The sequence below is a fragment of the Salvelinus alpinus genome, chromosome 9 (genome assembly GCF_045679555.1).
Source record: "Salvelinus alpinus chromosome 9, SLU_Salpinus.1, whole genome shotgun sequence".
Classification (NCBI taxonomy): domain Eukaryota; kingdom Metazoa; phylum Chordata; class Actinopteri; order Salmoniformes; family Salmonidae; genus Salvelinus; species Salvelinus alpinus.
Window position 1 is genome coordinate 84,926,986 of NC_092094.1, and position 144,179 is coordinate 85,071,164.

Consider the following 144,179-nt stretch of genomic DNA (forward strand, 5'->3'; position numbering starts at 1 on the left):
ACCCAACTTTTAACCTAAATCCAATGACATGGTGAAATGTTTTGTTGAATTCACGTTAGTTGACAATTCAACCAAATGTAAATTAAAATTGCACATTGAACTGACGTCTGTACCCACTGGGTTTTCTTTTATGATTTCTTATTATTGTTGCATTGTTGAGAAGGAACCTGCAAGTATGCATTTCGTTGGACGGTGTTCACCTTGTGCATCCCGCACATATGAATAATAACACTTGAAACTTGAAACTATCTGTACTGCAGAGTAATCAAATGTTGTCCCTTGACGCCAACTGGAGATATTGTGCCATACCTGATGGCTGCTGGGGGATCAGTCCTGGGTCTTTCTGGGGGAGACAAGCCTGTTAGAAAAGACAACAGACACATTATTTTTTAGAAAGTCTGCAATGTGCTTTGGAATGAAGGGGGATTGGATGTTGTCATGGAAACTGCTAAGCAAGGGCCCAGAGAGGTATTTGTTTTTCGAGGCATACAGACACTCTTCAGTGGAGCTGGCTGGCGGGCAGGGTAGGGTGACTGATGTATGATATAGAGGAGAGGGGGGCTGTAGGGAGGTGGAGGGGGCTAGCAGACTGGGGCTGATCAGGTTAACACTCTAAGATCATCCAGCCTGGAGGCAGCTGAATACTAATGAGTGAGTCTGCCATCTCGCTTCGCCTCAGCTCAACCACTGCAGCATGGCAACCACCATTGCCTTAGCAACAAGAGGAGAAGCACTTATCTTTTTGTGCTCTTTCATGACAGTTTGATGACAGTGTTAAAATGTCATAAACAGGTGAAGATTTTTAGTTGAAATCTTACAGAGTTTACAACTGACTTCCCAGTTAACTTGAGGTGTCTCAATTGGCAAAGAGTGTTTGTTATATTTTCCTCTATGTTGGTACAGACTGTGCCACTAAAAAGTACAGGCAGTGATACAGAACATCATTCAAGTAACGTAGTCCCTCTCTCTTTCTCTCTCTCTTGACTGGCTTGCAGTCTAAACATTAGAAAGTTACATTCTTTATTTCTTTACCCCCTTTTTCTCCCCAATTTTGATCTTGTCTCATTGCTGCAACTCCCCAACGGGCTTGGGAGGCAAAGGTCAAAAATGACCCGCCAAACCATGCATCTTAACACCCGCCCATCAGCCGCACCAGTGTGTCAGAGGATACAGACGATGCTGGGCCCAAACGACGCTGGGCCATTTGTGCACTGCCCTATAGGACTCCCGATCACAGCCGGTTGTGATACAGCCCGGGATTGAACCCGGGTCTGTAGTGACACATCTAGCATTGTGATGCAGTGCCTTAGACTGCTGCACCACTCGGGAGGCCCAGAAAGGTTACATTCTAATAGAAGTATGAAGCCATGGTAACAGAAGAAGCCACCTTCTAATGGCCCTGTTCTCCTGCATTAGATAACAGATCTTGACACCTTTTCTGGGAGATGGAGACAGTGGCATTTCATGCCGACAACGTTCCTCTAATGAGCTCAACCTTTTGTGACACGCTGCCTGCCAAGACCTTTACAGCGCCACGCTGGACCTCACATCGATCTCCTCCAAGATCTGAGGGCAAGACACTGTCCCCCCTGTCTGGCCTTCAAAGCCCTGGCTGACCTGGAACACAATGATCAACTATAGCCACTCAACTATAGCCTGCTTCTACAAGTCTTGTGTAAACTTATGCAATCTGGGGTGGAATAAAAAGTGAGAGTGAAATGACAACTGTAACTTATATTTTCATTACATGACATTTTTGAACTAAAGATATGTAAATATAAAACAACAGCAACTGATTAAGCTGAATTTGCATGTGAAAATAAGGAGGCTGCATAAGCTGTGGGGGAATAATAATAATCTATTCTGAGCATCTGGAGATAAGAGGGAAAAGGTTCTGTGCCACACACCCAAAGGAATTCACCTTTCACTAAGAAGCGTGCTCCAAGCAGTTGCCTGTGGTGACAGGGGAAAATGTCAGGCATATTTCTTTTTCTCTCTCTCGCTCAGGATTATGTCATCATGGTAACTAATTTTCAACATAGACAAAATTTGACTAAAAATCTTGAATTTGTACCTTTGAAACAAATGGAATATACAAGTTAATAATATGTACTGTATGTTGGATTCACATCTCCATCTCAACCAACAGTTAAAGAATAGGATGAAATCAAACTCTATATTAAGTGCATTTAAAGTTTGATTTGATTTGATTTAGTCCTATTCTTTAACTTAGGTTTTTGGTTGAAATGGAGATGTGAATTCAACATATAAAATTATGAATTTGTAGACAAACTGTTAAAGCCAGACTCAGGTGGCACTGATGGATCTATCCAAGCAACATTCAATATCCCTTTTGCAATATGGTAAATAGCCTATTACATTGTCTACAACTTTACAAGTGATATGTTGGATTCACATCTCCCTCTCATCCCCCCCAAAAATGAATGTCCGGGAGGGCAGGAGGGGGACAAGGGGAGCAGGTAGCTGAATGGTGGTGGCTATTCAGCAGTCTGATGGTCTGGGGGTAGAAGCTATTGGCCAGTCTGTCAGTTTTAGCCACGATGCTCTTGTACTGCCCGCGTCTGAGTGATGGAAGCAGGTAGAACAGGCCATGGCTCGGGTGGCTGGGGTCCCTGATGATCTTCTTGGCTTTCCTACAACACCTGGTCTTGTAGGTGTCCTGAAGGGACAGTGTGCTCCCAAATGGGGCTTTCGGCTGAGCGTTACACCCTCTGTAGTGCCTTGCGGTCAGCGGCGGTGGAGTTGCCATACCAGGCTGTATGCTCTCGATGGTGCTCCTGTAGAACACTGTGAGGTCCCTCGGGGACAGGCCACATTTCTTCAGCCTCCTGAGGTTAAAGAGTCACTGTTGTGCCTTCTTCACCAGTGGCTAAGATGGAACTATCCAACCAGTAGATACAACAAAATGTCAACATTTAAAGGAGATGTGTCAAAAAAACACAATTCAATATTACTTTAAGACAGTAAATAGCATAGAAATAGAAATTAAAGTAATTTAATAGGATCTCTATGGTAAATACCCTGTTGTTAAGGCCATCTTACAAAGACATCCATTGCCACATTTTGAGGTTACTGTAACAATAAATGTTCTTTGCAATCGTAGAAAGCATTGCAGGTCACAAGGTCTGTGGAAATTTTTACAATTGCTATAATAATCTGCACAGAATCTCAAACGGCATTGATCACGTGCCATGTAGGCCTACTTTAATGTAATGACAACTGCAACCCAGGTAATTTGGTTGTGCTATTAGATGAAGCACAGTGACACATTAAGTTGTTGTATAAATAAACAAAATATCTGACATTGTATTCCTATTTGAACTTTGTTGTGCTTTTAAATGGCTGAAAGTGCAGTGGTAACACATTTAGGAGACAACTAACCCAAAAATCTGACATTGATTTTACATTGGAATTTAGTTGTGCTTTTAGATGGTTGAAAGCATAGCATTGGGAATTCAGCAAACTTTTGGCTGTCTTTTTTAAATGGGTGAACATAGGTTGGAACATATCTACCTAATATGACCCAATTATCCACGTTGAAAAGACGTGGTGTGCAGCATCTATGAACCACATGATTATGCATAGTATTGACGTCAAACGGAAGAACCGAGGACAAGGATGGCTCCTGCTGTGAGATTCTCTCTGGTGTTTACGAACAACTGATGCTGTGAGGATATCAAGATTCAAGGAAGCTGTGAGATTAGGATATCAGGACCTGCTTAGACAAAGCAATTGTAACAGTAGAGCAAATGATCGCAATGTATGGGAAAATGAATGGCTGCAGTATTACCATTATAATGAGTACATGATGCATGGAATGCCAAGGTATGAATGTATGAAAGTGTATATTTTTATTTTAAATGTATGTAGTTCTGTCCTTGAGCTGTTTTTGTCTATTAATGTTCTGTATTGTCATGTTTTATGTTTTGTGTGGACCCCAGGAAGAGCAGCTGCTGCTTTAGCATTACCTAATGGGGATTCTAATAAAACACTACATTTATCCCACATAAAAGCTGAAATATATAAATCAGAATAATAGGTTTTTATCTTTAAAGTCTCTGTAAATTAATTATAATTGATAGCGTAGATCTTAGGGAGGCTGAGGCAAGTTCTACACAGCACTAAGATCGATGTTTTTCACTGGCATCCTCCTCCTCTACCCTGATCTGGCGACAGGGAGCCTCATGCAACTAATTGCCCCCATTCGAACTACAATCCCCACATGAAGTTTAAGGGACCAGTGAGGTCTCCAGTATACACACATGCTTGTCCCCGGGCTAGTTTGTATGCGGTACTGCTCCAGAAAATGGGCCATCATGGAGGTGAGCACCTGCATGCATTAACCCAGTCTCTGTAGCTCTGTCTGCCATATTAAACTCTCTGGCCAGGCAAATTCATGGCCATTGGGGAGCAAATCTGATCAGCAGAGAGCCATAGTGGAATTCATTCCCCACACGGCCTTGATTCAGCAGCGACAGGCTGACAAATGCATTTTGACAAAACTGGTGATTTAGAAAAGATGCCAAAATGTTAAGTATGGCACATACAGTGGGGAGAACAAGTATTTGATACACTGACGATTTTGCAGGTTTTCCTACTTACAAAGCATGTAGAGGTCTGTAATTTTTATCATAGGTACACTTCAACTATGAGAGACGGAATCTAAAACAAAAATCCAGAAAATCACATTGTATGATTTTTAAGTAATTAATTTGCATTTTATTGCATGACATAAGTATTTGATACATCAGAAAAGCAGAACTTAATATTTGGTACAGAAACCTTTGTTTGCAATTACAGAGATCATACGTTTCCTGTAGTTCTTGACTAGGTTTGCACACACTGCAGCAGGGATTTTGGCCCACTCCTCCCTACAGATCTTCTCCAGATCCTTCAGGTTTCGGGGCTGTCGCTGGGCAATACGGACTTTCAGCTCCCTCCAAAGATTTTCTATTGGGTTCAGGTCTGGAGACTGGCTAGGCCACTCCAGGACCTTGAGATGCTTCTTACGGAGCCACTCCTTAGTTGCCATGGCTGTGTGCTTCGTGTCGTTGTCATGCTGGAAGACCCAGCCACGACCCATCTTCAATGCTCTTACTGAGGGAAGGAGGTTGTTGGCCAAGATCTCGCGATACATGGCCCCATCCATCCTCCCCTCAATACGGTGCAGTCGTCCTGTCCCCTTTGCAGAAAAGCATCCCCAAAGAATGATGTTTCCACCTCCATGCTTCACGGTTGGGATGGTGTTCTTGGGGTTGTACTCATCCTTCTATTCCTCCAAACACGGCGAGTGGAGTTTAGAGCAAAAAGCTCTATTTTTGTCTCATCAGACCACATGACCTTCTCCCATTCCTCCTCTGGATCATCCAGATGGTCATTGGCAAACTTCAGACGGGCCTGGACATGCGCTGGCTTGAGCAGGGGGACCTTGCGTGCGCTGCAGGATTTTAATCCATGATGGCGTAGTGTGTTACTAATGGTTTTCTTTGAGACTGTGGTCCCAGCTCTCTTCAGGTCATTGACCAGGTCCTGCCGTGTAGTTCTGGGCTGATCCCTCACATTCCTCATGATCATTGATGCCCCACGAGGTGAGATCTTGCATGGAGCCCCAGACCGAGGGTGATTGACCGTCATCTTGAACTTCTTCCATTTTCTAATAATTGTGCCAACAGTTGTTGCCTTCTCACCAAGCTGCTTGCCTATTGTCCTGTAGCCCATCCCAGCCTTGTACAGGTCTACAATTTATCCCTGATGTCCTTACACAGCTCTCTGGTCTTGGCCATTGTGGAGAGGTTGGAGTCTGTTTGATTGAGTGTGTGGACAGGTGTCTTTTATACAGGTAACGAGTTCAAACAGGTGCAGTTAATACAGGTAATGAGTGGAGAACAGGAGGGCTTCTTAAAGAAAAACTAACAGGTCTGTGAGAGCCGGAATTCTTACTGGTTGGTAGGTGATCAAATACTTATGTCATGCAATAAAATGCAAATTAATTACTTAAAAATCATACAATGTGATTTTCTGGATTTTTGTTTTAGATTCCGTCTCTCACAGTTGAAGTGTACCTATGATAAAAATGACAGACCTCTACATGCTTTGTAAGTAGGAAAACCTGCAAAATCGGCAGTGTATCAAATACTTGTTCTCCCCACTGTACATCAAAATCTTACAAATCAGAACCTTTGAGGACAACAGATTGAGAACAATACCTGAGCCGACAAGGTGGTTCAAATACCCGAATACTGATTGTCACTTGTTAAAACCACTTCATCGATAAGGGATCCTAACGTTCACCTGATCAGTCTGTCATGGAAAGAACAGGTGTTCTTAATGTTTTGTATGCTCAGTGTGAGATATTTTTTCTTCTCTTGGACCATGTGTGAGAAACTTGCACGCATTGCTGAATATCCAAATGTGCTTGGACAATGAGCCTTGGTCACTTGTAGGCTACATTTTCTCACGGACAACAAGAGAAACCAGACTGTAAAAATCCACTATAAAAGCTTGGTTAGCTCTCTGCAGTCACCCCTTTGATTTTTCTTTGACCAGAACCTCTGTGCCTTCTGCTGAACTTGTGACTCCGTGCCCTTCCCTACAGACCACAGCAGACTGAGAGGGAATAAGGAGCCTGTAGCACAAGATGCGTGGCAGCAACAGATTCAGTTTTAATTGAACTCACAGCACTTCAAAAGACTTTTGACACAGAGAACAGCTCAGGCCTGTCGGTCGGTTGGAGGTCACTACTACACACACACACACACTCTCCCGCTGTTCCTCAACCTCAGGTCTCAATAAAAAAAACAAGCCACACATTTACATCAAGATGACATAATGTTAGTTTTACTTTATTTCCCCCCGAAAGTAAATGCTTCAGAGAAATCTATAAGTAGTATTTCAGAAAGGACACACCAGTTTCCTGTAAAGGATGAAAATAAGAGCTTGAGCAAAGTCTGGAAAACCACTGTATTCCCAAAACAGAGCCGGAGCGACCATGTGAAGAGCATCTGATGTATGAGCACAAATGACAGAGGAACAATAGAGCTCATTTAGCATCAAATCTGTGGGTTTTACAAGTACATTTCCTCCTCGCATGGTTATTGGGACATGAAGAAAGTTTGGTTCTTTAACTTTTTGATGTTTGCACATGATTACCTGAAATGAAATGGAATCAACCGTTGTGACCATCATTAAAAAAAAGATGATTATTTTCCTATAAGTACATGTTAAAGAACTGTATGACCTGTGAAACATGCTGAAGCTGAAATCCAGAGCACACGTTTGGTGAGCTTAGGGGATTTCTGGGTTGGGGTTTCTCTTTTCAAACTGATTTTACTGTGGTGCTCTCCACTATGAACATATCAGATGGTAACCTAGGCCTACACAGTTTGTGTGTGGCCAAAAGGTTGGTTTCTTGTTATGCTGAACATTTGTTCATAAAACACAATTCTATTCCCCCCTCAAATCAAACAAATAACTTTGATTTTATGAGACACAGTACATTTATCCTATAATATTCCCTCCGTTTCTCAAAATCACTTCTGACAAACACTATTTCAAAAAGACAGGGTATATCAAGAATATACTTCAAGGACTATAAAATGACAACCTTCACAGGGCTGCACTAAAGTCATGTAACTTTGGGTGACATTTCTTAGGTTGACAATTATACCGTTTGAATTTTGGAGTACTATTATATACATTCTGTAGCTTCCTTTGGGCTCAGGAAAAACCAAAAACCACAATATATGAATGATGACAAAATGACAAACATACAGTACCAGTCAAAAGGTTGGACACACCTACTCATTCAAGGGTTATTAATTGTAGAATAATAGTGAAGACATCAAGACTGTGAAATAACACAAATGGAATCATGTAGTAACCAAAAAAAGTGTTAAACAAATCCAAATATATTTTATATTTGAGATTCTTCAAAGTAGCCACCCTTTGCCTTGATGTCATGTGGTTCCCACCGTGACGCATGGAGGTGGTGGTGTGATGGTGTGGGGGTGCTTTGCTGGTCACACTGATTTATTTAGAATTTAAGGCACACTTATACCAGCATGGCTACCACAGCATTCTGCAGCGATACGCCATCCCATCTGGTTTGCACTTAGTGGGACTATCATTTGTTTTTTAACAGGACAATGACCTAACACACCTCCAGTTTGTGTAAGGGCTATTTGACCAAGAAGGAGAGTGATGGAGTGCTGCATCAGATGACCTGGCTTCCACAATCACCAGACCTCAACCCAAGTGAGATGGTTTGGGATGAGTTGGACCACAGAGTGAAGGAAAAGCACACAATAAGTGCTCAGCATATATGGGAACTCCTTCAAGACTGTTGGAAAAGCATTCCTCATGAAGCTGGTTGAGAGAATGCCAAGAGTGTGCAAAGCTGTCATCAAGGCAAAGGGTGGCTACTTTGAAGAATTTGTTTAACACTTTTATGGTTACTACATGATTCCATAGTTTTTGTCTTCACTATTAATCTACAATGTAGAAAATAGTAAAAACAAAGAAAAACCCTTGAATGAGTAGGTGTGTCCAAACTTTTGACTGGTACTGTAACTACAGCTTATAATCAAATCATAGGAAGGGAAAAGACACCAGAGAATCAACTTTCAAATCCCATTATATCATCGACAAAGAGCTTGAATATATGACCACAGAATACAGCAGTTAGAAACTGCAAAGACACCGACAACAAGGCACCTTAAGCCACAATCCAAATGCTTCCATTGAAAAACCCCATCAGACTAGCAAATACAGTCTGCACATAATGAGTCAACATCATTAGCTCAGTGGTCTGTGGAGCACACTGCTCGTCAGACCTGGGTTCAAATACTATTTCAACTACTTTCAAAGACATTTTGAAGCAAGTATGTCGATGTGTTTTCCTTGAAAATAAGTAGTTCAATATTGGAATGTATTTGGAAGTATTGGCATGTACTTGAAAATCCTCAAATACACAGACAAGTGCATTTAAATACTCCATGCATTCGAACCTTGTCCTGTAGGTTTAAAAAAATATTAGAAATAAATGTATTTGGAAATAAGCATTTCAAAATAGTAGGCTATTTATAGGAAACTATTAGAATATACTTTCTAATACTTCAAATATAAGTAGTTAAATTCTGCTACATTAGAAAATACTCAAATACACAGAAAATAAAACTTTTACTAAATACTTATATGCATGTACTGTATTGAACCCAGGTCTGCTGCTTGTCTATTGGTTGAAGGAACTGTATGACACACAATACATAGGAAGATGGCTGCTCACACAAAGTAGGGAGTAGGATAATAGCTATCAAGGATAATAGCTATGCATTGGATAGAACTATGGCCAGAATGTGTACATATGCGTGTTTGTTTGAATCGGTCTCCCGCTTTTCCCTGCTCTTCAGTTCAGTCCATGCAACATAGTGAGTTTTTCTTCAAGGCACAGCAAGAGAGCACAATTACAAACCAATATCAGTTTCCATTCAGTTTGGCATGGAAACCTGCTCTCCCTCGAGCAGCAAAACACTCGCAATACAAAACTAGCAAAGGTTACTGTATGATTGAGTCAAACAGTGAGATCAGCCGAGTCTTTAGTTTGATGGGTGGACATGGAGTATAACAAGGTATACGTTCGCAACATGCAGTGGAGCGGACGACTGGTTTGGACTACTGAAACCATGATGCAATAGGGTACTACTAGTATCTTTTCAAGACTATTTCTGCGGCCGGACCCTTACGCACAATGTTTTAAAACCCAAGTAAATTGGAGATAATGTTCTAAAATGGAGGACTTCAGGTGCTACCTGAACTTGTCCAATAAGAGTACTCCTTTTTGTTTTCTGTTTTGAAATCTTTTCTCCCATTTCCTCCTACTGAACACAACTATGATGTTCTCATAATAACAGTCATTGATAAACATTAATAAAAGGGATGGCATTATACATAAATTATTAAACAATACACACAACCCGCCCCTCAGCTCAATAATATCACATACAACTGACAGTACAGAAGAGCAAAAACAAGAACCTTGACAATAAATGCAATAGTATCAGACCCGTTGTCCCTTCTCCTCCATAGGGTTTTAGAGCTTGGAGTTCCACTCTGCCTTCCCTCCGTCTGTCCTGTTCTCCCACTGCAGATGGCTTGATCCCGACCCGCAACCCTGCCTCGCAGAGCTCTACCACACCAGAGCCAGATCCCCCAGAGCCAAGACCACTCTGTCTAGTAGGGTCATTGGGTTAAAACCCACTGAACTGGTGGAATTCATCCCTACTCCTTTCCCAGTGGTACACAAAGATAGTGTCCTTCTTCACTACACAGTCATTCCCAGTCAGGTCACATACAGTATGGTAAAGTTCATTCACTTATAGAGGGGAAAAAAGGGAGACATGAAGTAGTCAGAAAACTACAGATGCACATTTGTTTGAAGTATCCTCCGTATTGTTTATTTATGCTGACAGCTTTAAGATGAAGCCCCCACTGGGCTGGGGAAGAACCTATTTCAGCCTTTGGTTCCAAAGAACCTCCAAAGACAAAATCCAAAAGGGCCCCTCACAAACATTGTACAGTCAGAGGGGCTTGGATGTGGAAGAGGGTAAAACAAGGGTTTAAAAAAAACTACTTATTTCTCTCTTGTAAATAAGAGAAGGTATGGAGGTTAGGGAGGGGGGTGAGTCACTGGCAGCCCACTGGGCTGTCCATGAGGGGGCTGGAGTAATAGGGGTCTGAGTCACTGGTAGCTCACTGGGCTGTTCATGAGGGGGCTGGAGTAATAGGGGTCTGAGTCACTGGTAGCCCACTGGGCTGTCCATGAGGGGGCTGGAGTAATAGGGGTCTGAGTCACTGGTAGCCCACTGGGCTGTCCATGAGGGGGCTGGAGTAATAGGGGTCTGAGTCACTGGTAGCCCACTGGGCTGTCCATGAGGAGGCTGGAGTAATAGGGGTCTGAGTCACTGGTAGCCCACTGGGCTGTCCATGAGGGGGCTGGAGTAATAGGGGTCTGAGTCACTGGTAGCCCACTGGGCTGTCCATGAGGGGGCTGGAGTAATAGGGGTCTGAGTCACTGGTAGCCCACTGGGCTGTCCATGAGGGGGCTGGAGTAATAGGGGTCTGAGTCACTGGTAGCCCACTGGGCTGTCCATGAGGGGGCTGGAGTAATAGGGGTCTGAGTCACTGGTAGCCCACTGGGCTATCCATGAGGGGGCTGGAGTAATAGGGGTTTGGAGGGTCCTGGAGCTTGGTCTCGACAGTCTCAACCTGGTCGTCTTCCTCCTCTTGCTCCTCTCTGTCCTGGGAGCTGGCCATGGTCCCGTAGCTCTGGTGAGCTGGAGAGGGCATGGGGGTCAGGCCTAGCTCTGGCTCCAGCAACACAGATGCCACAAACAGCTGAGGGGCGAGACACAGAGAAAGGAGTTACTAATTACTAAAATGACTCCTACATATCTACTAGTTATGAGCTTATTGTACAGGGATTGAGAGTGGTGTGAATAAAGAAAGGCAGGTACATTGGAGGGGGTGGTGGAGGGGGTGGAGCTTCTCTCTGCATCAGTGAAGGCCCCTTCTGCTGGCTGGTCAGCAGACATCTGGTCAAACATCTGAAACACATTGGGACAGTGATAATTAAGCCATTGAGGGCAGGTGCTCTACACCCACCAGGGGGAGGGGTCAATAATAATCTCGCACTGTGAAATGATAGGGATTTATCTCAAGAGCATAGCTGCACTGCGACAGCAGATGCTTAAATACCACATCTCATAAAGACATAGCCCATGGTCGAGGTACTTAGGCTTAATAAATTACATAGAGTTTGTGTTACGGGATTTTTGTGTTTAATGACTAAAATATGTATACATTTGACTTAGAATTATACTAAACAGAATACTACTATATTACTGTAAGAATGAATCTTATTATAATCATAATGTTGAATGTTATGTGTTCCTTGTTAGAAAGAATGGGTTTATCTTCAGACAGGCTAGAATGATGTCTCTACCCAGGGAGGGGAAAGACCTTGGGTTGGTTGCAGATAGTTTAACAGGTGGCAGACAGTAATGAGGCTGTGAACTGTATTGCCATTGTATTCTAGAGGAGGATGGACATTAAAACCTATGACATCATCTTTATTATATAACCTGATGTAAATTGTACTATGATTCAGTACTCTCGAGAATAAACGCTATTGATTGATTGATTTTAAGACTGGTATCTGTCCATTTTATGCTGATAATTATCTTACAAATTCTTATTTATGGGCAGAGTGTTTTAATTGAATTGGTTGATAAACAGGAATTAAAATTCCTTTAACAGTTTGTCAAAAACTAAGGCTGTGCTAGCCCTAACACAAGTACAGCACTATGTCCCATTGTTCATACTATCGCTGACCTGGTAGCTTGATGACTTGTCAGGCTGTTTCCTAAGGCATAGGCCGAAGAGGGAGAAGACAAGGCAGGAGAGCAGCGACACAAAGGTGAAGAGGGTGATGGGACACATTGGGCCTGGAGCACAAGAGAAGAACCACAATCAAGACCATATCACCATATATGACGACTCTAGCAGCCACTAAGCTATGTCTGACTAACAGTGGGTAACCCACATATATCGGTCTGTTTGATAGGCTATGGTAACAGGAACCAGGAAGTACCCAGCCTGAGCACAGAGAAGAACAGGAGCCAGAACATGCAGAGGATGGGCGCCACGATGACCTGGCTGATGGCTGCAGTGTGGATGCGCTGGTTGAGCTTGGTGGGCACGTAGGCATAGTAGATGTTGTAACGGTCCACCATGTGTTTCAGGATCAGGTAGAGCAGCCCTGAGAGACAGACATACACAGAGCTGACTGATGAGGACATATGCAGCCTATCATCTATTGTAAAGTGCTAACTTCAGTCTAAAGCATAGTTGAGGTCAATTAAACTCCCATTCCTGTCGGCTGACTTCGGAATTTACTAGAATTTAGATGGAATTGACCCCAACTCTGGGCTACAGAGTGAATAACAGGTTAAAGACAGCATGCAGCGGAGCCCAGGCCTGGTACAATGTGGAAGGCAGGTGTCAAGGCCTGGAGAGTAGCAGCAGTAAACAAAGGAGAGTAGCAGCAGTAAACAAAGGAGAGTAGCAGCAGTAAACAAAGGAGAGTAGCAGCAGTAAACAAAGGAGAGTAGCAGCAGTAAACAAAGGAGAGTAGCAGCAGTAAACAAAGGAGAGTAGCAGCAGTAAACAAAGGAGAGTAGTAGCAGTAAACAAAGGAGAGTAGCAGCAGTAAATCAAATCAAATTTATTTATATAGCCCTTCTTACATCAGCTGATATCTCAAAGTTCTGTACAGACACTAAATAAATAAAGGCGAGTAGCGGCTCAGGGCAGAGACAGAAGTGGAGTGGGCGTCTGGCTCACAACTCGCTGTGCCTGAGCATCTCGAACTACAGCACATACACTTCACAGTCTGCACCAGCCTGGCAGCAGAGGTGACCAAGGTTACAGTAGCAGGAGAGAGGCTTCCACTGAGCACACACAGGAAGGACACACACACACACACACACACACACACACACACACACACACATAGGAAGGAAGGAGACACACACATAGGAAGGAGGTGAGAAGCAAAGACAAGCATGCTTCTTTAGCCTCCACACACGCACTCACCAAAGGGCATGATGATGGGACAGGTGATACTGTAAGTCATGCTAACAGCATAGATGCACATGGTCCAGGCGTACTCCAGACCAAACTGGAACTCATAGGCCTGGCTCTGGAGTTATAAAAATATATATATATAAAAAAAAAAATGTTATTTGATAAATCAAAGATGCACACAAATAACACAGTCAAATACTGCTCCTGTCACCCGTTTGACGTGGATGCGCTCGGCCCCGGGCTTGGCCAAACAGAGACGCAGAGCATACACCATCAGAGCTGGGATGCGCAGCAGCTCCATGGCCGTGCCGATCAGGCTGGACGTGATCACGTAGTTTACAAAGAACGCGCCGTTATCAGGCAGGAACACACACCTGTACACAGAGGAGACATATCTTAGAAGTGTGATTGCCATGGCAGTTCTGTCAGAGTTAGCTAAGCAGATGGTACCATAACAGGAGAGGGCTGGACAATAACACTTACTCCAATTTAACATCCTTGTCTTCCAGGAAGTTGACATCAAACAGCCACCTGAAGAACAGATCCAGACTAGAGTAGGGCAAAAAGAGAGGAAAGAAGCACAGGTACTTTAGAGCAGAAGCACAGGATCCTGGATCATACGCAATCTCTGTAATGATCATAGCAGTGAGCGATAAGTGGTCTGTTACACGTCAGCATGCGTGTTCCTATATTCATACCTGGAGAGACCCAGCGAGGGCAGGATGATCACCATGAACACCAACAGTACAAAGCACTTGTGCATCGTGATCTGGTTCTCACTGGATCTAAAGGACACCACAACATGGACCACATCACAACAGAGGACATGCAGTTACAAAGCACATGTTTTGGACATGTAGTACATGTTAGAATATGAAATCATTTCAGGAGACAGAACACTAATGACAGAAGCTCACACAAACACAATCGCACTCACTCACACGCGACATTCAAAAAGCATCATCTCACATATTTAATGATTCCGTTTCAAATGCAAACAACTTAGTGGGCTCATTACAGCAAGCAGCGCCTTTCACAATAACAGTAAACATTTGATTTGCATTAAGTCCTTCACAATATATGGGTGTGTGGTGGTTATGTAAAGAGACGGTGCTCATAGGTGCAGTGTGAGGTTGTCTCCTCCGGATGCAGAGCTATTCTGCTCCTCAGTGCATCGTGACCACTTTGCATGTCATTATCTCCACAGAAAATCATTATGACAACCTGACTAGAGAAGTAATGCAGGCAAACAGAGCACACACAGTGAGACAGAGAGAGCGACAGTGAGAGTGACAGAGACAGAGAGAGAACAGTGAGAGGTGTGTAATTGTGTCGAGAAGACACAGACAAAAACACGTGAAGAGGGTCTGAGGAAGATGAATACAGTGTTTTGTCTTTTCAGGGACAGAAGTGGGCCTTGGGTTGAGCAGTATCTGCTGGGGCCTGCAACAGTGCAATACTCTACCTGGTCCAGTGAGACTCGAAGAAGGCAGAGTAATAGACTATGAAGGGCAGCAGGACAGAGAACGCCCAGAGCAATAGAGTAGGGAAGAACTGAGTGATGATCGGGCTCTATGGGGAGAAACCAAAACCTCATGAGTTCATCATGCTATAGTTCATTCTGGAAATACTGAGTTTATTTGCTTTTGTACAGCACCACCACCCCATTAGGACCATTCAAGCACTGTAATTCAGTAATTAACTCTGACCCTCAGGCTGTCCACAGGCCGGGTGACGTTGAACTTGTCCATGGTGTTGACGATGATGGCGGGAGTGGTGAGGAAGAAGAGGATGAGGAAGAGGAGGATGTTGAGCAGGACGCAGCGGAGCCACCAGCGGGAGCCACACACTGAGAGGTTCTCCCTGGAGACACAAAGGTAAAAACATGGAGGTCACTGATCTATCCTGTTGGACGGCTGACATGACAGACCTCTCCACATCATGTCTCTGCTAATCGGTACTACTGTTTATATCCACAAAGTATGAATACAACAAAAACAACCGTTAACGTGGGAGGGAATAACAAACCTCCGTCCACACTGGAGTGGATAACAAGTTGGATACAGCACACTCGAGTGTTCCGTTTTAATGATGTGTTAGTTAGTCAGTCAATCACTGGTCGACCCCAGAGCCTGTGGCACCACCAGGGAGCACTCCCTCCGCACAAACACACACAGCCAATGCGGCATGGAAAACAGTGAGCACCGCTTGGCGGGGCTGTCTCATTGGCTAATGGGGGATACAGTTGAAGTCGGAAGTTTACATACACCTTAGCAGAAATACATTTAAACTCAGATTTTCACAATTCTTGACATTTAATCTTAGTACAAATTCCCTGTCTTAGATCAGTTAGGAACACCACTTTATTTTAAGAATGTGAAATGTCAGAAAAATAGTAGAGAGAATGATATATTTCAGCTTTAATTTCTTTCATCACATTCCCAGTGGGTCAGAAGTTCACATGCACTCAATTAGTATTTGATAGCATTGCCTTTAAATTGTTTAAATTTGGTCAAACGTCCCACAATAAGTTGGGTGAATTTTAGCCCATTCCTCCTGACAGAGCTGGTGTAACTGAATCAGGTTTGTAAGCCTCCTTGCTCGCACACGCTTTTTCAGTTCTGCCCACAAATGTTCTATAGGACTGAGGTCAGGGCTTTGTGATGGCCACTCCAACACCTCGACTTTGTTGTCCTTAAGCCATTTTGCCACAACTTTGGAAGTATGCTTGGAGTCATCGTCCATTTAGAAGACCCATTTGCGACCAAGCTTTAACTTCCTGACTGATGTCTTGAGATGTTGCTTCAATATAGCCATATAATTTCCCTTCCTCATGATGCCATCTATTTTGTGAAGTGCATCAGTCCCTCCTGCAACAAAGCACCCCCACAACATGATGCTGCCACCCCCATGCTTCACGGTTGGAATGGTGTTCTTCGGCTTGCAAGCCTCCCCCTTTTTCCTCCAAACATAACGATGATCATTATGGCCAAACAGTTGTATTTTTGTTTCATCAGACCAGAGGACATTTCTCCAAAAAGTACAATCTTTGTCCCCATGTGCAGTTGCAAACCGTAGTCTGGCTTTTTTATGGCGGTTTTGGAGCAGTGGCTTTTTCCTTGCCGAGCGGCCTTTCAGGTTTTTTTATGTCACCTTTATTTAACCAGGTAGGCTAGTTGAGAACAGGTTCTCATTTGCAACTGCGACCTGTCCAAGATAAAGCATAGCAGTTCGACATATACAACAACACAGAGTTACACATGGAATAAACAAAACATAGTCAATAATACAGTAGGGAAAAAAAGAAAGTCTATATACAGTGAATGCAAATGAGATAAGATAAGGGAGTTAAGGCAGTAAATAGGCCATGGTGGCGAAGTAATTACCATATAGCAATTAAACACTAGAATGGTAGATGTGCAGAAGAGGAATGTGCAAGTAGAGATACTGGAGTGCAAAAGAGCAAGATAAATAAATAAATACAGTATGGGGATGAGGTAGTTGGATGGGCTTTTTACAGATTGGCAATGTACAGGTGCAGTGATCTGTGAGCTGCTCTGACAGCTGGTGCTTAAAGCTAGTGAGGGAGATATGAGTCTCCAGCTTCAATGATTTTTGCAGTTTGTTCCAGTCATTGGCAGCAGAGAACTGTAAGGAAAGGCGGCCAAAGGATGAATTGGCTTTGGGGGTGACCAGTGAGATATACCTGCTGGAGCGCGTGCTACGAGTGGGTGCTGCTATGGTGACCAGTGAGCTGAGATAAGGTGGGGCTTTACCTAGCAAAGACTTGTAGATGATCCCGCGCCAGTGGGTTTAGCGACAAGAGTGAAGCGAGGGCCAGCCAACAAAAGAGCGTACAGGTTGCAGTGGTGGGTAGTATATGGGGCTTTGGTGACAAAACGGATGACACTGTGATAGACTGCATCCAATTTGTTGAGTAGAGTGTTGGAGGCTATTTTGTAAATAACATTGCCGAAGTCGAGGATCGGTAGGATGGTCAGTTTTACGAGGGTATGTTTGGCAGCATGAGTGAAGGATGCTTTGTTGCGAAATAGGAAGCCGATTCTAGATTTAATTTTGGATTGGAGATGCTTAATATGAGTCTGGAAGCAGAGTTTACAGTCTAACCAGACACCTAGGTATTTGTAGTTATCCACATATTCTAAGTAAGAGCCGTCCAGAGTAGTGATGCTGGACGGGCGGGCAGGTGCGGGCAGGGCAGTGATCGGTTGAAGAGCATGCATTTAGTTTAACTTGCATTTAAGAGCAGTTGGAGGCCACGGAAGAAGAGTTGTATGGCATTGAAGCTCATCTGGAGGTTAGTTAACACAGTGTCCAACGAAGGGACAGAAGTATACAGAATGGTGTCATCTGCGTAGAGGTGGATCAGAGAATCACCAGCAGCAAGAGCGACATCATTGATGTATACAGAGAAGAGAGTCAGCCCAAGAATCAAACCCTATGGCACCCCCATAGAGACTGCCAGAGGTCCGGAGAACAGGCCCTCCGATTTGACACACTGAACTCTATCAGAGAAGTTGTTGGTAAACCAGGCCAGGCAATCATTTGAGAAACCAAGGCTGTTGAGTCTGCCAATAAGAATGTGGTGATTGACAGAGTCGAAAGCCTTGGCCAGGTCGATGAATACGGCTGCACAGTAATGGCTCTTATCGATGGCAGTTATGATATCATTTAGGACCTTGAGCGTGGCTGAGGTGCACCCACCAGCTCTGAAACCAGATTGCATCGCGGAGAAGGTACGGTGGGATTATAAATGGTCGGTAATCAGTTTGTTAACTTGGCTTTCGAAGACCTTAGAAGGTTATGTCGATATAGGACTCGTTTTACTGTGGATATAGATACTTTTGTACCTGTTTCCTCCAGCATCTTCACAAGGTCCTTTGATGTTGTTCTGGGATTGATTTGCACTTTTTGCACCAAAGTATGTTCATCTCTAGGAGACAGAACGCGTCTCCTTCCTGAGCGGTATGACGGCTGCGTGGTCCCATGGTATTTATACTTGCGTACTATTGTTTGTACAGATAAATGTGGTACCTTCAGGCGTTTGGAAATTGCTCCCAAGGATGAACCACGCTTGTGGAGGTCACCAATAATCTGTCTGTAAACAGTTGTTGGGAAAAAATCACTTGTGTCATGCACAAAGTAGATGTCCTAACCGACTTGCCAAAACTATAGTTTGTTAACAAGAAATTTGTGGAGTAGTTGAAAAATGAGTATTAACGACTCCAACCTAAGTGTATGTAAACTTCCAACTTCAACTGTATGTAACCTCATAGGGGCTGATGGTTATCACTTCATTTTATATCTCAAATGGACTTTAAAACACGTTCTAAGACATCCCACACAACTATCATTCTAAAATCCATCTAATTTAATTGGTTAAATTGTTGAATGGCCCTCTTGTAAGAGTAAGTAAAGTAACACAGATTAACGACCTGCACACTGCAATTGATTTTCAAAGGTGATTTACAGTATGCTTGAGCCGTCAAACGGTGAACTCAATCTGTGCAAACGTCTTTGGAAGCCTGTTACTAGCGCTGACCTTACCGATAGCTACTTATTGAGGAAAAAAATTGCTTACTATGACTGGGATACGCCGTTGTCTCTCTTTGCTACTAACTGTAAAACTAATTGCTAATGCACTAACTAAGTCGCTCTGGATAATAGCGTCTTCTAAATGACAAATCTAAATGTAAAAATGCAGGGTACCGCTCGTTAATATGCGTCAGTTTCAAATCCCGTATGGTATATTTTAACTCACCTATCAGGTAAGATAACGCTACTAAATAGTTAGATAACTTAACCAATGGGAGGGAATTTCTAGTCATTATCTGCTTTAGATAACCTCACTCACCAGATGATGTCGCTTGGTGCCGGGGCGTAGTCTACACCCCACCTGTGAGACTGAACTACCGTGGTGATGCTTGACTGCTGGGGTTTCTGACGGCAACGGACCCTGCTATAGTCCTTGACAATACTGTGGAGAGAAACAACACACACACAAAGTCATCACACAAAACAGGCAGACACACACTCATGAACATATTCAATCAAACCCTGTAACAGGAATTTGGGGGAAAGTAAAACATATAATTTGGCACTCCAGGCATGCACTGCGGGAAACTGCAGTACAGTGCATTACCATGGCCAGTCAGAGGTCAGGGGTCATAGTTTACTCACACAGCAGTCATCCTTTCGTCCCGAAAGGTCACAAAGGCGATGCCCAGCCTCATGAGCGAGATGCGATGCTTCTCTGCATTAAACTCATCAGTCAGTTTCTCCTCTAACTCACTATAGTACTGCTCTGCATCCACCTGCAAAGAGTTGAAAATATAGATTAGCTACATACCGGTACTATTAATCAAGTCTTGTTGTATCCCTTATTGTATTTCAATTCAGACAGACGAGGAATCCCGTTGCTGCTCAAATCTAATGTAGTTTTTTAGTGCCATCCAGTGGCAAAATGCAATCAACGCAACATAATTACTATGACCAAGATTCACTGTAACATTTCTGTTACAAATGCACCTGCTCAAAGCCGCACACATCACAGCAGAAGATGGTAGCACAGGGGTGGGTCTTAATCATGATCTTCCCCTCCTTCTGGGCCTTAGTAGCAAAATACAGCCTTCCTTTCATCGCCTTTCGTCTGAAACACAACAACTCAAATCTGCACAAGGCCAAAAAAATACTAAATAATAATGTAACTAATTTCTCCATATTGTCATCGTTACTGTACCTCTCAGAGTCAAGCCTCATCAGTTTGTGTACGTTGAAGCAGAAGCGGAGGTCAGTGACAGTACAGCTGGGGTAGGCCTCACTAGAGTGGAGGGAAGAGGGAACAGAGTTAAACCACCTATCCACATCAGGTGTATTAGTATCAGCTGTATCTTGAAAGAGTAAGGAAAGTGGGAACATTTAAGATTACTGGAAGTGTTTGGTGATGAGGCCTGGGTCTGAGATCTCTCTGGGGATGCTGGTGATCATGAGAGTCCTGGCCACCTGACAAGATGGTAACAATAAATTACAGACACCAAAGGGTGTCTCTTTCAGTTTTCAGAGACAGTAACCTGACCATGCTGTAATCATTATACATTTGGCTAGGTTTGAGGAGCTGTCACACACACACCTTCTCGTCCTCTCTGTACTCCAGGCGTGAGGAGTGGTGGGCCATACACAGCACTGTGATGATGAAGTAGAGCAGAGCAAAGATACTGTGGAGCCACAGGAAGCTGTCCCTAAGAGGAAAGAAAAAGGTTTCCACATGACTGTTGGATAACCACGATGGCCTCAAGATATTCTTGAACATTTCCTGAATTATTATGAATCCTCTGCAAAAAGAGAAGCCATAGCCCTTTGACCTACTTCGCAGAAAGATTAGCCACAGTCGTTCTTCCAAAATTTTCAGGATTATCCCCTATAGAAAAGACGACATACAACAGTTAATGTGTGTGTAACAGTTATTTTTCTAAAGTAAAGGGAGGGACTTTAAACACCCACACCACTAGAAATCCACTTTTTCCCATGATGTTGCACAAAGTATGATATAGCTGGGCTTGAAGTGACAAATCTGAACTGCCCACTTCGTGCATATTCCTATGATATGACATAGAAATAATTTTCATTCTACGTTTTGTTTCAGGGCTGGGTTTTATTTGAATGTTACCATCCAGTAGCATGGCATTGTTTATTAACTCAGAAACAGCTGCAAAGTTCTTCCTCTTGGTGACTGAGATGAGCCAAACAGCCTCGAGCCGCCTGAGCTATGGAGCAAATAAAGATAGGGGGTGCACCTCTACTTTTTACCAGAAAATTATCAAAATCACTTAGTTTTGAGCTAGTCTGTATTACAAATATATCTGACCATTATATAAATGGTATAATTGCATGATATGATAGCATTTTGCTAACCCGCTCCCCCCGACACCACAAGATGAATGGTTTTGACAACAAACGTTTTGTTCACTCCCCGCTAAATAAAATTCAAGAATTTATAGATGGGTTAGCGGACAACGTCACGAAAACGATGTGCACGGTTCCATTGGGCATTATTCAGCGTGTTGTGATTCTGGATGGCCAGATTGCTAGCAAGAATGACAAGAAACTGCTATGTGGGGAATGGTTATTGTCTCGTTTCAACTCGGTTCATAATGTTCTTGATACCATGTCTTGTTTTGAGGTGTTTTAACTGATTTAATGTCAATGCTAATATGGCTCAAATTCGCTAGCTAGCTAACAACTGTAACAATGTATTTGAGAGACAAGTACTTGTGCAAATGTATTTATGTTTTCAATAAACAAACAAACATCGGAGACGAAGTATAGCTTACATGTTATCAACAAGCTAAGCCAACCCAGTCCGTTTTGCCCCATAGTTGTGCACGCTTCGGCTTTGTTGCTAAACAACCAACCTGTCTATAGTTACAAGTCATTTGCGGAGTGCATGATCATGAACAAAGTCATTGTAGCCTATCATTTCACTTCCCCGGTGTCATTTCACTTTGTCTGTGTTTGGATCTGTGGTGTGTGTGTGTGGCCTACATTTAAGATATCCATGGGCAGACTTTTTCCATTTGTATTTATAACTGTTGTGTGTGTGCATGCGTGCTAGCCCACCCCTATATGTGTTTGTATATGCATGTGTGGCCTGGTCTCTCCCGGCGAGGTGCCCCTCTACCTCCCCTGGCATCTAGGATATCCCTGGGCCTCCCAACATAGGCCAAGGCTTCCTTCTAAATTACCTAGGAGGTTTCCGGAAAAGTTGACAGGCAGGATGATGGCCACAGACAGCAGGCAGACCACAGTCATGAGCAGGATGATGTGGCGCTGGAAGGACAGGTAGGTCGTAGCATCGACACCACACTTACTCCTGATCTCCTCATCCCTGGAGACGCAACACAGAGAGAGAGGTTCTGAAGCTGGGGAGGGAAGAGAGGATCTTCCCAGGGTGGCAGGATTCAAACTAAGGAGACTAAGCACAGAGTAACAAAGAAGCAGTGTGCAGTTGAGAAGGGGTCTACAGGGAAACAGCATGTACTAGACACATGGGTGTAATGGGACTGTAGTGGGAAGAGCAGAATCCTTCTCTTCTATGGGGAGACAGAGTCAGGTGCTCCGTGGTAGTGATATTGTGGGGCCTGCTCCTTATACCTCACTGCACTCCTGGAGGGTCAGAAAACCCACTTGTCTCATAAAAGAGAAGAAACAAGAGTTGCCTGCTGGTCCCACGGCAGGCAGGCCAGGCCACACAGGCCAGGCCACACAGAGAGCTTTCAGGGTGGGTTAGCACTTTCCCAGGGATCCCAGGGTGAGGTATTACAGTCAGCCACTAACAAGAGCTAAAAACAGCACCCAGAAGAACCCAAACTCCACCATAATAATATGAAAACCATGGACACAGAGGAAGTTATGGATCTAAATCCATTGAGTGGAGTCAGACTTGAGCAAGTGCAAATACTCTATGGTAAACCACGGCACAAACAATCCCATGAGCACACACTCGTTTGCTTTTCGCTGCTTAATGGGATGACAACATTGAAGAGAAGGGCAATAAAAATGATAGAAGTGAAAACAGGTAGAGGGTTAAACGGTTTTACACTTACTTCATATGGTAAAGTGTTGTAAGCCAAGAGCAGAAGCCCTAAAGGAGGAAAGACATAAAAGATTCAGTGGATCGCTTATCAAATACAAATCGATACCACATATGTTGTAGGCAGTGCCATGCACGCCTGGCCCGCGGTGCATGTCATTTGCATAACATTAAGGCCTACGCGCTGAGGGAGTGATGGGGGTTAAATAGGTCTAGTCTGAGGCGTAAACCACTTCACTGCTGTCAAACTCTGGGAAAAGACTCCTGTCTTACTCCGTCCTACTCCATCATAAACATAGTGTGTTACATCGATGGTGATCTTACCAAGTCACGCAGGCAGGTGTGGTATATGTATGCATGTACACTGCTCAAAAAAATAAAGGGAACACTTAAACACAATGTAACTCCAAGTCAATCACACTTCTGTGAAATCAAACTGTCCACTTAGGAAGCAACACTGATTGACAATAAATTTCACATGCTGTTGTGCAAATGGAATAGACAAAAGGTGGAAATTATAGGCAATTAGCAAGACACCCCCAATAAAGGAGTGGTTCTGCAGGTGGTGACCACAGCCCACTTCTCAGTTCCTATGCTTCCTGGCTGATGTTTTGGTCACTTTTGAATGCTGGCGGTGCTTTCACTCTAGTGGTAGCATGAGACGGAGTCTACAACCCACACAAGTGGCTCAGGTAGTGCAGCTCATCCAGGATGGCACATCAATGCGAGCTGTGGCAAAAAGGTTTGCTGTGTCTGTCAGCGTAGTGTCCAGAGCATGGAGCCGCTACCAGGAGACAGGCACATTTGTGGCCTGCTGGAGGTCATTTTGCAGGGCTCTGGCAGTGCTCCTCCTTGCACAAAGGCGGAGGTAGCGGTCCTGCTGCTGGGTTGTTTCCCTCCTACGGCCTCCTCCACGTCTCCTGATGTACTGGCCTGTCTCCTGGTAGCGCCTCCATGCTCTGGACACTACGCTGACAGACACAGCAAACCTTCTTGCCACAGCTCGCATTGATGTGCCATCCTGGATGAGCTGCACTACCTGAGCCACTTGTGTGGGTTGTAGACTCCGTCTCATGCTACCACTAGAGTGAAAGCACCGCCAGCATTCAAAAGTGACCAAAACATCAGCCAGGAAGCATAGGAACTGAGAAGTGGTCTGTGGTCACCACCTGCAGAACCACTCCTTTATTGGGGGTGTCTTGCTAATTGCCTATAATTTCCACCTTTTGTCTATTCCATTTGCATAACAGCATGTGAAATTTATTGTCAATCAGTGTTGCTTCCTAAGTGGACAGTTTGATTTCACAGAAGTGTGATTGACTTGGAGTTACATTGTGTTGTTTAAGTGTTCCCTTTATTTCTTTGAGCAGTGTATATAAAGTCATTCTCTAAATAATCTGCCTTTTCTTCGTTTTTTGTTTGTGCAGCTGGATGTTTCATCAACTCAATTAAGGAAAAGTGCTTTGATCAGGGTTACAAAAAGAGTGGAATCACACTCAAACAGGGTCACCCTTTATCAGCTATACCTCCAGACCTATCCTACTGTCTGGACTTGGATCCATAATAAAGTTGGACTTACCAAGTCCTTGGTGTCTGAGTCTGACGGGCTGGACTCTGACGGGGACTTCTCCTTCTCACTCTGCTCTCCGTAGAACAGGGACGTGAGACTGAGCAACAGAAGACATACCAGGATTATCATTATGGTGCATGCGTCTCTTCCTACAGAATAGGAAGGAAGGAAGCGCATCACATAGATCACATCACAAGATGGAAGACACTATTTACTGCAAGAGCAACAAGACTGCACAATATGAGACTACAGCCGTTAAACACATTCTCGGAAGGATGATTTTCAGTGGCCTGGACAGCATCCTAAAATTATATAGCAAACGTCAACCCATTTTGCAATGAGTGACTGTGGGAAGTTAATATCCTTTCTTTCCAACAGACGGTCAGGCACAGAGCCTGCAGACAGCATGAGCGCTAATTGTGTTGGCTGGGTCTAATAGCTATTCCATGCAGGACGCTGTCCTCCCCTTAGAACTCCAGTCAATCTGAGATCATATCGATGATAGGAGGGGGGAGGGGTGGACAGTGCTCCTGGAATCCAATGAAGCATTGTGATTGAGTTTGGTGATGTTTCTTTCAAGTTGACGTTGCTGACAGCTCTACAGCGTGCCACTTTAAGCGTAATAATTGAATTAGCGCGACGGCCGCCCGCTCCGCAGAACAAACAGATGTCACTGCCCCAGGGTGGCAGAGAGCCGCTGCTGGTCAGGCAGAACTAAATCAACCCCACACTCACACCGGAGTGGCTCCAGGTCAGGCAGAAGTAAGCTGTTGCAGAGCCTCACTCTGCAGACCCACACAGAGGACTGACGACCTCACGTCACTTTAAAAGCTAACAAGGTCCTAAGATTCAGGAAAATCAGAGCTACAATGAGTGTGCCATTATTGCCTTCTGCATATTATGGTATCAAGGCCTGAAAAAAATAATAATTGTACTCACAGATTGTGATAATGTGTAAAAAGTGATTAAATTGTATGTATGTATACAATACGGAATAAAAATAACATGTAAAGTTTTGGTCCCATGTTTCAATAGCTGAAATAAAAGACCCCAGAAATGTTTCATATGCACAAAAAGCTTATTTCGCTCAAATTTTGTGCACAAATTTGTTTACATGATCATGCCATTTAATTAGCTTCTTGATATGCCACACCTGTCAGGTGGCTGGATTATCTTGGCAAACAGCATGATCCTTACACCTTGTCCTGGGGACAATAAAAGGCCACTCTAAAGTGTGCAGTTGTCACACAACACAATGCCACAGACATCGCACGTTTTGAGGGCGCGTGCAATTGGCAGGCCCACCGGACCTGTTGCCAGATAATATTAATTTCTCTACCATAAGCCGTTTTAGAGAATTTGTCAGTACATCCAACCGGCCTCACAACTGTTGACCATGTGTATGGCGTTGTGTGGTGGGTGGTTTGCTGATGTCAATGTGAAGTGAGTGCCCCATGGTGGCGGTGGGTTATGGTATGGCCATGCATAAGCTATGGACAACGAACACAATTGTATTTTATCAATGGCAATTTGAATGCACAGAGATACCGTGACGAGATCCTGACGCCTGTTGTCGTGCCATTCATCCGTCGCCATCACCTCATAATTCAGCATTATAATGCACGGCCCCATGTCACAAGGATCTGTCCACAATTCCTGGAAGCTGAAAATGTCCCGGTTCTTCCATGGCCTGCATACTCACCCTACATGTGACCCATTGAGCATGTTTGGGATGCTCTGGATTGACATGTACGATAACGTGTTCCAGTTCCCTCCAATATCCAGCAACTTCACACAGAAATTGAAGAGTGGGACAACATTCCACAGGTCACAATCAACAGCCTGATCAACTTTATGCGAAGGAGATGTGTCACGCTGCATGAGGCAAATGATGGTCACACCAGATACTGACTGGTTTTCTGATCAACACCCCTACTTAAAAAAAAGGTATCTGTGACCAACAGGTGCATATCTGTATTCCCTGTCATGTGAAATCCATAGATTAGGGCCTAACTACTTTATTTCAATTGACTGATTTCCTTATATGAACTATAACTCATATTTTAAATAGATGCATGTTGCGTTTCTATTTTGTTAGGCATAGTTATATTAAAGCAATGTAATAGTGTAACACGAGCTCCATCAAAGCAAGAGAGACAGGAAAACAAAGTATTTCATGAGTATGACAATGCCTGGGCAGTACCATTTCTTCTCAGGAGGGGGAGCCAATCTCAAGTAGCAGTGTCAATCAGTCATGAATTATGCTTTCGATACGGATTTCTCCATCTTGAGTGTTGCCTCGACTTCTAAACCAGACTTAAAATCCAGTGAGTTTGAGGAAGCTGAGGTGAAAGGCTTTACTGTACCTGTCATTCTCCATCAATAGAGCCAGACGGCCATAGTCCCACGCAGCCTTCCTCAAAAAGGAAAAGATCAGCAAAAGAAACTGCAATACAAAGAAAGAGTTATAAGACACACAGAGCTCATCAACCACCATCTCCCTGCGCCTCCCTACTGGTCTAAAGCCATGCATGGGCAACCAGGACAATGTTTAACAGGGTATTGGACTAAGATGAATAATACATTCTGCTTTTATAGTCATGGCCAAATGCAATTCCTAAGCTCTCTGCATATATAATATCCCCTTGTTGTATCCCCTTTCTCTCTGCCTGTCTCGTGTGTCTTCTATTTCTTGTCCCTGCGTGGGTGTCCACGTTCCGCTGATGCCCCACAGATGATTATTTTGTGTGATGTTAGGAATGGTGCAGAGGCGGTACGCTGTCACATGGGGGAAATCAAGGTTTGAAACACACTTGAACTCGTCATTAAGACACTGCTATTAACCTTCTGTGTTGTCCTGACTACAAGGGAACGATCACAGTGAATCAATTAAACATGGGCTGGTAGACAGACTGATAACCAGAGATGAAATCTAGTTTGACAAGACCTGACAGCGGAACAGAGGTGTGCATTAACAAATCTGGAGACAGATTGATTTCTATTATTATCCTGGAGTGGGAAGAGTAATCTTTCTGCATATTTGTATACACACCGTATGTTATAGAGAAGAGGAGAATGGAGTAGTGAATGGAGAGAATGGAGTATCATAAAACGATGAATTTGAAGGCTTGTAAGCAGATCCAGCATTATGGGGGGGCCTTAGGGGGCCTAGCCCGCCCCACCGCACCTTCTTGCCCGTCCAAATAAAATATTGAAATATTGATAATTTATTTGACCGAGACGCACGCCGACGGAAAGACGCATCGATCTCAGTTAAAGCATCCGAGCGAGCAAAACAGCGCCCCTCTGTCTCAGTATGTGTACACCATGTATCTGATGCTGCCTGGACCAAAAGAGTATGGCATGTCATACTATTTCTGGCCAGACAGCATCAGATACATGGGCTACATATAGAGAGAGGGACGCTGTTTCGCTCCCCCGGATGCTTTCTCCGGTGATATAATTTCAGCAGAGAGGAAGAGGCGAAACTAGAGGGCTGACTCGCGGCAAAATCTGTCAAGAATAAGCCCAATGCGTTTCTATGGGCATAATATGCAGACCTAAGCTTGTCGCCTGCCTTCGGAACTCTTATTGTTAGGGCGGAGACATGACCATCTCGTCATTATACAGATCTCTGGTTTCAGCCTCTTGCGAATTGGAAAGGAAAATTGGCGGGTGCAGAGTGCACTGTTAGGATGCTGGATTCTCCGAAAGTAAATAGTTTTTTTGCCAAATTTGGCTATAATTACTCTTGTCTAAATTAACATGACTTAGCCACAGAGGATCATTAGCTTATTTAAAAAATGTTTTGCTGTGGATTGTTTCAAATCACAAGTGTGTAGGCCTATGCTTATTTTGGAAGCCCACAATTTGGGTAGTGCGAGTGGCAAAAGGTCTAGCTGACTGAGTTGCGGCTGTCAGTAATAAGCATCTAAAATGCGTGAAGATAATGTGTTGAGTACAATTTAAAATGTTGCAAGAAGAAGGGAGGGGTGTCTGGCAAAGACATGGCTTGTCGCTCTCCAGAATGCATGTGCTCAGCTCTCCAGAATGCGTTCAGCTGTCTCCCGCCAATTCTTGTGCATTCATTGTTTAATTGTGTGAATCGTTTTCCCTTTGTTTATTTTCTATCAATTCCCCATTACAGGTCACCAGTAGGCCTAGTAAATGTACCATTAATTCCCCGTCATTTGGTTACATTAATTTATGTTAATGCCTGTACTGTATTACTTACAGTCATTTACCGCTCTCATTCTCGGACTGGAAATGTGGTTTGAGGAGTTTACAACCTGCTACACTTGTGAGAAACAAGTTTGGTTTATTTCATAACCATGAGTTTGGAAATGTTTTCATTGTCTTTTGTTTGGAGGAATCCATGTCAGCAATGAGCATGTGTCTGGTTTATCTTTCCTGATAAAGTTGAGGGAGAGAGAGCACCCGAGTACACACAGAAGTAGGCCTACCTGGCCTGCTGCATGCAAAAGTAAGAAAGCGCCCATTTGGCAATGTCTGATTGTCATAACTTAACACATCCACCACTAATAAGCTGAGCTTCTCAGTCATTTTTTCTTCACCTCACACAGTAAGTCAACAATGTCTGTTTAGTTCCTCAGTATTTGTCTTTCCAACACTCTCCCAGCTTCGATAATCACTAAGCCTTGGTGTGAAAGAGCTAAATATCATGATCTGATGATTCCAAACATCCAGTGGGATCGTCATTAAAAAACATATGTCTGTTCCGAGATCACTTGCTCAGGAAACTCTGACGGCCCGGAATAAGCTAGTTGATATAATTTTGCAAGTTCACGAGGGACAGCTTTGGGTCGACCCAGTTGATGATTTGATACAATGTTGCACTTCACGTGAAGGGTGTTTCTTTGGGGAAAATGTCTCCCTGGTACCAGAGATAAGACGAGAGGTTGAGATTGCTGTAACACTGTAGTGTGTGTGCGCGTGTGAGTGTGTATACATACATGTATGTGTGTCTGTGTCAGCAACATACCAGCCACAGGACAACATTGATGGCGAGGACCGTGGGCACCCCTCCAAAAGGCAGGCCCTGCAGGACACTGCTGCGGGAGTGGGAGCGGTAGCACCTCTCTGCTGCTGTGGTGTTGTCCTCCCCCAGAGAGTCCAGGAAGCCCAGCACATCCAGCTCCATATCCCTCCCATCCAGAGGGGGCACCCTCATCACAAACTCAGAATCCACCATGAGTGAGCCAAGGCCTAAGTCTCAGGGGCTGAAGTCATGCAACCATAACTGAGGAAATAGAAAAAGGAAAGTGATCCATATTGAACGGTATGACATATCCCACGCCATGCGTTTGATGTTTGCCCTCAATCGCTATCAAAGTATGTCACACATCACTACTTCACAGGAGAGGCATTTGAATTTTTTTTAATCAAAATGCATTTTTGGGGCAGAAATGCCTTCTTAAACATGTGAACTTTCATGTGCCTTAATAACAAATGTATATGCCATCTGTAAATACAAATAAAATTGTTCAATTACAAGCCTAGTTGGTTTAGCCATGAAAAAAGAGAGGAACCTTCTTGCTAGCTATGATTGGCTGAGATAATGGATGGGCTGAACATGCCGAGAGATGAGTTCAGATTGGTCTTCCATGTAGCATGCTTCTGTCTATAACATGAGCTGCTTAGTATGTGTAGATAATTCTTGCTACCGCAGCTTTTTTTGAAAAATATAATGTTAGCAATGGAGAACTCTGCTGAACAACATTGCTGCCCTGAATTTAGCAGGCGCTATCGACAAAGATCAATGGGAAGAAGTTGTGATGGACTACTTTCTGCACACAGTCAATGTGAACCAGAGTGACTTGACGCACGCCGGACCAAACAAGCTGTACAGTAGCTAGCTACAAACTATCAAGTGAGTGGAATTGCAAGCATGTTATTCTTGCATTTCCAATCAGTGAAAACTGCTAAATTATGGTTTACTATTCCTTGTCAAATATTGCATTGTTATGCGACTGGCCTCGGCATGCTACTGTTTAGGACTAAGGTATGGATTCCCTATGGGCCACACTCTGCCTTTTTCTGTACAGGCACAAAGAGGATCTCTCCAACGCCTTCAAGTCCAGGTGATATGGGCTTGACGGTGTATCTACGCACAATACATTTCATCTGGAGGTCACAAAGGACCCAGTGAAATTCAAAGCAAACAGTTGGATTGATGGAGGTTGAGATAATGTTTGGCATGTGCTTCCTTCATGTCGCCATTTTACTTTGTCTTTTCCATTCACCCCAACACTGCAAAGTACAAAGGCATATTTGTAAGTCTGATTTCAGAGCATTTCCCCCCCAGTCCAATTATAATGGCTGCCATTGTCCTTAAAGTTGAGGATTAGGGAATGAATGCCATTTAAACAAGAAGTGACTCCTGTAACCCAACGCCCTCTCTAGAGTGATTTCTCTCCCTGGGGATATTGCAGTAAGTATTCATATCCATTAGACTGGATTTTTTTATTTAACCTTTATTTACTAGGCAAGTCACTTAAGAACAAATTCTTATTTACAACGATGGCCTAACAAAAGGCCTCCTGTGGGGACAGAGGCTGGGATTAAAAATAAAATAAATAAATATAGGACAACACTATATAAAAAGAGAGACCATAGACAACAACATAGCTAGGCAGCAACACATGACAACACAGCATGGCAGCAACACAAGATGGTAGCAGCACAAAACATGGTACAAACATAATTGGGCACAGACAACAGCACAAAAGACAATAAGATAGACAACAATACATCATGCAAAGCAGCCACAACTGTCAGTGAGAGTGTCCATGATTGAGTCTTTGAATGAAGAGATTGAGATAAAACTGTCCAGTTTCAGTGTTAGTTGCAGCTCGTTCCAGTCGCTAGCTGCAGCGAACTGAAAAGACGAGCGACCCAGGGATGTGTGTGCTTTGGGGACCTTTAACAGAATGTGACTGGCAGAACGGGTGGTGTATGTGGAGGATGAGGGCTGCAGTAGATATCTCAGATAGGGGGGAGTGAGGCCTAAGAGGGTTTTATAAATAAGCATCAACCAGTGGGTCTTGCGATGGGTATACAGAGATCACCAGTTAACAGAAGAGTATAGATTGCAGTGATGTGTCCTATCAGGAGCATCGGTGGCAAATTTGATGGCCGAATCGTAAAGAACATCTAGCCGCTCGAGAGCACCCTTACCTGCCGATCTATAAATTAGGTCTCCTTAATCTAGCATGGGAAGGATGGTCATCTGAATCAGGGTTAGTTTGGCAGCTGCGGTGAAAGTGGACCGATTACGATAGAGGAAACCAAGTCTAGATTTAACTTTAACCTGCAGCTTTGATATGCGCTGAGAGAAGGACAGTGTACTGTCAAGCCATACTCCCAAGTACTTGTATGAGGTGACTACCTCAAGCTCTAAACCCTCAGAGGCAGTAATCACACCGGTGAGGAGAGGGGCATTCTTCTTACCAAACCACATGACCTTTGTTTTGGACGTGTTCAGAACAAGGTTAAGGGCAGAGAAAGCTTATTGGAAACTAAGAAAGCTTTGTTGTAGACCATTTAACACAAAATCCGGGGAGGGGCCAGCTGACTATAAGACTATCTTCTGCATATAAATGGATGAGAGAGCTTTCTACTGCCTGAGCTATGTTGTTGATGTAAATTGAGAAGAGCGTAGGGTCTAGAATTGAGCCTTGGTGACAGGCAGTGGCTGAGACAGCAGATGTTCTGACTTTATAAACTGCACTCAGAGGTAGTTAGCAAACCAGGCCAAAGACCCCTCAGAGACACCAATGCTCCTTAGCCGGCCCACAAGAATGGAATGGTCTACCGTATCAAAAGCTCTGGCCAAGTCAATAAAAATAGCAGCACAACATTTCTTAGAATCAAGGGCAATGGTGACATCATTAAGGACCTTTAAGGTTGCAGTGACACAACCATAACCTGAGCGGAAACCAGATTGCATACCAGAGAGAATACTATATAGACATCAAGAAAGCCAGTCAGTTGATTATTGACCAGTTTTTCCAACACTTTTGATGAACAGGACAAAATAGAAATAGGCCTATAACAGTTAGGATCAGCTTGATCTCCCCCTTGAAATAAATGATGAACCGCGGCTGCCTTCCAAGCAATGGGAACTTCCCCAGAAAGGAGAGAGGTTAAAAAGGTTGGAGATAGGCTTGGCGATGATAGGGGCAGCAACCTTAAAGAAGAAAGGATCTAAACCATCTGACCCAGATAGTTTTTTGGGGTCAAGTTGGCTGTCCAACATTTCCTCATCTCCCACCCCTTCTAATGCGACTATCCCGATGCTTCTCCCTCTTTTTCCCCTGCCCCGCTACAAGGTTTCTCCTTGCAGGCAGTCACTGAGTCCGAGGTGCTAAAGGAGCTCCTGAAACTTGACCCCAAAAAACTGTGTTTCAGATGGTTTATACCCTTTCTTCTTTAAGGTTGCTGCCCCTATCATCGCAAAGCCTATCTCCAACCTTTTTAACCTGTCTCTCCTTTCTGGGGCTACCTGCCGCCACTTATTTCTCATTTGCCTGAACGAGAGCCAGTCAGCCTGACTATGCGTGTGCCGAGCCTTTCGCCAAATGCAATTCTTAAGGTGGAGTAACTCTGCAAGATCACGGCCGAACCAGGGGCTGAACCTGTTTTTAATTCTAATTTTCTTTATGGGGGCGTGTTCGTTAACAATACCACTGAAAATAAAAATGAGGTCCAAGCGTCTTCGACAGATGGGATCAAGTTGATTCTATACAAATTTTTACAGAGGCCAGTTAAAGTTTTTTAGCAAGCGTCTATGACAAATTACAGTAAAACAGGTACAGCCATCTGAAGAATCTTCCCAGTGAAAAAACGGACAGCTTACAGCCTATTGACCGGCTCTCATCTCATCATACCTAGGCCTATTATTTAAACATACTGGTTACAGTAGATCTTAAAAACTAGGATAGGTGTTGTGTGCTCCTGCTATTTTTCACCCTATCAACACTCATTTATGTCTGGTGAAGCACCCACAGTGATATTCCCTGGTCTTGTCAGCATGCTATGGTTGAGTGAAGGCAGTCCTAGTAACATAGGCTTCCCTCATTCACCATGAGCCGACAGGAGGAAGACACAGGTCTATTAAAAAGCCATGGCTGGCTTATATAAAGCCATGTGAATAACAGAGTAGCAGTGGACTGGAGCTCCATGTGGAGATAACGAGCGGCCGTCAATCTTCCCTGGCCCACAGAGACAGGAAGTGGACTGGTCACATGGTTTGGCTGCTGTGAACAGTTAAGTGTAAGGTAGCATGCAGATAAAGCTATGTATTAAAGAAACGCAAATCATGATCAGGAGATTAAACGTTTGACTACAGGAGCAGGTTGTTATTGTAAAAGAGAATGTGTTCTCAATGACGTACCTGGTTAAATAAAACATTTATAAAACATTACATAGCATGCACCTCCTCTACCAATACTTGAGGTGATGTACAGTAAATTGGTATTGTAAAAGTTAAGTATATCATGATACTATGCATCTTAGAGGCTTTTCACTGTGTACTCAACTGATCCAAGAGCAGCTTGCTGAGGTTCAAAGTTTGTCGGTATACAGTGCATTCGGAAAGTATTCAGACCCCTTCCCTTATTCCACATTATCTTACGTTACAGCCTTATTCTAAAATGGATTAAATAAAAATCCTCAACCTGCACACAATACCTCATAACGACGGAGTGAAAACCGGTTTTTAGAAATGTTCGAAAATGTCAATTGATTGGACATGATTTGGAAAGGCACACACAAGTCTATATAAGGTCCCACAGTTGACAGTGCATGTCAGAGCAAAACCGTCGCAATGAGGTTGAAGGAATTGTCCGTAGAGCTCTGATACAGGATTGTGTCAAGGCACAAATCTGGGGAAGGGTACCAAACAATTTCTGCAGCACTGAAGATCCAAGAACACAGTGGCCTCCATCATTCTTAAATGGAAGAAGTTTGGAACCACCAAGACACTTCCTAGAGCTGGCCGCCCAGCCAAATTGAGCAATCGGGGGAGAAGGGCCTTGGTCAGGGAGGTGACCAAGAACCAAATGGTAATTCGGGACAGAACTCCAGAGTTCCTCTGTGGAGATTGGAGAACCTTCCAGAAGGACAACCATCTCTGCAGCACTCCATTAATCAGGCCTTTATGGTAGAGTGGCCAGATGGAAGCCACTCCTCAGTAAAAGGCACATGACAGCCCGCTTTGAGTTTGCCAAAAGGCACCTAAAGGACTCTCAGACCATGAGAAACAAGATTCTCTGGCCTGAATGCCAAGCATCACGTCTGGAGGAAACCTGGCACCATCCCTATTGCGAAGCATGGTGGTAGCAGCAACATGATGTGGGTATGTTTTTCAGGGACTGGGAGACTAGTTAGGATCGAGGGAAAGTACAGAGAGATTCTTGATGAAAACCTGCTCCAGAGCGCTAAGCACACAGCCTGACAGAGCTTGAGAGGATCTGCAGAGAAAAATTTGAGAAACTCCCCAAATACAGGTGTGCCAAGCTTGTAGCGTCATATCCAAGAAGACTCAAAGCTGTAATCACTGCAAAAGGTGCTTCAACAAAGTTCTGAGTAAAGGGTCTGAAATCTAAACAGTTTATTTTTAATACATTTGCAAAAATGTCTAAAAACCAGTTTTTGCTTTGTCATTATGGGGTATTGTGTGTAGATTGATGGGATTTTTTTTTGTTGAATGTAATTCATTTTAGAATAAGGCTGTAACATAATTTTGAAAAAGGGGTCTGAATACTTTCCAAATGCACTGTTGTCCCCTGGGCCTGGATGAGAACACAGAGGGTATGAACACATCACTCACACTGCTGTGACCTCAGTCAGGGCCTGAGCAAAGCTAACTGCAGCTACGTACACTCCCAAGCTCTCTGACCAATCAATACAAAACCATTTCTTAGCTCAACAGTATTTGTATACACTTTTCACTGAGCAAATTGCCACAGTAAAGTCAATATCATCTGAGCCCTGTCTGAACATTGCTGTACTGCAAACTAATACTTCGATCTGAATAGGAGACACGTTGAATAAGGTAATGTTTTAATTTTAAGGTTCCTCAAACCTTGAGTCATTTTTGCAGCAGCAGCAACAGTAAAAGGCAGCCAAAACTGCATCACAATGCTGTCCAACAACTGTGCTATCCAACCATTAGCTTTTAGGAGATAAGAAATAGACAGCAACTAGAGTGAGAGCGAGGTTAGAGAGAGCGATAAAAGAAAGAGAAAGATATTAGGCATGCAAAATGTCAAACATTACTGGACTCCACTTTGGTGTGATTTCACTGCATCATTGTCACTTCTTTTGACTCTAGGGCACCTTACGGTATGTGATGTCAGAGGACACCATGAGGCGCTCACTGTGCAGCTGGAGAGCTGGTGCAACAACAGGATATTTCCTGCAGGCATCAATGGGCGAGCTGATGAACTGATAGCAGTGGCAAACAGACTGGGACAATACATTAAAGCTATAAAACCATTAGGCCTATCTTTCACACTGGGCTAATCTTGTGAAGAGATTGGTTTTCAGATCATTGTGTGTCAACTGTCTGCTGCCAGCAGCATCTGGAAATTTCCCTGAGGACAACAGGAAGTCCCCATGGATCCAGGATCAAATCAGACCCAACATAGCTATCTGAGGAGATGTTTCTTTCTATTCTACCAACCTAGCACATGCCGTTCTGAGAACCATATGTTTCTTAGAGCTTGGTGAAAGCATGTTTGTCTTATTGTAATTTTGCATACAACCTTCCCACAACTTTCTGGGAATGGTGCAGAATAGTTGCTTGGCTTTGGAACATTCTCAGTACATTTAAGGAACGTTTCCTACAGGTTTCCTCATGGTTCTACTTAAAGTAATGTTCTTTAATTGTTCAGAGAACCTTAGGAAGAATGTCCATTAAAAAAACACAAGAAAAAGTTTAACGTTCAGAGAATGTTTTTTTAAAACATACAGTCAGTTCTCAGTATCAACAAAAACTGACTATCCTCCATCTTGTTAATTGTGTTCAGGTGTGTCGGCCGAGCCCACTAATTGGCCACACCTGATCTTAATGAGTCCTTGCTTCCTTTGAAATGGGGTCTGTTTCAATAGACTAAAATTAACAGCTTTGTAGGAGTTTAAAAAAACTTAACATGCTAGCTCAATCCTGGTGGCGCAGTGGACTAATTACATGGATAGAGAACAGAAGCTCAGGCTCGAATCTCACTGACAATAAACGTGTTTGCATGATTAATGCCTAAGCAAATTAATTTCCATGTGTCCTGTCTGTGAATGGAGTTCAAAACAGTTAACCCAAGCTGAACTAGCAGTGTTATTAAAAGTATGATTGAAACATGTTGTTATCAGAACGTTATTTAATTACCTTCAAATAAGCTATAATTTCCATTCTCAGAACGTTAATAAAGTCGCCCAGGAAAACTTAGGGAACCATTGTAAAACATTCTTAGAACCTCCCAGCAACCTAAAAATGAAGGTCCCCAGAACAGGCAAAATGTTCACTTCCATTCTTGGAATGTTTAAAAAAAGGAAACGTATGGCTTCCTTCCCAGGAACAATGGCAAACCAAAAACGTACATTCACACAACTTCCAAGGAACCAAATGTGCTAGCTGGGTAGTGATTGAGTTTGCCCTCCTCACTGTCCCAGCATGCCATAGTACCTTCCTTATCTGTTAAATGAGGGTTCACTTTCCATAAGGGTTTTTAACACTTAACTACAGTACAGCCTTGCAAAGTACAAAAATAAGTTTACTGCAGAGTTTAAGCAAAAGCTCTCTACCAACAAGCAATACTGCCAGAGGTACAGTAATGTGATAGAGGGTTATTAAGTTATCCAACCGTGAACACTGCTGTTTGTGCAAACACAATGATGAAATAAAACAAATGCCCCACCTATCAGTAACAAAAAAGCACAAGAGACTTGCATGACAACGCATTAAATTCTATGTCCTATTACTTTACTGTAGAATGGAAATCTCTATATCATAGTAGTTCTAGATAAAATGATAAGGATGGAGAGGGGAGGGTGAATATTTCATAAATGAACCATAACCAAGAAGCATTCACTAACAACAGCAATTACATCACTTAGTGAGCAAGTGTGGACAACAAAACTAAACAGCTGTGCGCAGGGAGAGCTATACAATAGTGCCCTATCACACAGGGAAACAGCCAGACAATCTATTGAGAGAGATAGTTGGAGAGAGATACTCCCTCTCCAACTAATAAGAGCTTAACATAAAGCAGTTCAGACAGACCTGCATCCACTCAGAGTTGTCCGTCCATAGTCTCTCCTCACTAGCTATAGCATCCCTCCTCCATCAGAGGGCTGAGGTGGATCCTGCTCCTGATGTGAAGTGGGAGTTTTCTATTGTACAGACACTCCACACTACAGGGCAGGATGCTGTGGGCTACCCACTCTGCCGGGTCATAAGGCACTACAACTAGTGCCACCGTCCCAAGCAATGTGACTCAACTGAATACTGTACTCTCTCACTCACACACACACACACATATATGATTCCCACCTCTAAAAAAAGCAGCCTGGTTTAAATAAGAGGCAATCAAATTAAATCTATAAACACTAATGTTTCTCATCCTATTAAAAGTCCTTCTGATTCTATTGACTGCTGTGGGAATATTAGAGCCTTGAACTGCCTTTCCATGAGTGGCAGGCAGACATTACCAGGAGCAGAGGGTCCACTGGCCAGAGCATCAAAAAGCTGCTAAAGTGGATGGGCAAAGAGATGATCATGACGACACCTCAGTTTAAGGCAAATAGGCAGAAAAGGGGGGGGGGGGGGTTGAAAAGAGCAAATTGTAGTTCAAGCCAGTTAATCTGCTCAACGCACCAGAAAAACAGCTGAGGTGAAAAATACATCATACAAACAAACTCTGAAAAAGGTAAATCTGTAACACTAAACCTGCAATGTAAACAGTTCAATGGATCTGCCTTGGCCCATTACTTACAAACAATTCAGTTCAGTAGAATAGTTATTTGAAATTACATTTCTGGCTAAGGTGGTTACTACACAATCCATTATCTGCATCTCTGACCAACAGCCGTGCCATCCCAGTTAGAGTACCCCTTCAATTAGAGGGTCAAATGTAGGTCATTGTGAAACACAATCAAGCCAGCATAGGTCAAATGAGGAAGGCCTAGTCCATGTTATTACTAGACTTGGGTGATATACCATTTACCCAGGTAATTATTATTTTTGGGATAAACACACACAAACCAAAACCACAACAAAAAAACACAACAGTCCATGAACACACAACACACAGTGGCCTCCCCTTTCAATACACAGTGTACATATCAAATTCAAAACATGATTATGTCTGTTGCCAAATGTCACACTCCTCAAGATGATCAATGTGAGGTTTCCAGAGTTGATATAAAAACAGAATCTAAATGTAACTACATAGTTCAGCCCTCCAGTTTGTTATTTATGGTGAGTATGATGCTTTACAATTGATATCTATAAAAACTATTTGGAGTAATTAGAGCCAAGTTACAAATGTATTTGATATTAGTCACCAATATTTACATATTTCCAAACATACATAATTGTGGAGATAGATGGATGTAAATTCCTAGACACAATATGATAGCACAGACATTATCCCAAAATGTCAGTTTGTCACAAGACCAATATAACAATTTCAAAGATTGAACTGAGTTACAGTTCATAGAAGGAACAGTCAATTAAAATAAATTAGGCCCTAATTTATGGGTTTCACATGACTGGGAATACAGATATGCATCTGTTTTTCACAGATACCTTAAAAGAAAGGTAGGGGTGTGGATCAGAAAACCAGTCAGTATCTGGTGTGCCCACCATTTACCTCATGCAGCGCGACACATCTCCTTTGCATAGGGTTGATCAGGCAGTTAATTGTGGCATGTGGAATGTTGTCACACTCCTCTTCAATTTCTGTGGATATTGGCGGGAACTGGAACACACGGTTATACACATTGATCCAGAGCATCCCAAACATGTTCAATGGGTCACATGTCTGGTGAGTATGCAGGCCATGGAAGAACTGGGACTTTTTCAGCTTCCAGGAATTGTGTACAGATCCTTGTGACACGGGGCCGTGCATTATCGTGCTGAAACATGAGGTGATGGCAGTGAATGAATGGCACGACAATGGGCCTCAGGATTTCTTCATGGTATCTGTGCGCATTCAAATTGCCATTGATAAAATGCAATTGTGTTAGTATGGGCTCCGGACAACGATAACCTCACCGCCATGGGGCACTTTGGTCACACGTTGACATCAGCAAATTGCACGCCCACACAACACCATACACGCAGTCTGGTACAATTGAAACCAGGATTAAAGAGCACACTTGTCCAGCATGCCAGTGGCCATCAAAGTTGAGCATTTGCCCACTGAAGCCAGTTACGACGCCAAACTGCAGTCAGGTCAAGACCCTGGTGAGGACGATCAGCACACAAATGAGTTTCCCTGAGATAGTGACAGTTTGTGCAAAAATTCTTTGGTTGTGCAAACCCACAGTTTATTCAGCTGTCCAGGTACTGGTCTCAGACGATGCCGCCGGTGAAGAAGCCGGATGTGGAGTTCCTGGGCTAGCGTGGCTACACGTGGTCTGCGTTTGTGAGGCCGGTTGGACGTTCTGTCAAATTCTCAAAAACGACGTTGAATACGGCTTATGGTAATTAACATTCAATTATCTGGCAACAGCGCTGAGACATCTGTGGCATTGTCTGTTGTGACAAAGCTGCACATTTTAGAGTGGTATTTTATTGTCCCCCAGCACAAGGTGCACCTGTGTAATGATCATGTTTAAACAGCTTCTTGATATGCCACACCTGTCAGGTGGATGGATTATCTTGGGAAAGGAGAAATTCTCTCTAGCAGGGATGTACAGTAAGCAAATTTGTGCACAAAATGAAAAACACGCTTTTGCGCATACGGAACATTTCTGGGACCTTTTCGGCTCATGAAACCAAGACTTTACATGTTGTGCTTATATTTTGTTAAGTATAATAGGGTTCCCTTTTGTTTTTTTGCATCTCCAACAGAGATATTACATGTATGGGTGCATTACATGCATTCTGGCAGGAGTGTAGTAATTTAATTTATATGTTGCAATAATTTATATGTTTAAGGTTGTAGTAGCAAACATTTTTCACATATCAGTGACCAATAGTTCTCATCAATTTCTTGAGATTTGTTTCCCCATTTTTTGCTTTGTGTCGGACCCCAGTAAAACTAGCTGTCGCCATTGGCGTCGGCTAATGAGGATCCTAATCAATCAAATTTCCACTGAAATCAATTTTTCATGCTTGAATATTTTGTTGTTGAAATTAGCATTATTTCAGTATTTTTTCCCCACTTCACTTTGAATCCTGATATAGCACCATAACAGTGCATTTGGAAAGTATTCAGACCCCTTGACCTTTTCCACATTTTGTTACGTTACAGCCTTATTCTAAAATTGATTCAATTGTTTTTTCCCCCCCATCAACACACACACCATAATGACAAAGCAAAAACAAGTTTAGACATTATTGCAAACGTATTAAAAATAAACTGAAATATTCCAGTTACATAAGTATTCAGACCCTTCACTCAGTACTTTGTTGAAGCACCTTTGGCAGCGATTACAGCATCAAGTCTTCTTGGCTATGACACTACAAGCTTGGCACACCTGTACTCAGTGGTGGAAAAAGTATACAATTGTCATACTTGAGTAAAAGTAAAGATACCTTAATAGAAAATGACAAGTAAAAATTAAAGTCACCCAGTAAAATACTACTTGAGCAGAAGTCTAAGTATTTGGTTTGAAATATTCTTAAGTATCAAAAGTAAAAGAGTAAATCATTTCAAATTCCTTACATAAATTAAACCAGACGGCACCATTTCTTGTTTTTTAGCCAGGGGAACACTCCAACACTCAGATATAATTTACCAACGTAGCATGTGTGTTTAGTGAGTCTGCCAGATCAGAGGCAGTGGGGATGGTCTCTTGATAAGTGCATGAATTGGGCCAATTTCCTGTCCTGCTAATAATTCAAAATGTAACGAGTACTTTGGGTGTCAGGGAAAATGTATGGAGTAAAAATAACATTATTTTCTTTAGGAATGTAGTTAAATAAAAGTTGTCAAAAATATAAAAGTACAGATAAATACAAATACTTAAAAATATTAAAGTAGTTTAATTACTTTACACCACTGCCTGTATTTGGAGAGTTTCTCCCATTCTTTTCTGCAGACCCACTCAAGTTCTGTCAGGTTGGATGGGTAGCGTCGCTGCACAGCTATTTTCAGGTCTCTCCAGAGATGTTCGATTGGGTTCAAGTCCAGGCTCTGGCTGGGCCACTCAAAGACATTCTGAGACTTGTCCCAAAGCCACTCCTGCGTTGTCCTGGCTGTGTGCGTAGAGTCATTGTCCTGTTGGAAGGTGAACCTTCGACCCGGTCGGAGGTCCTGAGTGCTCTGGAGCAGGTTTTCATCAAGGATCTCTCTGTACTTTGCCCCGTTCATCTTTTCCTCGAACCTGACTAGTCTCAGTCCCTGCCGCTGAAAAACATCCCCACAGCACGATGCTGCCACCACCATGCTTCATCGTAGGGATGGTGCCAGGTTTCCTTCAGACATGACGCTTGGCATTCAGACCAAAGAGTTCAATCTTGGTTTCATCAGACCAGAGAATTTTGTTTCTCATGGTCTGAGTCCTTTAGGTGCCTTTTGGCAAACTCCAAGCGGGCTGTCATGTGCCTTTTACTGAGGGGTGGCTTCCGTCTGGCCACTACCACAAAGGCCTGATTGGTGGAGTGCTGCAGAGATGGTTGTCCTGCCAGAAGGACAACCATCTCCACAGAGGAACTCTGGAGCTCTGTCAGAGTGACCATCGGATTCTTGGTCACTTCACTCACCAAGGCCCTTCTCCCCCAATTACTCAGTTAGGCCCGGGGCCAGCTCTATGAAGAGTCTTGGTGGTTGCAAACTTCTTCCATTTAAGAATGATGGAGGCCACTGTTCTTGGGGACATTCAATAATGCAGAAAGGGTCTGAATACTTGTGTAAATAAAGGGCCCGTTTTTGATTTTTATAAAATGTGTATTTTTATAAAAGTTTGTATCAATCTATATCAAGACTAGCTCCAACGTTTATGCTTCCTTTATTTAGCGTGTACTCCCTTTAGTCACAGCGACATTTATCTCGCCACCGAGTATACCATAACCACCGCACTACAACATTTAAAAAAAAAGGTAATTTTAGGTTTGGTAAACCCAACTAATTTATTGTGACCCCTCATGCCTTTCGTCCATTCTATAAATCTATTTTAGAATAAGACTAAATAAAATGTCCCACGAGATTAACCCCCCCAAAGATTTGAGTTTGGCCTGATTTTTAATTTGTTAACTTTTAGACTCCATTGTATTTAATTCTCGCAAGGATTATCCAACCCCAAAAATCGGCTCCACTTCCTCCGGTGTAAAATTATCCGGGTATTGTTACTGGTCTTATGTTTAAAGACAAATAGTAATCGTACCGCTTTCGATGCTGCCCGTTACCTTGCTAATTGCAACACGTTTCCCGGGCGTAGCCTATTTCTCATCATAAGGAATCAGGGATATTTGATCCCAGGCATCTATTAGAAAGTTGTGAGATGTGGCCTCCTCCTACGTCTCCCTTCACATAGAAACTCATCTCTATGAACCACTATCGATCGAACCAAGGCCATGCACCGCTATATGAGTTTTCTGCCCCGCTGTTTACAAGAGTGTTCGCTGCTGGTTCTTTTGTCAAAAATGCATGGCAGCATTCCCTCCGAAAGCAGTAGTCTTCATTACCATTCTACACTCATCCTTCCAATGACCAACGGCCCCACATCTAAAACAGGGATCTGTCGCCATACTCTTTGATGATTTTTCGCTACTTCCCCCCCGTTTCCCTCCCAGTCTCACTGTTAGTGACTTTCACTGTGGCTGTGTTTCCGCCTCGCACGACCGCGAATTGAGCGGCGTTAGATTCCACTCTCAAACCATCCTGCTCTATTTCACCCACAACCCCCACAATTGCCGTTTTGATAACAGGTTTAGACCTGCAGTCAAAGCAGATGTACAAATTCTATCAATGTACTCACATACCCAGTCTTCTTGCAGCGGAGTACATCTCATAATTTTGGGTTTATCGGTTTTTCTTTTTTGTTGATAGAATGCCGACATCAAAACGCTGGTGTATTGAGCGTTGATTATTATTTAATGTCATTGTTCCAAGTCACACCTGCATCTCTGTATTCTCTATTAGATTGGAATTTTCCGTCAGCAGGGAAATGCTGACCAATTTGCTAATTTTTTCCCATATTCGAGACGATTTGGTAGAATGCTTGTGCGGCCCTATAGCTTTTAGTAAACTGTTCTTCCTCTAGCCCCTCTTTACTCCGAAGCCTCTCCCGACAGTGTCCAGAGTATTTAGATATCCTCACTCCCTAATACACGCCTTCTATTAACTATTTTCTAAGGTAGCGATACCCACTTCCCCAGAGTAGTTATGGTACAGTATGTGCCTATTAAATTGGTCACGGCACTAGATACCTTGTATTAGAACCAATACTATAGCGTCTGCAAATGTATTACTGGAGAATAAGGGTGACCTAGTGTTGCGCCTCAAATATCACTGTTGTTGATAACACACATTACCAAAATTATTCACAGTTGTCTTCCTATTTCCACAATCTGTCACGGTTCCCTGCCCCAACAGGGCATGAACCAACCTCTCTCCTTATTGCTACTGCTAATATACACAAATCATGATCACACATTTGAATATCTTCTTGCTTTAAAAAAAAACATGACTGTGGCTTCCCTCCAGAACTTATAGGCAACCTTCTTATCACCATCCACATTCCCCCCGGTTGTCCTTCTCCATGGACTACTTATTTACAAACCTACCGTACTAGTACACAAGCATAACAATCCACACACACACACACAAAGGCCTTACGGCAACCGCGGCTGGGCTTTCACCGCCTCTTTACGGGTCTAGTAGGGAACCAACCCCCTAGGACGTACCATCTGCAGGTACCAGCCTGCTCGGGCTTACCTTCCGGGACTTACCATATACCATAAAACTACGATAGGTCGTAGTACAATGGGACTACAGAATAAGCTCAGGCTTTCTAGGTCCGTATCCTATAATTGGTTCAGCCTACGATGTTCATCTCCCCAAAATGTCAGAATTAGTGATAAACAAGGTAGGCACAGTTCCGACACCTGTTTGGTGCCGGCTCCTGTTTCACTGATTCGGAATCCCTAGATGGACTGTAAATCGCGGTGAACCCTGCTCGCAGCGCCAACTGTTAGGTTCTAAATAAATAGTAAAAACTCACGGACGATCAGTAAAGCTCAAACCAAGTTTATTCACCCAAATGGTCAGACAGATGAACATACCAAGACATCTTCACACAAGCACTAGTATTTAAACCTTCCTCCTCCGCGCAGTCTCCTCCTTACACATCTGAACATCCAAAACACTGTTTGTTGCTAGACAAAACTTTCGTGATATCTGTTCTTCCTCACTTCATCTGACCTGACTTCTGCCCCAAATATCTACACTTAAAGCACATCTTGATTGTCTCCTTTCAAATCCATTGTGGTGGATGGAGTACAGAGACAAAATGATGCACATTGTGTCACAGTTCAAATACTTATTAAACGTGACTATATGTATATTATTTTATACTTAAAAAAAAAATCTAATTTATTTTTAAAAAATACGTTTACTTTATTTATTAATTTGATTCAGTATGTGTAATCTCCGAAAGTAGAGAGGTCTGGGTCGGTGCATGTTCCGCTCCCATACCCAACCACTACAGAGTAAGTGACAGTACTGTGTCCATGCTATGTGCAGTCAACTAGTTCTCTAGTTATTCTTCTTATCCATATTTTTTTTAACTGCACTGTTGGTTAGGGGCTCGTAAGTAAGCATTTCACTGTAAGGTTACTGTAATACCTGTTGTATTTGGCGCATGTGACTAATATATTTTGATTTGATTAGTATTTGTGAAGTAAATATAATGACTATTATTAAGGAGGCTTGTCTAGGGCTGGTTCTACCTTCTGAGATGTAGATGAGACATTTCTAAAGTATACATTAATAACTTGTCCTGGCCAGTGTAATAGGCCTACCTAGTGTTTTTTTAAGCCAAAGGAAAGGAATAGGTTATCCCTCTCAGGGTCAATAAGAGAACAAAAAAGCACTTGCCATCACTGTGTTAACTGAGAATATAATGAATTTGATAATTTAGGCATCATTATAGTATATTAAAGAGAATGTCATTCAACTGTCCATATAATTCTCCAATGAAATGAATGCAAACCTATACAGTAGCGTGGGTAAAATCACTGGGGAAGCCCTTCCAAAAAAGCTACACTGCTCAAAAAATAAAATAACACATCCTAGATCTGAATGAATGAAATATTCTTATTAAATACTTTTTTCTTTACATAGTTGAATGTGCTGACAACAAAATCACACAAAAATTATCAATGGAAATCAAATTTATCAACCCATGGAGGTCTGGATTTGGAGTCACATTCAAAATTAAAGTGGAAAACCACAATACAGGCTGATCCAACTGATGTAATGTCCTTAAAACAAGTCAAAATGAGGCTCAGTAGTGTGTGTGGTCTCCACGTGCCTGTATGACCTCCCTACAACTCCTGGGCATGCTCCTGATGAGGTGGCGGATGGTCTCCTGAGGGATCTCCTCCCAGACCTGGACTAAAGCATCCGCCAACTCCTGGACAGTCTGTGGTGCAACGTGGCGTTGGTGGATGGAGCGAGACATGATGTCCCAGATGTGCTCAATTGGATTCAGGTCTGGGGAACGGGCGGGCCAGTCCATAGCATCAATGCCTTCCTCTTGCAGGAACTGCTGACACACTCCAGCCACATGAGGTCTAGCATTGTCTTGCATTAGGAGGAACCCAGGGCCAACCGCACCAGCATATGGTCTCACAAGGGGTCTGAGGATCTCATCTCGGAACCTAATGGCAGTCAGGCTACCTCTGGCGAGCACATGGAGGGCTGTGCGGCCCCCCAAAGAAATGCCACCCCACACCATGACTGACCCACCGCCAAACCGGTCATGCTGGAGGATGTTGCAGGCAGCAGAACGTTCTCCACGGCGTCTCCAGACTCTGTCACATGTGCTCATGTGCTCAGTGTGAACCTGCTTTCATCTGTGAAGAGCACAGGGCTCCAGTGGCGAATTTGCCAATCTTGGTGTTCTCTGGCAAATGCCAAACGTCCTGCACGGTGTTGGGCTGTACGCACAACGCCCACCTGTGGACGTCGGGCCCTCATACCACACTCATGGAGTCTGTTTCTGACCGTTTGAGCAGACACATGCACATTTGTGGCCTGCTGGAGGTCATTTTGCAGGGCTCTGGCAGTGCTCCTCCTTGCACAAAGGCGGAGGTAGCGGTCCTGCTGCTGGGTTGTTGCCCTCCTACGGCCTCCTCCACATCTCCTGATGGTTAAATAAAGGTTAAATAAATAAATAAATAAATCTCCTGATGTACTGGCCTGTCTCCTGGTAGCGCCTCCATGCTCTGGACACTACGCTGACAGACACAGCAAACCTTCTTGCCACAGCTCGCATTGATGTGCCATCCTGGATGAGCTGCACTACCTGAGCCACTTGTGTGGGTTGTAGACTCCGTCTCATGCTACCACTAGAGTGAAAGCACCACCAGCATTCAAAAGTGACCAAAACATCAGCCAGGAAACATAGGAACTGAAAAGTGGTCTGTGGTCACCACCTGCAGAACCACTCCTTTATTGGGGGTGTCTTGCTAATTGCCTCTAATTTCCACCTGTTGTCTATTCCATTTGCACAACAGCATGTGAAATCTATTGTCAATCAGTGTTGCTTCCTAAGTGGACAGTTTGATTTCACAGAAGTGTGATTGACTTGGAGTTACATTGTGTTGTTTAAGTGTTCCCTTTATTTTTTTGAGCAGTGTATATTACAACGTATGTGTTGTGATAGTTGTGTTGTTTGCTCTATACCCTGTTACTTCATTATGCCTTGACAATGTGATATATAGGCCTAAGGCCGAGACAACACGAAGACAGTGGCAGAATAAATTCAACTAAACATTTATTTCATCACAAAACCGGAGAGCAACATCTGTCCGGTGAAGTCCACAAAACATATTGCATGTAACAAACAGTTACATTACCTACAGAATGGTCAAGCAAGGTAATGTTTCCAACATTTGTGGACTACTAAAAAACTTGATTTAGAACCACGGAGAGTTACCGCAAATTTCAAAGAAAACCGGAGCTGCCTCCACTATTCCAGCACCATTTTAATTTAAACATTATCTAACTCACCTATGCTTAGTCTAATAGTGACAACTAGAACATACTAAAAACAATCTGAACGGTCTACGACTGTCATACAGTACACACTTAGTTTTTGTTGTCCTAGGCTACTTGGCTAAAATGCTTGCTCGCTAGCCTAACTTCATGGGCAACGATGCACCAGGCCAGCTAGTCAACATTAGCATACTACATCAAGCTACATGTTGAACTGCCATCCTCTCGTGGTTGGATCAGAATCGCTATTATAATAATTGGTGAGTACGGAGAATTAAGTAAAACCACAAGTCCAAAACCCCATCCATGGCTAATTTAGGAAAGGTCCGATTTTAGCAAGCTGGTCACCGGAGGACGACACAATTATAATTTTTTCCCCGTCACAATTATATATATTTTTCCGTCAATGATGTTTGGCTTCTGATGTGATTGGTCTGAAGCCAAATCCTAACTGGCTTCCCTTGACACGTTTTCGGTGCGCCAGGACCATTTACAGCTGAGCGCACTCAGTTTAGCTCAACAGTGATTGGCTATTATACATTTTCCAAAATGATCAAGGGAGGTCAAATGCCCCTTAACTTTTTTCCACATTGTTGTGTTAAAGCCTGCATTTAAAATGTCGATTTTGTTGTCACTAGCCTACACACAATACCCCATAAAGTCAAAGTAGAATTGTTTAGACATTTTTACTAATTTATTTAAAAAATAAAATGTCTAAGTCAATAAGTATTCAACCCCTTTCTTAAAGCAAGCCTAAATAAGTTCAGTAGTAAAAATGTGCTTAACAAGTCACAGAATTTGCATGGACTCACTGTGTGTAATAGTGTTCAAAATGATTTTTGAATGACGACCTAATCTCTGTGTCCCACATATACAAGGATCTGTAAGGTCCCTCAGTCATGCAGTGCATTTCAAACACAGATTCAACCACAAAGACCAGGAAGGTTTTTCCCAATGCCTCGCAAAGAAGGGCACCGATTGGTAGATGGGTAAAAAGAAAAAAGAAAAAAAAAGACATTGAATATCCCTTACAGGCATCCTTCCTAACTCAGTTGCCGGAGAGAAAGGAAACTGCTCAGTGATTTCACCATGAGGCCAATGGTGACTTTAAAAAACAGTTAGAGTTTAATGGCTGTGATAGGAGAAAACTGAGGATGGATCAGCAACATTGTAGTTACTCCACAATGCTAGACTAATTGACAGAAATTAAAAACATTTATAAAATACAAACATTCCAAAACCTGTTTCCTTTTTGCAACAAGGCAAAATTAATACTGCAAAAAAAATGTGGCAACGCAATTAATATTCTGTCCTTAATACAAAGTGTTATGTTTGGGGTAAATCCAATACAACACATTACTGAGTATCACTCTCCATATTTTCAAGCATAGTGGTGGCTGCATCATGTTATGGGTATGCTTGTAATCATTAAGGACTGGAGAGTTTCTCAGGATAAAAAGAAACAGATGGCAGCAGGCACAGGCAAAATCCTAGAGGAAAACCTGGTTCAGTCTGCTTTCCACCAGACACTGGGAGAGGTTGTCACCTTTGTCACAAGGCCAAATATACACTGGAGTTGCTTACCAAGATGACATTGAAGTTTCCTGAGTGGCCAAGTTAGATTTTCAAGACAATTTAAGTCAGAACATGAAAATGGTTGTCTAGCAATGATCAACAACCAATTTGGCAGAGCTTGAAGAATTTTAAAAAGACTGGGCAAATATTGTACAACCCAGGCATGCGAAGCTCTTAGCCGTAAATCGTTGCCAAAATGTGATTTTAACATGTATTGACTCAGGGGTGTGAATACTTATGTACATTCTATATTTCATTTTCAATAAATTTGCTAACATTTCTATTTGACATGAAGGGTATTGTATGTAAATAAGTGAGGAAAAATCTATTTAATCCATTTTGAATCAGACTAAGTCAAGGGTTATGAGTACTTTCATAAGGCACTATAAAATGTCCCTGTTATCATGCCTTAATTCGGGCTAAATTAAATATAAAAATATATTTTTAAAAGGAGAGAGAGCAACGGAAATAAAAGTACTGTGGGTACAATTTCAGCGTCTTAGGCTGTATGACATTTGAGCTCTTTTCCCCCACATATGGGCCATTTAAAAATGTTCCCATCCACTCAAGCCTTTATAGCAAATCGGCTGAGGAGCATTCAAAAATAATTGTCCAGATCATAGCAATCATGTTGTCCTGTTTCCTGGTCAGTTTGTTACTTAATCAAATAGATAATGGCTATAGCTAATGGGTTGTCATTTAGGCTACATAGCCAACAGACATTAGTGTTATTCATTTAGATAATCACAGCACCACACAGGTGATCTGTCTTTTCAATAAGTGTGTAAATGAAGGGATTAACACATACAGTGCATTTGGAAAGTATTCAGACCTCTTGACTTTTTCCACATTTTAGAATACGGCTGTAATGTATTAAATAAATGTTCCTCATCAATCAACAAACAATACCCCATGATGACAAAGTGAAAACAGGTTTTTAGAAACATTTTCAAATGTACTAAAAATACAAATACCTCCACATAAGTATTCAGACCATTTGCTATGAGACTCAAAATGGAGCTCAATTGGATCCTGTTTCCATTGATCATCCTTGAGATGTTTCTACAACTTGATTTGAGTCCACCTGTGGTAAATTCAATTGATTGGACATGATTTGGAAAGGCACACACCTGTCTATATAAGGTCCCACAGTTGACAGTGCATGTCAGAGACAAAAACCAAGCCAAGAGTTCCGAGACAGGATTGTGTCGAGGCACAGATCGGGTGAAGAATTCCAAAATATTTATGTAGCATTGCCGGTCCCCAAGAACACAATCAGTCTTAAACGGAAGAAGTTTAGAACCTCAAAGACTCTTTCTAGAGCTGGCCAAGCGGCCAAACTGAGCAATCAGGGGAGAAGGGCCTGAGTAAACGGTCTGAATACTTATGTAAATGTCATATTTCCATTTTGAAAAAGTTACAAAAATTAGCAAACATTTCTAAAAACCTGTTTTTGCTGTCATTATGGGGTATTGTGTGTAGATTGTTTTTTTCATCAATTTAATACATTTTAGAACAAGGCTGTAAAGAAAATGTGGAAAAAGTGAAGGTCTGAATACTTTCCGAAGGCACTGTAATTCTGTCACTATCAATTGATTAAGCTATTGACTTGTACAATGGAAGATGTTTAAACCCAGACAGCTTTTAGGGAAACACTTGTGACCTTCTCTCACTGGGTTAAGCCACGGAAGAAGAGTAGCCAGCACTTAAAGCTTACATTTTTCTGCATCGGTAGGCCTACTTTTTCTGGGGTAGAAAGGTAGGCCTAACTTTTGAAAGTACCGTACCATGCTCAGATTCCTTATGGCGCCTCAGATTTAATTATTTGCAAAATAGTGACAGTTTCTTTGCAAACAAGACACACTCATTTGGCATTGGAGAAATATGATGAGATGAACACACAGGCCTCTCCGTCCATTTTTTAGCCTGTAATTTTGGTAATTTGTGTGGTATTAAAAAAAGATTCTGCTAATATCTAAAATGACAAAGCCTCCCGAGTGGCGCAGTGGTCTAAGGCACTAGCTAGCTGTGCCACTAGAGATTCTGGGTTCAAGTCCAGGTTCTGTTACAGCCGGCCGCAACCGGGAGACCCATGGGGCGGCGCACAATTGGCCCAGCGTCATCCGGGTTAGGGGAGGGTTTGGCCGGCAGGGATGTCCGCGCACTAGTGACTCCTGTGGCGGGCCGGGCGCAGTGCACGCTGACACGGTCGCCAGGTGTACGGTGTGTCTTCCGACACATTGGTGTGGCTGGCTTCCGGGTTAAGTGGGCATTGTGTCAAGAAGCAGTCTGGCTTGGTTGGGTTGTGTTTCGGAGGATGCACGGCTCTTGACCTGCGCCTCTCGAGTCCGTATGGGAGTTGCAGCGATGAGACAATTGGATACCATGAAAATGGGGTGACAAATCTATAATTTTTTTAAACAAAAGATTACGTAGAATTGCATGACATTTTTATACCTGCAAATACGATGATAAATTCATGCGATGCTTGAAACTATAAAAGGAGATCTTTTCACCACTACTCGTCTGTAAACCCACAACCTTCTGACCCGCACTCCCGGTAATACCTATACCCCGGTATGGTACAGAAACAGTATGAACATCTGGATACTGCCAAACCCTAGTTATTACAGCAGTATCCTGATTGAGTCACCAATTTTCAGTTAGGGTGGGTGGTAATCATAGCTGGTTTTGCGATCAAAGCTGCTGCTAGCACATGAGAGGAACACGCTGTAGTTGTCCCGAATCTGATTCACCCATGAGATGAAGTAGAACAAGGAACAGACAGTGATGTTCAAGCATGTTCATACAAAGCAGCCAACGATTCTGAGGTTATGGAGATTCTCAATATATCTAATAAGTAAGGTACTGACATACAGTTGGACTTATTTTCTTCCTAGAAAGACCTTTGGGATACAGTTTGTTCTTCCTAACAATTAACATTGTTTTACATGACAGTGATACCATGGAAAAGGTTGCTAAGGGTCAGCCCATGGGTAACAACCATGCAGAAACATTTCTGGAGGGAGATATAGGGGGCAGATCAAAGACATACTGCACCCAAAGAATAAACTCTCATCACCTGACTCCATACAGTATGATGTATCTGACATTGCCTACTGTATTAAATACAAAGACAAATAAAGAGACAAGGATTCCTGCACAGTAAAACCTTCAGTTAGATCCAGATTCATTACCTGCTTCAGTGAGCAGATGACACCAGGGAAAGAGTCCTGCCATGGCACAGAAATTAACCATAAATCAAGTGTGAACTCAAATTGACTCAACCACCATCGTCACCTTGACAACTGTCTGTCAGTCACTCACTCACTCAGGGAAAAAGGACCGTCTCTAAAGGATGACTGGCAATTACCATAAATAAAACAATGAACCTGCTAGAGTTCCTGTGCTTGAATGCACCGACAGGAATCTGTGTGTTGTTTAACAAGCTGTCTCGCCCTGTCACTGTTTGTTTGTGTTGGCAGAGTTGTTTCCTTTTCCTGGAAAAGCCTACGGTTGGGAAAAGAGGGATGCATACTCCATCATCAGCTTATTCTCCTAGTACCCAGAGCTTGCGGAATACGAATGAGCTTTTACATAACTCTCATACCTCATATTCTCATGGACGAGATACGCTACAATCGCGGAGGTGAAGTCAAACAGAGGATGTCCTTGCTGCAAGAAATACATTCAACTGAATGAATAAAGGAGAAGGTTGAGGAATCTAGAAGGACGGTTCAGCATTTGGTTATATAGCAAAAATTCAGATCAAATGCTGAGGCAATTTATTATACACTGCTCAAAAAAATAAAGGGAACGCTTAAACAACACAATGTAACTCCAAGTCATTCACACTTCTGTGAAATCAAACTGTCCACTTAGGAAGCAACACTGATTGACAATAAATTTCACATGCTGTTGTGCAAATGGAATAGACAACAGATGGAAATTATAGGCAATTAGCAAGACACCCCCAATAAAGGAGTGGTTCTGCAGGTGGTGACCACAGACCACTTCTCAGTTCCTATGCTTCCTGGCTGATGTTTTGGTCACTTTTGAATGCTGGCGGTGCTTTCACTCTAGTGGTAGTATAAGACGGAGTCTACAACCCACACAAATGGCTCAGGTAGTGCAGCTCATCCAGGATGGCACATCAATGCGAGCTGTGGCAAGGCGGAGGCGCTACCAGGAGACAGGCCAGTACATCAGGAGACGTGGAGGAGGCCATAGGAGGGCAACAACCCAGCAGCAGGACCACTACCTCCGCCTTTGTGCAAGGAGGAGCACTGCCAGAGCCCTGCAAAATGACCTCCAGCAGGCCACAAATGTGCATGTGTCTGCTCAAACGGTCAGAAACAGACTCAATGAGGGTGGCACGAGGGCCCGACGTCCACAGGTGGGGGTTGTGCTTACAGCCCAACACCGTGCAGGACGTTTGGCATTTGCCAGAGAACACCAAGATTGGAAAATTCGCCACTGGCGCCCTGTGCTCTTCACAGATGAAAGCAGGTTCACACTGAGCACGTGACAGACGTGACAGTCTGGAGACGCCGTGGAGAACGTTCTGCTGCCTGCAACATCCTCCAGCATGACCGGTTTGGCGGTGGGTCAGTCATGATGTGGGGTGGCATTTCTTTGGGGGGCCGCACAGCCCTACATGGGCTCGCCAGAGGTAGCCTGACTGCCATTAGGTACCGAGATGAGATCCTCAGACCCCTTGTGAGACCATATGCTGGTGCGGTTGGCCCTGGGTTCCTCCTAATGCAAGACAATGCTAGACCTCATGTGGCTGGAGTGTGTCAGCAGTTCCTGCAAGAGGAAGGCATTGATGCTATGGACTGGCCCGCCCGTTCCCCAGACCTGAATCCAATTGAGCACATCTGGGACAACATGTCTCGCTCCATCCACCAACGCCACGTTGCACCACAGACTGTCCAGGAGTTGGCGGATGCTTTAGTCCAGGTCTGGGAGGAGATCCCTCAGGAGACCATCCGCCACCTCATCAGGAGCATCCCCAGGCGTTGTAGGGAGGTCATACAGGCACGTGGAGGCCACACACACTACTGAGCCTCATTTTGACTTGTTTTAAGGACATTACATCAGTTGGATCAGCCTGTATTGTGGTTTTCCACTTTAATTTTGAGTGTGACTCCAAATCCAGACCTCCATGGGTTGATACATTTGATTTCCATTGATAATTTTTGTGTGATTTTGTTGTCAGCACATTCAACTATGTAAAGAAAAAAGTATTTAATAAGAATATTTCATTCATTCAGATCCAGGATGTGTTATTTTAGTGTTCCCTTTATTTTTTTGAGCAGTGTATATTTTTTAAAAGACTTCCTTCAAATAGCCCCTCTTAAAAAGCCCCTCTCAATCCACTTTCCTAAAGCTTCTCCAGTCCATTCGACTATTAACCAGCCAGTGACATCCCGCTGACATGAAAGCAGGGCACACCATCAGACCAGGACACACCACTTTCACCCTCTCCACAGGCTACTGACGGGGTCTGTAGGCCCCCTAATTGAAATTAAAGAGATTTTGAAGCCAACACCAGAAGACCACTGGGGTGGTTTCTGGCGTCACTCACTTGTCACAGGTCAGAGGAAAGCCCTGCAATAATCCTCCGTATAAGTGAAAACTGCCGTATCAAAACAACGGAGCTCTGATAACAGAAGGCTGTGAAATATCCATGAGCAGCGTCACACAGCTAGTGATGAAGTGTGAATCTAGCCCTAATAGCTCCTATTATGTTTACAATATTTAGTCATGCAATTGGATTTAAAGCCATAAGACTGCATCTCTCTGCTAATAGGTTCTATTGCAATAGGCAAAATACTAGTTTTTGTGTGTCAGGTTTTTTCAGTACCACAGTTTGTTTAGGCCTGAGCAGTTCTGGTAGTCCACAGACCACAGGCTACTGAGGAACCTCCATCTGTCTATAGAGACAGGGGGAAGACAGGGGGTCCTTAAAAGGAAAATCCCACCCAAAATCTATTAGTCCGTTGTTGACATAGTCCCAAATTGTGTTGCTTGTCAGTAGGGTTGCACATTGTGGAGAAAATTCAGAGGTGGAAACTTTCCGTGGGAATAGATGGGGATTAACAGAAATATGCAAATTAATATTAATAACATTTACATTTTTTTTGCATTGGACATATTTACCATATATGGAGACAGAAACAAACATTTTACCTCATCATAAGTAGACATAATTGCAAATGATTAAATCCTTCCAATAGAAAAAAAATATATATATTTCGTTACGAATAGAACTTTAATTAAATGAGTTGACTCTTCACATGGGATGATTTCACTGAACAACAAAAGGGAATATTGAATGATCCCCAAAGATCCATTGCATCTCCCAAAAATGTTTTAAACATACATCTGTAAAATGATAGTCTAGAAACTTAAACTTTGATTGTCTTCCTCTCAGGCTTCCCATTTCTTCTCCCTGGACCTCCTCAATGTCCACCTCTTGAACATCAGACTCTGAGGCCTCATCTTCACTGTCACTTTCCAACCTTGTTGAGGATGGCTTCTTGTCAGGCTCAAAAAGCCTCAAATTTGCCTGGATGGCCACCAATTTTTAAACCCTTGTATTGGTCAGCCTGTTGCGTGCTTTGGTGTGTGTGTTCCCAACAAGAACCAGTTGCGCTCGGAGGTGGCTGATGTTGGTGGGATTTGGAGGATGATGGAGGAAACAGGGGAAAGAGCCTCAGATCCACAAAGTCCCTTCCATCAGGTGGCTGGAGAGATATGTTGGCACGACTGCCATATTGCATCTCCATCCCAAAGCCCTTGCTTGGAAGTGTACGTCGCCAGACTGCCAAGAACCTTGCCCTCATCCAAGCCAAGGTGGCGAGACACGGTAGTGATGACACCATAGGCCTGGTTGATCTCTGCACCAGACAGGATGCTCTTGCCAGCATACTTGGGGTACAACATGTACGCTGCGGCGTGTATGGGCTTCAGGCAGAAGTCTTCACGCTTTTTGATGTATTTCAGAACTGCAGTTTCCTCTGCTTGGAGCAACAGTGAAGTGGGCAGGGCAGTACGGATTTCTTCTCTTACATCTGCAAGCAGAGTCTGAACATCAGACAGGATGGCATTGTCTCTCTCAATCTGTGCAATTGCTACTGCTATAGATTTCAGGAGTTTCAGGCTGCTTACCACTCTCTCCCAAAATACATCATCCAGGAGGATCCTCTTGATGGGGCTGTCCACATTGGCAGACTGTGATATGGCCATTTCTTGGAGAGACTCCTTCCCCTCCAGGAGACTGTCAAAAATTATGACAACACCACCCCAATGGGTGTTGCTAGGCAGCGTCAATGTGGTGCTCTTATTATTCTCACTTTGCTTGGTGAGGTAGATTGCTGATATAACTTGATGACCCTTCACATACCTAACCATTTTCTTGGCTCCCTTGTAGAGCTTATCCATTGTTTTCAGTGCCATGATGTCCTTGAGGAGCAGATTCAATGCATGAGCAGCACAGCCAATGGCTTTAGACCAAGCAGCCTTCATGTCCACAGCATTGTCTGTCACCAGTGCAAATACCTTCTGTGGTCCAAGGTCAATGATGACCGCCTTCAGCTCATCTGCAATGTAGAGACCAGTGTGTCTGTTGTCCCTAGTGTCTGTGCTCTTGTAGAATACTGGTTGAGGGGTGAAGATGTAGTTAATTATTCCTTGCCCACGAACATTCGGCCACCCATTAGAGATGATTGCAATACAGTCTGCTTTCTCTATGATTTGCTTGACCTTCACTTGAACTCTGTATCCAGCAAATAAGTTGGTAAAGCATGTCTGGTTGGAGGGGTGTATGCTGGGCGAAGAACATTCAGAAATCTCTTCCAATACCCATTGCCTGTGAGCATCAGAAGTGAACCAGTTGCATACACAGCTCATGCCAGACATTCATAAGCATTTCTCTGACTACATTCCTCCATTGAGTCAAAAAAACTTCTGATTCCAGGAGGACCATGAGCTGTTGCTATCGATTAAGGTGTCTGATTCGTAATTTTCACCCCGAATAGAAGTAGAGGGACTTTTGTCAGAGGTTGCTTGTTGTGAGCGCTGAGGGAACTTTATGCACTTGGCCAGCTGATTCTGCATCTTTGTTGCATTCTTCACATGTGATTTGGTAGAGTATTCGCAAAAGTACACAGATTTTCCTTCTACATTAGTTGCAGTAAAATGTCTCCACACATCAGATAGTGCCCGTGGCATTTTCCTGTAAAGATTAGAAAATAATTTGTAAAATACAAAATACAATCCCATGTACAGATAAATAGTTAAGCAGTTAGATTAAACAACTCATTTTGTAAGATAAATGTTTTAAAATGAAATATATATGAAACGGGTGAATTAACACTCAGTTAGCAGGCTCAAGCAAGCTAAAACCCACATGGTAGCAAAAACTACCAAAACCCACATGGTAGTAAAAACTAACTAGCAGAAATTGTTAACAAGTTAGAAATGATTTAAAATACTTTGCTGCTCTACTATTTACTAGTTAACAAAAAATTATGCATGTCATATAAAATATATTCACCCCATGCAGTATCAATCAAAACTTACCAGAACGCATGTAGTCCTTTGCTCAGTGTAGTGTAATAGCATCTCATTAGTGTGCAAGATCTTGAGAATCAGCTGTACATGTGATGGAAGAGTGCACTGCACATGTGATGGAAGAATGCACTGTGCATGCAGAGGGTTGCAATTCCATTGAGTTGGGGATAGTTTAACTAAAATATGCCACAAGACCTAGAATTGCCTTATGTGTATCCCACAAAAAAAGTTCACCGTTATAAGCTAACTTTGATGAATTTAAGCAAAATTCCCAGGCTTAACTTCTCATGGAAAATTTCCAGAAATTTCCCAACCCTGTGTGTCAGTAATCAACTTAAGAGATGTAACTTTCAAAATACAGAAATCATCCCGTATGATGCATTTTGCATCATATAATGCAAAACGCAGCATCATATGATGCAAAAATGCATCATATGGGGAGGATTTCTGTATTTTGAAAGCAAAATATGTTGGGACTACGTCAACAATGGACAAATGAAACAAATACAAAAATATAGTTTTGGGGTGGAATTTTCCTTTAAGAGACCCAGGCTGGAGGAGGGGGACGGGACACAATCTGCTGCTCCCCACCTGTTCTAAAGCCGGGGTGGAGGGGGGGTCTTTCTCCTTCACACACACACAGCTGAGAGGACTGTTTTCTGGCCAAGGTAGCATCATCGCTCTCAGCCCCTTACTGAAGGCTGAGTGATCCATAACGTGCCTGGGGTGATGACTGCGCACACACTCGCCTTGTTTAACAAACTGAACACCTGCTTCCTGTCTGCACTACACATGCTCAGTAGGCCCACTGAGGAGCACTGTCACTGTGTATATGCCTTGTTTGTGGAGTAGACTATGACATTGATCATTGGGTCCAGTCTGGCAGTTTAAGTAGATCTTGTTTTGTAGCCTACAAATGAAGATCATTCATGCTACTATACAAACTAGAGGCTAATCATTTAAGCATCTAGGCAAACTGTAGAATAAGAAACAAGGGATCTACAACCACATCATAACACATTTGCCTTGAGAGATTTCTGTTCCCAGTCAGTAACTATGTTCCCATCCAGTTTATGCGAGCAAAGTCCAACCTTATAAAGAAAATATATCCCGACAGCTGTGATGGAAACTGGAAGTTTCGGTACAAATGTATAAATGCTGACAGATAATTTGTTCGTTCGACATGGTGGGATCTTTGTGTCATTAAAATTAATTATTTCAAGGAACGGTGGTGGAAACGCCTTTATGCGTAAATATTGATATAATAACCATCAAATCAAAGTAAACTTGAAGTCACGCAATGATATGGTGTATGGTCCTCCTACTACAATTTGGGAAACTACAGTTTATTAGGCTACAGATGAAATAACAGGGTGGTGAAAGACCACGGTGATCTTGATGCTCCTTTCCAATAAATACCGAGGGTCTTATTCTGGTGACATGATAATCAATGCTTGACAAATATTCAAATATCCATAATAATCTCATCATGTAGACTAGCCAACATCCACCGCATCTGCGAGCTGTTGGCTAGAGAGACCAGAGTAGCACATTTGCTATTTAACACAACAGTTTGTGACAAAACTATCCGTACATCAACATGCAATGGGAACACACTGTATTTCAGATTTTTATTCAGTACATGACAATTTAAGCGAAAAAGTACATTTTGTGCGCACTACATCAGGCACAGCTTTTTATCCACAACAAGTAAATATGGAAACATCTCTGGTACTGCTTTTATGCAGATTTTAGAACATTTGCATGAAAATCTGTCATCAATTGGATGGAAACCTAGCTAGTGATGTCTAAATGTTGATGTCTGCCAGACATCAACAGATTGCGATCTATCAAATTAAGAAAAATATTTTTAAAAGGGCAGTGGCATACAAACACAACCCACATGGAATTACTTATGAGAATAAAAACCCCATTCATTACCCAGGCAGAAAGATGAATGACATGGATGAAGCCAATTAGAGGCACTGAGTGCAACACGGTAAAACCCACAAATCACAGGCTTCTCCACGGGCTCCTGGGCTGTCAGACTGCACCTCTGAACTGTGGGACTCTGCTCCACTCACAGTAACAGACCAGGCCCCAGTAAGAGGCTTCACCGAGTCTGAGGGGTCAGTCCGATACAAACAGCATAGCCCTGGGCAGTAGGGAGTCTTGGATGGGGAGTCATGGCACTTATGAGAGGGTAAGGTCAGTATCATTCCTAAGGAAGATGCAAGGTAGAGACATGACACTGTGGGTACATATCTATGGGGAAAAAATGAATTGATGTGAGAGGAAGCTGAGTAAAAATAGGGCATTTAGCAGAAAAACATATTGCTGGTTTGTAGGCTTATAATATAGTGTTGTTGCTCTCCTCTGTCAGTAATCATGCCAACTCTGAGTTAGGTTGTGTGGGAAGGAGTCCCTGAGCACCCATGCCAAATGGCATGAAAATTCACAGCAGGCGTTCTACTGCAAAAAATGATCCTACAGGGCGACTAATCCAAACAAAGCAATAAGCACAGATATGGTAATAGCTATACCAAGAAGAGTACAGGAGAAAGTTTCAAAACGCAGCCATATCAGTAAGAAAGCAAAACGTAGTCATATCAATAAGAAAGCAAAACGTAGTCATATCAATAAGAAAGCAAAACGCAGCCAATAAGATGTTTGCGGAAAATATTTTTGATTTCTACAGGTTAGTTTTGTGGGAGGGTTTCTGCTCACATGGATGGCTGAGTCATGCGCTTTGAAAACATGACTGGAGGAGATGAGTCACAGTAATACATATCACCATCTCACATCTGATGCAATTGACACGCACTCCCTCCCTCACGCATGCGCCTGCCTACACGCGCCTACACGCGCCTACACAAGCACCCTTTCTCTCTGTCTCTGAACAGAGGGGCTAATTATGCCTGCTTATTGCTCATCAGAACAGGTTGTTAGCCTCTTGTGAAATATTTTAATAGCTAGTTCTTCCCAATCACATTACAGTTCAAAGCCTAGGCCAGGGCTCAGGTGCAGGATGTCTACACCTCTCCCTGTCTGGCATGGCACTGATTAGCTGATCTCTAGATCATGATGTGCAGTTGTTGCCAAATTGATTGAAGCTGTCCAGTCACGTGTGGTGCTGAAAATACAGAAAGCATGTAAACCCAGAAGCATGACTGGGAACTCTCTCGTGCTTCCAATGTGCTAGCTCACTTGTCATTTCCTGCCTACACAAAATACAGACAAACTCAGAAACATGAGGCAGGCAGACTCCCCCTTCCCTGTTGCCAACACAGACTACAGATCCCACACAACCAGGCCAGATGCAACATGCTGGGATAGGGGGAGATATCAACTTTCAATCTCAGCCAACAGTCTGATCAAATATTCATGACTGTTTGGAAATGACAATGGCAACATTCATCATCTGCTCCTTCTCCATCAGAGACCTGGTTTGTGACGTTTGAATTGGCAAAACAATGGATAAGGTACTGCAGATAACACAGTCCTTCCTTTCAACACTCTAAATGAGCTCTCAGCTCCTCTTAAGACATTCAACATTGTTTACCAATGCTACCAACAAGAACTCTGGCCATTTTGAATTACTGGGAAGGTCAATACATCCAAGACTATGCACATAGGCTACTGCCTACTGGCATCCAAAATAAATCAAACTGGTTGAAACATAAGCAGATAACCTTTCATTCAACTTAAAGTCAAAAACAATTATAGCTGGCATTTCAAAGGCCTACTGGTGTTTGCTGCAGGCTGCCCTGAGTGTAATGGACCAACTGTAAATCATGAGCTTGAAATTAGTCAAAATAATAAAATAGCTTGAGTTTAGACTAAAGTGAAGTAGTGCATATACTGCATGTGCTCAATAGCACTGACAATAGAAACAAAACAGCTTCTGAACATTGATTCAACATGTTCAACTGCTTACATTATGCAGAATCCACATACTTTTCAACACAGCATGGGTGTTCTTAGGCATCTTGACTTGGAGATATCATCTTCATTTGCTGGATTAGACATGGATACACGCCCCCATAAAAGACCAATGAGTAGGCCTATCACACGTAGTAGAAACAATGAACCATGAATGATGCCTACCATGGCCAGACTACAGACAAATACCTACAGTTTATATTTCTTTCAATAAGGCAAAACACTGCACACTCCAGCTATAGTCCATTAATTATGTAAACCACTGTGCCAGGTGTGTGACTGTAAGCATCAAATACGTTAAGGCATATAGAGATATCTAAACCACATTTAATCAGACATCTTAGAAGAACCAGCTGATGTAACCGATGCTGGTTTTCTTCAAAAGGCTACAGCATTCAACCTAAATGTATCCAAAGAGCGCAAAGTGGTAAACTGTGCAGGCAGCGCATGGGCACTAATCAACGACACAATGCAGCCGCCGGTGTAGTATGGTGAGGAGTGTGTTTGTCAGGGCGTAAATCTCTGCCACGTACCTTCAGTGTCGCACTCACCGACGGATCGCTGCACAATAACTAATTCTGATCTAACGAACACGCAACGTAACTAAATAGATCATTTATGCTTTAAGATAAGAGAGCAGTCTGTTGACAGGCCAAGTCACTACAAGTTATTCGAATGAACCAATAGCCTACATATTAATGTCTCCAACATCAATTCTCCAATGTTTCCCATCAAACATTTTCGGGTAACGACGGGTTTTTCGCCTTCCTGTGTGATTCCCGTTGTTTTTATAGCGGTTCCCTTAACTAACGTAGTGGCTCTCCACTGCAGTAGGGTACTATCAAAACAGTAAATCCGCCCACTTTTTAAAGATAACTTTAAAATCAGCCGCCGCTAACCTCATAATTCGCTTGCACATTTTTCCATATTTAATCATATTAATAAACCGACATTGGATTAAATTCCTAATGTTAATGTGGCTCACCTCTTAAATGCTCCTTATCGCTGGCGTCCGGTCGGGATGATGCTGCTTATTTTTGCATCAGTCACAAGAAACAAGAGGAGGAACTCCCTGCACAGGCGCCGTCTGTAAATAAGACACCTGCCCAAGATAAGAGAACGAACGTGTTTCAGTGTAGACCAGCTTTTATTGTTTTGACTGAATTTTTACATGAAGGAATATTATTCAATATTATAGGCTATGGCGGTCCACTTCTTTCACACCTTCATGAGAATGTGGAATCATTAGCCTACACACGTTTAAATGTGTTAATATGACATAACATTGGCCTGTACTTAACGCGGCTTTAATAATAGCAATTTAGAAATATCCTATTCGTAGTATACTGTCTGTCTACTCTGTATGTTTGGAAGGTAAACGTTTTACAAGTGTAGATGCATCTAATCATGCTTAGACCACTGCCACACTCGGAAGTTGAATAGGACTACTCATTGAATAAGCATCATCGCCACCTGCTGGATAACAATGTTTGCGCCAGACCTGCGCTGGAAGTGACTTGCGCAGACAAAAGAATGTGTAGCCTAGCAGGCTAAAGACGTGCAGTAAAATTAGAAATCTATGTCAAAATATTGTCAAAGGTTACATTGATAGAAACATCATGCGATAATGACTTATATCGAGAATAGAAAGCCGATCATATAATCTCATGGCCATTTAAACGCGGTATTGACAACAAAATGGTTCAACAGCATATAGTTGTCTTCGTAGAGATAGATAGAGAACTCCTCTTTTGTATGTGCTATTACAGCGTCTGGGACAACATTGGCAGTGCCATTGATGCTACAACCTATAGGAATCCCCACACATTTGAGTACTTTGACTACTGTAAAATGGCGGAAGCATGGTGGAAGCTCTCAATGGCGCTGCCCATGCTAGAATGGAATTCGGACCACTAGAGGCCTCTATCATTCTCTATGGTTGTCCTCTATCCTTATGACCGCATCCACGCCAACAGGCGGTGCTAGACAATCCAGAAACATCTCAGAATGAACGAACAAGCTCGTTAAGTATCGTCTTGACAGTGCAAGAGCTCTTCGTTTTTTGAATGAGTTATCCATTGCCAGTGCCTGCGCACATGAGGATTCCGCTAAGGTGCTGAAAGGACAGCTCCTCGGAATCAATAGAGCCGACGACAGGTACAGTATGTCTCAGTAGGCCGGTAGCTCTTGCTTGGAAGGGAAAGGTGTTGTTGAATATTTTGTAGCCTACATTCATGTTACCTCGATTGTTCAGGTAACGGAACAAAACTAAGCTGCAATTTGTGTTTTCCATCTCTATAAATAACCATGGACCTTGTAGCCTATTCAAGGGTTCTATAAGCACATAGGGAAAATAACTCGCAAAGTCCTTGCACATTATTTTAATGTGCCTTGGTTCAGTACAGTAGGCTACTGTACTGAACCACCGATTCTGCCAAACACTGAAAAAATATCACAGTATCTCCCATGTATAGACGGTAACCTTGTGATTTCAGGTCAGATTCATTAAGGAATTCTAACCATTCACAGTGACAACGGCAAGTAATCTTGGTCTTTTTTCTATATGGAGCATCAGTCACAATATCTCTCAGGTCAGACAGCAGGCTATCCCCTTCGTTATCTTTGATTTCATTGGTCAAAATATAACCCCACAATAGGCTACAGGGGATGGGTGCCACAATTGTGAACTGGGTTTCTGTTGTTTTTCTATAGAGAACAAGATCTTGTTGGTGGTATCATCTGTTTGTAGAGATTTGCAGATCCAGATGAGATAATTTAGGAGTGCCAGCTGTTAATTTCGGCAAGATGTGGTCCCGTGTGGCTCAGTTGGTAGAGCATGGCGCTTGCAACGCCAGGGTTGTGGGTTCATTCCCCACGGGGGGACCAGGATGAATATGTATGAACTTTCCAATTTGTAAGTCGCTCTGGATAAGAGCGTCTGCTAAATGACTTAAATGTAAATGTAAGATGCCTATGTAATTCTGTTTAATCCAAATCCTACCCTTTAATCTTATTTGTGTCATTGACCCTCCATAATAATCGATGTCATAGGCTACATATATAAGCTATTTTTATGCATAGAGCTCCCTACAAAGGCAAAGTACAGTAACTATGTAAACAATGTAACTGCAAAATCTGATTTAAATATTTTTCTTTCTAGACAGAAAGCAATTTCTGGAACTTCATAATATAATTTGATTGGCTGACTGACTTGTTCTTGTGTCAAGAAACTAAATACCACATTAAATCAGATAATATACCTAATTTCAACAGATCAAATATGTTTTTTTACAAAATGTGTACTTACTGCACTTTGCTTATAGGCCTATACACAGAGGAGCTGTCCTTTTCAGCACCACTGTCGCCTTGTGCACACCTACCCAGTTACACAATACTGTAGTCATGTTATAAGCAGCCTAACGCTCGTTTCCATTTTATCACAGGAATGATAATCAGGATGTTTAAATTAAGACTCCTCAACGCTGTCGCCCCAGCATACTTTTTCTCAGCCACAGCGGTAACCTTCATTTTTCACTTCTGCTTTTTCATCCCAACGATTTTTCAAAGCCCGGGCATCTCACTGAGAGCATCAACTGTGATTCACACCGCCGTTTTCCTATACCTGATGCTGAACGCTTTAGGTAACTATGTCATGACTATAAAGTACCCCGCTGAGAGCGCAAATGAGACTGTGATTCCTGCATGTTCGGCAGATTGCTCAGATAAAATAGACGCCCACTACCTCCTCAACGGTCGCCACTTCTGCAAACTCTGTAAGAAAGTCATACTCAGGAGGGACCACCACTGTTTTTTTACTGGAAACTGCATTGGCAACAAAAACATGCGATACTTCATCATGTTCTGCATATACACGTCATGCACTTGTTTGTACTCCTTGGTTCTTGGTGTGGCCTTTCTAACTGTGGAATACAACATCTCCTTTGAGAACCCATTGACTTTCCTCACCCTTCTGCCCCTATCCACTGGTTACTTCTTCCTAGGTGAGTTTCACATATAGCCCTTTAAAGTTTATGCAAGGATATTGAGTTTCTGAACTTACCAAGCGCTCTTCTTTCTCCTCCATTCCCCTCCCTATCAGGAGTTATCTCAGGTCTGCAGTTCTTCCTGGTGCTGATGCTATATGTGTGGCTGGGCATCGGCTTGGTGTGTGCAGGGTTCTGCTGTCAGCAGGTGCTGCTGGTAGCGCGGGGGCAGACCTACTGCCAGATGAAGCGAGGCCAGCTGGTGGAGAGCTGCAGCTCCTGGAAGGACAACCTGAGTGATGTGTTTGGTTCCCACTGGGCAGTGGGGCTTTTCCTGCCAGTACAGACAGTGGAGGCCTTTTCAGGAGAGGTCACTGCCCACCACCATAAACATGACTGAGGTTCACCAGGGTAGAGAGAACCTGGACATCATTCACATGAACTACCCCCAGTGGTTCACATAAAGAAGATCTCAATTGCATACTCCTCGCGTCCTCTCTCTTCGTCTCCTTCTCAAAACCCATTGGATGAGCCAGAGGTCCAGCCCCTCTGACCTTCTCCTCCAATGGGTTTTGAGAAGGAGACAAAGAGATAGGACGCGAGGAGTATGCAATTGAGATCTTCCCATTGACTCATCATCATGCTTCCTTGTTGGGCTTGTCAGGAGGATAGTTTAAAATGTACATCAAATGAGGGAAGCCCAGAACAAACATAATGTGGTCCATGATAGATAGATATGCCCACACATACCTGTTCTGACCTCTTCATCTTAACTCATACACAGAAAAAACTGTGCTCAGCATATATATATAACTTATATATAACTTACTGATAATGGCTTTTAATTACATTGGTCTACTATTCAGAGAATGTATACATGAATACATTTCTTGAAGGACAGGAACCATAGCAATGTGAGAAGTGTATGGAATGCAGGTGTAAAAACAATCAAAGAAGATGTATAAGTATGTACACTGCATTCGGAAAGTATTCAGAACCCTTTACTTTTTCCACATTTTGTTACGTTACAGCCTTATTCTAAAATGGATTAAATAGCTTTTTTCCCCTCATCAATCTACACACAATACCTCATAATGACAAAGCAAAAACAGATTTTTTGTGTGCAAATTTATAAAAAATACAAAATGGAAATATGACATTTACATAAGTATTCAGACCCTTTACTCAGTACTTTGTTGAAGCACCGTTGGCAGCGATTACAGCCTCACGTCTTCTTGGGTATGACACTACAAGCTTGGCACACCTGTATTTGGGAAGTTTCTCCCATTCTTCTCTGCAGATGCTCTCAAACTCTGTCAGATTGGATGGGGAGTGTCGCTGCACAGCTATTTTCAGGTCTCTCCAGAGATGTTTGATCGGGTTCAAGTCCGGGCTCTGGCTGGGCCACTCAAGGATATTCATAGACTTGTCCCAAAGCCTCTCATGCATTGTCTTGGCTGTGTGCTTAGGGTCGTTGTACTGTTGGAAGGTGAACCTTTGCCCTAGTCTGAGGTCCTGAGCGCTGTGGAGCAGGTTTTCATCAAGGATCTCTCTGTACTTTGCTCCGTTCATCTTTGCCTTAATCCTGACTGGTCACCCAGTCATTGACGCTGAAAAACATCCCCACAGCATGATGCTGCCACCACCATGCTCCACCATAGGGATGGTATTGGCCAGGTGATGAGCGGTGCTTAGTTTCCTCCAGACGTGATGCTTGGCATTCAGGCCAAAGAGTTCAACCTTCTTTTCATCAGTCCAGAGAATCTTGTTTCTCATGGTCTGAGAGTCCTTTAGGTGTCTTTTGGCAAACTCCAAGCGGGCTGTCATGTGCCTTTTATTGAGGAGTGGCTGCTGTCTGGCCACTCTACCATAAAGGCCTGATTGGTGGAGTACTGCAGAGATGGTTGTCCTTCTGAAAGGTTCTCCCATCTCCACAGAGAAACTCTGGAGCTCTGTCAGAGTGACCATCAGGTTCTTGGTCACCTAACTGACCAAGGCCCTTATCCCCTGATTGCTCAGTTTGGCCTGGCGGCCAGCTCTAGAAAGGGTCTTGGTGGTTCCAAACTTCTTCCATGTAAGACTTGGAGGCCACTGTGTTCTTGGGAACCTTCAATGCTGCAAGAATGTTTTGGTACCCTTCACCAGATCTGTGCCTCGACACAATCCTGTCTCGGAGCTCTAAGGACAATTCCTTCAACCTCACGGCCTGGTTTTTGCTCTGAGATGCACTGTCAACTGTGGGACCTTATATAGACAGGTGTGTGCCTTTCCAAATTATGTCCAATCAATTGAATTTACCACAGGTGGACTCCAATCAAGTTGTAGAAACATCTCAAGATGATCAATGGAAACAGGATGTACCTGAGCTCAATTTTGAGTCTCATAGCAAAGAGTCTGAATACTTATGCAAATAAGATCTGTTTGTTATTTTTAGTACATTTGCAAATTTTTCTAAAAACCTCTTTTCGCTTTGTCATCATGGGATCTTGTCTGTAGATGGAGGAAAATAATTGTTTTAATCCATTTTAGAATAAGGCTGTAACGTAACAAAATGTGGAAAAAGTGAAGTGGTCTGAATACTTTTCGAATGCACCGTGTGTAGTTATTTTGGACTACATGATATCAATTATAATTCATGTAGTGGCTACACTTAAATAACTAAGTGCATGCTTACCTTTCCTGTGCCGATTTTGTGGCAATATGTTGCTAGATAGCATTTAACACAAAATGCTGTGATAGAACATTTAAAATAAGGTATCCTGAGATTTAGAGTCTTTAGCTGATATGCACAGGTATGATACTCCAAACATTTAGACATTAAGGAAAAAACAGTAGCATAAATTGTATTGGGGCAGATGTTGGGACCTACACAGAATGGGGGGAAGATTTTGTTATTGTCATCATCAACAAACAGATTTTCTTTTGTAGATTTCCCAGTTTTAACTTTCACCAAGGGCTACTGTCGCTAACAATATGTAACTCCACTGGAGGGAAAACTCACTATAATGGCTGTATAGCACAATTTTCCAGGCTTACAATGGTATCAGGAGGATGGAACATTCTATTGCACAACAACGTTTGAACTAGAACACCAATTTAAATACTTTTTGTTGTTGATAAGTTTTCTCTGAAAATAGGGGAAATGTGTTAGCAGTTTGTAGATACACATTCAGACAGTGCTTTACAAGGAGAAACTAAAATCTACAGCAGAGAAAACAGGGTAAGAATTGAGGTTGCTGATCTTTATGTCCAAACTATTATGTCCATTCCTGTACCTACAAATGACCCCAAAGATGATGAACCGTACAGTATGGATTTGTTCATGGTGGGATCCTACAATAAGACTGTACACTTGTTCCAAATTTGTTGAGCAAGAGATGGTGACTTCAGAAAGTATTCATACCCCTTAACTTATTCCAAATTTGTTGTTACAGCCTGCATTTAAAATCGATTAAATTGATTTGTTTTCTCACCCATCTACACACTATACCCCATGATAACAAAGTAAAAACATGTTTAGAAAATTTGGCAAATTTATTGATGATGAAATACAGAAATATCTAATTTCCATAAGTATTCACACCTCTGAGTCAATACATGTTATAATCACCTTTGCCGTGATTACAGCTGTGAGTCTTTCTGGGGAAGTCTCTAAGCTTTGCATACCTAGATTGTACAATATTTGCCCATTATTATTTTCTAAAATTCTTCAAACTCTGTCAAATTGGTTGTTGATCATTGATAGAAAATCATTTAAGTCTTGCCATAGATTTTTGAAGCCAATTTAAGTAAAAATGAACTATTGATTTTAGGTTATTGTCCTGCTGAAGTGAATTAATCTCCCAGTGTCTAGTGGAAGGCAGACTAAACCAGGTTCCCTCTAGAACTTTGCCTGTGCTTAGCGCCATTCTGTTTCTTTTTTATCCTGAAGAACTCCCCAGTCCTTACAAGCATACCCATAACATGAAGCACCCACCACTATGCTTGAAAATATGGAGAGTGGTACTCAGTAATGTGTTGTATTGGATTTGCCCCAAACATAAGTTTCTATTCAGGACAAAAAGTATTTTTTTTTGCAGCATTTTTTGAGGTATTACTTTAGTGCCTTGTTGTAAACACAATGCATGTTCTTTTCACTCTTAGTGTAGTATTGTGGAGTAACTACAATGTTGTTGATCCATCCTCTGTTTTCTCCTATCACAGCCATTGTACATTTGTAATGACTGGATGTATTGATACACAATCCAAAGTGTAATTAATATGCTCAAAGGAATATTCAATGTCTGCTTTAAAAAGAAACATCTACCAATAGGTGCCCTTCTTTGCGAGGCATTAGAAAACCTCCCTGGTCTTTGTGGTTGAATCGGGTTAAAATTCACTGCTCGACTGAGGGACTTTACAAATAATTGTATGGGTACAGAGATGAGGTAGTCATCATTTATTTTGAATGTTAAACACTATTATTGCACACAGAGTGATTCCATGCAACTTACAGTATAGTGACTTAAGCAAATATTCACTTCTGAACTTATTTAGGCTTGGGTTGAATACTTGACTCTAGACATTTCAGCTTTTCATTTTCTATTAAAATTGTAGAATAAATATATAATTCCACTTTGACATTATGTGGTATTGTGTGTAGGTAGGCCTGTGACAAAACAATCTACATTGTAGAAATGTTAAATTCAGGTTGTAACACAACAAAATATGGAAAAGGTCAAGGGGTGTGAATACTTTCTGAAGGCACTGTATATCATTTTACAGCCCATCTTTAACTGTTATGAATATTTTGGTATTAGATTCCATCTGGAGCAAAGAAATTATCTTACGGAAAAACAAACTGCTTTGTAGAACTATTTAGTCTATTCCTGTTATATTACCAATAAAACTGTTCAATATGGCAGTGGTCTTTTCTGGCTCAGATGGAGTGAGCTCAAAAACACCAACAACAGAGTGTAAAATCATTTCAAAACCACTGTTTATTAAGCAACCATGTCAATGCAAACAATATTTATTTAAAAAAGTACAAAAAAGTGCACTTCAGTAAATGATGGTTAAAACAACATGTCTTTGTGCTATTCTCCAAAGCTAGAACTTTCCTGTACTTTACTTTGTACTGATGATCGCAGTATTTTGCCATACCAATTTCGATAACATATCAATACCTCCAAATCACTAAAAACACACAACACAAAGCTAGTTACTGTATTACTAGAGAGCCAATAGTTTGAAAAGGCTAGCTTACCTAAACCTTTGAGAGCCATTGTAACATTTGTAAATTAATTATCAGTACCTACAACAGTTGTAAGTCAAACAGACTTCTATTACCAAATGCTACATTCTAGTAAATAGATGTACAGTCAAGAAAATACTGAGAGCTACTGTAACTAACATTCTAACCACACTGGACAAAACCAGAAGAGCATTAGGCCTACATTTCAGTATTTTGTCATTCCCGGGACATACACATGTATGACTGACATTTGGCAGTACTTTCTCTTGTTAAAGTTGAAGAACAAAGAGCATTTTATAGGCACAATCAAATAATTGGCCAAAACACAAAGAAAGAAAAACTAAAATGATGTAACTTGCGTTTAGGAAAAACATTTAAAATACAAAATCTTTGAATAAGTATTCATTCCTAATAGCATTTGAATATATAAATATGATCACTTCCAAGCTATTTTTTACCACTCCCCCTACATGAACGTTCCAGTAAAGTCTTTAAAACAAGAACTGCTTCAGCTGAAGACACTTTAGCACAAAGAGTGGGATTCTAGTAAATTACAAATGAGCTGACTAGTAATAACTTCAAATATAAAAAGTATTCAACAGTTCTTTCTGTGTTATGTACAATGCAGTATGTGAAGGACTAGTTCAAGTTAGAGAGAGATAACAATCAACACAATGCTACTTTTCATCAGCCATCTGGCTCCTCAGATCTGAATAAAAACATTATCATTAAGAAATGTTTTATTGGCCAGCAACCACTGGGGTTGTTCCTCAACTCAAATATTGAATTAAATATTATGATGTCATATATAGTACAACCTATACTGAACAAAAATAACACAACAACGTAAATTATATGAACTTTAAATAGTTACAGTTCATATAAGGAAATCAGTCAATTGAAATTAATTATTTAGGCCCTAATCTATGGATTTCACATGACTGGGAGAAAACAGATATGCATAAATTGGTCATAGATACCTTAAAAAAAAAAAAATGGTAGGGGCGTGGATCACAAAACCAGTCAGTATCTGGTGTGACCACCATTTGCCTCATGCATGGCGACACATCTTCACATAGAGTTGATCAGGCTGTTGATTGTGGCCTGTGGAATGTTGTCCCACTCCTCTTCAATGGCTTTGCGAAGTTGCTGGATATTGGTGGGAACTGGAACACGCTGTCAAACACGTTGATCCAGAGCATCCCAAACATGCTCAATGGGTGACATGTCTGGTGAGTATGCAGGCCAGAACTGGGACATTTTCAGCTTCCAGGAATTGTGGACAGATGCTTGTGACATGGGGCCGTGCATTATCATGCTGAAACAGGTGATGGCGGCGGATAAATGGCACGACAATGGGCCTCAGGACCTCGTCACGTATCTCTGTGCATTCAAATTGCCATCGATAAAATGCAATTGTGTTTGTTGTCCGTAGCTTAAGCCTGTCCATACCATAACCCAACCGCCACCATGGGGAACTCTGTTCACAACGTTGACATCAGCAAAGCGCTCGCCCACACAACACCATACACGTCGTCTGCATTGTGAGGCCGATTGGACGTACTGCCAGATTCTATAAAACAATGTTGGAGGTGGCTTATGGTAGAAATTAACATTACATTCTATGGCAAAAGCTCAGGTAGACATTCTTGCAGTCTGCATGCCAATTGCACACTCCCTCAAAAGACTTGAGACATCTGTGGCAACTGCACATTTTAGAGTGGCCGTATTGTCCCCAGCACATGGTGCACCTGTGTAATGATCATGCTGTTTAATCAGATTCTTGATATGCCACACCTGTCAGGTGGATGGATTATCTTGGCAAAGGAGAAATGTTCATTAACAGGGCTGGACATTTTTTGTTGTTGAGAGAAAGAAGCTTTTTTGCGTATGGAACCTTTCTGAGATCCTTTATTTCAGCTCATGAAACATGGGACCAACACTTTACATGTTGCGTTTATATTTTTGTTCAGTGTAAAATGCAAGACAGTATTTCAATAACATACATAAGAATGGGTGCCGTCACTTCAGTAGCTATAATTTTCTGCATTTAACAGGCATTCATTTTTTGGTCTTTAATTAATAGAAGACGCATTGTAACTATGGTGTTTAACTGTACTCTATTCAGTTATTGATGTTGTCCTAATTCAAAGGCAGGTTTAAAAGAAATAGCAACATCAACAAGGCCATATTTCACTAGATGTACATACCTAAAAAAATACATAATAATAATACAAAAGATTTATGTACAGCCCTCTAAAGAATCACAATCAGTAATATACAGTTGAGCGCTGCGATAGTCTAGTACTGAAAAAATACTGAAGAGGACATATTGCTAGACTAGCTAAAATATTCTCTGACTAAATACGATCAACTATGAAATATTCTTAGAGCTCTTCCTAAACTCTCCTCATTGGTTAAAGTTTTTAAAGCAATTTTTAAATGTACACAAACCTCTAATGTCTGGTGTACTTAGATCCTCTTTACAATTTGGTCCCAAAAATGATTATCGATGTCATAAAGTGATTTCCCCCCCAGTTACTGTTCTGGCCAGGTACGGATTAATTCATTGTATTATTTTATCCATATCTATTCCCTGCATGTATTGATATATGTATTAATCTAGAAGCCATAGCCCTATTTATTGCAAGCAGTACTTGCTATTTAAACAGAACACTGATTATAGGCAAGGGTTCAAGGGTTAAGCGCGTTTCTCCATTTGTACTGGTTTACAGCAGGTGTGCTTATGATCCATGCACCTCCTTCTGCTAGTGTCTTATGCCAGGATGCCCTGTGGATCCATGGCCTGACACTGCCCCTCCTCAGCCCTGGCAGAGTCTGTGTCTAGCTGCAGGGTCAGCTGGAGCCTAGTCCAGACCAGGGGGTCACCACTGCCCAGGGCCTCCACAAACAGATCTGTCTGCTCCTGCAGCTGCTTCAAATGGCCCTGGGTGCGCCGGTTCTGCCTGATCAGCTCCTTGATGCGTAGCGTTATGCCCAGCAGGCCAGAGTTGCTGAGGATGTTGTAGGTGTTGCTGAAGCGTTTACCTTTGTTGTTGTCTGTGGACAGGCCGTCTTGGCAGCGGTCGTTGTCGCCCTGGCAACTGCTCGCCTCCGACACAGAAGCACATTTATTGGAGACTACAGCAGTGGCCTCAGTGCCCAGGGAGTGAGGCATGCCTAGGAACTGAGGTATTGGCAGCTTCTGAGAGCTGGCCAGCTGTGTTTGTTTGTCAACAACCTCTAAGGTGGCCACTGTTTGGAGGGGTGTCAGAGGCCTTGGCTGGGGGCTATGGGAGCTGTACAGTTTGTTGCCATGGTGACGATACCACCGGTTACACCTCCCGTGATACCCAGGCGTTGAACTTCCCCTCTCAGCAGAAGAGGCCCCCTGCCTCCTGGAGGAGCTCTCCCCAGGGTGAGGGGCGATTTTGGGATAGGATTTCAGTATGGGCAGGTAGTTATTCCTTGAGTCCCGGTGCTTGTCTGAGGAACGCTTTGGAGAGATGTTGTTACTGATGTTGTTGCTGCCGTTGGGGACCATGGGAGGGAGGAGGACCACCTGGGACTGGGGGAGAATCTCCAGGGAGGAAGGGAAGCCCCAGGGCTTTACTACTGGAGACATTGGGCTTGGCTGGGGGCATCATAATACCATCTCACTCATTAGATCATACAAAAATGGAGTGCAAAAAGATGGTAATTGACAAAGAAGAATACAGTACTGTAATTGTTCCCTGTGTTAAAGGAATATAGGGCTCTACAGTGATACCATTTAAGGGCATTTGCTCCTAAATATCTTGCTGTGCTGGAATGTTTTATCTGGGAGCACCAGTGCCCCTAGATAAAAAAATAAAATAATGTAATGATTTCTTCGCTGTCCCTCAGCCAGATATAGGCCAAATGTAGGATATTATCTCAATCTTAAAAATCAAATTTTCTGGTGCTCCTAACACTATGTTGTAATTGCTGGCAAGTCTTATAATTAAAACACCAATCTGCACTTATTACATTCATTTTTGGACATACACTGCTCAAAAAAATAAAGGGAACACTACAATAACACATCCTAGATCTGAATGAATGAAATATTCTTATTAAATACTTTTTTCTTTACATAGTTGAATGTGCTGACAACAAAATCACACAAAAATGATCAATGGAAATCAAATTTATCAACCCATGGAGGTCTGGATTTGGAGTCACACTCAAAATTAAAGTGGAAAACCACACTACAGGCTGATCCAACTTTGATGTAATGTCCTTAAAACAAGTCAAAATGAGGCTCAGTAGTGTGTGTGGCCTCCACGTGCCTGTATGACCTCCCTACAACGCCTGGGCATGCTCCTGATGAGGTGGCGGATGGTCTCTTGAGGGATCTCCTCCCAGACCTGGACTAAAGCATCCGCCAACTCCTGGACAGTCTGTGGTGCAACGTGGCGTTGGTGGATGGAGCGAGACATGATGTCCCAGATGTGCTCAATTGGATTCAGGTCTGGGGAACGGGCGGGCCAGTCCATAGCATCAATGCCTTCCTCTTGCAGGAACTGCTGACACACTGCAGCCACATGAGGTCTAGCATTGTCTTGCATTAGGAGGAACCCAGGGCCAACCGCACCAGCATATGGTCTCACAAGGGGTCTGAGGATCTCATCTCGGTACCTAATGGCAGTCAGGCTACCTCTGGCGAGCACATGGAGGGCTGTGCGGCCCCCCCAAAGAAATGCCACCCCACACCATGACTGACCCACCGCCAAACCGGTCATGCTGGAGGATGTTGCAGGCAGCAGAACGTTCTCCACGGCGTCTCCAGACTCTGTCACGTCTGTCACATGTGCTCAGTGTGAACCTGCTTTCATCTGTGAAGAGCACAGGGCGCCAGTGGCGAATTTGCCAATCTTGGTGTTCTCTGGCAAATGCCAAACGTCCTGCACGGTGTTGGGCTGTAAGCACAACCCCCACCTGTGGACGTCGGGCCCTCATACCACCCTCATGGAGTCTGTTTCTGACCGTTTGAGCAGACACATGCACATTTGTGGCCTGCTGGAGGTCATTTTGCAGGGCTCTGGCAGTGCTCCACCTGCTCCTCCTTGCACAAAGGCGGAGGTAGCGGTCCTGCTGCTGGGTTGTTGCCCTCCTACGGCCTCCTCCACATCTCCTGATGTACTGGCCTGTCTCCTGGTAGCGCCTCCATGCTCTGGACACTACGCTGACTGACACAGCAAACCTTCTTGCCACAGCTCGCATTGATGTGCCATCCTGGATGAGCTGCACTACCTGAGCCACTTGTGTGGGTTGTAGACTCCGTCTCATGCTACCACTAGAGTGAAAGCACCGCCAGCATTCAAAAGTGAACAAAACATCAGCCAGGAAGCATAGGAACTGAGAAGTGGTCTGTGGTCACCATCTGCAGAACCACTCCTTTATTGGGGGTGTCTTGCTAATTGCCTATAATTTCCACCTTTTGTCTATTCCATTTGCACAACAGCATGTGATATTTATTGTCAATCAGTGTTGCTTCCTAAGTGGACAGTTTGATTTCACAGAAGTGTGATTGACTTGGAGTTACATTGTGTTGTTTAAGTGTTCCCTTTATTTTTTTGAGCAGTGTATATTAATGATATAAACCCATTGATTCTTGAAGAGCAAAACTTATTAATGCTCCATTAGCTAAGTTCAACCGTCTTACCCCATTAGAAGCCAAAATATAAACGTGTTTTCCAATGTTTGTAAACAAAGTAAAAGTATCTGGTGTGGTTAAAACTATAATTTTGATATCATGTATGGTCAGTCCTTGCATCCATAGCTCTTTCTATGATTTTGAGGGTGGTTACATTTCTCCAGCCCCGTCCCTCAACCTTTTACCAAAACACTGGTGGGGAAAATGCTTTGTTATTGTTTCAAATGCGGATTGACGCTTTAGTAACTCAAATATTTTTCATTGTGCTACAGTTTTTTCCACTTAGGACATGTGCTCCTTGTAAAAAAAGGTCACTGTAGAGCCCTGGAATATTGAAGCTAATAAACCCAACCACAGTACAACTGAACTACAAGCTGAGCAGAGAATAACAGCACATAGGTCACAAACAAGGCACAGTGTAGTGTACAGTACCAGATTCAGGACTATGTTGTTCATGATGATCATGGGGGAGAGGCCAGGTGGGGATCCTCCGGCTACAGCCACCTGGGGACCTGGGGCCCTCACCATGTCCTCAGAGTCAGTTTGGTCCATCGCACTCAGGTACCCAGAGCTGGTATCTGGAAAGGAGAAAAAAACAGATTGTCACCATAGCCCCCTAGAGGGAGCAGCAGACCAACGCCCAACATAACGTTCATAGAAACACCACCAATAGCTTATTTTTTTTGTGCCAAGATCTCGAAGAGCAATTTTGGAAATATTTGCAAGGGTAACAGAGAGATAACAGCTTGAGGTAATAACACCACAGCCACAGTAAAGATTCCATGGGAATCATGCCCTGACCTAGTCATAGCTGAGTGAACCCATAGCAAAAAAAATAGGTCACCACTCCTGGTGTTCAAAACAACAATTTCGCTGAGGAAATGGTGGTGGCCTAGATTTGTGGATTAGAGTTGATAGAGAGGCAGGGTGTACATTCGTGTGTTTGTAACACCTGAGAAACCGGAGTCCCTCTCAGACTCTGGCTTAGATGCTCTCAGGTGGTACATCATAGTGGATGAGGGCCTCCTATGGCTCGCTCATCTTTGCTCTTCCTTGACAGGTGTAGGGTACGTGGGACCTCTCAAACCAAACCCTCTACAATGGGGTTGAATCTTCCTAATCATAGAAATAAAAAAAGTTATAGTTATAGCTGATAATCACAGTATACATCACATGAAACATTTAATCACAGTTTCAACCTAGCTAGATAGCCACATATGGAGTAAAATAGACTAGGCAAGCTATCTAGCTAACGTTAGCAGACAGTAACAAACAACAAACAGTTAGCCACAATAATCACGCTTGCGTACTGTCGAGAGAGCAAGCCAATAACAGCTTTACCATGAGCTTACTAGCGATCCACCTCATTTTCAAACGTTGCTACGGGCAAAGCCAAACAACGGAAGTGATTCATTCGATTCCACTCTACTGCAGCACACCGGTGGCAAACTTGCCAAAGTAATTTGATATTAATTTCATTCAAATTCACTAACTATAATGATAAACTATAGGCTATTAACTATAAAAACAAAGGTGGGCATCCACACTAGAGGAAAGTTTGTTTTACAGTCCTACACCGGTCAATCAACTGATCAAGGCATGCTACTGCATGCTGCCTATTAATAAAGTGGCAACACAGACCATTCATGAGGTCTCTAACACATATACTGGTTCAGACCATTCAGTGCTTTCAGGGTGTGATCATTGTCATAGTGACAACTGCAAGCAATACTTCAATGTACATGTAGGCCTAATGAAAAATTATATTATAATAAAAATAATATTAGGCCTAACTTGTATTTAAATTGATCAATTCAACAACAAATGCAGTTTAGCCTGCACGTCTTATACAACATGTCATTGTCTCATTGCTCAAGTGGTTTGTAAGTGATTTCAAAGTTTCCATTATTCTTATTTTGTACTTATTATCCCTTTTTTCTCCCCAATTTTGTACGGACTGGGGAGAGGCAAAGGTCGAGAGCCATCCGTCTCCTGAAACACGACCCACCAAGCCGCATTGCTTCTTGACACACTGCTCACTTAACCCGGAAGCCAGCCACACCAATGTGTTGGAGGAAACACAGTACAGCTGGCGACCTGAAGTCAGCGTGCATGCGCCCAGCCGTCACAAGGAGTTGCTAGAGCGCGATGGGACAAGGACATCCCAGCCAACCAAACCCTCCCCTAACCCGGACGACGCTGGGCAAATTGTGCTCCGTCTCATGGGTCTCCCAGTCGCCGCGGGTTGCGACACAGCCCGGGATCGAACCTGGATCTGTAGTGACACCCTCTAGCACCGCGATGCAATACCTTAGACCGCTGCGCCACTCGGGAGGGCCGATTTCCATGTTTCTAATGGTTGTCAATTCCTTTCGGTCTTCTTTTTCACTGAGCTCATCTCTCTGTATGTCCTGTGCAACTATTTGCAACGCATCAGTACAACAATGTTATCATAACAGGCTAAAAGTGATCACACCAATGCACTTTCTCTCCTAAAACTTAACCCCGACATGTATTTTCTACGCTGTAGGCCTGTTTTACATTCAGCAATTAGCAAGAGCAAGCCTGCTTCTTTCCCTGAATAGGCTATTAGGCCTAGCATTAAAAAAAAAATCCCTGTGAATGCAAAGCTTCACTATTGATTAGGCCTACATTTTTAGACAAGAAAAGTATTATACCTGGGCTACAAAAACCCAATGCAATGAGGAATGTATTGTTATCAAGTGAGTACAAAATTATTGTCTAAAGACTATAAACTGCAGCGATTTAGACAAATTTGAATAACCGCTCAAATGTCCTATTTTATTTCATGCCTAAATAATTGCATAGTCCTACAGCCTAGGCCTTTGTTATGCAACAATTTGGATCAGTTTGGGTCTATTCTCAACAGTTTAGAAGGTCCAGAAAGGTACATTAGCAGGCTACTCATATTGTGTATTTTGTCAGGATGTAGCCCGGTGAAGATAGGCCTGCTACTATAAGAAAATATGGACTTATCCAACTCTCCGCATGTTCTTAATGCTGTAGCCTATTTTACATTCAGCAACAAGAGCAAGCGTGCATCTCTCCTCCAATAGGCTCTTAGTAGGCTAAAGAAAATCAGTCGAAATAAGTGTCCAACATGTTATTCTAGACTGTATTTTCCTGAGAAGCCACAAGATTTAAGAGGAATAGCCATGGCAGCGGAGAGGCCAGGTGCGTAATTGCGCAACAGAAGAATGACGACAGACAGGCTCGAGATGTAGCCTATAGCCTAAGATGCGAATGCATATTTGCCCATAATTCATAGTTCAACATTAGGCTTAATACCAGAGTGAATATATCCAGTCCATTTACACAGCAAAATGAACTTCATTAAGTTAGTAAACAACTCTAGTTTAGGCTGTAAACTGCAGTGAATAGCCTGTCATTTGTATAACCACTCAAAAGCCTGCCTTTTGAATGCATATTCACCTCGAAAGAACTGCATCAAGCCTGCCTGATTGGGCAACCATTTGGGTCAGGTTTGGGTTTTTTCTCAGCAAATTAGCCGACAAGGTCCAGGCACATCATCAGCAGTGTCAACCCGGCAGAGCCACACCTGTTTTGAGCCCCACCTGTTTAGCAATATAAATATATACATATTGCTAAACAGATATAGATATAATATATATATCTGGTTAGCAATAGATATTTATATTGCTAAACAGATATATATATACACACATACACACACACACACACACACACACACACACACACACATTAATATATAAGTACCACACACCAACTCATTCCAGGGTTTCTTTATTTTTACAATTTTCTACATTGTAAAATAATAGTGAAGACATCTAAACTATGAAATAAACACATATGGAATCATGTAGTACCCAAAAAGTGTTAATCAAATCAAAATATATGTAATATTATTATATATTTGAGATTCTTCAAAGTAGCCACCCTTTGCCTTGATGACAGCTTAGCACACTCTCAGGTATTCTCTCAACCAGCTTCATTTGTTAAAAGTTAATTTGTGGAATTTTTTTCCTTCTTAATGTGCTTGCCAATCAGTTGTGTTGTGACATGGTAGGAGTGGTATACAGAATATAGCTCTATTTGGTAAAAGACCAAGTCCATATTATGGCAAGAACAGATCAAATAAGCAAAGAAAAATCAAATCAAATGTATTTATATAGCCCTACTTACATTAGCTGATAGTGCTGTACAGAAACCCAGCCTAAAACCCCAAACAGCAAGCAATGCAGGTGTAGAAGCACGGTGGCTAGGAAAAACTCCCTAGAAAGGCCAAAACCTAGGAAGAAACCTAGAGAGGAACCAGGCTATGAGGGGTGGCCAGTCCTCTTCTGGCTGTGCAGGGTGGAGATTATAACAGAACATGGCCAAGATGTTCAAATGTTCATCAATGTTTCATGACAGTCCATCATTACTTTAAGACATGAAGGTCAGTCAATGCGGAAAATTAAGAACTTTGAAAGTTTCTTCAAGCGCAGTCGCAAAAACCATCAAGCGCTATGATGAAACTGGCTCTCATGAGGACCGCCACAGGAAAGGAAGACCCAGAGTTACCTCTGCTGCAGAGGATAAGTTAGTTAGAATTACCAGCCTCAGATTGCAGCCAAAATAAATGCTTCACATTTCAAGTAATAGACACATCTCAACATCAACTGTTCAGAGGAGACTGTGTGAATCAGGCCTTCATGGTTGAATTGCTGCAAAGAAATCACTACTAAAGGATATCAATAAGAATAAGAGACTTGCTTAGGCCAAGAAACATGAGCAATGGACATTAGACCGGTGGAAATCTGTTCTTTGATCTGAGGAGTCCAAATTTGAGATTTTTGGTTCCAACCGCCGTGTCTTTGTGAGACGCAGAGTAGGTGAATGGATGATCTTCGCATGTGTGGTTCCCACCTTGAAGCATGGAGGAGGTGTAATGGTGTGGGAGTGCTTTGCTGGTTTATTTAGACTTCAAGGCACACAACCAGCATGGCTACCACAGCATTCTGCAGCGATACGCCATTCCATTTGGTTTGCACTTAGTGGGACTTTCATTTGTTTTTCAACAGGACAATGACCCAAAACACACCTCCAGGCTGTGTAAGGGCTATTTGACTAAAAAGGAAAGTGATGGAGTGCTGGCCTCCACAATCACCCGACCTCAACCCAATTGAGATGGTTTGAGATGAGTTGGACCGCAGAGTGAAGGAAAAGCAGCCAACAAGTGCTCAGAAATTGTGGTAACTCCTTCAAGACTGTTGGAAAAGCATTCCTCATGAAGCTGGTTGAGAGAATGCCAAGAGTGTGCAAAGCTGTCATCAAGGCAAAGGGTGGCTACTTTGAAGAATCTGAAATATATACACTTTTTTGGTTACTACATGATTCCATATCTGTTATTTCATAGTTTTGATGTCTTCACTAATATTCTACGATGTAGAAAATAGTAAAAATAAAGAAAAACCCTTGAATGAGTAGGTGTGTCCAAACTTGACTTAGTTAAAAATAAGTTGTCTTCCAGTAAACTTTGATTAAATTTCCAATATCCCCATCCACGTGGAAAATCTATTAGAGTTATGTGAAGGCCAATTAGATGATGATCCGATCACATTCTGTCTCCTATTAAAACTTTTTTAACCTTTGTTGCAAGAGATAAAGAGACAAGAAAGTAGTGAAGACGACTAGCTTGATTTAAGTCTCCTCCATGTACTGTATATCTCACTAGGTCTGAGTTTTTTAGTCTCCAATTTCTAATGTGTCAATAATATTTGTGATTTCCTTAACAAAAGCGCATTCGCGAAAAAAGCACAATTGTTGCACAAATGTACATAACCATAAAAATCAATGCCTTTCTTGAAATCAATACACAGAAGTATATTTTTTTAAACCTGCATATTTAGTTAAAATAAATTAATGTTAGCAGGCAATATTAACTCGGGAAATTGTGTCACCTCTCTTGCATCCAGTGCAAGCAGAGTTAGGGTATATGCAGGAGTTTGGGCCGCCTGGCTCGTTGCAAGCTGTGTGAAGACCATTTCTTCCTAACAAAGACCGTAATTAATTTGCCAGACTTTTACATAATTATGTCATAACATTGAAAGTTGTGCAATGTAACAGCAATACTTAGACTTAGGGTTGCCACCCGTTCGATAAAATACAGAACGGTTACATATTTCACTGAAAGAATAAAATGTTTTGTTTTCTAAATGACAGTTTCCGTATTTGACCATATTAATGACCAAAGGCTGGTATTTCTGTGTGTTTATTATATTATATTTAAGTATATGATTTGATATTTGATAAGAGCCGTCTGACTGAGCAGTGGTAGGCAGCAGCAGGCTCGTAAGCATTTTATTCAACCAGCACTTTACTGCGTTTGCCAGCAGCTCTTAGCAATGCTTGAGGCACAGCGCTGTTTATGACTTCAAGCTTATTAACTCCCGAGATTAGGCTGGCAATACTAAGGTGCCTATAAGAACATCCAATAGTCAAAGTGTATATGAAATACATAAAAATGGTATAGAGCGAAATAGTTCTTTCATATGTTCTCATGTTCTGAGCAAGGAACTTAAATGTTAGCTTTTTTTATTTTATTTTTTACATGGCACATATTGCACTTTTACTTTCTTCTCCAACACTGTTTTTGCATTATTTAAACCAAATTGAACATGTTTCATTATTTATTTGAGACTAAATAGATTTTATTTATGTATTATATTAAGTTAAAATAAAAGTGTTCATTGAGTATTGTTGTAATTGTCATTATTACAAATATATATATAATAACAAACTAAATCTTCTGATTAATCAATTATTTTTTTTTGGTCCTACAATAAAATCGGTAGCGGTGTTGAAAAATCATAATTGGTCGAACTCTAAATTGCACATTCAGATCAAATTTTTTGTTAATTAATATCAAATCACAACTTTCGAGTTCCTTTGTCCATGACAGACAATTATTTGACCACCCTATTCCCTTTTCCACACAACTTCATCTAAGGATGTAGCGTGAGTGTCCTATAAACAGTGTATGTTATATTCCTTTTCTTTTAGCCACGTAAAGACTGATCTTTTTTTATAATCTGCTAAACCGTTACAATTATAACTAGCTATACTTATTTCACCCCTTACCATAACTAGATACTTTATTCAGTCTAAATTGACCGTAATTAGTGCTTGTAAAGTTACTGTCATAAGAGGTATTATGACGGTCAAAATTAGAGCTTTCAAATGTCTGATATTTAGAATTCAAGAAATAGGTTCTAGCAATATTTGTTTTTATTCCCTTGCCTGTTTTCCTGTGAGCCAATGCCACAGATGTTAGAAAATTGAGACAAGATATTATGTGTGTAGTAAATCGGAGTAGATTGATGTGTATGACATTGGATGTGATTTAGTGAGAGCGTGTATTATGTCTGTATAAGAGTAAAACTATAATGTGTGATGTCCAAATAATTAATAACCCTGCCAATTTGCATGGTTGAGTGTCTATGTGTGTAAAATGTAGTGCGCACAACCTAAATATTCAGGATGATAATTGTAATCCATATCGTATCACCATCATAGTTGCATCATAATTACCTTTAACATCATTGAAAAACACATCCCAGCATTTCCATAGCAATTGACGTTTCACGTGATCGAGAAAGAGACCTTGCATTACTATAGAGACGGCTTCACTACAGTACAAATTAGTGATGCACCGATATGACATTTTTGGCCGATACCGATATCCAATATTTTCCTTGACACCGATATTTAAAATTTGAGCGGACTTTTAAGCATTCTAGTACAGTTAAATAGTTAACACACACACACAAGGACGCAGTGGTCTAAGGCACTGCATCTCAGTGCAAGTTGCGTCACTAATGTCCCTGGTTCGAATCCTGGCTGTATCACATCCGGCCGTGATTGTGAGTCCCATAGGGCGGCGCACAATTGGCCCAGCATCGTCCGGGCCATCATTGTAAATAAAACTTTGTTCTTAACTGACTTGCCTAGTTTATATAAGGTATACATAGTAGCTTTGACATTGGTTTTTAACATGAGAGAAGAGAGCGAGATAAGTGTGTATGTGTAAGCGAGCATGTAATTGAGTAGTATGTGTTCATATCCAAGTCAGTGTTCAGATATTTTTACAGTTCCCATACTGCGCGAGCGCAGGGGGAAGTTGTATCCATAGTTTCCCCGTTTGGCTTCCGTTTTTTTAAAAGCGTTCGAAAATTAGGTGGATATCACTCTCTAAAGTTAGCTACATAGCTAACTGCATTAGCCAGCTGTGTTTGCTAGCTTGTCGTTACGCTGCGCCCCTTTGCCCGCCATGTCTGGACTGGTTGAACCGAGATTGTTGTTGTCCGGCTCTGCTCAGTCAAAACACGGTGCTGTGTAGGCTACATCGGACTTTGAAAGTGGCGGAGCACTGCCAACAATGCAATCACGAGATCCCAAAATCAAATATATCGTTTTGTACCTACTTTAAGTGTTGAGTCCTCTTGAAAATTCGACAACGTAGACGTGTTCACATTCGCAACTATTAAACTAAAAGAGTTCGCGTTGCTTTCGCTTCGATGAAAGACCAAAACTTTTCAATGTAAAACGGATTCAACACTCTATAGTCTTTGCCGTATAACTGGGCAGTAGGCGTTGCTAAGGAAACTGTGTATGCGGCACTCCCTCTATTTTTTCAAGCGTTCCTATTGGTGTACAACATTGGCATTGCGACCAGAGCGATGTATTTTGCAAACGATATGGCTTGATCAGAACCAAAATTAACATCATAAATGCGATGTGTAATATAATATGGAACTGTCTGTGCCATTATTATCCTGTATACCGGTAGGTATAATCCAAAACAGATTGAGCTGTTATCAACATCTCTCTTTCTCACTCACACGCACGTACACACACCACCCTCCCAACAAATGGTTTCTCACAAAAATTATGATATTTGAGCCACATAAGACAATTATATATTTCTTTATTAACTGTTGCACACTCTTCACAGATATAATATATCTATATATATTTACAATATATAATACTCACTCAGATGTTTGGGCATATCCTTTATCATATTTGATTACAACATCACAGATTGTATTTTATTTTTGAGATAAAATAGGCATGCACTTCTCCCGAACAAATTTGTTCTTAGTCATATTCAAGGACACTGAAGATCTTAGTCTTCAAGCTGTCTAATAAATACACAACAAGCACAAATGATAAAACAATTGTCTACTCTTAAGTGTAAAATGTCATTCATAGTTCTGTACATCAACCCACTGCTTTATTCAACAGATAATACACAAAAAGGCCAATATGAAAGTCATGTTGAAAACAGACCCACCACAGGTGGCGGGCAATGTGGTAGTGTACTCGATTAGTGTGTAGATTGTAAAATGACTTGAGGTGAGTGGATGACAGATGGGAATAGAAACATTGAAACTCTAAGAGCAGCAACTCATTTTAATATTTGGTTCAGCTGTGAAAGAATCAGAAACACAAAGTAGTATGAAAAAAACACAATAACGCCGTAAGTCATGAAACAGAAATGACAGCAGAAGTTATAGGCCTATAAATGAAATAGAGAAACAAGGAACACACCTAGTCTGAGTGTCTTGATCACCAAGTTAAAATGTTAACAGAGTTTATATGGTCCAATTAGCCATTTTCACAGCAACCAGTCAGTTCAAGTTCCATGATTGTTCATAGCTTAAGTTGGTTTAACTCAGCTCTTTCTAACGCAGCTCCTTAAATTGATACTGGGGTGTAGGTCTACTTGCAGTGTAGGTCTACTTGTAGGTCAACTTGCTTTGGAGTTATTGATTATTATGTTACATGGCCAGTGACTTGTTGTCTGATTTTTTTAACACTAAGATGAAAAATACAATGTGTATGTTACAGTATATTGCATAGCCTACATGTAAGTTGATTTTGTGGTTATTTTATGATATTTCTATTTAATTCCATAAAAGTACACCAACACCTTGTCCTATGAAAAAATTATGATGGACATAACTGTACCTATTATATCAATAATATAATTCTATACTTCATCCTAAACAAACTTATTTTAAAATAATTACTCTGAAAATGCCATTTGTAACCACTGGAGGGTGATATTCTACTAGTATAGCCCTGTTGCTGCTGCAGGGGCTCCTGAGCACTTAGTACGTCCTAGTCTCCTCCACATAAGGCTGAAAACTCACTGACTGTACTAGTCCATAGACCATGTATGACAGTACAATGTTTTATACCACAACACAAAAAGTAAAATATAACTCATTCAGTTTGGGAAAGGAGTTGCTAGTCTACTAATGAACCGACTTGCCATGAGAGGACCCCAAGTATTTGGTTAGTCGGTTAGTCCTAAAGATTTAATGAAACAACATTGCAATTTCATGAATGGAACATTTATTCATAAATAGGCCTATTCATGTTAAATGGGATAAGCAGCTAAAATAACCACAGCAATAAAATAAACAACACTAAACAATAATAATCATGTAATTATGCAAAATATATCCATCATGATTTTAAATGTAAAACCTTTAAATGTTTGATCTTCAATTGCACTGCTTCACATAAATGTCTGTCAGGTCAGTTGTCACCAAGGTATTTTTTTCACCAAGCAACATGTGCTTCCTGTGGAACCTAAGTTAGAAACACTCCCCTACAGCAAGAGGGCCTGTCACCATAACAACCCAGCTGCTTGAGTCTCTAGGTGCATGGAGACACACAGTATTGATGTGTTTGTTTTGAAGACTCTTGATACTGTTAGCGCTGGGCAGGGAATAAATAGAGATGCCGGTTGCAACAGGTGTAGGGCTGCTACTGCAGTTATCTGCGAGGTGGCTGACACCTTGGACACAAACGAGATAGATGATACATTAACATGTGGGGCATTTTTACTTCACATAGAAAGATGTAATGTATGGTCGATGGACAAATATTTTGCTACATTTTCCAGACGTCATTACTCACCTGTCACAAGCTTTCGCTCTCTGTCTCTCCTTTCTTTTCTTTCCTCTCCCTCTCTGTCTCCTTCTGCAGAAATTATCAGTGATATGAGCTCAACTATCAAGTATTATAGAGACAGCAACATTTCTGTCCCACTCTCTAACTTTACAATGGACATTATGGCAATTGATATGCTCACCTTTCACTTTTCACCACAGCCTTCCTGATTCTAGGAATGAAATATGAACACCACTGATTAATTATATAAAAATCAGTCATATCATATTACAATGCAGCTGGTTTACAGTGACCAAACACATACTACCAAAGCAGAAAGTATTTTTTTCTCTTACCTACATTCACATGTCTGGTGCTCCACAAAAGTCATCTCAACGTATTCTTGACCCTGCTCCGCTGGCTTGATTTTCAACAGCTGAGAATGAACAGGTTGTTGAACAAGTTGCAGGGGACAAAGTAGAAAAAAGACTTTTTCCTTGTCTTGGCATACAAATATCAAATACACTGACGACCTCACTACATGGCAGCCATCCTCAGAAGGGATGTGTCCTTTTACCTGCATGGTGACATTAGAGGTCCGAGTAGGATGACACTCCAGGTTCTCATCGCCACAGCAACCAGCGCAGCGCACCAGGGGCACACAGGAGGGGCTGTAGATGTGCTCCACCTCCCCAGGGTACTCTTGGACCACCTCCACCAGCTTCTCTATGGTCCGGCAGAAACTACGGCCCCACACATCCTGGAACATTAATACTGGGGAAGAGGAGAGAGGAGAGGAGAGGAAGTGAGACAGCTGTCCATCACAGGACATATAGCCTCATAAAGCCATTGTACAGTTCCCTGGATGCCCCAATCACATCCACCCATGCCTCCTGGCAGCTCCCCAGCCTGATGGATCTGGACTGGAGGAGAGATGGCTGGTGTGATGGCTGGTGCTGAACCTGCACGTAGAGGGGATTACCCGTTTCAACACTTCAGCCGATAGAGACGCACACTTGCACAATTACAGTGTGCCTCATTAGCCTAGTCTCATATCATCTGTCACACTGTGCAATTCAACGAGCAGAGTTTTACACCAACCGGCTGAGGTTTGTGTGTGTGTGTGTTGTCTGTCAGCTTAATTCTGAGATGGCACAACATCCTTTCTTAATATTTCCCAGTCTGCCTTACTGTTTTTTCTCCATAATGTACTGTACTCACTGTCTATGTTATCACAACCACTAGGGCAAAAAACAGAGCCATCTGCAGATCGTTTCAAAAAGATTTAGGACACTCATCAAGTGTAGATGCTGAAACATAAAAAGAAACTCTGATATGCTTGGTGTCTATCCTGGTTTTCATTTTTAAGAAAAAATGTTGTGTAATACGAGCTTTCCTGTGGGAGCATATGTGTGAAAGTGTACCCATAATATCGTCAGTAAAGGAAAAACAAGGACCAACTCTGCCCGAACAAACAGAGAGGAAAGAGAAAACAAACACTGGAAATTGTTTTCCATGAACAGAACCTGCCTGGAGCAGAGCTGAGCTGAGCTGCCCCCCCAGGCACCTCTGGGATCTGGCTGACCCTGGGGTCACCGCATGGAGCCCGGCACCACAACAGCTGTTTATAAAAGCAGACAGGTCAGGGGGAGCCAGGCCAGGGAGGGGTGAAGGAGATGTTGTCTCAATCCTCCCAACAGGTTATAGGTGCTCATTACATTAAGTCACACATTCCTTTTCTTTTTCACTGTTGTTGCAGTGATTTACAATATAGTGCGGAGAGAGGATGTGAGAGGAAGTGTGTCAAAGGGGTTTAAGGGTGTCCCCAGTACCTCATTCAGCAGCCCCTGTAATCCCTAGCTGCTTGTCCTCACTTACCCCTTCAACCCTGAAACCTCAACCCTCAGAGCTTATTAACGGACCTGACATCCTCCACCGCAATCAAGGATCATTCATTAATGCCTTTCAACCATATCTATAATTAAGCTGCTAATAGATGAATCAATTCTGATTCCGAGTGTTCAGAGAAAACAAGCTACAGAGAGTGTTGTAGTACTTTGTGTATTTCAACATGGAAATATCTCACTGTACTAAATGGCTATGCAGCATGTGAGGAAGAGGAGGGAAAGCACCCCATGGTTTACGGCAGGAGGATGTAGACTGTAAAAACAGTGAGAGTCAGCCTCTCTTTCACCAATCTGTCTGTCTGTCAGCAACACAAGCTGCATAGATGGACAGCTAGCTTCCCTCCTCCTCTGGGTACATTGACTTCAATACAAAACCTAGGAGGCTCATGGTTCTCACCCCCTTCCATAGACTTAAACAGTAATTATGACAACTTCCGGAGGATGTCCTCCAACCTATCAGAGCTCTTACAGCATGAACTGACATGTTGTCCACCCAATCAAAAGGATCAGAGAATGAATCTAGTACTGAAAGCTTAAGCTACAGCTAGCTAGCACTGCAGTGCATAAAATGTGGTGAGAAGTTGACTCAAAGAGAGAGAAAGACAATAGTTGAACAGTTTTGAACAAATTCATTTCTTCCAAAATTAAGGAGAAGCAAGACAGAGAGAGAGAGAGAGAGAGAGAGAGAGAGAGAGAGAGAGGGAGAGCGATTTCATCCTTTTTTTCACTTTCAGTTTCACTTTCTTAGCTAGTTTATCAAACACTCTGCTCAAACAGAGGGATGCTATGTTAGCTAGCTGGCTATCCAACACAACACTGGAACTCTTCCAAGTCAAGGTAAGCTTTTGGTTTTACTAATTTATTGCCCCCGGGGCCCGCCAGGGTTTGTGTAAAACTGCTTACTGACTGTACACTGTAACGTTACGGTATGATTGTAGCGGGTTTACTAACACATTAGTTCTATTAGCTATGCTGACTATGATGTTACTTTAGCTAATATCGTGACAACGATGTAGGCTGTGTGTAGCGGTTATGATATAGTTTGGAAAGTTTTTTTTCACCTGGTCACATACAGCTGATGTGTTGTGCATTGAAGTCCATAAGCGAAGGGAAAAGGTGAGAGGAGGAGAGCACATATATGTGAAAAGGAATCAAACGTGGTTGCTATGAAAGTGAACTGTGTTTACGCGTGATCAGGGGTGTATTCATTCCGCCGATTCTGTTGAAAAAAAATTCTTAAACGGAAGCAAACGGAACAACAGAGATAAACATACCTGAATTTGTCCAATAGAAACGCTTGTTTACAATTGTTGGACTAATGATTACACCCTAGATCAGCTAGATGCAAGACTGTATTGAATGTGTCACTGTCTGTCCATGTGTCACTGTCTGTCACCTCAATTTTCTCTCAACCTGTGTGCACCTACATTGTAATTTCATTCATAGGCTGGGTTGTAGAAACTTCATGATGGGTATAGGGAAAATTTGAGTATCATGTTGTAGCTTAACCCTATTGCTGTCACATTACACTGGGTGAATGGAATGTGAATGACAGTCATCCAATATGCTGTAATAGAAATAAGGCCATGCTCATGAAAAAAAAGCTCTCTTTTGCCATACAGTACAACAGTGAGCAGGACATCAGTGGTATTAGTATCCCAGAAAAACAATTTCTGTGAAACAAAAATGGATATTCAGCATCACCTGTAGGCTAGCTACTCTTGTCTACAGAACACTCACACATAAATCAGGAAATGTATGTTGCTTTGAAATATATATGATCAACATTATCTCATTTGTGCAGTAAAAATGCAGAAAAGATTCTTACCTCCAGTTGTGCTGTTTGTGCTGGGTGAGGGAGTACTCTGCAAAATAAAACAGACAAGAACTTAACGTTTTAAAAAAGCACCTGGACAGGATCATTTATTTCAGACAAATAAAATGCTTTCCAGCCATCTCAGACAGTATATATGGACTTGGAAGATCTACTGCACTGCCAGAAGCTACACATATTATATGCTTGTCTTGGACAGTTATAGTTCTTGGAAAAGAGAGTGTCATACAGTAACACGCTAAAGGTATTGGCCTGACTTTACGCCAGTACAGCTATGTCCTCTGGTGGTTAAGGTTGGAATTGCAAGGAGACGGAGACATCTTGCAGAAAGAGCAGTTTTTTTGTGATTCTTTCAATGGAAAACTCTCTTTGACAAACACCAGATCCAGAGTCTCTTATATACCACATTCCTCTCGGTGCCCAACTGTTTAGGTTCAAAACCTGTTTCCTGTGGTGTAAGATTCAGCTCTCTATTTATTTTCCCGTTGGCGGCTTCCCCCTCTGTCTTGATTTTTCCCATCGTCCAATGATAAACAGTATGCGTTTCTCATTGGGCTGGAATAACACAAAACCTCTGGGTGACTCCATCGCATGAGCTCAGGAAGAGAAACCTCTATTTGTTCAAATATCCTCCAGCAGGACCATTGGACAGACAGGCGACGAACAACTTGCTTCCTCATTCTGTCATCTACACCAGTGTTGCGTTTCACAGGCTGATTGTCTGTGATGAGTACCTGATGACAAGTATTTTGATACACTGTCTGGTTATCCATCCAACTACTGTGTGTGTGTAACAATGCTGGTCCAACAGTTACCATTGCCTACAATGGAAAATAACGGCACACGAGCAAAGAGACAAAGGACAGTCAGATAGAGTAAATCTGAGGTCTGTTTAAAACCCTGTTAAAACCATCTATTAGAGGCCTCCTGAGGTTCTTGAGGTGTCACTACAGACCCGGGTTCGATCCCAGGCTGTGTCACAACCAGCTGTGACCGGGAGTCCCATTGGGCGGTACACAATTGGCCCAGCGTCATCCAGGTTAGGGAAGGGTTTGGCCGGGGGGGAGGGGTGGCTTTACTTGGCTCATTGTGGTCTAGTGACTCCTTGTGGCGGGCCTGCAAGCTGACTTCAGTCATCAGGTAAAAGGTGTTTCCTCTTACACATTGGTGCGGCTGGCTTCCGGGTTAAGTGGGAAGGTGTTAAGAAGCGCGGTTAGGCAGGTCATGTTTCAGAGGACACATGACTCAACCTTTGCCTCTCCCGAGCCTGTTGGGAAGTTGCAGCGATGAGACAAAATCGCAATTAAAAAAAATATATATATATATACGGTATATACAAAAGAAAACATATTAGAAACACCTCGACCATACTTGCAAACATTCGTTTGAGGATCAGCCAATTAAAAATTGTCAATGTAGTTCCATGTGATCAAAGGCTACAAAGACAGGCATCGGTCTTGGAATTATTGTATCTGGGAGCTTGCTATGGTACCTCGAGTAACAGTGTGTTTTCCCATTCATTTGCTGAATAATTCCTTGTGCCTCCATTGAGCTCAAACACACGCCGACGTTAGCTTGCAAGCTTGCTAGGTCGAACAGGTTCAGTGACTAAGTTTTAATAATGCATTCTGCACCCGGGGGTTTCTATTTTTATTTCTATATTGTGACCACTGTTCCCCTCTAAGCTCCGTGTGATGTGTGGACACGCAGTTCCCCTGGGACTGCCACCGCAGAAGAAATATCAGAGCTCGCAGAGAAGCACAAGATTGAACTTCACTCAACTTTCTAGAGGTTTCACCTTTAGTTTCCCCCTTTAGTTAACACTATAATTGTTTGTTGTTGTCTTAAACGGGCAGTGTTGTATTTTGAGACAGGCTTGAATAAGCTAAGTAACCAATAGGCAGAGGGTAGCATAATCTGTCTGATTCTTTGTAGTAATTTATTTTGTAAAGTGGTTTCTTGCATCAAACAACACAACAACATTTTCAGTCATCTCCTTGTCTGAAGGACAAGTGGATAAACAGGTTAATGTCAAGCCCTGCATGTTTTTTTCTGAAGTCTCATGGAATGTAGGCCTACATTGAACACCACACATTGGCTACTGTAGGCTGAATGATAAAACAGCTATTTTCATGTAAAAATATTAGGCCTTCCGAGTGGCGCAGCGGTCTAAGGCCGCTGGGTTCAATCTCTGGGTTCAATCCAGACCTGGGTTCAATCCCAGGCTGTGTCACAGCCAACCATGAGGCAGTGCACAATCAACCCAGTGTCATCTTGACACAGGGTTTGGCTGGCTGGGATTTCCTTGTCCCATCGCGCTCATGCGACTCCTTGTGGAGGGCCGGGTGCCTGCATGAGGTGGCCAGCTGGACAGTGTTTCCTCTGACACATTGGTGCGGCTGGCTTCCGGGTTAAGTAAGCAGTGTGGCTTGGCAGTTTCGGAGGACGCCTGGCTCTTGACCTTTGCCTCTCCCAAGTCCGTAGGAGAGTTGCAACGATGGGACTAGACTGTATCTACCAATTGGGGTAAAAAATGTTTTATGGTCGGCCTACATTATGATCAAATAGCCACATTAACCTACAGTAACCCACTGTTAAAACTAACTTAAAGTGGGTACCCTCAGTGTTGACAGTAAACGCAAGCCAGAAGTTACACAGAATTTTCACAACGTTAAAGTTTCAGCAGACCTGAAATTTGCTCAGTGACCAAAATAGTTAGAGGGAACATTGATTGTGACTGATCATTTTTATTAACTAGCTAATACATTAAAGTCAAGTTGCATTCCGTGTGTTGTTGTATTTATATTGGTTCATTCTGATTTCATGGGAGAACTTTCTGAGAAAAAGTTGTCAAAGTCTTTATATAAAGTGCATTCAGAAAGTATTCACACCCCTTGACTTTTTCCATTTTTGTGTGTGTTACAGCCTGAATTTAAAATAGATTACATAGAGATTTTTGGGGCACTGGTCTACACACAATAATGTCAAAGTGTAATTATGTTATTGACATTTTTACAAATTAATAAAAAATGTATTGAGTCAGTAAGTATTCAACCCCTTTGGTATGGCAAGCCTAAATAAGTGCAGGAGTAACAAGTCACATTATAAGTTGCACGGACTCACTTTGTGTGCAATAATAGTGTTTAACATGATTTTTGAATGACTACCTAATCTCAGTACCCCACACATACAATTATCTATAAGGTCCCTCGGTCGAGCAGTGAATTTCAAACACAGATTCAACCACAAAGACCAGGGAGGTTTACCAATGCCTCGCTAAGAAGGGCACCTATTGGTAGATGGCTAAAAAAAAAGCAGGCATTGAATATCCCTTTGAACATGGGGAAGTTATTAATTACACTTTGGATGGTATATCAAAACACCCAGCAGTGGTGTGTATTCATGGATGCCAAGGGAAGCCAGGCTTCCCCCAAAAATTAAAAATTAAAAAACAAAATAATTCATCTTTTGTCTCTCTGTGTTTTCATAATTTTCCTTAAATTCGCAAAAAGCTGAATGTACTGTATCTTGCATCCGAGCGAGCGATACAGCGCCTCTCTGTCGCTGTATGTGTAAGCCATCGGTAACGATGTGCGCTGAGAGTCGGGAAGCAAGTTCAGGGAGTGAGTGTTTTAATAAATAAGCACAACATAATACAAAAATAAGAAACACAAACAACGCACAGAACTGACACAGGAACAGAAACAATAACGCCTGGGGAAGGAACCAAAGGGAGTGACATATACTGTATAGGGTAGGTAATCAGGGAGGTGCTGGAGTCCAGGTGAGTCTGAAAACGTGCAGGTGCGCATAACGATGGTGACAGGTGACCTAGAGGCCGGAGAGGGAGCACACGGACCATCTATCTGATACTGTCTGGTCATTTTTGTAGCCTGTAACATTGAATGCAAGGGAAGCCAGCGAGCATTTGGCCTCCCTTGATACAATTTTTTATAAAATAATAATCAATTAGCGTTGAGCTAAACTGAGTGAGTTCAAATCTGAATGGTCCTGGCGCACCAAAAAAAAGCCAGTGAAGCCAGTTTGGAGTGAAGCCAGTTGGATTTGGCTTCACTCCAAATCACATCACATCAAGAGAAATAGGTCATTGTGTTGTCCTCCGATGACTAGCTAGCTAGCTAAAATTGTCCCTTTCCTAAATTAGCCATGGTTGGAGATAGGTATTTGGACTTGTGATTTTACTTAATTCTCTGTACAGGCCAATGATTATAACAGCGATTCTGATCCAACCATAAATTCATACATGGTATCTTTTAGTTGTCACTGTATTAGACTCAACATAGGTGATTTGATGAAGTTGAAATGGTTCTGGAAAAGTGGAAGCAGCTCCTGTTGTCTTTGTGACATGTGGTAACTCTGTGGTTCTATATCAATAGTTGTTTAGTAGTCCAAAAATGTTGGAAACATGAACTTGCTTGACCATGCTGTAGCCTAGGTCATATAACTGTTTGTTACATGCAATATGCTTTGTGGAATTCACCAGACAGAGGTTGCTCTCCGGTTTTGTGATGAAACAAAAGTGTGGTTGAATTTATTCTGCCACTGTGTCTTCTTATTGCCTCAGCCTTATGCCTATATATCATGGTCGCAAGGCAAATTAACTAACAGGTTATAGAGCAAACAACGCAATTATCACCACCGAGCACGCCCCCATTCTCATCCACGGGGCTGTAGTGGAGCAGGTTGAGCGCTTCAAGTTCCTTGGTGTCCACATCACCAACAAACTATCATGATGCAAACACACCAAGACAGTCGTGAAGAGGGCCCGACAACGCCTATTCCCGCTCAGGAGACTAAAAAGATTTGGCATGGGTCTTCAGATCCTCAAAAAGTTCTACAGCTTCACCATCGAGAGCATCCTGATTGGTTGCATCACCGCCTGGTATGGCAACTACTCGGCCTTCCGACCGCAAGGCGCTACAGAGGGTAGTGCGTATGGCTCAGTACATCACTGGGGCCAAACTTCCAGTCAACCAGGACCTCTATAACAGGCGGTGTCAGAGGAAGGCCCTAAAAATGGCCAAAGACTCCAGCCACCCTAGTCATAGACTGTTCTCTCTACTACCGCATGGCAAGTGCTACCGGAGTGCCAAGTCTAGGTCCAAAAGGCTTCTTAACAGCTTCTACCCCCAAGCCATAAGACTGCTGAACAGCTAATGGCTACCCGGACTATTTGCATTGCCCCCCCCCCCCCTCCTTTTTTTACACTGCTGCTACTCATAGTCACTTTATCCCTACTGTAAGTACATGTACTAATTACCTCAATTACCTCCACTAACCTGTACCCCCACACATTGACTCGGTATGTTTGTCATCGGCAAAGACTAGGGAGATTTTTGGGGATAAAAAGAAAAGGAATAGAGCTAAGCACAGGCAAAGTCCTAGAGGAAAACCTGGTTGAGTCTGCTTTCCAACAGACACTGGGAGACAAATCCACCTTTCAGCAGGATAATAACCAAAAACACAAGGCCAAATATATCAAGACAACATTGAATGTTCCTGAGTGGCCTGGTTACAGTTTTTACTTAAATCGGCTTGAAAATCTATGGCAAGACTTAAATGGCTGTCTAGCAATGATCAACAACCAACTTGACAGAGCTTGACAGAGCTTGACAGGAATATTAAGAGAATAATGTGCAAATATTGTACAATCCAGGTGTGAAAAGCTCTTAGAGACTTACCCAGAAAGACTCACAGCTGTAATCGCTGACAAAGGTGATTCTAACATGTATTAACTCAGGGGTGTGAATACTCACAGTACCATTCAAAAGTTTGGAAACACATACTCATTCCAGAGTTTCTTTATTTTTACTATTTTCTACATTGTAGAATAATAGTGAAGACATCAAAGCTATGAAATAACACATTTTGGAATCATGTACTGTAGTATCCCAAAAAGTGTTAAACAAATCCAAATATATTTGAGATTCTTTAAAGTAGCCACCCTTTGCCTTGATGACAGCTTTGCACACTCTTGGTATTCTCTCAACCAGCTTCATGAGGTAGTCACCTGGAATGTCTTTCCTTCTTAATACGTTTGAGCCAATCAGTTGTGCTATGACAAGGTAGGGGTGGTATACAGAAGATAGTCCTATTTGGTAAAAGTCAATATTAAAGCAAGAACAGCTCAAATAAGCAAAGAGAAATGACAGTCCATCATTACTTTAAGACATGAAGGTCAATCAATGCGAAATATTTCAAAGTTTCTTCAAGTGCAGTCAAAAAAAACTGTCTCTCATGATGACCGCCACAGGAAAGGAAGACCCAGAGTTACCTCTGCTGCAGAGAATACGTTCATCAGACTTACCAGCCTCAAATTGCAGCCCAAATAAATGCTTCAGAGTTCAAGTAACAGACACATCTCAACATCAACTGTTCAGAGGAGACTGGGTGAATCAGGCCTTTATGGTCGAATTGCTGCAAGAAACCACTACTAAATGACACCAATAAGAAGAAGAGACTTGCTTGGGCCAAGAAAAACGAGCAATGGAGATTAGACCGGTGGAAATGTGTCCTTTGGTCTGATTTTTTGTTCCAACCGCTTTGTCTCTGTGAGACGCGGAGTAGTAGCATGGAGGAGGAGGTGTGATGGTGTGGGGGTGCTTTGCTGGTGACACTGTTTGTGATTTATTTAGAATTCAAGGCACACTTAACCAGCATGGCTACCACAGCATTCTGCAGCGATACGCCATTCCATTTGGTTTGCACTTAGTGGAACTCTCATTTGTTTTTTAACAGGACAGTGACCCAAAACACACCTCCAGGCTGTGTAAGGGCTATTTGAACTAGAAGGAGAGTGAAGGAGTGCTGCATCAGATGACCTGGCCTCCACAATCACCCGACCTCAATCCAATTGAGATGGTTTGGGATGAGTTGGACCGCAGAATGAAGGAAAAGCACCCAACAAGTGCTCAGCATATGTGGGAACTCCTTCAAGAATGTTAGAAAAGCATTCCTCATGAAGCTGGTTGAGAGAATTCCAAGATTGTACAAAGCTGCCATCAAGGGAAAGGGTGGCTACTTTGAAGAATCTCAAATATGTTTAACACTGTTTTGGTTACTACATGATTCCATATGTGTTATTTCATAGTTTTGATGTTTTCACTATTGTTCTACAATATAGAAAGTAGTACAAATAAAGAAAAACCCTTGAATGAGTAGGTGTGTCCAAACTTTTGACTGCTACTGTATGTAAATAAGATGTTTCTGTATTTTATTTTCAATACATTTGGAAACATTTCAAAAAAAAACTTTGTCATTAAGGGGTATTGTGTGTAGATGGGTGTGAATTATTCATTTTTTCATCAATTTTGAATTCAGGCTGTAACACAACAAAATGAGGAATAATTGAAGGGTTATGAGTACTTTCTGAAGGCACTGTATATATTATAAATATCCATAGCCTATTGTCCCCCCCCTACTAACTGATCATCACAGAAATGGCTTCCTTCCTGTTGTGGACCAGAATAAATCAGATAGGGAGGATAATAGCTGTCAGTGGTTCGCTGCGGTCAGCTAAATATGTCCAAACAATGTGAATGAAGAGGAATGTCCAGCTTTCATAACTATGAATCATCTGTTATCGTGACAGCAGACGCCTGACACACACACTTCCTCTTAAGTGCCTTTCATTTTCCTGTGGCAGTCAGGCCTTGGCTGAAGATGGTTCAGAATCTCTCTGTTCAACATCAGGAGACATTACAGAGATACAAGAGATATTACAAAGTCATAAGCAGGGAGCACAGAAACCACCAAACATGCAAGTCCTCCCAATATCTCCTGACATTCTGCACACAAGCACCAGGATAACCTGGCTGTCACTGGTGTAACGGGTGTCTAGATCTTCCTCCTCCTCGGACGAGGAGAGGAGAGAAGGATCGGAGGACCAAAATGCAGCGGGTTGTGAATACATCATGAATTTATTTAAAGACGAAGACGAACACGAAAAACACTTGGAAAATTACAAAACGACGTAGACTGACCTAAAACATGAGAACTTACATATAACATGAAGAACGCACGAACAGGTACAGACTACAACTAACGAACGAACAAACCGAAACAGTCCCGTGTGGTGCATAGACACAGACACGGAAGACAATCACCCACAAACAAACAGTGTGAACAGCCAACCTATATATGGTTCTCAATCAGAGGAAAACGTCAAACACCTGTCCCTGATTGAGAACCATATAAGGCTAATTACAAGTGACCTAAACATAGAAACACAAAACATAGAATGCCCACCCCAACTCACGCCCTGACCAACTAAACACATACAAAAATAACATAAAACAGGTCAGGAACGTGACAGAACCCCCCCCTCAAGGTGCGAACTCCGGACGCACCACCAAAAGTCTAGGGGAGGGTCTGGGTGGGCATCTGTCCACGGTGGCGGCTCAGGCTCTGGGCGTGATTCCCATCCCACCATAATAAATCCCCGCTTCTTTATCCCCCTCACAATGACCACCCTCCAAATAACCCCACCTAAATTAAGGGGCATCACCAGGATAAGGAGCAGCACCGGAATGAGGGGCAACACCGGAATGAGGGGCAACACCAGAATGAGGGGCAACACCAGAATGAGGGGCAACACCAGAATGACTGGCGGATCCTGGCTGGCTGGCTCTGGCGGATCCTGGCTGGATGATGGCTTAATGCTGGATGACGGCTCTGGCTGGTCATGGCTGGATGACGGCTCTGGCTGGTCATGACTGGATGACGGCTCTGGCTGGTCATGGCTGGATGACGGCTCTGGCTGGTCATGGCTGGATGACGGCTCTGGCTGGTCATGGCTCGCTGACGGCTCTGGCTGATCCTGTCTGGCGGAAGGCTCTGGCTGATCCTGTCTGGCGGAAGGCTCTGGCTGATCCTGTCTGGCGGAAGGCTCTGGCTGATCCTGTCTGGCGGAAGGCTCTGGCTGATCCTGTCTGGCGGAAGGCTCTGGCTGATCCTGTCTGGTGGAAGGCTCTGGCTGATCCTGTCTGGCGGAAGGCTTTGGCTGCTCCTGTCTGGCGGAAGGCTCATGCGGCTCCTGTCTGGCGGAAGGCTCTAGCGGCTCCTGTCTGGCGGAAGGCTCTAGCGGCTCCTGTCTGGCGGAAGGCTCTGTAGGCTCATGGCAGACGGGCGGCTTTGCAGGCTCATGGTAGACGAGCGGCTTTGAAGGCTCAGTACCGACGGGCGGCTTTGAAGGCTCAATACAGACGGGCAGTTCATGCGGCGCTTGGCAGACGGACAGTTCAGATGGCATTGGGCAGACGGACAGTTCAAGCGCCGTTGGGCAGACGGGCAGTTTAGGCGCCGCTGGGCAGACGGCAGACTCTGGCCGGCTGAGACGCACTGTAGGCCTGGTGCGTGGTGCCGGAACTGGAGGTACCGGGCTAAAGACACGCACCTTCAGGCTAGTGCGGGGAGCAGCAACAGGGCACACTGGACTCTCAAAGCGTACTATAGGCCTGGTGCGTGGTACCGGCACTGGTGGTACCGGGCTGAGGGCACGCACATCAGGGCGAGTACGGGGAGAAGGATCAGTGCGTACAGGGCTCTGGCGACGCACAGGAGGCTTGATGCGTGGTGCCGGAACTGGAGGCACTGGGTTGGAGACACGCACCACAGAGAGAGTGCGTGGAGGAGGAACAGGGCTCTGGAGACGCACTGGAAGCCTGGTGCGTGGTGTAGGCACTGGTGGTACTGGCCTGGAGCGAGGAGGTGGCGCCGGAAATACCGGACCGTGCAGGCGTACTGGCTCCCTTGAGCACTGAGCCTGCCCAACCTTACCTGGTTGTATGCTCCCCGTCGCCTGACCAGTGCGGGGAGGTGGAATAACCCGCACCGGGCTATGTAGGCGAACCGGGGACACCATGCGTAAGGCTGGTGCCATGTAAGCCGGCCCGAGGAGACGTACTGGTGGCCAGATATGTAGGGCCGGCTTCATGACATCCGGCTCAATACTCAATCTGGCCCGGCCGATACGAGGAGCTGGTATGTACCGCACCGGGCTGTGCACACGTACAGGAGACACCATGCGCTCTACTGCGTAACACGGTGTCTGCCCGTACTCTCGCTCTCCACGGTAAGTACAGGGAGTGGGCGCAGGTCTCCTACCTGACTTCGCCACTCTCCCTTCTAGCCCCCCCCCAAGACATTTTTTGGGTTTACTCACAGGCTTCCTACCGCGTCGTCGTGCTGCCTCCATACGCCGGTATCCCTCCTCGCACTGCGCCAGAGAATCCCAGGCGGGCTCCGGCACTCGCCCTGGGTTGATCGCCCACCTGTCGATCTCCTCCCACGTCGTGTAGCCCAGATCCTTTTCCTGCTTCCGAGCTAGCTCCTCATATCGCCGCCTCTCTGCTTTCGCTGCCTCCAGCTCAGCTTTGGGGTGGCGATATTCTCTTGCCTTAGCCCAGGGTCCTTTTCCGTCCAATATTTCCTCCCATGTCCATGAGTCCTGGTTTCGCTGTTGCGCTCTCCCCCGTCGCTTGGTCCTAGGTTGTTGGGTGATTCTGTAACGGGTGTCTAGATCTTCCTCCTCCTCGGACGAGGAGAGGAGAGAAGGATCGGAGGACCAAAATGCAGCGGGTTGTGAATACATCATGAATTTATTTAAAGACGAAGACGAACACGAAAAACACTTGGAAAATTACAAAACGACGTAGACTGACCTAAAACATGAGAACTTACATATAACATGAAGAACGCACGAACAGGTACAGACTACAACTAACGAACGAACAAACCGAAACAGTCCCGTGTGGTGCATAGACACAGACACGGAAGACAATCACCCACAAACAAACAGTGTGAACAGCCAACCTATATATGGTTCTCAATCAGAGGAAAACGTCAAACACCTGTCCCTGATTGAGAACCATATAAGGCTAATTACAAGTGACCTAAACATAGAAACACAAAACATAGAATGCCCACCCCAACTCACGCCCTGACCAACTAAACACATACAAAAATAACATAAAACAGGTCAGGAACGTGACAACTGGTCCTTGGGGTCTCCACCTACGCCATTATAGGCCTGTGGGTAGTCCCCCTGTGGGCCTGTGTGTAGGCCTGTGGGTAGTCCCCCTGTGGGCCTGTGTGTAGGCCTGTGGGTAGTCCCCCTGTGGGCCTGTGTGTAGGCCTGTGGGTAGTCCCCCTGTGGGCCTGTGTGTAGGCCTGTGGGTAGTCCCCCTGTGGGCCTGTGTGTAGGCCTGTGGGTAGTCCCCCTGTGGGCCTGTGTGTAGGCCTGTGGGTAGTCCCCCTGTGGGCCTGTGTGTAGGCCTGTGTGTAGGCCTGTTTGTAGTCCCCCTGTGGGCCTGTGTGTAGGCCTGTGGGTAGTCCCCCTGTGTGTAGGCCTGTGTGTAGGCCTGTGTGTAGTCCCCCTGTGGGCCTGTGTGTAGGCCTGTGGGCAGTCCCCCTGTGTGTAGGCCTGTGTGTAGGCCTGTGGGTAGTCCCCCTGTGGGCCTGTGTGTAGGCCTGTGTGTGGCTGTTGTGTGCTAACTCTGAAACTGCTACGCAATTCTCCTCTATGAAGGGATACATTTAACATCAGTTAACTACAGTGGTCACCAAAAACACATCCCTCTTCATGCACAGCATGGTGAAGGCAGAGTTCACCAGCGTTATTGTTCAAGTAATTTCCCACTCAGCGGGGTATTGATTAATGTCTTCATATGCGGAGGTAAAAACATAAATCCTTTCCCAGTGTTAATTGGCATATGATTTGGGCCTCTTCTTTTCATGCAGTTTGGGAGGATCTCCACTCCACCACATCACAAGGGCTTTTTGGCCAAGGTCTGACATGCCTTTGGGTGTGTGATGGGGCGGGGAGGATTTGGTGTGGATTTTCCGAGCCTGGCGTAAGTCTGGCGTCTAGACACGACAAGGCAGCCGCTTGGCACCGTCTGTGGCCATGAGCAGGGGAGCGAGGTTTGGCAGATTAGCAAGGCTGCATGAAGATCCTCACGTAGCAACTCCTTATTCTTTGGGTGTGTGAGTATGTGAGAAAGAGCGAGGTTTGGGAGATAATTCAGGTTTGAGGAAAAATTCCAAAATGACTCAGTATAAACTGGGAAACTGTTCTTAGTTTTGTCCCACTCTAGCCTCATCACAGTTTGTCTCATTCCTTCAGCTTGTCTGAGACACATATACACACCCCCCTGGCGTAGAATAAGACCATAGCCCACATTTTTATGTGCTGTATTAATAGGTATTGAACAGCTAACCTGTGTCCTATGCGGGTATCAGACGAGAATGCAATATCAATTCCTTGGCGATTTCAGAAGCAGTAGGCCTAATACAGCACTAAGGGAGTCGGTCGATTGGCTGGATGAGGGAGCGGGTCTGTATGCCGGTCAATAGGCTGGTGTTGGGCCAGAGGGCTCCCAGAGAGAGTCAATTCTCACTGTCTGGTTAGCATGCTGGAGGAGAAGCAGGGTTCAAGCTCCTCCATGCCTTTCCCTGTATTCATTGGAAAGGTTTGTATGGGAATCTCTTCACATCCATTTCTCAAGGCCACTGTGCTGAGTGGTACTGTACTCAATACAAAACTGCTCCCTAAGACAGGACACTATGTCACGATCGTCGTATGGTGGAAGAGAGGAGGACCAAGGCGCAGCGTGAAGTGAATGCATTCTTCTCTATTTATTATCACGAAAACAAAGAACACTTTACAAACTATACAAAACAATAAACGACGAACGTGAAGCTATAAATGACAAGTGCAGACACAGGCAACTTACATATAGACATAGACAATAACCCACAACCCACAATACAAAACAGGCTACCTAAATATGGTTCCCAATCAGAGACAACACATAACACCTGCCTCTGATTGAGAACCATATCAGGCCAAACACAGAAATAGACAAACCAGACATACAACATAGAATGCCCACACAGATCACACCCTGACCAACCAAAACATAAAACATACAAAGCAAACTATGGTCAGGGTGTGACATACTAGTGCTCTTCACACATTACATCTGCTAATATCCTTTGTCTGAAAACTCAGGTTTCACTCAGATATTGTCACCCATTAAAGAACAGGCTCGTATACAACTTTATTGTACATACAGATACTTTTAAATTACTCACAATCTCTTGGGGAAAAAATATATAAACTACTGGAACCAAGACTTAAAAATAATTGACATTGGCACAAGATGGAGGGAATGTTGGAACATAACTAACGAAACTGAAAATGTTGCTTATATTATTTTTGCTTATGTATAGAATGTATTACACGAGACAAAATTCACAAATTCCACAGCCCAACAGTAGAGTCATGTCTTAAGTGTAACACTAACAATGACTCAGTAATCCATGCATTCTGGGAATGTCAGAAGTATTACAATGTAAATGTACTTTTAATCTGTCTGTCTGCATATGTCAAGACATGGCATATGAGGGTGCAATGAGCTAACCGATGGGCTGGATGATACTGTTCTCATCAATCATCTTGAAAAAAGGTATACTTAAAAACTGGAAATCAACCAGTTCTCCATCGTTAACACAATGAAAAGGTCAAATGTTTTATTATCTAAATGTTGAAAGTATGTGGTCGAAGGAGAGAAACAAAATGATGCCGTTTGAGGCCATGCGGCGTGGAGAGTGATACAGGCTCTAGAGATGGGGGTGTGAGCAGGTGGGTCTGGACATGGGTGATGTTGCGGATGTTTGTGTGCATCTGTATGTTGCCGTTTGTACGTGAATATTTTGTATTAAAAAAATTTGATCAGGAAATCTTACCCAAACAAATCTCCTGTGTCTGATTCACTCTCCCTCCTGTGTCTGATTCACTCTCTCTCCTGTGTCTGATTCACCCTCTCTCCTGTGTCTGATTCACCCTCTCTCCTGTGACTGATTCACCCTCTCTCCTGTGACTAATTCACCCTCTCTCCTGTGTCTGATTCACCCTCTCTCCTGTGACTGATTCACTCTCTCTCCTGTGACTGATTCACTCTCTCTCCTGTGACTGATTCACTCTCTCTCCTGTGACTAATTCACCCTCTCTCCTGTGACTGATTCACTCTCTCTCCTGTGACTGATTCACTCTCTCCTGTGACTGATTCACTCTCTCTCCTGTGACTGATTCACTCTCTCTCCTGTGACTGATTCACCCTCTCTCCTGTGACTGATTCACCCTCTCTCCTGTGACTGATTCACTCTCTCTCCTGTGACTGATTCACCCTCTCTCCTGTGTCTGATTCACCCTCTCTCCTGTGTCTGATTCACCCTCTATCCTGTGACTAATTCACCCTCTCTCCTGTGACTGATTCACCCTCTCTCCTGTGTCTGATTCACCCTCTCTCCTGTGACTAATTCACACTCTCTCCTGTGTCTGATTCACCCTCTCTCCTGTGTCTGATTCACCCTCTCTCCTGTGTCTGATTCACCCTCTCTCCTGTGTCTGATTCACCCTCTCTCCTGTGTCTGATTCACCCTCTCTCCTGTGACTGATTCACCCTCTCTCCTGTGACTGATTCACTCTCTCTCCTGTGACTGATTCACTCTCTCTCCTGTGACTGATTCACTCTCTCTCCTGTGACTGATTCACCCTCTCTCCTGTGACTGATTCACTCTCTCTCCTGTGACTGATTCACCCTCTCTCCTGTGTCTGATTCACCCTCTCTCCTGTGTCTGATTCACCCTCTATCCTGTGACTATATCACCCTCTCTCCTGTGACTGATTCACCCTCTCTCCTGTGTCTGATTCACCCTCTCTCCTGTGACTAATTCACCCTCTCTCCTGTGACTAATTCACACTCTCTCCTGTGTCTGATTCACCCTCTCTCCTGTGTCTTATTCACCCTCTCTCCTGTGTCTGATTCACCCTCTCTCCTGTGTCTGATTCACCCTCTCTCCTGTGACTAATTCACCCTCTCTCCTGTGACTGATTCACTCTCTCTCCTGTGTCTGATTCACTCTCTCCTGTGTCTGATTCACCCTCTCTCCTGTGTCTGATTCACCCTCTCTCCTGTGTCTGATTCACTCTCTCTCCTGTGACTGATTCACTCTCTCCTGTGTCTGATTCACCCTCTCTCCTGTGTCTGATTCACCCTCTCTCCTGTGTCTGATTCACCCTCTCTCCTGCATTATGAAACAACTTTAACTGCTGGATGGGAGTGTGCTCCCTCCCTCCCTGGGTCAGATAGGAGGCCCTAGCTGGGCTGCATGCTCTGAGGCCCTGTGCTTGTGCTTCATGCTACTACAGGACTCCTCTCTCCTGACTCCCACAGCTGAGCTGTGTCATTGTTAACCTCCTCTCTCTTGATGCCGTCTGTGGGATGCAGGGCAGGAAGTTTAAGCAGCAAAAATAAAACAAAATGGAGACCAAACAAAAATTGTCCTTCAGGACTTCTTGGATGTGAGTCTCAAATGTCAGCTGAGAGGCTGACATGACCTGTTCGTTTATTGCAATTTCTGTACTGCTAATTACCACCACACCAATCACAACACCTCAGTACATAATAGAGGACTACAGACAAACACTACTTATTTGCCTTCTTACCCTGAGAGGTCGAAGAGATGATGGGAGACTGTTACAATAACTATGAAATTGAAAGATGAAAAGTCCCATGAAATTAGGATAATATTGTTCAGGAACAGCCATGTGTATAACCTCTTATGAGTCCTGCAAGAGGTTTTGCCAAATCAAACATTCTTGTTCATAACCACATCAAAGTCTTAAAGGGATACTTTTGGGATTTTGGCAATGAGGCCCTTTATCTACTTCCCCAGTCAGATGAACTGGTGGATACCATTTTCATGTCTCTGCATGCAGTTTAAAGGAAGTTGCTAACTAGCGCTAGTGCAATGACTGGAAGTCTATGGGTATCTGCTAGCAGTCATTGCACTAACGCTAGTTAACATTGGCTCTCAAAACTACCTCCAACTTCCTTCATACTGGACACAGAGCCATAAAAATGGTATCCACGAGTTCATCTTACTCTAGGGAAGTAGATAAAGGGCCTCATTGCCAAAATCCCAAAGCATCCCTTTAAGACCATAGCTGCATGGTCCAAATAGACAGGGCCTTTTCTTCCCCTGAGTATTGGTGGAAGTTACACTGCACTTGATTACATCATCTGTCTGTCTCTTCTCCTGTTGGACTGTCAAGCTGCTACAGTACAGTGTGAGATGACCAGTTATTACCGGACAGAGGAGCCGGTTTTAGAAACTAGAAAGCGATAGTATAGTAATAGGCCCGTTTTGGACGATAAGGCCATCTTCAATCACTAGTTGATAATGGAGTAAAACAAAAAGCCAGTTGATATCCAACAGACACACACCAGCCCCAAAAGATCACTGTGATAGTGTGTCTCATTACAGTGTAGAAAATACACAGGACAGAAAGCATAATGTTCTTTGTCTTTCACGTAAGCTTTTTCAGGGAAAGGGACAGGGAAGGGGGAAAACTCAGGAACAAATTAAGTTGGTCTGAATCTGCGGCAATACCATTGTGGGTTGGCAGGCCCTGGATGAGTTGCAGGTCAGTGAGTGTATGGGTTAGGAGAGCTAAGGGAAAACCAGCCACCATCCCACCCCCACCTCAGGATTCAGTCCAGTGGAGCACAACAGCTCCCCTCCTGGGGTGCCATGGCCCAAAACACAGGGTCCACTGGAACTGTGTCATGTTGTAGGTCTCCTGCTGAATGGTGAGTCTGGCTCTAAACTTGAGACCACACAGGTCAGTGACTAGCAAAGACAGACTGACAATCAAATAATTGAAATTTAATGGTCATGGATTCCAGCTCCACAAATCCATGACCATAAAATGAATAACAAGGTTTTCAATGAGCTGGTGTAACGCTATATCGATCACCACTGTCGGGAGAGTGGGAGAGCACTGCTGTTTTGTATATATTAGGTGAACATAGCCCTAATGACAGCAGCCCCCCTGTGGGTCTGACAATGTCCATCTGGAGCTCCAGGGTGGTCATAGCTCCATGATCAGAGAGCATTCCCCAAATACCACCAATCCAACGCCCACTGAACACACGTCTCATCAGTATACACAGCATATTTAAGATACATTTTAGTATACAGGTGAAATATAAACATTGTAGGATCATTTAAAAACTGGAGATAAAGCCAAAAATATACTCATAGGGCTTGGGTTAATGGAAGAGTAAAAGGGTATTAATGGTGGTATAGCAGCTGTGTTACTGCGTGTCTCAGGAACATAAACATCCATTTGGGGGGAAACAGAAAACGCGACAGTAGGCTCTGCTGATAGGTTGTGATGTATTCATTTGATGAAGGGTGGGATTGCTGTCTGGAAGAACACAGTCCTGAAAACCAAAACCTGTCAAATGAAGTCTACAGGTAACACAGTACTTTACTGGGTGCAACTTGCATTTTTTTTCTTATTTTACCTTTATTTAACTAGGCAAGTCGGTTAAGAACAAATTCTTATTTTCAATGACAGCCTAGGAACACTGCCTTGTTCAGGGGCAGAACGACAGATTTAAACCTTGTCAGCTCAGGGATTCGATCTTGCAACCTTTTGGTTACTAGTCCAATGCTCTAACCACTAGGCTACCTGCATGCAAACTAGCTATGTAGGTAAGGGCCTATTTAAATTTGTTAAATGCTGTTTTAGATAGAGCTCATTTCCCCATATGTATATGAGAGCACACACACACTAATAGGGCCCTGGATTACACTAATGGCTGCTGAGGCTAGCTTCTGACTAAAATGACATATACTGCAGTTACAAAGGACACACACACACACACACACACACACACACACACACACACACACACACACACACACACACACACACACACACACACACACACACACACACACACACACACACACACACACACACACACACACACACACACACACACACACACACACACACACACACACACACACACACACACACACACACACACACACACACACACACACACATCTAAAAAATAAGGGTGATCGGTGGTAATTGTGGTCCTTGCTACAGTAAATGCTGTACACCCTGTGTAAACCACACTAAATTACAGCCAGATGGGAGATTAAAGCCTGGTGAGTGGACTGTTGCCCCGAGCGCCACCGCTCCCCAGTCCCCACCCCCGAAGGAGGAAGGAGAAATCCATATTTCCTGATTGTGATTGCACCTCTCCCCTGGGCCGGGGAATTACAACTAAAGAGGAGTAAAGACCAAAAGACCTTTTGGCAGTATAACAACATAACAACTACAACAAACATGACAGCCAGCAGCACCTTGCCATTGTCTGTCCAAACAGTCTGGCATGCTCATTCACCTCATCTGGATCACATAAGACCACCTCTGAAATAGAGCTTCCTTGAGCATGAGGAGGAAGTTAAAGGTGGAATTGATCTCTGTGTGTGTGTGTGTGTGTGTGTGTGTGTGTGTTTTTGTGTTTGTGATCATAGAGAGAGAGTGTGACCTGTTATCTGCTGTGTAACCTAGTGTCAGGTGTTTACTTTGAGGCCTGGCTGGATTGCCTACCACAGGGCCAGTGTATAAATAGATACATCTCTTCAATATAGGCCAGGCCGGTGTAATTGGCTGTATGTGACACAGATGGTCAGACTCAAGTATTGTTTTGCTCTGAGTGTTGATGTAAAGGAAACACCTGTACAGAATCATCTCCTCACTCACACAAACACAGCACCGGGTGTTAGAGGCTTTCCTCTGTGCACCAGCTCAGGGACGCTCAGGAAATGAATCAATTGTGAAATGTTATGATAGAGACCTTCACCCATATTAGAGGATAGCACTCTCTCAGAGAGTCAAAGGAGGTAAACAAGGAGGGAAATTCTCATCAAACACAAACCCTCTTCTTGGAACGGAGACAGAGGAACTGTGTTCTAACCGTTCATTCATCATAGAGGTTTTCAATGAATAGATCATCCACTATAGAGGAGAACATTATGAGACAGCCACCGCTGTTGTGAAATTCTTACTTACTCATCTTCATAGGGAATCTGTTATAAGGTAAGCAACATCATTGAGACACTTCCCATGGTTTTGGTAGCAGGTGTTGGAAGCTGTCTTACTGTCAGGGCAGTGGGCTGATTGGAGTGGAGTCATTGGCCCTTAGTGTGAATGCAGCTAGTGAAGACAGGATGTCAGTGCTGGTACACACACGGTGCTACAGTCGTCATTTTACACACGACCATCAGTACCCTCACACCTTTGTGCCCAGGGCAGGAAGTGCTAAAAATACAGAGAACAGGAAAGACAGAGCAGAAAATAAATGGAATGTGAGCAACACAACTGGTGAATGGCAAACATTGAGCATTTGTCTCTAATGTAAGATGGGGTTGGTGACTGGATGATCGTCAGACAGTGAGACAGCCAGGCCACCATTGTTCTAAAGGGAAACCCAGGTGCTTCCTATCCTGACTGTATGGAGATAACCCATATACGACAGTGACTGTCTCTAATGAATGGAACACTGACAAAAAAATACACACTCAGACGAATGCATGTCTGCAAACACAGAGATGCACAGACAGTCAGGCACGCACACACGTACACGCATGCATTCACACACACACTCTTAGATAAAAGGGTTCCAATATTTAAAGGGTTCTACGTGGAACCCTAAAGGGTGCTATCTAGAACCTTAGCACCCTAAAAGGTGCTATACCTTAGCACCCTAAAAGGTGCTATCTAGAACCTTTAAGGTTCTAGATAGCACCTTTTTCTAAGAGTGTACACACACACACAGGTTCCTCCTTCAGTGTCACGCCATGACATTAGAGAGCCTTTTTATGTCTCTACTTGGTTTGGTCAGGGTGTGATTTGGGGTGGGCATTCTATGTTGTGTTTTTCTATGTTTTGGCAGGGTATGGTTCTCAATCAGGGACAGCTGTCTATCGTTGTCTCTGATTGGGAACCATACTTAGGTAGCCCTTTTTCCCTCCTTTCAGTGTGGGTAGTTATCTTTGTTAGTGGCACTTAGCCCTGTAAGCTTCACTGTTGTTTTCTTCGTTTGTTGTTTTGTTGGCGTCATTTTCTAAATAAAAGGAATATGTACGCTCACCACACTGCACTTTGGTCCCCTTCATTCGACGGCCGTGACATTCAGTGTGCTTTTGTTCCTGAGAAAGGAGCAGGATGGGTAATGGGCACAGGTCTGAATACACTTCCCTTCATGGTCCAGTCTGCCTAAACGTTCCTCTTGGACAAGAGTCATAAAAAAAACGTGTGTCCACAGTGGCAGCAATGACACTGACGAGAAATCATCATCATCAATTAAAGGTGGATATTTCAGAGAGGAGAAACACTCCACCCTAAAAAAGCCAGAGCAGGAGAGGGACATTTATAAATGGTATCCCCAACCGCATAGCCTATGTTTGCTTTTCCATTCTGGTTGGCCGGCCTCCAGTGATGATCCGTGGCACGAAGCCTCCAGTGATGATCCATGGCACGAAGCCTCCAGTGATGTTTTGGCCGGGTCGGATTCTCAATCAGGGACAGCTGTCTATCGTTGTCTCTGATTGAGAACCATACTTAGGTAGCCCTTTTTCCCACCTGTCTTTGTGGGAGGTTAACTTTGTTTGTGGCACATAGCCCTTTAGCTTCACGGTTGTTTTGGATTGTTTATTGTTTTTGTCGGCGTCAAAATAAATAAAGGATTATGTACGCTCACCACGCTGCACTTTGGTCTACTTCTGTTGACGGCCGTGACACTAATTGACATCATTTGAGTCAATGGAGGTGTACCTGTGGATATATTTCAAGGCCTACCTTCAAACTCAGTGCCTCTTTGCTTGACATCATGGGAAAATCAAAAGAAATCAGCCAAGACTTCAGAAAAAAAATTGTAGACCTCCACAAGTCTGGTTCATCCTTGGGAGCAATTTCCAAACGCCTGAAGGTACTACGTTCATCTGTACAAACAATAGTAAGCAAGTATAAACACCATGGGACCACACAGCATGCATACCGCTCAGGAAGGAAACGCGTTCTGTCTCCTAGAGATGAATGTACTTTGGTACGAAAAGTGCAAATCAATCCCAGAACAACAGCAAAGGACCTTGTGAAGATGCTGGAGGAGACAGGTACAGAAGTATCTATAGCCACAGTAAAACGAGTCCTATATCGACATAACCTGAATGGCCGGGAAGCAAGGAAGAAGCCACTGCTCCCAAACCGCCATAAAAAAGCCAGACTACGGTTTGCAACTGCACGTGGGGACAAAGATCGTACTTTTTGGAGAAATGTCCTCTGGTTTGATGAAACAAAAATAGAACTGTTTGGCCATATTGACCATCGTTATGTTTGGAGGAAAAAGGGGGAGACTTACAAGCTGAAGAACACCATCCCAACCGTGAAGCACGGGGTGGCAGCATCATGTTGTGGGGATGCTTTGCTGCAGGAGGGACTGGTGCATTTCACAAAATAGATGGCTTCATGAGGGAGGAACATTATGTGGATACATTGAAGCAACATCTCAAGACATCAGTCAGGAAGTTAAAGCTTGGTCGCAAATGGGTCTTCCAAATGGACAATGACCCCAAGCATACTTCCAAAGTTGTGGCAAAATGGCTTAAGGACAACAAAGTCAAGGTATTGGAGTGGCCATCACAAAGCCCTGACCTCAATCCCATAGAGAATTTGTGGGCAGAACTGAAAACGCGTGTGTGAGCACGGAGGCCTACAAACCTGACTCAGTTACACCAGCTCTGTCAGGAGGAATGGGCCACAATTCACCCAACTTATTGTGGGAAGCTTGTGGAAGGCTACCCGAAACGTTTGACCCAAGTTAAACAATTTAAAAGGCAATGCTACCAAATACTAATTCAGTGTATGTAAACTTCTGACCCACTGAGAATGTGATGAAAGAAATACAAGCTGAAATAAATAATTCTCTCTACTATTATTCTGGCATTTCACATTCTTAAAATAAAGTGGTGATCCGAACTGACCTAAGACAGGGAATTGTTACTAAGATTAAATGTCAAGAATTGTGAAAAACTGAATATAAATGTATTTGGCTAAGGTGCATGTAAACTTCCGACTTCAACTGTACCAACATCCCAGGCCTCCTCCTCACATAAGCAGAATTACTCTGAGCACTCAGTGTCACCTAGGTAACCCTATTGAGGATGACCTCACACAGCATACTGCGTCCAAAGCATAAGCACTTTGTTTAAGTTTCGGTACCTTGTTTAAGCTTGTTCAAATAGGCCATTACCCAAAGCCCATCCAGACCTGGTATTCAAGTACCACATCACATTCAGTAAGATTGAATGTTTCTGGTCAGATGTGAACGTGCAAAAAGATAAATTCTGATCTGATTGCGATCCTCAAAAGTAACGCAGGGAGTGCCCCTGGAATGCTGCATATGATGAATTCATGATGAGGTATGTGGGATTGGGAAAAAGTAGAAAACCCTGCATTGGATAAATCCTTTGGCTACTGTGTGAGACGTCTGGAAATTATTTACTGTTGCATATCAAGACTCCTAAAAGGGAAATAAAACGTCTTATCTTGGAATAACTGTAGGAAGGTGGTTTTACACACATTTTACAATCTTACGGTAAGCTGGAAACATACCCTGCACCAACACTACAGCACTTAGGAAAAACATGCAGAATACCCTGGCAGGCCCAATAACAGCATTGAGTGTATATTCAGTTTTAGCAAGGCAGCAGATAAAGAGAATGTCACGTTCCTGACCTTATTTCCTTTATTTTGTCTTTGTTTAGTATGGTCAGGACGTGAGCTGGGTGGGCATTCTATGTTATGTGTTTCTATGTTGGGTTCTTTTCAATTAGCCTGATATGGTTCTCAATCAGGGGCAGGTGTTTTACGTTTCCTCTGATTGAGAACCATATTAAGGTAGGCTGTTCACACTGTTTGTTTGTGGGTGATTGTTCCTGTGTTAGTGTTTATGCCACACGGGACTGTTTCGTTTGTGAGTTTGTTCCTGTTCGTGCGTTCTTCGTTGTCTGTAAGTTCTCATGTTCAGGTCTGTTTACGTCGTTTATTGTTTTGTAGTTTATTAAGAGTTTTTTCGTGTTCGTCTTTCTTTAAATAAATCATTATGTCTTCATACCTCGCTGCATATTGGTCCGATCCTTGCTCCTCCTCAGACGAGGAGGAGAACGAACGTTACAGAGAAGCATTCCATCCAGGCTCTCGCCCAGAAGAACACTTTTATAAAGTTGTAAAAAGACAATGTGTGTGTCTATTTGTCAATAACTGCTGGTGCACGATGTCTAATATTAAAGAAGTCTCGAGGTATTGCTCGCCTGAGGTAGAGTACCTCATGATAAGCTGGTGACCACACTATCTACTAAGAGAGTACTCATCTATATTATTCGTAGCCGTCTATTTACCACCACAAACCAACGCTGGCACTAAGACAGAACTCAATAAGCTGTATAAGGTCATAAGCAAAAAAAGAAAATGCTCATCCAGAAGCGGCACTCCTAGTGGCCGGGAACTTTAATGAAGGCAAAATTAAATCCGTTTGACCTCATTTCTACCAGCATGTCACATGTGCCAACCAGAGGAAGAAAAACTCTATACCACTTTAACTCCACACACAGAGACGCATACAAAGCTCTCCTTCGCCCTCCATTTGACAAATCTGACCATAATTCTATGCTCCTGATTCCTGCTTACGGGCAAAAACTAAAGCAGGAAGTACAAACTCCCTCAATACAGAAGTGGTTAGATGATGGGGACGCTACGCTACAGGACTGTTTTGCTAGCACAGACTGGAATATGTCCAGGATTCATCCAATGGCATTGAGGAGTATACCACCTCAGTCACCTGCTTCATCAATAAGTGCATCAACAACCTCGTCCCCACAGTGACTTCTGGTACATTACCCAACCAGAAGCCATGGATTACAGGTAACATCCGCACTGAGCTAAAGGCTAGAGCTGCCGCTTTCAAGGACCGGGACACTAATATAAGAAATCCCGCTATGCCCTCAGACGAACCATCAAACAGGCAAAGCGTCAAAACAGGACTAAGATTGAATCCTACACCTGCTCTGACGCTCGTCGGATGTGGCAGAGCTTGAAAACTATTACGGACTACAAAGGGAAACCCAGCTGCGAGCTGCCCAGTGATACGAGCCTACCAGATGAGCTAATTGCCTTTTATGCTCGCTTTGAGGCAAGCAACACTGAAGCATGCATGAGAGCACCAGCTGTTCTGGACAACTGTGTGATCACGCTCTCTATAGCCGATGTGAGCAAGACCTTTAAACAGGTCAACATTCCTAAAGCTGTGGGGCAAGACGGATTACCAGGACGTGTACTCAAAGCATGCGCTGACCAACTGGTAAGTGTCTTCACTGACATTTTCAACCTCTCCCTGGCCGAGTCTGTAATACCTACATGTTTCAAACAGACCACCGTAGTCCCTGTGCCCAAGAAAGAGAAGGTAACGTGCCTAAATGATTACCGCCCCGTAGCACTCACATCGGTAGCCATGAAGTGGTTTGAAAGGCGGGTCATGGCTCACATCAACACCATCATGCCAGAAACCCTAGACCCACTCCAATTCGCAAACTGCCCCAACAGATCCACAGATGACTCAATCTCAATCGCACACCACACTGCCTTTTCCCACCTGGACAAAAGGAACACCAAAGTGAGAATGCTGTTCATTGACTACAGCTCAGCGTTCAACACCATAGTGCCCACAAAGCTCATCAATAAGCTAAGGACCCTGGGACTAAACACCTCCTTCTGCAACTGTATCCTGAACTTCCTGACAGGCTGCTCCCAGGTGGCAAGGGTAGGAAACAACACATCGGCATGGCCAAGCACGACACAACAGGGGTAGGCCTGATCACCGACAACGATGAGACAGCATATAGGGAGGATGTCAGAGACCTGGCAGTGTGGTGCCAGGACAACAACCTCTCTCTCAATGTGAGCAAGACAAAGGAACTGATCGTGGACTATAAGAAAAGGAGGGGCCGAACAAGCCCCCACTAACATCGATGGGACTGAAGTGGAGCGGGTCGAGAGTTTCAATTTCCTTGGTGTCCACATCACCAACAAACTATCATGGTCCAAACACACCATGAAAGTTGTGAAGAGGGCCCGACAACACCTTTTCCCCCTCAGGAGACTGAAAAGATTTGGCATGGGTCCCCAGATCCTCAAAAATGTATACAGCTGCACCATTGAAAGCATCCTGACTGGTTGCATCACCGCCTGGTATGGCAACTGCTCGGCATCTGACCGTAAGGTGCTACAGAGGGTAGCGTGAACGGCCCAGTACATCACTGGGGCCAAGCTTCCTGACATCCAGGACCTATATACTAGGCGGTGTCAGAGGAAAATGGTCAAAGACTCCAGTCACCCAAGTCATAGACTGTTCTCTCTGCTACCGCATGGCAAGCGGTACTGGAGCGTCAAGTCTAGAACCAAAAGGCTTCTTAACAGCTTCTACCCCCAAGCCATAAGACTGCTGAACAACTAATCAAATGGCCACCCGGCCCCCCCCCCCTTTGTTTTTACACTGCTGCTACTCGCTGGTAATTATCTATGCATAGTCGTCCCTTTACAAATTACCTTGACTATCCTGTACCCCCGCACATTGACTCAGTACCGGTACCCCCTGTATATAGCCTCATTATTGTTATGTACATTTCTTGTGTTACTTCTTGATCAATTAGATTTTTTTTACTTGAGTTTATTTGGTAAATATTTTATCAACTCAATTTTTTTAACTGCATTGCTGGTTAAGGGCTTGTAAGTAAATATTTCAAGTAAAGGTCTACACCTGTTGTATTCGGGGCATGTGACAAATAAAATTGGTTTTGATTTGATTTGATGTTGCAGCATATGAGCGTGACATTTGAGAAGTGCGATATATATTTTAAAGGCCTCCTTTACTGTATGTTGTAGCTCAGGGTTGTGTAGTTTACATTCCCCATCCGTCTACAAACTGCGGACACCAGCTTAACCTGATACGTGTTAAGAGCGCTGGATTTTCTCACCCCTCATGTTTTGACTAAGCAGGCCATGAGCTGATTATGTGGATTAGTATTAATGGTATGGCAGCCCCAGCCCCAGACCCTGCCTCTCCCCTCCTAGACTCCCACTCTCCTACTAACTCCTGTTCTTGTAGCAGCCAGCCAGCCAGCCTCTCCCTCTGAGCTGTGACCCAGCGCTCTGCTCTGCATGAAAAACCCAGAGGGGTCTGTGGCTCTTGTCCCCCCATCCTTAGAGCTCAGCTGAGCCTCAGAGAAGTGGAACTCAAGTCTCCTCATTCACACAATGCCAACGGGCACAGGGCAACAACTGCAGTGCCATTCCGACCAATAGGCAGAGTCAGTTTATGAACAGTGAGACAATGGTTGTGAATGGGCCCTGGGAGGAGACCTGCTCTACATTAAACATGAGTGGCAGGGACTAGCGTCAGTGTAGACAGAGCCAACGATACTCACCTTAGAGAAAGAGAGAGACTGAATGGATTCTCTCTGGTACTGCACTCACAGCAGACACAATGTCCAATGTCCGGTCGGTGGCACAAGTGTTATTGCAGGATGGCACAAGACTTTGAATGGGGCCTACCTCTCATTTCCGGGCAAACGTATTGCTGGTACATTTTGTGACTAAGGCTGGCAATGACAAGGCACTGAGAACACAGACCAGCTTTGTCCTAATAGGGCCCTGGATTACACTAATGGCTTTTGAGGCTAGCTTCTGACTAAAACTGCATATAGTGACAGAGGACACACACAAACACACACACACTCCTGTTTTAAAGGCAGGAGAAAAGACAGTGGAGAAAATTACAGCTTTTAGCAGGTGGGGTGAAAAGTGCAGAGATGTGAATTTCTCATTACTGCACTTTCTTGCCAGTTTGACCAGAGTGACACTGCCAAGTCTCTAATCCTCTAGCAGAATTACAAGGCTCTGCTGCTCTCCTGCCTTCCTGTAGTAGGACGTTTGGAGACAATGGTTTTCTTTTCTAACTCTGAAATTCGCATATTCAATTAGGCTTAGAGAAGGACTGAGTGGTCAGAGACAGGTCGAGTTTTACCTGAACAGTTCATAAAGAAATCAATCATTATATATACGATGCTCATTTGTGCATATCATTCATAAAGTTCTTAAATCGCCCAAAATGTAGCCTGGAAACCCAGTGAAAACTTTGAACAGTCTGAGACAGAGAGATGCAGTTTGTCACGTTCCACCTCATAACGCAACTGTTTCAGCATGGCACGCGTTCAAAAAGGGATCATAGTATCATCAAGACACAATGAGAAATCGACATAGCGCTCTGAATGGCTTTTGCTGAGTCAGTTAGAAAGACGTCTTTGTGGTCTAATCTGATATGTCAATACCAGTGTAATAAAAATATAGGTTTACATGTATTTATAGTTATATTATCTTATTAATAATACGAATCACAATAATCATAAGTGTCAGTGTAATCATACAAATAATCATATTGATAATTTGTTATAACATTAGACGTATCCTCAAATATTTAGGCCAATTATATGCCCTATTGGTATATCTCAATAAACTGGATATGAATTGTAGCTTGAATAAAAATGAAAATAAATATTTAATTTGCGCTGTGTTCTGTGTAGAATATTGAAACATAGCATACCTGAGCAGGTGAAAACTGAAGTTGGAGCGTCACTGCAATCTGGATGACGAACGAGGCAAAGGGTTTCATTTCGTGTTTCTTGTCAGAAGGCCAGATGATGAAGTTTTACAATGTAAGCGATATCCTCCAACGTGCAGATAAGCGGAGCAGTGATTATTCTTCTCCAGTCCAGAGAAGAAATTGCAGCTGAGACACTTCTACCTCGTTCCTTCTTCAATAACGGCGAGGCAATGACCGCTCTCAAGAGTAACCTGATGAAGTTGACCGAGCTACAGAAAAAGCCTCTCGGAACGTAAGTTGATATATATTTGTATAATCTTATATGCAAAAAAAAGATTATTTTTTAAATAATATTGTTTCCTTTTTGAAATAGGTTACAAAAATGTCACAGTAATACTACACATAAAATATCCCTCCTAAACCAAACAATAATTTTACCAGAACGTGTCCAACAAATCAGCAAGTCGAAAAAAAATCTATAAATATTTTTCCAAAAGTTTACATATATGTTCCTTCCAAAATGTGCACGAGGAGCTGCTGTCACACTTCGGTAACCTGGTTAATTTGAATAGTGGTATTTCGGTCTTGCTCTGTGCATTTCCTCGACAAAGTGACATTCTTGTCACTAATTGCCTCACTACCTCTCAACATGTTACCCATTTAAATCCCCTCCCCTCCAGTTTCCCTCAATCTCTCTCTAGCCGTGATACACTCCTCCTTCTCTCCTCGGGAAATACTTCATGGAACTGGTGGAGGTATATGCTGTGTTCTTATGGTGTAGAGTTTTTCATCCATATACCCAGCTTCTTGATAACTGTATGAATCCTTTGACATTAGTTGGGCAGTAAAGGTTCTTCTCAACAATTTATCATTGTTCAGGCCCAGAGACCAAAATGGTCCCTAATTGTCAGGCTGTTATGATTTAGACATTACAAATGTGCCAATTTACAGAATAATGAGTGTCACTGATGACATTGTCATGAGAAAGGCTACTATGCTCTTTGGCAGTCACTGTCAAACTATATGATCCACTCCCCCCACCCCAACCCACCCCATGTGTGCAGTGCCATCAAATCTGATGCAAATAGTCTGATTTTGGGGAGACTGATTAGTACCACAATGCAAAACAAAAAGATTAATAGTGTGCCACCAAAGCAGCTTCAGTAAGAGCATCTTATTGTTGGTGTTGTACAGTTGGTCCATGTTCAGCCTCTAGTGTATGAGAATCCTATTACTTCTGTGAGATACAGAAGGTTATTTTCTCCAACCATGACATCCTCTGGCTGACAAAGCGTTCCTGAAAGTACTCAGAACGTACAAAATCATTTGAGCAAAGCAAACATTTATATTCCCTTTTTAGCAGGAGCACTTAATACCCTTCTCAATGGGTAAAGTTCAGGATCCAGGATGCATGGAGATTTTCTCTTTAAGAGAGATGGACTTTTCTATTTAGTTAGGTCTGAGAGAAAGAGAGATTCCTTGACTGTTGACACACAGAGTTAATCTTCTGTATGGGACTCCTGTGTTTGCAGTAGCAAAGGAATGCAAGGATTCTTCACTTGGCTTCCACACATTCCTCCAGCAGCCCTGAATGATTCCACCGCCGTCCACTATTGTACAGACCACACGTAGGATGATGGTGTTTGTAAACATTTCAGACACTCTGAGGAGTCCCAGCGATCCCCCCTAGCACCACCTACACACCCACCCCAGCTCTATGGAACATGGGTCAGTGCAAATGGACATGGATGATAAACAACTTCTCAAACAGTGCCATAGAATTACAACACAGATGTACTTACAATATATAACCATGTTTATATATGTATTTTAAGAACCTTTAAGGTAAACCACACATTTTGCTTCATATGGTTGTGCGTATATGAGTCAGGTAGATTATATCATGGGAACCATAGGTATGCACTTACGTAATAGGGAAGATACCTTCTACCCTCATGACCACCACTGGCCACTCCTGTTCAGACTGCCATATTCTTTCTTCATAGCAATAATAATCTTTATCTGTAGTTTTCCAAATATCCTCCCTTCATTACCTAAACACCACCCTGGACAGAATATACTCCCAGAATCCAATATCTGCCAGAACACGATTATGGAAAAATGTAACTCAAAGATCTTTTGTGCATATTTAGTATTCACACATTCAAAATCAGAAACATAAATTATATATTGGTGCCAAATGCATTTCTCTATGGGGGGGGTGTATCAAATTTAAGTGATTCGCTTCCTTTTTACATTTTATAAAAGTACAGAGCTTCAAAATGGTGTATCGTACACTTTAGTTGGATGCTGCTTTGAAAGTTGCTAAAGTTATAATCCCATTTAGGAGAAAAGGGCATTTTAAAAATGTTACACATGTCACGTTCCTGACCTGTTTTCTGTTGTTTTGTATGTGTGTGATGGTCAGGGCGTGAGTTTTGGGTGGGCAGTCTATGTTTTCCGTTTCTATGTTGGTTTTGGGTTGCCTGGTATGGCTCTTAATTAGAGGCAGGTGTTTTGCGTTTTCCTCTAATTGAGAGTCATATTAAGGTAGGTTGTTCTCACTGTTTGTTTGTGGGTGATTGTCGCTGTGTCTGTGTTTGTTGCACCACACGGTACTGTCTCGTCTCGTTCATTCGGTCGTTCCTGTTCATGTGTTCTTCGTTTCATGTAAGTTCGTAGTTTAGGTCTGTCTAGTTCGTTTTGTTATTTTGTTTATTTAGTCAAGTGTATTTCGTGTCTGTCTTCGTCTTAAAATAAAGTCATTATGTATTCATCACCCGCTGCGCCTTGGTCTACTCACTCACCGAAAGAGAGCCGTTACAGAATCACCCACCAAACCCAGATCAAGCAGCGGGTTAACGGACAGCCACGACAGCAGCAGTGGGAAAAGGAGGATTGGACATGGGAAGAGATCCTGGACGGTAAAGGACCCTGGGCAGAGCCAGTGGAGTGTCGCCGCCCCAAAGCGGAGCTGGAGGCAGCGAAAGCGGAGAGGCGACGTTATGAGGAGGCAGCACGGAAGCAAGGCTGGAAGCCCGCAAGTACTACCCTAAAATTTCTTGGGGGGGGGGCTAAGAGGTGGTGGGCCGAGGGCAGGTAGGAGACCTGCGCCCACTTCCCAGGCTAACCGTGGAGAGCGGGAGTACGGGCAGACGCCGTGTTACGCAGTAGAGCGCACGGTGTCTCCTTTACGGGTGCATAGCCCAGTGCGGGTTATTCCACCTCCCCGCACTGGTAGGGCTAGATTGAGCATTGAGCCAAGTGCCATGAGGCCGGCTCTACATATCTGGCCACCAGTACGTCTCCTTGGGCCGGCTTACATGGCACCAGCCTTACGCATGGTGTCCCCGGTTCGCCTACATAGCCCGGTGCGGGTTATTCCACCTCCCCGCACTGGTCGGGCGACGGGGAGCATTCAGCCAGGTAAGGTTGGGCAGGCTCGGTGCTCAAGGGAGCCAGTACGCCTACACGGTCCGGTATTTCCGGCGCTACCTCCTCGCCCCAGCCCAGTACCACCAGTGCCTACACCACGCACCAGGCTTCCAGTGCGTTTTAAGAGCCCTGTTCCTCCTCCACGCACTCTCCCTATGGTGCGTGTCTCCAGCCCAGTGCCTCCAGTTCCGGCACCACGCACTAAGCCATCTGTGCGTCTCCAGAGCCCTGTACGCACTGTTCCTTCTCCCCGCACTCGCCCTGAGGTGCGTGCCCTCAGCCCGGTACCTCCAGTTCCGGTACCACGCACCAGGCCTATAGTGCGCTTCGAGAAGTCAGTGTGCCCTGTCCCTGCTCCCCGCACTAGCCTTGAAGTGCGTGCCGTCATCCCGGTACCTCCAGTTCCGGCACCACGCACCAGGCCTATTGTGCGCCTCAGCAGGGCAGAGTCGGCCGTCTGCCCAACGCCTTCTGCACTGCCTGTCTGCCCAACGCCGTCTGAGCCATCTGTCTGCCCAGCGCCGTCTGAGCCATCTGTCTGCCCAGCGCCGTCTGAGCCATCTGTCTGCCCAGCGCCGTCTGAGCCATCTGTCTGCCCAGCGCCGTCTGAGCCATCTGTCTGCCCAGCGCCGTCTGAGCCATCTGTCTGCCCAGCGCCGTCTGAGCCATCTGTCTGCCCAGCGCCGTCTGAGCCATCTGTCTGCCCAGCGCCGTCTGAGCCATCTGTCTGCCCAGCGCCGTCTGAGCCATCTGTCTGCCCAGCGCCGTCTGAGCCATCTGTCTGCCCAGCGCCGTCTGAGCCATCTGTCTGCCCAGCGCCTTCTGAGCCATCCGTCTGCCCAGCGCCTTCTGAGCCATCCGTCTGCCACGAGCCATTAGAGCCGCCCGTCTGTCCCGAGCCATTAGAGCCGTCCGTCAGTCAGGAGCCGCTAGAGCCGTCCGTCAGTCAGGAGCCGCCAGAGCCGCCAGCCAGTCAGGAGCCGCCAGAGCCGCCAGCCAGTCAGGAGCCGCCAGAGCCGCCAGCCAGTCAGGAGCCGCCAGAGCCGTCAGCCAGTCAGGAGCCGCCAGAGACGTCAGCCAGTCAGGAGCCGCCAGAGACGTCAGCCAGTCAGGAGCTGCCAGAGACGCCAGCCAGTCAGGAGCTGCCAGAGACGCCAGCCAGTCAGGAGCTGCCAGAGACGCCAGCCAGTCAGGAGCTGTCAGAGCTGCCCTACAGTCATGAGCTGCCCTACAGTCATGAGCTGCCCTACAGCCCGGACCTGCCAGAGTCCCTCAGCCCGGACCTGCCAGAGTCCCTCAGCCCGGACCTGCCAGAGTCCCTCAGCCCGGACCTGCCAGAGTCCCTCAGCCAGGACCTGCCAGAGTCCCTCAGCCAGGACCTGCCAGAGTCCCTCAGCCAGGACCTGCCAGAGTCCCTCAGCCAGGACCTGCCAGAGTCCCTCAGCCAGGACCTGCCAGTCCCTCAGCCAGGACCTGCTGCCCCTTATCCCGGTGCTGTCCCTTATCCCGGTGCTGCCCCTTATCCCGGTGCTGCCCCTTATCCCGGTGCTGCCCCTTATCCCGGTGCTGCCCCTTATCCCGGTGCTGGCCCTTATCCCGGTGCTGCCCCTTCATTTAGGTGGTTTTAGTTGGAGGGTGGTCATTGGGAGGGGGATACAGAAGCGGGGAGTGACTATGGTGGTGTGGGGACAGCGTCCGGAGCCTGAGCCACCACCGTGGTCAGATGCCCACCCAGACCCTCCCCTGGACTTTGTGCTGGTGCGCCCGGCGTTCGCACCTTGAGGGGGGGGTTCTGTCACGTTCCTGACCTGTTTTCTGTTGTTTTGTATGTGTGTGATGGTCAGGGCGTGAGTTTTGGGTGGGCAGTCTATGTTTTCCGTTTCTATGTTGGTTTTGGGTTGCCTGGTATGGCTCTTAATTGGAGGCAGGTGTTTTGCGTTTTCCTCTAATTGAGAGTCATATTAAGGTAGGTTGTTCTCACTGTTTGTTTGTGGGTGATTGTCGCTGTGTCTGTGTTTGTTGCACCACACGGTACTGTCTCGTCTCGTTCATTCGGTCGTTCCTGTTCATGTGTTCTTCGTTTCATGTAAGTTCGTAGTTTAGGTCTGTCTAGTTCGTTTTGTTATTTTGTTTATTTAGTCAAGTGTATTTCGTGTCTGTCTTCGTCTTAAAATAAAGTCATTATGTATTCATCACCCGCTGCGCCTTGGTCTACTCACTCACCGAAAGAGAGCCGTTACAACACACTTGTTCTGCGTTAATAATCCTTGGGAAACATGTATTTAGAAAAGGAATACTTTCACCAAACTGCCAACATGGATTATCTGTGTCACGATCGTCATAAGGAATGGACCAAAATGCAGCGTGGTATGTTTCCATACTTTTTATTAGGAAGCGAAAACTCAAATAACAATAAAGCGAACAAACGAACCGTGACGCGCCGAGTAGTACCTAGACAAGATCCCACAAAGCACAAAGGGGAAATGGCTGCCTAAATATGATCCCCAATCAGAGACAACGATAAACAGCTGCCTCTGATTGGGAATCATACCAGGCCAACATAGATATATAATTACCTAGATGACCCACCCTAATCACACACCGACCTAACCAACATAGAGAATAACAGGCTCTCTATGGTCAGGGCGTGACAATCTGGACTGAACATTATCTCACCAAGTTCCGCCATTAGGCAAAACATTAACAGTGTCGGTGACTTGGAAGGAAGGGAACAAATATATTATTAATCAATGTCCTAAAATCATCCAATGCAATCACATTTACAATATCACAAATATCAGCACCATCAACCATGACTGGAGACTTTGTGTGTGTTTTCACAGACGTTTTGCATAAAAGGAAAGAAAAATAAGTACAACCTGTGAAAATTGAGGGCTAAAGAACCCAAGTGGTCATCTCCTACAACAACAGTGGCCATGGGCTGTGTTTGTTCAGAGGACAGGCTCAAACACTCAGTACAGAGCTATGCCTCTGCTGGCTCACCATCTTGTCCAGTGATATATGCCTGTTTTTAAAGGTGCACTGTCTGATAGGAGCTAATTAGCTCCCTCAGTATGTTTGCAGTATAAATATATGCTGACAGGACAAGCAAACGTGGTGAGAGTGACTGTGCTCTAAAGGCAGATGAATCTTTATGCTGTCCTTCGTCCCCTGAAACAACCCTGGGTCCTGCACTGCTTTCGCTCAATACATAGTGCTGGAGGTTCAATGTTATTCTTGTACTCTCTTGTCCCATGTCAAACATTCTGACGCCTGTCCGTGTGTTTAGACAAGAGAAAGTCTAATTCCTGCTCTGATCACACATTTGGTTTGAGTAAAATGGAACTGGGGTTTATTTTCAATAACTATTCAAATAATGAATAGAAGTCAAGGACTGTCTGTAATGACAAAAAATATGTTAAGCCAAGTTCACAGTTCAAGTAATAAACCTTAACATGTTAAATTTGGGTGATAAGCCTGTAAAACTGCCACAAACTGAGTAGTCAATGGAAAATGAGCTGCTTCCTCCGCAGTGTGTGGATAAGTGACAGATAATCTAGGAGACCAATAAGAGCAGAAAAGTTATTCATCATTCCCAATCTCAAAGATTAATTAAAGAAGATGTAACAAGTCCATGATTATTTTGTCAAGGAATTTGGGATAGTGAGATTAAAAAAAATCCTACCTAAAACTCCATAGTAATAGGCCTTGTGAGGAGTGCTCCAGTAGAATGTAGTGCAGAAGATTGTCAGGTCAACGTGTAGTTAATGAGTCCCCTGCACACTCTGTAGTGGCTATTGATGTTCTGAAGACCAAATGGGCGACTTGCAGGAACTGGGGTGCCGAAGTAAGAACATTTCCATCTCGTTGTTGACCCCTCCTTTTCCCAGATTGCAGAGAAAAAGGTAAACAGATTAACAACATTAATGATGTCCATTCATCATTGTTAGGGCAGCTCTGGTTTCCTCCATGGTGGGCCCTTTAGGGAGGAGGTGGCCAGGGAACCCCTCCTGCCATTTCAGAGGACTGATTGATAGTACAGAGATCTCCTCAGCTCCTGAGATATAGGATCAACCATGGGTAAGTCATTGCAGTAACTCCTATGGTACATTGTGGTCTTTTGTTGATGATATGGCCCGTCAACAACAAAAGGCTGTGGAATCCCTTATTATAGTATGGCGCACTGAAGTTCTTGTTGGGTAAATGTGTTCTTCAGTTCCAAAAACAGTATGAACTATAAAGAGAAGCAAAACTAAGGGAATGGTTGCTCAAGAGGACTCTCTGATGATTCAGAGTTGTATCATATCAGTGTGGCCTGACCGGGCCAACACTCAACCACCTAGCCAGCAACTCAACAGGATATTACATCATCCTATCACCAGACCCTGTCTTCCTGCCATTAATTGGCCCAGACACTCTTGACATATTTTGTTCCCCACACACTGTTGAAAACCATGATATAGTGGCAGGGGGGGAAATGCGCCAGTCCTGAGTAAAAATCAGCTTATTGTTGCTTTAGGTGATTACCATTATTTCATTTGAACCACTTCAAATCCTGTTTACACTTCTGCGTCACATCTTCAAGGTTGTCAGGTGTCATCCTGTTTTCATGCATGGTCTATTCTGTCCGAGTATTGTTTCCTTCATAAGGATGTCCGGCACAACACTTGTTGTAGGAAGTTATTTTAGTCATAAGGTGTTAAACAGTTTTAACTAAATAGAAAAATCAAAACAGGGTTTTCCCTGATTTGAGCTTTAACTTGAGGATTATGTAACGTGATGCAGCTGTGACTTGGACAACACAGCTCCAATCATCCACAGTGAACACAAGCCAAGAGGGAAGATGTTCAGTATTCTGGAAACATCCATATAAATATTGGCTCTGTTCAGTCTTCATCTGAGAAGCAATTCTAGGGACCTGCAGCTGTGCAATGTCTGTGCTGAACTACCACTACTGGTGTAATACACTGGCAAGATTCACCAAATTCTCTATGTGAAGCATACCACCATACATCCCAGTGCTGGCTTGCTTCGGAAGCTAAGCAGGGTTGGTCCTGGTCCATCCCCTAGATGGGAGATGAGATGCTGCTGGAAGTGCTGCTGGAAGTGGTGTTGGAGGGCCAGTAGGAGGCACTCTTTCCTCTGATCTAAAATAAATATCCCCAGGGTAAGTGATTGGGGACATTGCCCTGTGTAGGGTGTAGTCTTTTGGATGGGATGTTAAATGGGTGTTCTGACTCTCTGTGGTCACTTAAGATCCCATGGCACTTATTATAAGAGTAGGGGTGTTAACCCCGGTGTCCTGGCTAAATTCACAATCTGGCACTCATACCATCAGTCACCTAATCATCCCCAGTTTACAATTGGCTCATTCAGCCCTCCTCTCCCCTGTAACTATTCCCCAGGTCGTTGCTGTAAATGAGAATGTGTTCTCAGTCAACTTACCTGGTAAAATAACGGTTAAAAAAAGACATAATCTATGAGCAGTTCAGTTCCTCTGATAGCCCTCCCCACTCAAGAGAGCCCTCCTGTCTTTGTGAGGCTGTTCTCTCTAGCTGAGCCTGATGAGGACCTGCAGCATAGCAGAGGAACTTTCAGAGGGAATCTCAAGTGTTTTTCTAAGATAGAGTTTCCTGACTTGCACCAGCCAGCCATGGGGACGAAAGTAGCCTGTGGTTGGTCAGCCAGAGGAGGAAAAACAGCTTTAAGAGTGAGTTATCATGGCTCGTGTTGATGCGAGTGGTAAAAGCCGCTAGATTTATAAATGAGGAGCCAGTGGTGGATAGTTGCGGAAGCAATCCTGGTCTCCCACAGTCAAAGAGCAGGTTATAATTCATCACGGCCATGATGATATGCTAAACTCCATTAAGAGGTAACACATGTCCAGGACAGACAGGAGTCCATGTGGAGAAGGGAACATGTTTAACTTCCAACTGGGTTGGGGCCGCTGCTGAGTAAATTAGATGTTCTAAACATCATTCCTCTGCTATAACAACGTTATCAAAACATGTAATAAAACACCAGGTGCTAAATATATAAACATTGTATACACAGTGTTTTTTTGTACAACAGCAGGTGTACTGAGGAATATAGAATAAAGCTGTAGATTGCTTTATAAACATGATTCTTCATCAGCTCTATAACTTGAACGGAGGTCATATTTGGAGGGCAGTATTAATGTGTTGACATATGATAAGGATATGAGGAAGTAAACGTTTTGATACTGTTGATTATACTGGGATTGATTGTCAATGAGATTAGATGTATTTCTGAATGTGAGAGACACTTAAAAAACCATGGAATTAATCAAAGAGCAGTTAGATTTAGTAGACCGCAGTCCCACTAGAGCACTGCTGTTTATTTTTCCTGGGGAGAAAGTGTTTTTTTTTACCCTCAAATGAGTTTATCCTCTGGGGTTAAATGGAAGAGTTTCCTCAGAAACACACACATCTACCACATCCATAAAATAAACCGGAATAAATTAAAGGGGTAATCTGCAGTTGCTACATCCATTTCTGGACTTATTGATTCTTGAAAAATATAACCTATAAATGACTCATGAGCTATAGTTAAACTGTCGTATCCCGGCAGAACCCAAAATGCAAGCTTGTTTTACTCCAATGTTTATAAAAAAACATCAAAATTTAAACACTCTATAGCCTCAAAATGTTGTAAAAAAAATATACACTACCATTCAAAAGTTTGGGGATACTTAGAAATGTCCTTGTTTTTGAAAGAAAAGCACATTTTTTGTCTATTAAAATAACATAAAATTGATCAGAAATACAGTGTAGACATTGTTAATGTTGTAAATCAAGTTTATTTTTTTTATATAGCCCTTCATACATCAGCTAATATCTCAAAGTGCTGTACAGAAACCCAGCCTAAAACCCCAAACAGCAAGCAATGCAGGTGTAGAAGCACGGTGGCTAGGAAAAACTCGGCCAAAAAACTTTGGCCTAGAAAGGCCAAAACCTAGGAAGAAACCTAGAGAGGAACCAGGCTATGAGGGGTGGCCAGTCCTCTTCTGGCTGTGCCGGGTGGAGATTATAACAGAACATGGCCAAGATGTTCAAAATGTTCATAAATGACAAGCATGGTCAAATAATAATCAGGAATAAATGTCAGTTGGCTTTTCATAGCCGATCATTAAGAGTTGAAAACAGCAGGTCTGGGACAGGTAGGGGTTCCATAACCGCAGGCAGAACAGTTGAAACTGGAACAGCAGCAAGGCCAGGTGGCCTTGACTATTGTAGTTGGAAAAGGCTCATTTTAATTGGAATATCTACATAGGCGTACAGAGGCCCATTATCAGCAACCATCACTCCTGTTTTCCAATGGCACGTTGTGTTAGCTAATCCAAGTTTAGAATTTTAAAAAGCTAATTAATCATTAGAAAACCCTTTTGCAATTATGTTAGCACAGCTGAAAACTGTTGTACTGATTAAAGACGCACTAAAACTGACCTTCTTTAGACTAGTTGAATGTCTGGAGCATCAGCATTTGTGGGTTCGATTACAGGCTCAAAATGGCCAGAAACAAAGAACTTTCTTCTGAAACTTGTCAATCTATTCTTGTTCTGAGAAATTAAAGCTATTCCATGAGAGAAATTGCCAAGAAACTGAAGATCTGGTACTTGTCCTCTTGCTCAGTTGTACATCGGGGCCTCCCACTCCTCTTTCTATTCTGGTTAGAGACAGTTTGCACTGTTTTGTGAAGGGACTGGTACACAGCGTTGTATGAGAGCTTCAGTTTCTTGGCAATTTCTCGACAACAACATTAACAATGTCTACACTGTATTTCTGATCAATTTTATGTTATTTTAATGGACAAAAAAAAATTCTTTCAAAAACAAGTACATTTCTAAGTGACCCCAAACTTTTGAACGGTAGTGTGTGTGTATATATATATATATATATATATATCATGCATGGTCAGTCCTTGCATCTGAAACTAGAACGCGTTACAATCTCTGACTAATGATGCTGATGTCTGTTCGTGGTTACAACATGTTCAACTGACCCTGTTCTAACTCCCTATTTTCACAAAACAGATAGCTGCACCAATAGCAGTGATCCTGACCTTCAAGATCATCATCACGGTAAGTGGTAAAGGTCAGATGACTTGGGGCTTGATCAGTGAACATTTCAAGCACTTACAGTATCATCATGAAAACCAATGGAGAGGCCTCTTACCCTGTCTCTAACGAAGGGGTGTCCCTAATTCACACATTAACACTCTGTGTGTTTATTGATGACATAAACTCTGTGGGGAGAGGTGCTGAAATGAGAGATGGACTATCCAACAGGAGCCTGAGGAGAGAAAGAGAGAGAGAGCAGAAAGTAGGACATGGCCTGAGCAAGTGTGAGGTGAAATCCATCCCTGAACCAGTGTTTACACAAACTGAAGCCAAGAAAAATTGTGCCTTACCAGTTATTTATGTGTAGAGAAATACATTCCCTCAAATAGCTATAGCTTGTAGAACACGGCACAGCGGTTAAGGGAAGGGGAGCAGGGAGAGAATGGACGGGGGTCAAAGCTGGGGAAGGTTAATAACTTAGAATGATAAACTATACAACCAGGCTGATGGGAATTTGGTAGTAGTGCCATCTATTATCAGGACTCAATTCATGTCCGCTTGCTGCTCCAAGGCTACTGTGCATTTGCTAGACAGTGGTTTTCATTACTCCTGACCATGTCTGTTTGTTGTTGTATGCCTGGTTGTAAGCGTCTGGTCGTGGAGCATGGAGCATGGCTGCCAGGCAGACAGTAGAGAAAAGCAGTCCCAGATGGCTGCGTGCCTGGAAGGGACAGCTAAATGAAGACCACCAGGGTGGATAAACAACAGGACAGCGACACAGGGCCGTTGAACCGATGGGATGCACATGGCAGTATTTGAACCATGCTAAAGCAAATGCTAAGAGTGACTGCATGTCACACCCTGATCTGTTTCACCTGTCCCTGTGATTGTCTCCACCCCTCCAGGTGTTGCTTATTTTCCCCAGTGTATTTATCCCTGTGTTTCCTGTCTCTCTGTGCCAGTGTATTTATCCCTGTGTTTCCTGTCTCTCTGTGCCAGTGTATTTATCCCTGTGTTTCCTGTCTCTCTGTGACAGTTCGTCTTGTATGTTTAGTCAAGTCAACCAGTGGGTTTTTCCCCGTACTCCTTTTCTATTCTCTTTTGCTAGTCTTCCCGGTTTTGACCACTGCCTGACTCTGGACTACTTTCCCGATTGCCTGATCATCCTGCCTGCCATGACTTTGAATCTGCCTGCCATGACTTTGAATCTGCCTGCCCTTCGGTACCTATTGGACTCTGAACTGGTTTTGACCTTTTGCCTGTACACGACCATTATCTTGCCTACCCCTTTTTAGATTAATAAACATTGTAAGACTCCAACCATCTGCCTGAGGAAGGCTGGGCTTGTGAGAAAGGAGGGGCCTGTCCTGAGGTTCTCAGTGCCTCTCTACTGGCGCAGCCTGGACTCCTCTCTGACCCTCTGTCTCTGTCTGACTCAGCTAAACAGGAAACACACATATAACACACATATTCATTATTAGAAATGAATCATATGTGAGTAAAATCACCCATGAAATTCAATTAAATCCAACATGAAATAGAATCTAATTATTCATAAATCAAAACGATGCATGTTTCAAGGTGTGTTTGCCAAGAACGATCAAAAACCTGTCTGTTCTATATTGATGCGTCAATGAAGTAATTGGATGAAAGTGATTTGCAGGCTGTAGGGAACAGAAGCTGATCAATGTCACCAGGTCCAGGATATCACCCCCAATGTGCTATCAAAACCCTTCAGTTCCCTTATTACATTTTCAGAGATTTCAGTAATCCGCAGAGCTGAGGGATCCGATGCTGAGCTGGTCTCTTTTCTTTGGCTGTGAGCGGACCAGCAGCCAACTGTGAGGTTGCTGCATCGTCAGCCTGCTGTTATGTAGGCCTACAACTGGGCGGCCATCTTATCTGTAAAACCAGAACATCCCAGTAATCTCATGTGTTATCACAGATCATGAACTCCTTCGGACAGTGCAAGTCTGGGAGAGACACAGAGAAGCACAAGCACTAGCAGTGGTGAGTGTTGATATTGTATCACTGTTCTGTGCAACCTGAGCTGTCACTATGCTAAGAGAGAGCTTGTGGGTGATTGAAGCTAAGAAGGAGCTGTGTTTGGCACTCCCTGCAGAGAGAGAGCGACAGGGCAACACTTGGGGCATGAGTGTGTGTTTTGGGGGAAGTCAGAGTTTTGTTGGGGGGGGGGGGGGGGGGTGATATGCTGGGGACCACAGGGGGAGTGGACGGCATTGAATGGATGCAGGCTACAGCCCTCCACATCCCGCTGCCTCTGACTCTTCCATGAGGAGTGTGTGAGAGAGTGAAAATAAGCAGTGCTAATCAGGGGAAAATAAACAGAGCAGCACCCCTGGGCGTCGTGGTAACAGGAGAGGGCTGAGGCCAAGTCAGGCAGAGTCAATGTGTCACACATGTTGAACACTACATGTGGCCACCTACCATACCACACAATCAGCCCATTTATTAATCAATTCACTGACCTGAATTGTATCCAGGGATGCGTAGAGGAAGAGAATGCAAATAACTGCACAATTCACAGTGCAAAGACATGATAGAAGACCAATTCAATAATTAATGATGTGTGATGAAGTTATGGAAAATCTCTAAATCAAGCCACAAAACTGGTTTAAGAGTTGGAGTTAGGGTGTGAATAGCATAATAAGGCTTAAGTATGTCTGGCAATGTTAAATTCAGGCAGCAGACAAAGCAATAAAGGGTATGCATCATGCCGCCACAGTGCCTGCTGTCACCAATATCCAACTCACAATAAGAGCTCACAATCAGCCAAGTCCTCTACACATTATTCCTTTGTGTCATTGTCTCGCCCATACAGTATCTATCCTAGGGAGTGTGTCACTACAGTTCTGGCTAGGGTTCCGTTCATCCTGGCGGAGGGGTCACAGTGGAACTGGGCCAACAAGGCCAGAGGGAGCTCGCTTACGATGTCGGAGCCTCCGAGGAGCCAGGCTGCTATATCTGAGGGACTCCAGCCTAATCTCCAGGATCAGGGGAATTTTCCCATCGAGATGAGAAACAGATGTGTGTGTGTCTCTCTCTCCTCACAGCCGGACCTACTCTATCCTCCTCCTCCATCCCCCCTCCACCCTCCTCCATCCCCCTCTGTCCCCCTTCGTCCCTCCAGGCCCCAGGAGGGACATGGGAGGAACATGAGCACCATGGGAAGGATGGTTGTCCCCAGACCCCGGCACATGACGGAGGAGCCTTTCTGTGGGATGCAAAGACCTTAAGGTAGCTGTGAGCGCAAAAGCTTCCTACTTTCTCATGGAAAACGCAAACAAGGCTGTTATATTAAACGTCATGTTTTGCAGATTCCTACTTAAGATGAATACATTCTGTCTGGTTCTAGGTAGACATGGTTTCCAAAATGCATCCCTGACTACATTATTCAGTTTCCAGTATTGATCTAGCACGTGAACTCTGACCTCTGGGGGAGTGAGGATGTATGGAGATCAGAGGGCCAGTGGCTTGGCCGCTGCTGTACCAATCCCCTCACCCCCCTGACTGCCCATCCCCAGGGCCTGTACCACCCCCTACCACCCACTTCTAGAGTATGTGGCCCATTTCTGCACCTGCAGCCCCCCATGGGTCGCGCCCCCTGCTCCCCTAGAGTTCATCCCCTAGGCTACAGCCTCTGTGTGACTCAGCAGTGACGTGCATGGCCTGGCTCACAGCGTAAACAGACAGAGAGAGGGACTGCTGTGGAGCCGTCATCTGTGCAGCGGTCACAGGGTGTTGGACCAGGGTTTGTAAACAGAGCTGGAGGAGGAACAGGATCTCCCTGTGGAGTACAGACTCTCAGACTCACAGACAGACAGAGAGACCGAAGTGATGGAGGGAAAACATAGAGATGAGATGCTCTATAAATCCTATAATCATAGCTGCTTAATCTCCAAATTGCCATGTTGAATCATGATAAGGAGTTTCCCTCATGAAAATACTGCTTACAGATAACATGGGATTGTTTAAACAATAAGAATGGTTCATGTTGTGTACTGTACATGTCCTGAGAATATATAAAAAATTAGTAATCCATTTTTCAATGATTGATTCGTACCTATCATTACCACAACTCAATGTTATAGGGAACTGTTAGTTCTCATACAAGGCACAATAGAAGAGGTCAGAGGGTATTCTAGGGCATCTCAGTTGGTTTATATGGCCAGAGTTCTAACTGACGTATCAGGAAACAGATGTAACATCTGGCCCACATCTGCAACACAACCAAACTTTGGGAACTACGAGAATGTACTGCAATCTGGAACAGGTGCTTTATGGTTGACTCCCAATGAAATACATGGACATAACTGCACTGTTTAAAACACCAGGAGAATCATATTAATTTCAATTCCAGACAATCAGGGCAGGACTGAAAGTAGAGCCCTTTTTAACACAAATGTCAAATAATTTCATATTGACAAACATTCTTGAGCAGATTATTTGACAAATGAAAGTTCATAAATGCATCTGTTATACAAAAGGGCATATCTTAATCCACTGTTGATGTGAAATAACCACAATATTAAACCAAATACACTCAATACTCCAAGTAATGTTGGCCAACTTTCTCCACTCCACTGGCTCCTCTTCTCAGAGCACGAGCTCCAAACGGGATGGGGTGGAGGGGGATGAACTCCAAGTCATGGTTGAGGGTTACTGAGGATTCCCATCTAAAGCCTTGCAGTGTGTTAATAAGGCTGTGCTGACACTGAGTCGCTCTGTGTTTAGGCAGAGTTGAATGGTCAGGATTAAGGAGAAGCTGGTGGTGTTAAGGTGCCCCCCCCTTCCTCCTCCTCCTCCTCCTCCCCCTCCTCCTCCGATATGCACTCATACTGGTGCTGATAAGATGAGGGTTTGAAAGCAAGAGCCCTGTTAGGCCAGCCTGCAGGAAGTGCTCAAATGGCTTTCATGTCAACGTAACTGGCCGAGTCTAAATGGCACAATCAGTTACATAGCAGAGATGTGATTAAATAGGGGCCTGACAGACACTTTACCACGTCCACTTCCTCAAAGCCCCTGGCCCGTATGGATTATGGTCCTTTTAGCAGCAAAGAGGCCTAGATTACACTGGATCATATCAAACACTTAGAAACAAGTTGCAGGGAGATTTTTTAGTGAGATGCGAAAGTCACGTAGCTGTGCTTAGGAACAGGTTTGTGGAGCTGATAGGGAACAGGTGAACTTTGAGTACAAACGTCATCACACTGAAGCAAGGCAATTAGCAATCAAACCAACCACGGAAGGACAAGATGCAAAGCAAGGATAACCATTTCATTTACTGGAATATCAGAAAAAAACAATATATTACGATTAGTTGACCCTGCTCCTTGCTGGCAGAGAGTGAATTTAAGTCATCTGAAACCTACACCTAAGAACTAATGACCACCTCCCAAAATCAGAGTTAGCTGTGCTTACATCAAAACACACACTGACCATGTCAGATACTAATAGACAGTGTACATCTTTACCAAAGCTTCCCATGGTAACAATCTCCATCTCCCCACCAGTGATTGCTGGGTAAAGTAGTTCAGTGTAGTTCAGTGTAGTGTAGTAGCCTCCACACCAGGAGCATGCAGCAGCTGGAGATTGTCAGAGCCAGGCTGTAGCGTCCTTGAGGACCATGTTAATGGGGCCTTAATCACCTTTACAGATGGGTCTTAGAGGGACTTCCTCTGGGCTAGCTCCACTCTCCAGCCTGTGGGCTCAGCACAAATGGTGGCACAGCACAGCTCTGAGAGAATCTACTACTGTACAGTATATATGTAGTTTCAATGTATTAGTACTGTAAAAAAGCTTTAAATGTATGCAGGGTAGCAGGATAATGTTTACTACAAGTGCCATTCTTACTGGGGATCTTATGTTGCACATGTGTGTGATAGATAATGTCAATCAGCAGAGCATCGTTTGATCAGGCCCTTAGAGTTGACGATGGTGTTGTTTTTCTGTTACAGACAAAGACATTGCCCAAGATGATGATATCCAGATAAATGTTCAGCTGTGTTGAGATCCCGACAGAAATATGAAAAAAGGGGAAACGTAGTGTTTTCTTTGTTTTTTTTTGGACCATACAGAGACATCAGTTGGGATCAGAGAGGCACTTCTTTCATATAGCTCCTTGTACCTGATACTGTATTCATATCTCCAGCCAACAAAATAGGGACATTTTACACAGGACATATTTTGGAACAAGAAAATTGCTACTCTGATCTAATGTTTGGCTGGGCAACACTCTGGGGTCTTCCTGGTCCCAGCCTCACTCCTCTACACCTGGAACCCTAGTCTACTGATGCCTCACTCCTCTACACCTGGAACCCTAGTCTACTGGTGCCTCACTCCTCTACACCTGGAACCCTAGTCTACTGGTGCCTCACTCCTCTACACCTGGAATCCTAGTCTACTGGTGCCTCACTCCTCTACACCTGGAACCCTAGTCTACTGGTGCCTCACTCCTCTACACCTGGAACCCTAGTCTACTGGTGCCTCACTCCTCTACACCTGGAATGCTAGTCTACTGGTGCCTCACTCCTCTACACCTGGAATCCTAGTCTACTGGTGCCTCACTCCTCTACACCTGGAACCCTAGTCTACTGGTGCCTCACTCCTCTACACCTGGAACCCTAGTCTACTGGTACCTCACTCCTCTACACCTGGAACCCTAGTCTACTGGTGCCTCACTCCTCTACACCTGGAACCCTAGTCTACTGGTGCCTCACTCCTCTACACCTGGAACCCTAGTCTACTGGTGCCTCACTCCTCTACACCTGGAATGCTAGTCTACTGGTGCCTCACTCCTCTACACCTGGAATCCTAGTCTACTGGTGCCTCACTCCTCTACACCTGGAACCCTAGTCTACTGGTGCCTCACTCCTCTACACCTGGAACCCTAGTCTACTGGTGCCTCACTCCTCTACACCTGGAACCCTAGTCTACTGGTGCCTCACTCCTCTACACCTGGAACCCCAGTCTACTGGTGCCTCACTCCTCTACACCTGGAATCCTAGTCTACTGGTGCCTCACTCCTCTACACCTGGAATCCTAGTCTACTGGTGCCTCACTCCTCTACACCTGGAACCCTAGTCTACTGGTGCCTCACTCCTCTACACCTGGAACCCTAGTCTACTGGTGCCTCACTCCTCTACACCTGGAACCCTAGTCTACTGGTGCCTCACTCCTCTACACCTGGAATCCTAGTCTACTGGTGCCTCACTCCTCTACACCTGGAACCCTAGTCTACTGGTGCCTCACTCCTCTACACCTGGAACCCTAGTCTACTGGTACTTCACTCCTCTACACCTGGAACCCTAGTCTACTGGTGCCTCACTCCTCTACACCTGGAACCCTAGTCTACTGGTGCCTCACTCCTCTACACCTGGAACCCTAGTCTACTGGTGCCTCACTCCTCTACACCTGGAACCCTAGTCTACTGGTACCTGTACCGTCAGGACAGCTCCAGATGGAGAGATTAATCATAGAGAGAATGAATGGGTGATTAATGGGAAACAGTGACAGCATGGTCATAACACACTGACATACATGTGGGATGGCCCTGGAGAGGACTAAATGGGCCATTATTTGAAATTCAACTCCAGGGACACCAACTAAGGGGTTCCCTCTTTATGTGGAGGGACGGCGGGACGAGGAAGTGAAGTTGTCCCACATCTGCCCCTTTGATAGTACAGTAAGAAAAACAGTCATTTATCCATCCCTCTTCCTCCTTCTCCATATACATGTATTTCTATTATTTACAATGACGACCTGTCAAACACATCAATAAACAACAATGCCCGATATGATAAACTGCGTCCAATGGCTTCAATACAGTGGCAGCGGCATTCATATACAGTGTACAGTACTGTATTCCCAAAGTGAGACTTAGGCTCTGGGCCCTCTCTGTTGTGACTATGTCCACTTCCACCCCAGAGATAACCCAATGGGTTTATGACTCTGTAACGGCTGAGGAGGAAGGGACCCCCTGTCCCGCTCCTCACCTCTCTTCTGCATGCCACATTCTAATAGATAAGCCGTAACAAATTACTTCTGGGAAGTGCATTTGCACACTCACGTGACACATTCTCGGGCACTCACCCATTTTGCATCCCCTAGGTGCCTTCTGGGATGCCTCTTATCAATGTGGGAGAAGGCACAGGAGGAAATGCCTCCTTAACTGGAGGATCTGCACACTGCTGTTTGTGTTGTGGGCTTAGTGCTCCCTCTGTCCACAGTGACAGAGGATGATGGGGGGGTAGATGATGTCTCGGAACTATTAGGCAGCGTGCTTGGTGGCACTCTACTCCACTGCAGGATTTGCATAGTGGAGTCTATTATCTCCAATAGAAGGATCAGATTACAGAGCTCTGGGCTCTGGGAGAGGGGGAGAGGAGAGATGTACTAGGGTACATAACAGGGAAGCAACAGGATCCTGCTAAGCACGCGATCATGGGATCGACGGGCTCTTTTACTCAGGGCAGGAAACACATATCTGCAGATGTTCAACATCTGGGACACATCACTAACTATACCATGGGAACTAAATCAAATGCACTATACTGTCCGTCTATATGCATCACTCTACTCTTTATCTTAGTCATGGAGATGAATCATTTCATGAAGTGGACTAGTACATTAAACAGATGCAAATAAATATAGATCTATGTACTGTACTGCTGATTTCATTTTTGTTTACCCACGTGGTACAGTAATTGTTTTATTGATTTAATGATTAATTCATTATTAATTCATTATTAATTTATTCACCAGGTAGAGTTGATTTTCAAGAGTTTTGATTGAAAAAGGCTCTGTTGCGTTTTGGTCGAGTAATATGCACATTTGAGCAGTGCTTAAAAAAAGAGAAGGTTTGGTGCAATGTAAAGCAGACTTGATCTGAATCTGTCTTAGTGGACATGAGATGAAAACTGGGGAAAGTGGAGCAGAGGACGAGATGAGAACGCTACATAATTACCCGAATGCAGAGAGATAGTAACTGGCATACTGCACTCATTGTCCTGTCCAATGCTGATGGTATCAAAAACAATATACATACCAGCCAAAGGGAAGTCCCCTGAGGAAAGAGTGAAAAAGTTCAAATAAAGCTGGACATCCCCATGGACAGGCTGGAGAGAGACTAGAGGATTTTATGCAATGCTGTGTTTTTTTCCTGGCAGTTCTTGGCTCTAGCGATCACTCACAGCAATAAGCCTTCTCCATTAATGCAAGTACGTTTAAAGAGATTCCTGGCATCTATAAACTCTGTCAATACTTTCTTTATGAAAGGAGTCAATTAATTTCTGTGACAGCATTGCAACAACAATCAATGCCACTCAGTGAAAAGTTGTGTCAAGTTATCTTAAAGAGATTGCATCCTATAAGGAGAGCTTGTCAGTAAAGGTACACTTTATTGGATGACAATGACTTGTAAAATGGAGTTTAACTGACCCTGTCTCACTTATTCAACTTACACCACTTTCATTCTTCACATGAATCAAAAGACCTTTCATGGCCGATAACAGAAAACAACAACCTTAAAACAAAAAACATCTGAGATTTTGTTCTCCCTCTCAGCTAAATGGTTAGAACTTGCTATCAATTCTGCTGACCTGGAGCAGCGGTTCTCATGGTCATTGGAGTCTGACTGGGTTCTAGGACACTGTTAGTCCACGCTATGCTAGAGCATCGGAGGCAATCTGTTTTGGCTTCCAATGTTAAAGTCTAATTGCCCTGTCTATGGCCAGTTAATAAATACTTGTTTCGCTTATCCGGGAAGGGGACGAGTGGAAGACAGCGTTTAGTACCACCTCAGGGCATTATGAGTACCTCGTCATGCCGTACGGGTTGATGAATGCTCCATCAGTTTTACAATCCTTTGTAGACAAGATTATCAGGGACCTGCACGGGCAGGGTGTAGTGGTGTATATCGATGACATTCTGATATACTCCGCTACATGCGCCGAGCATGTGTCCCTGGTACGCAGGGTACTTGGACGACTGTTGGAGCATGACCTGTACGTCAAGGCAGAGAAATGCCTGTTCTTTCAGCAGGCCGTCTCCTTCCTAGGGTATCGCATTTCCACATCAGGGGTGGAGATGGAGAGTGACCGCATTGCAGCCGTGCGTAATTGGCCGACTTCCACCACGGTAAAGGAGGTGCAGCGATTTTTAGGGTTTGCCAATTACTACCGGAGATTTATCCGGGGTTTTGGCCAGGTGGCTGCTCCCCAGGGGGGTCCTGTACGGTTGCAGTGGCGGCTGACGCGGACAGGGCTTTTGGACAGCTAAGAACTCTGTTTACTTCGGCTCCCGTGCTGGCCCATTCGGATCCCTCTTTGGCGTTCATAGTGGAGGTGGACACGTCCGAGGTTGGTATAGGAGCCGTGCTCTCACAGCGCTCGGGTATGCCCCTGTGCTTTCTTCTCGAAGAAGCTCAGCCTGGCGGAGCGTAACTATGATGTGGGGGACCGGGAGCTGTTGGCTGTTGAAAGCGTTGAAGGCGTGGAGACATTGGCTTGAGGGGGCTAAACACCCTTTCCTCATCTGGACTGACCACCGCAACCTGGAGTACACCCGGGCAGTGAGGAGACTGAATCCTCGTCAGGCAAGGTGGGCCATGTTCTTTACCCGTTTTGTGTTTACCCTGTCCTACAGACCAGGTTCCCAGAATATGAAGGCAGACGCACTGTCCCGGCTGTATGACACAGAGGAGCGGCCCATGGATCTGACTCCCATACTCTCGGCCTCTTGCCTGGTAGCGCCGGTCATGTGGGAGCTGGGCGCGGACATTGAGCAGGCGTTGCGTACAGAGCCCGCTCCCCTCCAGTGTCACGTCGGGCGTATGTACGTTCCGTCTGCTGTCCGTGACCAGTTGATCTATTGGGCCCACACGTCACCCTCCTCTGGTCATCCGGGGATCGGTCAGACGGTGCGCTGTCTGACTGGGAAGTACTGTGTGCGGCTCTCCTTTATTTTCAAGTACTGTTGGCCCACCTTGGCTAAGGACGTGAGGGTTTATGTTTCCTCCTGCTCGGTGTGTGCCCAATGTAAGCCTCCGAGACACCTGCCGAGAGGTAAGCTACACCCCTTACCCGTTCCACAACGATCTTGGTCACACCTGTCGATGGATTTTTTTAACCTTTTGTCAATAGGGGGAGCTGTTAGCACTTTTCTTTTTTGACATTGCCAAATTAAACTGCCTAGTACTCAATTCTTGCTCGTACAATATGCATATTATTGTTATTATTGGATAGAAAACACTCTCTAGTTTCTATAACCGTTGGAATTATGTCTCTGAGTGGAACAGAACTCATTCTACAGCACTTTTCCTGACAGGGAGTGAGATTTCAGAAATCTTGGCCTCTGGTCCCAGGTCAGTTTTAATGTCCCTGTGAATGCTATGAGGATACAAACACTGCCTACGCCTTCCTCTAGATGTCAGTAAGTGGTGACAATTTGAATGGAGTCGATTGCGCAATCAGGGCCTGTATAAAACACCAAAGACCGGAAGTAGCTTTCTTTTGGACCCTGCGCTCGACGCACGATGGACGTCGGACTGGCCTCTTTCCAAGCCTTGGTTTAGCCAGTAATATATCGCCGGTCATGTTTTTACTCGTTATAGGTGTTAAAAACATCATAAGGTAGTTAATTTAAACCGTTTTATAGCAATTTATATCCGTTTAGTGCGATTTTGAGGCATTTATTTGTGACGCCCTTCCATGAGCTGGGCACTTTTCCTGTACATACCGAACGTTAGTGGCCATTTCGACGGGACAAGAGGACATCTTTCGACCAAAAGACGATTTAGACCGGAGAAAGGATACATTGCCCAAGATTCTGATGGAAGAACAGCTCAGAGTAAGAACTATTTATGATGATAAATCGCTGTTCTGTTGAAAAATGTTAAACGCATATATCGCCATTTTGTTTTGTGTAGCTTCGCTTTGGCGGACCCGGTATTGCACAGTAAGGATAATTTTAGAAATGTAATTCAGCGATTGCATTAAGAACTAATTTGTCTTTCGATTCCTGTCAACCCTGTATTTTTTAGTCAAGTTTATGATTAGTTATCGATTAGACTAGATCACTCTCAAAGATGGCGCCCGATATTTTCAGGCCAGTTTTGCTACTATTCTCATTGTATAACCACGTTTTTTTGTGGCTAAATATGCACATTTTCGAACAAACTCTATATGTATGTTGTAATATGATGTTACAGGAGTGTCATCGGAAGAATTCTGAGAAGGTTAGTGAAAAAATTAATATATTTTGGTGATGATAACGTTATCGCTCCCTTTGCCTAGAATTCATGCTGGGGTAACGTTTGCACATGTGGTATGCTAATATAACGATTTATTGTGTTTTCGCTGTAAAACGCTTAGAAAATCAGAAATATTGTCTGAATTCACAAGATCTGTGTCTTTCCATTGCTATGCTTTGTCTATTTTTATGAAATGTTTTATGATGAGTAAATTGGTAATACACGTTGCTCTCTGTAGTAATTCTAGTCGCTTTGGGGAGATTTGTGATGGTGGCTGCAATGGCAAACTATGATTTATACCTGAAATATGCACATTTTTCTAACAAAACCTATGCTATACAATAAATATGTTATCAGACTGTCATCTGATGAGGTTTTTACTTGGTTAGTGGCTATTTATTTCTTTATTTGGTCGAATTGGTGATAGCTAGTGATGGAGTGGAAAAATAGTGGAGTAAAAAAAATGGTGTCTTTTGCTAACGTGGTTAGCTAATAGATTTACATATTGTGTCTTCCCTGTAAAACATTTTAAAAATCAGAAATGGTGGCTAGATTCACAAGAAGTGTATCTTTCATCTGGTGTCTTGGACTTGTGATTTAATGATATTTAGATGCTACAATTTACTTGTGACGCTATGCTAGCTATGCTAGTCAGTGGGGGGGGGGGGTGGGAGGTGCTCCCGGATCCGGGTTTCTGAGGCAGTAAAGGTTTTAACCGATCTTCCTCTTTCACAGGGAAACACTACGATCCTGGTCGTTGTGGATCGTTTCTCTAAGTCCTATCGTCTCCTCCCTCTGCCCGGTCTTCCTACGGCCCTACAGACTGCGGAAGCCCTGTTTACTCACGTCTT

At 43.6% G+C, this 144,179-nt stretch overlaps 4 protein-coding genes across 8 annotated transcripts; 1 reads left to right on the forward strand and 3 right to left on the reverse strand.

The window, feature by feature from the left end:
* Positions 1-6,836: 6,836 nt before the first annotated feature.
* On the reverse strand, positions 6,837-63,735 carry tmem63c (transmembrane protein 63C). Of its 3 annotated transcripts, none has more exons than XM_071327581.1 (23): positions 63,336-63,731; positions 29,845-30,102; positions 27,209-27,288; positions 24,852-24,939; positions 23,286-23,323; positions 22,425-22,567; positions 21,049-21,100; positions 20,813-20,921; positions 20,612-20,685; positions 20,423-20,503; positions 20,212-20,332; positions 19,864-19,997; positions 19,538-19,660; positions 15,372-15,525; positions 15,128-15,234; positions 14,361-14,447; positions 14,146-14,211; positions 13,874-14,036; positions 13,672-13,777; positions 12,668-12,835; positions 12,409-12,521; positions 11,532-11,621; positions 6,837-11,412 (listed from the first exon to the last, which is right to left on the reverse strand). In XM_071327581.1, the coding sequence occupies exons 2-23, from the start codon at positions 30,052-30,054 to the stop codon at positions 11,197-11,199; spliced, it is 2,523 nt and encodes an 840-aa protein (XP_071183682.1). In that variant the 5' UTR covers positions 30,055-30,102; positions 63,336-63,731; the 3' UTR covers positions 6,837-11,196. The 3 variants fall into 3 exon arrangements, with proteins under 3 accessions (XP_071183682.1, XP_071183683.1, XP_071183684.1); XM_071327582.1 differs by lacking the exon at positions 63,336-63,731 and adding an exon at positions 62,884-63,148; XM_071327583.1 differs by having other exon boundaries at positions 11,243-11,412; positions 12,729-12,835; positions 63,336-63,735.
* A 539-nt stretch (positions 63,736-64,274) lies between these two features.
* zdhhc22 (zinc finger DHHC-type palmitoyltransferase 22) lies at positions 64,275-71,233 on the forward strand. Its single transcript, XM_071327586.1, has 3 exons — positions 64,275-64,507; positions 65,794-66,351; positions 66,450-71,233. The coding sequence occupies exons 2-3, from the start codon at positions 65,796-65,798 to the stop codon at positions 66,731-66,733; spliced, it is 840 nt and encodes a 279-aa protein (XP_071183687.1). The 5' UTR covers positions 64,275-64,507; positions 65,794-65,795; the 3' UTR covers positions 66,734-71,233.
* A 61-nt stretch (positions 71,234-71,294) lies between these two features.
* Positions 71,295-85,905, reverse strand: cipca (CLOCK-interacting pacemaker a). 2 transcript variants are annotated; one of them, XM_071327584.1, is made up of 4 exons: positions 85,712-85,905; positions 78,196-78,359; positions 77,676-77,821; positions 71,295-75,200 (listed from the first exon to the last, which is right to left on the reverse strand). In XM_071327584.1, the coding sequence occupies exons 2-4, from the start codon at positions 78,251-78,253 to the stop codon at positions 74,343-74,345; spliced, it is 1,062 nt and encodes a 353-aa protein (XP_071183685.1). In that variant the 5' UTR covers positions 78,254-78,359; positions 85,712-85,905; the 3' UTR covers positions 71,295-74,342. The 2 variants fall into 2 exon arrangements, with proteins under 2 accessions (XP_071183685.1, XP_071183686.1); XM_071327585.1 differs by lacking the exon at positions 78,196-78,359 and having other exon boundaries at positions 85,712-85,892.
* Positions 85,906-86,198: 293 nt separating this feature from the next.
* On the reverse strand, positions 86,199-120,178 carry pgfb (placental growth factor b). 2 transcript variants are annotated; one of them, XM_071327603.1, is made up of 8 exons: positions 119,981-120,178; positions 119,543-119,811; positions 91,929-91,965; positions 88,771-88,967; positions 88,550-88,629; positions 88,396-88,425; positions 88,221-88,283; positions 87,634-88,098 (listed from the first exon to the last, which is right to left on the reverse strand). In XM_071327603.1, exons 2-8 carry the CDS (start codon positions 119,609-119,611, stop codon positions 88,077-88,079), a joined length of 498 nt encoding a protein of 165 aa, XP_071183704.1. In that variant the 5' UTR covers positions 119,612-119,811; positions 119,981-120,178; the 3' UTR covers positions 87,634-88,076. The 2 variants fall into 2 exon arrangements, with proteins under 2 accessions (XP_071183703.1, XP_071183704.1); XM_071327602.1 differs by having other exon boundaries at positions 86,199-88,098; positions 119,543-120,178.
* Positions 120,179-144,179: the final 24,001 nt, after the last annotated feature.

What these genes read in the sequence shown, in the direction of transcription:
- tmem63c (XM_071327581.1), bottom strand. Translation starts at nt 30,054, where the DNA reads ATGGTGGATTCTGAGTTTGTGATGAGGGTGCCCCCTCTGGATGGGAGG. An exon ending in CTATTGATGGAGAATGACAG is followed by an intron (nt 24,940 to 27,208) that starts GTACAGTAAAGC and finishes TCTGTTGCTCAG; the next exon opens with TCTCACGTCCCTGTTCTACG. An exon ending in CCTCCACCACCCCCTCCAAT is followed by an intron (nt 11,413 to 11,531) that starts GTACCTGCCTTT and finishes CTCGCCCCTCAG; the next exon opens with CTGTTTGTGGCATCTGTGTT.
- zdhhc22 (XM_071327586.1), top strand. Translation starts at nt 65,796, where the DNA reads ATGATAATCAGGATGTTTAAATTAAGACTCCTCAACGCTGTCGCCCCA. An exon ending in CACTGGTTACTTCTTCCTAG is followed by an intron (nt 66,352 to 66,449) that starts GTGAGTTTCACA and finishes CCTCCCTATCAG; the next exon opens with GAGTTATCTCAGGTCTGCAG.
- cipca (XM_071327584.1), bottom strand. Translation starts at nt 78,253, where the DNA reads ATGATGTACCACCTGAGAGCATCTAAGCCAGAGTCTGAGAGGGACTCC. An exon ending in GAGGGACTCCGGTTTCTCAG is followed by an intron (nt 77,822 to 78,195) that starts GTGTTACAAACA and finishes TCTCCTTTCCAG; the next exon opens with ATACCAGCTCTGGGTACCTG. An exon ending in ACAACATAGTCCTGAATCTG is followed by an intron (nt 75,201 to 77,675) that starts GTACTGTACACT and finishes TGATGCCCCCAG; the next exon opens with CCAAGCCCAATGTCTCCAGT.
- pgfb (XM_071327602.1), bottom strand. Translation starts at nt 119,611, where the DNA reads ATGAAACCCTTTGCCTCGTTCGTCATCCAGATTGCAGTGACGCTCCAA. An exon ending in TTCAGTTTTCACCTGCTCAG is followed by an intron (nt 91,966 to 119,542) that starts GTATGCTATGTT and finishes TTTATTTTGCAG; the next exon opens with AGTACTCCCTCACCCAGCAC. An exon ending in AGAGCGAAAGCTTGTGACAG is followed by an intron (nt 88,099 to 88,220) that starts GTGAGTAATGAC and finishes TTTGTGTCCAAG; the next exon opens with GTGTCAGCCACCTCGCAGAT.